The following is a 144,179-nucleotide window of genomic DNA, read 5'->3' as shown; positions in this document are numbered from 1 at the left end:
GCCTTCGCCTACCCGGTTTCCCAGGTAGTGAACCTCCCTCATGCCCATCTGACACTTTCCCGGCTTGATAGTCAGTCCTGCTTGGTGAATTCGCCTGAGCACCTCCTCGAGATGCTGCAGGTGTTCCTCCCAGGAGGAACTGAAGATGGCAATGTCATCCAAGTACGCCACGGCGTACGTCTCCAGTCCCTGAAGCAGGCGGTTGACCATCCGCTGGAAAGTGGCAGGGGCATTCTTCATGCCGAAGGGCATGACCGTGGACTCGTACAGTCCAAAGGGTGTGATAAAGGCGGACTTTTCCTGCGCCTCGGGGCTCAGGGGAATCTGCCAGTATCCTCGACTCAGATCCATTATTGTTAGGTAATCTGCGCCAGCTAACTTCTCAAGCAGCTCCTCCATGCGCGGCATTGGGTGCGCATCCGAGGCTGTGATGGCGTTGAGCCCCCTGTAGTCCACGCAGAACCGGGTGGTCCGGTCCTTCTTTGGCACGAGAACTACAGGTGATGCCCACGCGCTCTTTGACCGTCGAATCACCCCCAGCTGTAACATCTCATTGATCTCTTGGCGCATAGTCTGCTGCACCTGGTCAGAGATTCGATAGGGTGTTCGCCGTAGTGGGGCGTGATTCCCGGTGTCCACCTCGTGGACGGCTAACTCAGTCCTCCCAGGTCGGTTGGAGAATACGACCCGGAAGGGTTCCAGTGTGGTTTGCAACTGCACCCGCTGGGGTTCAGTTAACGAGGCGCTTACCTCCACATCCTCGATGGACCCATTGGCCTTGGCTTGGGCCAGCAAGTCCAGGAGGGTGTCTTCCCCACCGTCTTCGGGCAAGCTGCAGACCGGTAGGATGAAAGGTTCACGTTCGTGATGAGCCTTCATCATGTTGACGTGAAAGGCCTTTCGCCTACCCCGAGCGTGGTCAAGCGTGACCACGTAAGTGACCGGGTTGAGCTGTTGGTGGACGACGTACGGGCCCTCCCAGGCTGCCTGAAGCTTATCCGTTGGTACGGGGACCAGCACCCACACCTTTTGACCCACGTGGTAGGTCCGCTCCCGGGCGTTCTGGTCGTACCAGTGCTTCTGATCAGCCTGAGCCTGCGTCATGTTGTCATGCACCAACTGCGTCAAGGTCTGCATCTTGTCACGGAAGCGCATGACATACTCCACTATGGACACTTCAGAAGGGTTCGGCTCCTCTTCCCAGGATTCTCTTACCAACCCAAGGGGTCCCCGAACTCGCCTGCCGTACAGGAGCTCGAAGGGGGAGAACCCCGTCGAGGCCTGCGGAACCTCTCGGTAAGCGAACAGCAGGTGTGGGAGGTACCGCTCCCAGTCGCGCCCTTGAGTCTCAACCAGCATGCGTAGCATCTGTTTGAGGGTACCATTGAAGCGTTCACACAAGCCATTGGTCTGTGGGTGGTACGCACTCGATACCAGGTGCTTCACCTGCATTTTCTTACAGAGAGCCTCCATTAGGCGAGACACAAATTGGGTCCCTTGATCAGTAAGCATTTCCCTGGGAAATCCTACACGTGAAAAGATGGCCAACAGGGCATCCGCCACCTTATCTGCCCTAGTTGACGACAGAGCTACTGCCTCTGGGTACCGGGTAGCATAGTCTACCACAGTAAGGATGTATTGCTTTCCAGAGCTGCTGGGGACGGCCAGCGGGCCCACAATGTCCACCGCGATCCTCTGGAAAGGCTCTTCTATCACTGGCAAAGGGATCAGGGGAGCCTTAAGAGCAGGCCCTGCCTTCCCCACTCTTTGACAGGTGACACAGGAGCGGCAGTAGTTTGACACATCTGTCCCCATCTTAGGCCAATAGAAGTGTTGAGACAGCCGGGCCTTAGTTTTGCTGATCCCCAAGTGTCCAGCTAGCGGGATCTCATGGGCAATCCGCAACAACTCACCCCGGAATTGCTGCGGGACGACCAGCTGTCTTTCCCTCAACCACTCCTTTTGTGATTCTCCGGGTACTGTCTCCCGGTATAACCTTCCTTGTTCCCAGAACACCCTCTCCTTATCAGTCACGGAGGTGGGCGTCTCGGCGAGTTGTCTCAAACTCTCTAGGCTCGCATCTGTGCGCAGAGCGGCCTGAAACTCCTGGCTAGGGGAAGCCAAAAGCGACGTCAGGGTCCCTTCCCCACGGGAACCCTCTTGGACCTGCTCTGGGTCCACCTCTGGTTCAGTCACCGTGATGACTGAGGAGGGTCCGGAAGGCTGACAGTTATCTGCGTTCCGGGCACTCTGACTGCGGGTGACAGCAGCTACGTAGGCTGTCTCCCCGGGGGTTTCTACAGGCCCATCAGCCGGCGCTGCTATGGGCTCTACCTCCCCATCCACCCCCAACACTCCAGGGGCTGGGCTACTTATGGGCCAGTTACCTTCCTCGGTGGCACTGGTCACTTTCATGGCGTCACCTTCCTCACGGTTCCCATGCATCTCCCCATTTCCTGTAGCACCGACACTTGCCCCTGTTAGGGGTTCCTCAGCCGTCTCACTCCGCAGAGCGACGTGGCTGGGCACACCTGTACCTATGGACACATTAACCTTCACAGAAAAATCATTATCAGGTTCAGCTGGCACAGGTACAACATTTTCACCATCAATCCTAGGGAAAAAATCATTAGTAGATGCATCAACACAAGATAAAGCATGGTCAGGTAACACATGCAATTTCCCATCATCATCATCATCAGGGTTAACTTTACCCTCATTAGTAGATTGGGGAGGGGTGTCAGGAACGTAGTATGCATACATCCTCCCCAAATCAGTCCCCAACAAAACATCAGTGGGCAAATTATCAGACAGCCCCACTTCCTTCACCCCGCTCCCAGCACCCCAATCAATAAAAACCCGGGCCATTGGTAAGGGACAGCTGATGCCCCCAATCCCAGTGACAGTTCGGGTTTTCCCCGGAATGATTTCTTCAGGGGCCGCCAGTTCGGGTCGGATGAGGGTTCGTTCAGCCCCGGTGTCCTTGAGGCCTGTAGCAACATGGCCCCCCACAGTAACGGGCTGTACGTTGTCACACACCCTCCCAACCACACCACCCACCAAAAGAACTGCTGCATTAGGCCCTGGGGCCTTGGCTGGGGGGGTTCTTCGGCCTGTCTGGACAGAAGGTACTGATATGCCCAGGCCGCTTGCAGGTGTAACACGCGCGAGGTTCGGTGGTAGGTCTGGTGCTGTTGGCCACAGGGCCAGGACCTCGGGTGTGTTGGCTGGCAGGGGTACTGGCGTTGGTTGCAGGCTTACCCCCTCTCCAGCTGGTGGTGACTGGCTTCCGCACTTCCGATCTACGGTTGGCCTCATAGGCATCGGCAATCTGCGCTGCTTTCGTCACGTCTTTGGGTTCTCTGTCCATCACGAACTGTCGCACCTCAGCTGGGCAAAGATGAAAGAACTGGTCTTTGATCATCAGGTCTCGCAGCTGCGCAAAGGTGGTCACTGACAGTCCTTGGGTCCACTGGTCAAAGTGGGTCCCCAGTCCATGCACCACATCACTGTAACTGTCGTGTGGGCTACGTTGGAGGGTCCGGAACTTTCTACGGTACACCTCGGGTGTAAGCTGGTACTTGGCTATCAGAGCCTTTTTGATGGCCTCATAGTCATCATCTTGTTCTTGAGGGAGGGCAGCAAACGCCTCCAGAGCTTTACCTCTCAGCCCTGGTGTCAGGTATCGGGCCCATTCATCTGTAGGCAGCCGGTACTGTCTGCAGGCTTTCTCAAAGGCCCGCAGAAAAGTGTCCAAGTCTCCGTCCTTCTCCATAACAGGGAAGTGATCGGGCCGGGGTTTAGGCATCTGAGCGCTGCTGGGCTCACGGCTGGACTGGGACGACCCCTGCATTTGCAGTCGGGCCATCTGCAGCTGGTACTCCCGCTCCGCTTGCTGGGCCTGGGCCTCTCGCTCAGCTCGGGCCTCTCGCTCAGCTCGGGCCTCTTGCCGGTATTGCTGAATCAGCTGCCGACGTCCCTCATGGTCGTCAGTGGGGAATTCTTTCAAGGCCGCCTGCAGGTGGGGGTCCAATTCGCCCGGATTGCTAACGGGGCCAGCATTCAGTGGTTGGACCTCTGCTGCAGCACCATGTTCGCTTGTGCTGGCTTCTGCGGCCTCTGAGCTCTGAGATTGGTCTCGAGCGGCTTCCCATTGCACCAGATCTGCGACCAGTTGGGCTTTGTTTTTGCTTGCAGAGTCAATGTGCTGTGACTTGCATAAGGCGACAAGGGTGTCTCTGGTCTGCTGCTCATAAAAGGTTTCTCCCAGCCCAACCATGGTTGCCAAATAAAAGATAGGATAGAAAAACGAAGAGAAAGGGAGGGGATAATTACCAGTACGCAATTGTCTCACAACTAAAAAGCACTGAGTTCGTTCTCCAAACTTATTTGCGCAGAGTCCTCGCAAGAACTTTCTGCAAGTTTTTAGTGAGAGGAATGATTACTCAAACCAAATCACTAATGCTCTAAGATATCCCACCGCCTTGCCACCAATTGTCACGATTCCCCTGACCGCTGTCACCACTGGGTCAGGATTCACACCGTGACCGTCACCCCTACGTCACGGATCAGGGTGACTTTAGGCCAACAGACGGCTATCACATGTGCAGGGGGGGCTTATCTTAGTTATCCCTCCACTGCTACAATGTGATGAAAAACCACACACAAGGCTATTGACCTCTTAGTTTACAGCAGGGGCTTATTCTAGGTATCCCACTGCTTTTCTATATACCACGAACTGCAGGGATTTATGTATATCCCGCTTACAGTTCCACTTAACACTTGCAGCTCTCTGGCGCCCCCCTTACTCTCAGGTCAGATTAGGTACTGCACCCTGGGTAATTAGTCGCCAGAAAGGCTGCCTGCTATGTACTGGCTATTGGGCACGCTGCAGCGACGCGATAACTACTCCCACACAGGCAGGAACAATAATTATCAAACCCGCAGTTGCTTCAGCATAATCCAACCGTCAGCACACTTTCGCTGCCACCAGCTTCGATTAAACGGGTCCGAAGCTAACCCAACACAACAGTAACAGTAGCGTATTTCCCTTCAGAGACTTAGGGTACGGTTTAGAACAGGAGAACGAACTAATATATAATAGTATATCCCATTAAAAATAATTAGGCAATGCTTTATCAAAAATAGTTTATAAAGAGGTTATAAATGAGACAATTGCAAATATGTACATGGGTAATTATAACATAAAGGGAATAAATGAGAAAAGCAACACTTACATGTTTAAAGCATGACAAGCAACCAGGCTAGTGGAGTTTTTCCATACGTCCCAGCTCATTGGGACGTGAGCAGGGCTCTTCCAGGACAGGACAAGAAATCCAGCAGCAAGTGACTCCTCAGAGCCTGCCAGACACTTAAAACATTAAGGCTGTGACATCACAGAAAGGCTGGCTTATCCAGACCCTCCTCTCTCTACATTCTGCCTAAACTTTAAACTATTCTCTCTGATTTCTATAACTTCACTACAAAACATGTCAGCGTCCTAAAAAGCTCATCATTCATCTCAGATTAACGTGAGCATTCTAATGAGATCAAATATGTCCTATCTGGGATACATATTTACAGAGAAAACCCTACTTCTTTACCAGATGGAGTTAGAAACCCGAGTGTCATGAGATGGGTAGCTACACCGAGTGGGACTACGAATATATATTTTCGTATTTCTAGCTTAAATCGTTTGCCTAATATCTAACAAAAACTAAACAAAGAATCTTTCATGGATTTTTGGAGCCATTTTTCCTGTTCTAGCTGGACAAGAGCTTACACAGGAAATGCCAGTCGTAAATTCCGTTCGGCCATAAAACTTCTAACCCCCACACTCTCTGAGAAGGAAAGCCAGGAATTTGCAGCTACAAACTGTTCTCCAAGAAGGGGGCTTAGCCCACTCAGGCTAGCAAGAGACCTACTTATGATATTTCATACCATATCGTGACACCTCCCCCTTTTGGTGTGCGCTAGAGAGGCAGGACCTGATGGTTCTCCTCCATGCGCACCTCAGCAGGTTCACCCTGGTGGGCCAACCCATCACCATTGCCATGATCTGGTTCCATGGTGCCTTCGCCTACCCGGTTTCCCAGGTAGTGAACCTCCCTCATGCCCATCTGACACTTTCCCGGCTTGATAGTCAGTCCTGCTTGGTGAATTCGCCTGAGCACCTCCTCGAGATGCTGCAGGTGTTCCTCCCAGGAGGAACTGAAGATGGCAATGTCATCCAAGTACGCCACGGCGTACGTCTCCAGTCCCTGAAGCAGGCGGTTGACCATCCGCTGGAAAGTGGCAGGGGCATTCTTCATGCCGAAGGGCATGACCGTGGACTCGTACAGTCCAAAGGGTGTGATAAAGGCGGACTTTTCCTGCGCCTCGGGGCTCAGGGGAATCTGCCAGTATCCTCGACTCAGATCCATTATTGTTAGGTAATCTGCGCCAGCTAACTTCTCAAGCAGCTCCTCCATGCGCGGCATTGGGTGCGCATCCGAGGCTGTGATGGCGTTGAGCCCCCTGTAGTCCACGCAGAACCGGGTGGTCCGGTCCTTCTTTGGCACGAGAACTACAGGTGATGCCCACGCGCTCTTTGACCGTCGAATCACCCCCAGCTGTAACATCTCATTGATCTCTTGGCGCATAGTCTGCTGCACCTGGTCAGAGATTCGATAGGGTGTTCGCCGTAGTGGGGCGTGATTCCCGGTGTCCACCTCGTGGACGGCTAACTCAGTCCTCCCAGGTCGGTTGGAGAATACGACCCGGAAGGGTTCCAGTGTGGTTTGCAACTGCACCCGCTGGGGTTCAGTTAACGAGGCGCTTACCTCCACATCCTCGATGGACCCATTGGCCTTGGCTTGGGCCAGCAAGTCCAGGAGGATGTCTTCCCCACCGTCTTCGGGCAAGCTGCAGACCGGTAGGATGAAAGGTTCACGTTCGTGATGAGCCTTCATCATGTTGACGTGAAAGGCCTTTCGCCTACCCCGAGCGTGGTCAAGCGTGACCACGTAAGTGACCGGGTTGAGCTGTTGGTGGACGACGTACGGGCCCTCCCAGGCTGCCTGAAGCTTATCCGTTGGTACGGGGACCAGCACCCACACCTTTTGACCCACGTGGTAGGTCCGCTCCCGGGCGTTCTGGTCGTACCAGTGCTTCTGATCAGCCTGAGCCTGCGTCATGTTGTCATGCACCAACTGCGTCAAGGTCTGCATCTTGTCACGGAAGCGCATGACATACTCCACTATGGACACTTCAGAAGGGTTCGGCTCCTCTTCCCAGGATTCTCTTACCAACCCAAGGGGTCCCCGAACTCGCCTGCCGTACAGGAGCTCGAAGGGGGAGAACCCCGTCGAGGCCTGCGGAACCTCTCGGTAAGCGAACAGCAGGTGTGGGAGGTACCGCTCCCAGTCGCGCCCTTGAGTCTCAACCAGCATGCGTAGCATCTGTTTGAGGGTACCATTGAAGCGTTCACACAAGCCATTGGTCTGTGGGTGGTACGCACTCGATACCAGGTGCTTCACCTGCATTTTCTTACAGAGAGCCTCCATTAGGCGAGACACAAATTGGGTCCCTTGATCAGTAAGCATTTCCCTGGGAAATCCTACACGTGAAAAGATGGCCAACAGGGCATCCGCCACCTTATCTGCCCTAGTTGACGACAGAGCTACTGCCTCTGGGTACCGGGTAGCATAGTCTACCACAGTAAGGATGTATTGCTTTCCAGAGCTGCTGGGGACGGCCAGCGGGCCCACAATGTCCACCGCGATCCTCTGGAAAGGCTCTTCTATCACTGGCAAAGGGATCAGGGGAGCCTTAAGAGCAGGCCCTGCCTTCCCCACTCTTTGACAGGTGACACAGGAGCGGCAGTAGTTTGACACATCTGTCCCCATCTTAGGCCAATAGAAGTGTTGAGACAGCCGGGCCTTAGTTTTGCTGATCCCCAAGTGTCCAGCTAGCGGGATCTCATGGGCAATCCGCAACAACTCACCCCGGAATTGCTGCGGGACGACCAGCTGTCTTTCCCTCAACCACTCCTTTTGTGATTCTCCGGGTACTGTCTCCCGGTATAACCTTCCTTGTTCCCAGAACACCCTCTCCTTATCAGTCACGGAGGTGGGCGTCTCGGCGAGTTGTCTCAAACTCTCTAGGCTCGCATCTGTGCGCAGAGCGGCCTGAAACTCCTGGCTAGGGGAAGCCAAAAGCGACGTCAGGGTCCCTTCCCCACGGGAACCCTCTTGGACCTGCTCTGGGTCCACCTCTGGTTCAGTCACCGTGATGACTGAGGAGGGTCCGGAAGGCTGACAGTTATCTGCGTTCCGGGCACTCTGACTGCGGGTGACAGCAGCTACGTAGGCTGTCTCCCCGGGGGTTTCTACAGGCCCATCAGCCGGCGCTGCTATGGGCTCTACCTCCCCATCCACCCCCAACACTCCAGGGGCTGGGCTACTTATGGGCCAGTTACCTTCCTCGGTGGCACTGGTCACTTTCATGGCGTCACCTTCCTCACGGTTCCCATGCATCTCCCCATTTCCTGTAGCACCGACACTTGCCCCTGTTAGGGGTTCCTCAGCCGTCTCACTCCGCAGAGCGACGTGGCTGGGCACACCTGTACCTATGGACACATTAACCTTCACAGAAAAATCATTATCAGGTTCAGCTGGCACAGGTACAACATTTTCACCATCAATCCTAGGGAAAAAATCATTAGTAGATGCATCAACACAAGATAAAGCATGGTCAGGTAACACATGCGATTTCCCATCATCATCATCATCAGGGTTAACTTTACCCTCATTAGTAGATTGGGGAGGGGTGTCAGGAACGTAGTATGCATACATCCTCCCCAAATCAGTCCCCAACAAAACATCAGTGGGCAAATTATCAGACAGCCCCACTTCCTTCACCCCGCTCCCAGCACCCCAATCAATAAAAACCCGGGCCATTGGTAAGGGACAGCTGATGCCCCCAATCCCAGTGACAGTTCGGGTTTTCCCCGGAATGATTTCTTCAGGGGCCGCCAGTTCGGGTCGGATGAGGGTTCGTTCAGCCCCGGTGTCCTTGAGGCCTGTAGCAACATGGCCCCCCACAGTAACGGGCTGTACGTTGTCACACACCCTCCCAACCACACCACCCACCAAAAGAACTGCTGCATTAGGCCCTGGGGCCTTGGCTGGGGGGGTTCTTCGGCCTGTCTGGACAGAAGGTACTGATATGCCCAGGCCGCTTGCAGGTGTAACACGCGCGAGGTTCGGTGGTAGGTCTGGTGCTGTTGGCCACAGGGCCAGGACCTCGGGTGTGTTGGCTGGCAGGGGTACTGGCGTTGGTTGCAGGCTTACCCCCTCTCCAGCTGGTGGTGACTGGCTTCCGCACTTCCGATCTACGGTTGGCCTCATAGGCATCGGCAATCTGCGCTGCTTTCGTCACGTCTTTGGGTTCTCTGTCCATCACGAACTGTCGCACCTCAGCTGGGCAAAGATGAAAGAACTGGTCTTTGATCATCAGGTCTCGCAGCTGCGCAAAGGTGGTCACTGACAGTCCTTGGGTCCACTGGTCAAAGTGGGTCCCCAGTCCATGCACCACATCACTGTAACTGTCGTGTGGGCTACGTTGGAGGGTCCGGAACTTTCTACGGTACACCTCGGGTGTAAGCTGGTACTTGGCTATCAGAGCCTTTTTGATGGCCTCATAGTCATCATCTTGTTCTTGAGGGAGGGCAGCAAACGCCTCCAGAGCTTTACCTCTCAGCCCTGGTGTCAGGTATCGGGCCCATTCATCTGTAGGCAGCCGGTACTGTCTGCAGGCTTTCTCAAAGGCCCGCAGAAAAGTGTCCAAGTCTCCGTCCTTCTCCATAACAGGGAAGTGATCGGGCCGGGGTTTAGGCATCTGAGCGCTGCTGGGCTCACGGCTGGACTGGGACGACCCCTGCATTTGCAGTCGGGCCATCTGCAGCTGGTACTCCCGCTCCGCTTGCTGGGCCTGGGCCTCTCGCTCAGCTCGGGCCTCTCGCTCAGCTCGGGCCTCTTGCCGGTATTGCTGAATCAGCTGCCGACGTCCCTCATGGTCGTCAGTGGGGAATTCTTTCAAGGCCGCCTGCAGGTGGGGGTCCAATTCGCCCGGATTGCTAACGGGGCCAGCATTCAGTGGTTGGACCTCTGCTGCAGCACCATGTTCGCTTGTGCTGGCTTCTGCGGCCTCTGAGCTCTGAGATTGGTCTCGAGCGGCTTCCCATTGCACCAGATCTGCGACCAGTTGGGCTTTGTTTTTGCTTGCAGAGTCAATGTGCTGTGACTTGCATAAGGCGACAAGGGTGTCTCTGGTCTGCTGCTCATAAAAGGTTTCTCCCAGCCCAACCATGGTTGCCAAATAAAAGATAGGATAGAAAAACGAAGAGAAAGGGAGGGGATAATTACCAGTACGCAATTGTCTCACAACTAAAAAGCACTGAGTTCGTTCTCCAAACTTATTTGCGCAGAGTCCTCGCAAGAACTTTCTGCAAGTTTTTAGTGAGAGGAATGATTACTCAAACCAAATCACTAATGCTCTAAGATATCCCACCGCCTTGCCACCAATTGTCACGATTCCCCTGACCGCTGTCACCACTGGGTCAGGATTCACACCGTGACCGTCACCCCTACGTCACGGATCAGGGTGACTTTAGGCCAACAGACAGCTATCACATGTGCAGGGGGGGCTTATCTTAGTTATCCCTCCACTGCTACAATGTGATGAAAAACCACACACAAGGCTATTGACCTCTTAGTTTACAGCAGGGGCTTATTCTAGGTATCCCACTGCTTTTCTATATACCACGAACTGCAGGGATTTATGTATATCCCGCTTACAGTTCCACTTAACACTTGCAGCTCTCTGGCGCCCCCCTTACTCTCAGGTCAGATTAGGTACTGCACCCTGGGTAATTAGTCGCCAGAAAGGCTGCCTGCTATGTACTGGCTATTGGGCACGCTGCAGCGACGCGATAACTACTCCCACACAGGCAGGAACAATAATTATCAAACCCGCAGTTGCTTCAGCATAATCCAACCGTCAGCACACTTTCGCTGCCACCAGCTTCGATTAAACGGGTCCGAAGCTAACCCAACACAACAGTAACAGTAGCGTATTTCCCTTCAGAGACTTAGGGTACGGTTTAGAACAGGAGAACGAACTAATATATAATAGTATATCCCATTAAAAATAATTAGGCAATGCTTTATCAAAAATAGTTTATAAAGAGGTTATAAATGAGACAATTGCAAATATGTACATGGGTAATTATAACATAAAGGGAATAAATGAGAAAAGCAACACTTACATGTTTAAAGCATGACAAGCAACCAGGCTAGTGGAGTTTTTCCATACGTCCCAGCTCATTGGGACGTGAGCAGGGCTCTTCCAGGACAGGACAAGAAATCCAGCAGCAAGTGACTCCTCAGAGCCTGCCAGACACTTAAAACATTAAGGCTGTGACATCACAGAAAGGCTGGCTTATCCAGACCCTCCTCTCTCTACATTCTGCCTAAACTTTAAACTATTCTCTCTGATTTCTATAACTTCACTACAAAACATGTCAGCGTCCTAAAAAGCTCATCATTCATCTCAGATTAACGTGAGCATTCTAATGAGATCAAATATGTCCTATCTGGGATACATATTTACAGAGAAAACCCTACTTCTTTACCAGATGGAGTTAGAAACCCGAGTGTCATGAGATGGGTAGCTACACCGAGTGGGACTACGAATATATATTTTCGTATTTCTAGCTTAAATCGTTTGCCTAATATCTAACAAAAACTAAACAAAGAATCTTTCATGGATTTTTGGAGCCATTTTTCCTGTTCTAGCTGGACAAGAGCTTACACAGGAAATGCCAGTCGTAAATTCCGTTCGGCCATAAAACTTCTAACCCCCACACTCTCTGAGAAGGAAAGCCAGGAATTTGCAGCTACAAACTGTTCTCCAAGAAGGGGGCTTAGCCCACTCAGGCTAGCAAGAGACCTACTTATGATATTTCATACCATATCGTGACAGTGACTCTCAAGACTGGGCTTTTTCTCTTGAAACAGGGGATCCGGCATTATTGAATGTAGATGCATTTTTTCAAGCGCTCGGATTATTGTATGACGAACCTAATTCTGTGGATCATGCAGAAAAAACCCTGTTGGCCTTGTGTCAAGGTCAGGAAGCGGCAGAGTTATACTGCCAGAAATTTAGAAAATGGTCTGTGCTCACTAAATGGAATGAAGAGGCTCTGGCTGCTATTTTCAGAAAAGGTCTTTCTGAAACCCTTAAAGATGTTATGGTGGGCTTTCCTACGCCTGCCGGTTTGAGCGAATCTATGTCTCTAGCCATTCAGATTGATCGGCGTCTGCGCGAGCGCAAAGCTGTGCACCATATTGCAGTATCCTCTGAGCAAAGTCCTGAACCTATGCAATGTGACAGGATTTTGACTAGAATAGAACGGCAGGAATTCAGACGTCAGAATAGGCTGTGTTTTTACTGTGGTGATTCGGCTCATGTTATCTCTGATTGCCCTAAGCGTACTAAGAGAGTCGCTAGGTCTGTTACCATTAGTACTATACAGCCTAAATTTCTCTTATCTGTGACCCTGATTTGCTCATTGTCGTCCTTTTCTGTCATGGCATTTGTGGATTCAGGCGCTGCCCTAAACTTAATGGACTTAGAATTCGCCAGGCGCTGTGGTTTTTCCTTTGCAGAGCCCTATTCCTTTGAGTGGTATTGATGCTACACCCTTGGCCAAGGATAAACCTCAGTACTGGACACAGATGACTATGTACGTGGCTCCTGCACATCAGGAAGATTGCCGTTTTCTGGTGTTGCATAACCTGCATGATGTTGTTGTACTGGGATTTCCATGGTTACAGGAACATAATCCAGTGCTGGATTCGAAAACTATGTCGGTGACTAGTTGGGGTTGTCGAGGAGTACATAGTGACATTCCTTTGATGTCAATTTCCTCTTCCCCCTCTTCTGAGGTCCCTGAGTTTTTGTCGGATTTCCAGGATGTATTTGATGAGCCCAAGTCCAGTTCCCTTCCTCTGCACAGGGACTGTGATTGTGCTATTAACTTGATTCCTGGTTGCAAGTTCCCTAAGGGCCGACTTTTCAATCTGTCTGTGCCAGAGCATGCCGCCATGTTATGTTAAGGAGTCTTTGGAGAAGGGGCATATTCGGCCCTCTTCGTCACCATTGGGAGCGGGTTTCTATTTTGTTGCTAAGAAGGATGGCTCCTTGAGACCCTGTATTGATTATCGTCTTCTTAATAAGATCACGGTCAAATTCCAATACCCCTTGCCTTTGCTTACTGATTTGTTTGCTCAGATTAAGGGGGCTAGTTGGTTTACTAAGATTGACCTCCGAGGGGCATATAATCTTGTTCGTATTAAACAGGGTGACGAATGGAAAACTGCATTTAATACGCCCGAAGGCCATTTTGAATACCTTGTGATGCCATTTGGGCTCTCTAATGCTCCATCTGTGTTCCAGTCTTTCATGCATGATATTTTCCGCAATTATCTTGATAAATTCATGGTCGTATATTTGGATGATATTTTGATTTTTTACGATGATTGGGAGTCTCATGTGAAGCAGGTCAGGACGGTGTTCCAGATCCTTCGTGATAATGCTTTATTTGTGAAGGGGCCTAAGTGCCTATTCGGAGTTCAGAAGGTCTCTTTGGGTTTTATTTTTTTTTTCCCTCGTCTATAGAAATGGATCCTGTTAAGGTCCAAGCTATTCATGACTGGATCCAACCCACATCTGTGAAGGGTCTTCAAAAATTTTTGGGCTTTGCTAATTTCTATCGCCGTTTCATTGCCAACTTTTCCAGTGTGGTTAAGCCCCTTACTGATTTGACGAAGAAAGGCGCTGATGTGACGAATTGGTCCTCTGAGGCTGTTGAGGCCTTTCAGGAGCTTAAACGCCGATTTACTTCTGCCCCTGTGTTGCGTCAGCCGGATGTTTCTCTTCCTTTTCAGGTTGAGGTCGATGCTTCTGAGATTGGGGCAGGGGCCGTTTTGTCTCAGAGGGAGTCTGATGGCTCTTTGATGAAACCGTGTGCTTTTTTTTCCAGAAAGTTTTCGCCTGCGGAACGCAATTATGATGTCGGCAATCGGGAGTTGTTGGCTATGAAGTGGGCGTTTGAGGAGTGACGACATTGGCTTGAGGGAGCTAAACACCGTGTTGTGGTCCTGACCGATCATAAGAATCTGATTTACCTCGAGTCGGCCAAGCGGCTGAATCCTAGACAGGCTCGATGGTCCCTGTTTTTCTCCCGTTTTGATATTGTGGTCTCGTATCTTCCGGGATCTAAGAATGTTAAGGCTTATGCCCTCTCTAGGAGTTTTTCGCCTGATTCTCCTGGAGTCCTTGAGTCGGTTGGCATTCTTAAGGAGGGGGTGATTCTTTCTGCTATCTCCCCTGATTTGCGGCGGGTGCTTCAGGAATTTCAGGCTGATAGGCCTGACCGCTGTCCAGTGGGGAAGCTGTTTGTTCCTGATAGATGGACAAGTAAGGTAATTTCTGAGGTTCATAGTTAGAGTTTTGGCTGGTCATCCTGGGATTTTTGGTACCAGATATTTGGTTGCTAGGTCCTTTTGGTGGCCTTCCTTGTCGCGCGATGTGCGTGCTTTTTTGCAGTCCTGTGGGACATGCGCCCGAGCCAAGCCTTGCTGTTCCCGCGCTAGTGGGTTGCTTTTGCCTTTGCAGGTCCCTGAGAGGCCCTGGACGCATATTTCCATGGATTTTATTTCGGATCTTTCTGTTTCCCAGAAGATGTCTGTTATCTGGGTTGTTTGTGACCGGTTCTCTAAAATGGTCCATCTGGTATCTTTGCCTAAGTTGCCTTACTCCTCAGATCTGGTTCCATTATTTTTTCAGCATGTGGTTCATTTGCATGGCATTCCGGAGAATATTGTGTCTGACAGAGGTTCTCAGTTTGTCTCTCGATTTTGGCGGGCCTTTTGTGCTAGGATGGCATTGATTTGTCTTTTTCTTCGGCGTTTCATCCTCAGACTAATGGCCAAACTGAGCGAACTAATCAGACCTTGGAGACCTATTTGAGATGCTTTGTGTCTGCTGATCAGGATGATTGGGTGTCTTTCTTGCCGTTGGCCGAGCTTGCCCTTAATAATCGGGCTAGTTTGGCTACTTTGGTTTCACCTTTCTTTTGTAATTTTGGTTTTCATCCTCGTTTTTCTTCTGGGCAGGTTGAGCCTTCTGATTGTCCTGGTGTTAATTCTGTGGTGGACAGGCTGCAGCAGATTTGGACTCATGTGGTGGACAATTTGACGTTGTCTCAGGAAAGGGCTCAACGTTTTGCTAACCGCCGTCGGTGTGTTGGTCCCCGGCTTCGTGTGGGGGATTTGGTTTGGTTGTCTTCTCGTCATGTTCCTATGAAGGTTTCTTCTCCTAAGTTTAAGCCTCGGTTTATTGGTCCTTATAAAATTTCTGAAATTATTAATCCGGTGTCTTTTCGTTTGGCTCTTCCTGACTCTTTTGCGATTCATAATGTTTTCCATAGATCTTTGTTGCGGAGATATGTGATGCCCGTTGTTCCCTCGGGTGACCCTCCTGCCCCGGTGTTGGTTGAGGGAAAGTTGGAATATGAGGTTGAGAAGATTTTGGATTCTCGTTTTTCGAGGCGGAGGCTTCAGTATCTTGTCAAGTGGAAGGGTTATGGCCAGGAGGATAATTCTTGGGTTGTTGCCTCCGATGTCCATGCCACCGATTTGGTTCGTGCTTTTCACTTGGCTCGTCCTGATCGGCCGGGGGTCTCTGGTGAGGGTTCGGTGACCCCTCCTCAAGGGGGGGGTACTGTTGTGAATTCCGCTCTTGGGCTCCCTCCGGTGGTTGTAAGTGGCACTTTTGTGAGTTCTGCTCTTGGGCTCCCTCTTGTGGTTTCTAGTGGTATGGCTGCTCCTTGGAGTTAGCTGTCATCAGCTGCCTCAACTTATCTTCTCTTCTGCTCGGCTATTTAGGTCTGGCTCTGTCTTCAGCCAATGCCACTTGTAAATGGTTCCTGGTTGGATTCACATCTCCTTGGAGTTCCCTTTTATCCTGACCAGTTCAGCTAAGCTAAGTTTTTGCTTGCTCTTTTCTGTCCATAGATTGTGGACTTATCCATTCTGTGCTTTCTATGTTTGTCCAGCTTATCAGTATGAATTAATTCAGTCTTGCTGGAAGCTCTGGGAAGCAGATTTACCCTCCACACCTTTAGTCAGGTGTGGAGATTTTTTTGTAAACTCTGCGTGGATTTTTGTAGTGTTTTATACTGACCGCACAGTATTCCATCCTGTCCTATCTATTTAGCTAGACTGGCCTCCTGTGCTCATCCTGGTTTCATTCTGTGTATGTCTTTTCCCTATCCACTCACAGTCATTATTTGTGGGGGGCTAATCTATCATTTGGGGATTTTCTCTGAGGCAAGATAGCTTTCCTGTTTCTATCTTTAGGGGTAGTTAGCTCTTAGGCTGTGACGAGATGCCTAGGGAGAGTTAGGAGCATTCCACGGCTACTTCTAGTGTTGTGTTGAGCATAGGGACTGCGGTCAGTACAGTTACCACTACCTTCAGAGCTCTTTCCATGTTGCTCCTAGACCACCGCATCATAACAGCACTCCCTCACTATATACAGCCCTGTATAATACCGTATATACTGTGCACACTCCTACATTGCACCCCCTCGCTATATACAGCCGTGTATAATACCGTATATACTGTGCACGCTCCTACATTGCACCCTCACTATATACAGCTCTGTATAATACCGTATATACTGTGCACACTCCTACATTGCACACCTCACTATATACAGCCCTGTAAAACATCGTATATACTGTGCACACTCCTACATTGCACCCCCTCACTATATACAGCCCTGTATAATACCGTATATACTGTGCACACTCTTACATTGTACCCCTCACTATATACAGCCCTGTATAATACCATATATACTGTGCACACTCCTACATTGCACCCCCTCACTATATACAGCCCTGTATAGTACCGTATATACTGTGCACGCTCCTACATTGCACCCCTCACTATATACAGCCCTGTATAATACCTCATATACTGTGCACACTCCTACATTGCACCCCTCACTATATATAGCCCTGTATAATACCGTATATACTGTGCACACTCCTACATTGCACCCCTCACTATATATAGCCCTGTATAATACTGTATACACTGTGCACACTCCTACATTGCACCCCTCACTATATACAGCCCTGTATAATATCGTATATACTGTGCACGCTCCTACATTGCACCCCTCACTATATATAGCCCTGTATAATACCGTATATACTGTGCACGCTCCTACATTGCACCCCTCACTATATACAGCCCTGTATAATACCGTATATACTGTGCACACTCCTACAGTGCACCCCCTCACTATATACAGCCCTGTATAATACCGTATATACTGTGCGCACTCCTACATTGCATCCCTCACTATATACAGCCCTATATAATACCGTATATACTGTGCACACTCCTACATTGCACCCCTCGCTATATACAGCCCTGTATAATACCATATATACTGTGCACGCTCCTACATTGCACCCCTCACTATATACAGCCCTGTATTATACCGTATATACTGTGCACGCTCCTAGATTGCACCCCCTCACTATATACAGCCCTGTATAATACCGTATATACTGTGCACACTCCTACAGTGCACCCCCTCACTATATACAGCCCTGTATAATACCGTATATACTGTGCAAGCTCCTACATTGCACCCCTCACTATATACAGCCTTGTATAATACCGTATATACTGTGCACGCTCCTACATTGCACCCCTCACTATATACAGCCCTATATAATACCGTATATACTGTGCACGCTCCTACATTGCACCCCTCACTATATACAGCCCTGTATAATACCGTATATACTGTGCACGCTCCTACATTGCACCCCTCACTATATACAGCCCTGTATAATACCGTATATACTGTACACGCTCCTACATTGCACCCCTCACTATATACAGCCCTGTATAATACCGTATATACTGTGCACGCTCCTACACTGCACCCCCTCACTATATACAGCCCTGTATAATACCGTATATACTGTGCACGCTCCTACATTGTACCCCTCACTATATACAGCACTGTATAATACCGTATATACTGTGCACGCTCCTACATTGCACCCCTCACTATATACAGCCCTGTATAATACCGTATATACTGTGCACGCTCCTACATTGCACCCCTCACTATATACAGCCCTGTATAATACCGTATATACTGTGCACGCTCCTACACTGCACACCTCACTATAATACAGCCCTGTATAATACCGTATATACTGTGCACGCTCCTACATTGCACCCCTCACTAAATACAGCCCTGTATAATACCGTATATACTGTGCACGCTCCTACATTGCACCCCTCACTATATACAGCCCTGTATAGTACCGTATATACTGTGCACGCTTCTAGATTGCACCCCTCACTATATACAGCCCTGTATAATACCGTATATACTGTGCACACTCCTACATTGCACCCCTCACTATATACAGCCCTGTATAATACCGTATATACTGTGCACACTCCTACATTGCACCCCTCACTATATACAGCCCTGTATAGTACCGTATATACTGTGCACACTCCTACATTGCACCCCCTCACTATATACAGCCCTGTATAATACCGTATATACTGTGCACACTCCTACATTGCACCCTCACTATATACAGCACTGTATAATACCGTATATACTGTGCACGCTCCTACATTGCACCCCCTCACTATATACAGCCCTGTATAATACCGTATATACTGTGCACACTCCTACATTGCACCCCTCACTATATACAGCCCTGTATAATACCGTATATACTGTGCACACTCCTACATTGCACCCCTCACTATATACAGCCCTGTATAATACCGTATATACTGTGCACGCCCCTAGATTGCACCCCTCACTATATACAGCCCTGTATAATACCGTATATTCTGTGCACACTCCTACACTGCACCCCTCACTATATACAGCCCTGTATACCGTATATACTGTGCACACTCCTACATTGCACCCCTCACTATATACAGCCCTGTATAATACCGTATATACTGTGCACACTCCTACATTGCACCCCTCACTATATACAGCCCTGTATAATACCGTATATACTGTGCACACTCCTACATTGCACCCCTCACTATATACATCCTTGTATAATACCGTATATACTGTGCACACTCCTACACTGCACCCCTCACTATATACAGCCCTGTATAATACCGTATATACTGTGCACACTCCTACATTGCACCCCTCACTATATACAGCCCTGTATAATACCGTATATACTGTGCATACTCCTACATTGCACCCCCTCACTATATACAGCCCTGTATAATACCGTATATACTGTGCACACTCCTACACTGCACCCCTCACTATATACAGCCCTGTATAATACCGTATATACTGTGAACACTCCTACATTGCACCCCCTCACTATATACAGCCCTGTATAATACCGTATATACTGTGCACACTCCTACACTGCACCCCTCACTATATACAGCCCTGTATAGTACCGTATATACTGTGCACGCTTGTTGTGAGTTCTGTTTTTGGGCTCCCTCTGGTGGTTACTGATGGTACTGGGTGATTTGTGTTCTGCTGTCTCTGGTGTCCACCTGTTCTATTAGGATTTGGGAGTTTCCTATTTAACCGGGCTTTCTTGTCATTTCCCCGCCGGCTATCAAGGTTATCAGAGTGTTTTGTTACCTCAGCTTCTGGCTTCAGTAATCTTCAGGACAAGCTAAGTTTTTATTTTCTTGTTCCACGTTTTGCTTTATTTTTGTCTTGTCCAGCTTGCATATAATTGTTTCTTTGCTGCTGGTTGCTCTAGTGGGCTGTAATTGCTCCTCATGTTCCATGAGTTGGAACATGAGTTCAAGTAATTACAGGATGGTTTTTTGCTGACCGCGCAGTTTACTTTTGTATCCTCTGCTATCTAGTTTTAGCGGGCCTCATTTTGCTGAATCTGTTTTCATACTGTGTATGTGCCTTCCTCTCATTTCACCGTCATTATATGTGGGGGGCTGCTATTTCTGTGGGGTATTTCTCTGGAGGCAAGAGAGGTCTGTGTTTCTTCTAATAGGGGAAGTTAGATCTTCGGCTGGTGCGAGACGTCTAGGATCAACGTAGGCACGTTCCCCGGCTATTGTTATTTGTGTGTTCAGGTTTAGGGTCGCGGTCAGCTCAGGTTCCATCACCCTAGAGCTCGTTGGTGCTTGTCCTTTTGAGATTCCCTGCCATTGGAATCATGACAGTATAGCCGGCCCAAAAATGTTTGGGCTGAAGTAGGAGGAAAAGTAGTCTGAGGAAGTTTTTTTTTTTTTCTCCTCTGAGGTTGCTGCCTAGCCCTAATTGCAGCCTGGCTGATTTTTTTTTTTTCCTCCTCTTAATCCTTGAATGGCTCTGACCTTAGCTGTTTATCATGGACGTCCAGAGTTTAGCTTCCAGCTTGAATAATCTTGCTGCTAAGGTTCAAAATATACAAGATTTTGTTGTACATGCTCCTATGTCTGAACCTAGAATTCCTATTCCAGAGTTCTTTGCTGGAGATAGATCTAGTTTTCTGAATTTTAGGAACAATTGCAAGCTGTTCCTTTGTTTGAAATCTCGCTCTTCTGGAGACCCTGCTCAGCAGGTTAAGATTATTATATCTTTCCTGCGGGGTGACCCTCAAAATTGGGCATTTGCATTGGCACCAGGGGATCCTGCGTTGCTTAATGTGGATGCGTTTTTTCTGGCATTGGGTTTGCTCTATGAGGAACCTAACCAAGAGATTCAGGCTGAAAAAGCTTTATTAGCTCTCTCTCAGGGGCAAGATGAAGCAGAAATATATTGTCAAAAATTTCGGAAATGGTCAGTGCTTACTCAGTGGAATGAGTGCGCCCTGGCTGCAAAGTTCAGAGATGGCCTTTCTGAGGCCATTAAAGATGTTATGGTGGGGTTCCCTGCGCCTACGGGTCTGAATGAGTCTATGACTATGGCTATTCAGATTGATCGGCGTTTACGGGAGCGCAAACCTGTGCACCATTTGGCGGTGTCTTCTGAACAGGCACTTGAGACAATGCAATGTGATAGAGTTCAGTCTAGAAGTGAACGGCAAAACTATAGGCGGAAAAATGGGTTGTGCTTTTATTGTGGTGATTCAGCTCATGTTATATCAGCATGCTCTAAACGCACAAAAAAGGTTGATAAGTCTGTTGCCATTAGTACGTTACAGTCTAAGTTCATTCTGTCTGTGACTCTGATTTGCTCATTATCATCCATTTCCGTCGATGCCTATGTAGATTCAGGCGCTGCCCTGAGTCTTATGGATTGGTCATTTGCCAAGCGATGTGGGTTTAGTCTTGAGCCTCTCGAAGTCCCTATTCCTTTGAAGGGAATTGACTCTACACCTTTAGCTATGAATAAACCTCAGTACTGGACACAAGTGACCATGCGTATGACTCCCGTTCATCAGGAGGTGATTCGCTTCCTGGTGTTGTATAATTTACATGATGTTCTAGTACTTGGTCTGCCATGGTTACAAACTCATAATCCAGTCCTTGACTGGAAAACAATGTCTGTGTTAAGCTGGGGATGTCAGGGGGTTCATGATGATGCACCTCCGATTTCTATCGCTTCATCTACTCCTTCTGAGGTTCCTGTATTTTTGTCGGATTATCGGGATGTTTTTGAGGAGCCTAAGCTCAGTTCGCTTCCCCCTCACAGGGATTGCGATTGTGCTATAGATTTAATTCCTGGTAGTAAATTTCCTAAAGGTCGTTTGTTCAATCTGTCAGTGCCAGAGCATACTGCTATGCGGGATTATGTTAAGGAGTCCTTGGAAAAGGGACATATCCGTCCATCTTCGTCCCCTTTGGGAGCAGGTTTTTTTTTCGTGGCCAAGAAAGATGGGTCCTTGAGGCCTTGTATAGATTATCGTCTTTTGAATAAGATTACCGTAAAATATCAGTATCCTTTGCCTTTGTTGACTGATTTGTTTGCTCGCATTAAGGGGGCTAAATGGTTCACTAAGATTGATCTCCGGGGTGCGTATAATCTTATACGAATAAAGCAAGGTGATGAGTGGAAAACCGCATTTAATACGCCTGAGGGCCATTTTGAGTATTTGGTAATGCCTTTCGGACTTTCTAATGCTCCTTCAGTCTTCCAGTCCTTTATGCACGATATTTTCCGTGACTATCTGGATAAATTTATGATTGTGTATTTGGATGATATTTTGTTTTTTTCTGATGACTGGGAGTCTCATGTTCAGCAGGTCAGGAAGGTGTTTCAGGTCCTGCGGGCTAATTCCTTGTTTGTAAAGGGCTCAAAGTGTCTCTTTGGAGTCCAGAAGATTTCTTTCTTGGGGTATATTTTTTCCCCTTCTACTATTGAGATGGATCCCGTCAAGGTTCGGGCTATTTGTGACTGGACGCAGCCTGCATCTCTTAAGAGTTTGCAGAAGTTCTTGGGCTTTGCTAATTTCTATCGTCGTTTTATAACTAATTTTTCTAGTGTTGTTAAGCCTTTGACGGATTTGACTAAGAAGGGTGCTGATGTTGCTGATTGGTCTCCTGCGGCTGTGGAGGCCTTTCAGGAACTTAAACGCCGGTTTTCTTCTGCTCCTATGTTGCGTCAGCCTGATGTTTCGCTTCTTTTCCAAGTTGAGGTTGATGCTTCCGAGATTGGAGCGGGGGCGGTTTTGTCACAGAGAAGCTCCGATTGCTCGGTGATGAAGCCATGTGCGTTCTTTTCTAGAAAATTTTCGCCCGCTGAGCGGAATTATGATGTGGGTAATCGGGAACTTTTGGCCATGAAGTGGGCATTTGAGGAGTGGCGTCATTGGCTGGAGGGTGCTAGACATCGTGTGGTGGTCTTGACTGATCACAAAAATCTGATTTACCTTGAGTCTGCCAGGCGTCTGAATCCTAGACAGGCTCGTTGGTCACTGTTTTTCTCTCGTTTCAATTTTGTGGTTTCATACCTGCCAGGTTCAAAGAATGTGAAGGCGGATGCTCTTTCTAGGAGTTTTGTGCCTGACTCCCCTGGAAATTCTGAGCCCACTGGTATCCTTAGGGATGGGGTGATTTTGTCGGCCGTCTTCCCAGACTTGCGACGTGCTTTGCAGGAGTTTCAGGCGGGTAAACCTGATCGTTGTCCGCCTGAGAGACTTTTTGTTCCGGATAGTTGGACCAGTAGAGTCATCTCCGAGGTCCATTCTTCTGCGTTGGCAGGTCATCCTGGAATATTTGGTACTAGAGACTTGGTGGCCAGGTCTTTTTGGTGGCCTTCCTTGTCGAGGGATGTGCGTTCTTTTGTGCAGTCTTGTGGGGTTTGTGCTCGGGCTAAGCCTTGCTGTTCTCGAGCCAGTGGATTGTTGTCACCTTTGCCTATCCCGAAGAGGCCTTGGACGCACATTTCCATGGACTTTATTTCGGATCTCCCTGTCTCTCAAAAAATGTCCGTCATCTGGGTTGTGTGTGACCGCTTTTCTAAAATGGTTCATCTTGTACCCTTGCCTAAGTTACCTTCCTCCTCTGAGTTGGTCCCTCTGTTTTTCCAGAACGTGGTTCGTTTGCATGGGATTCCGGAGAACATCGTTTCTGACAGGGGATCCCAGTTTGTGTCTAGATTTTGGCGGACGTTCTGTGCTAAGATGGGCATTGATTTGTCCTTTTCGTCTGCATTCCACCCTCAGACGAATGGCCAGACGGAGCGAACTAATCAGACCTTGGAAACTTATTTGAGGTGTTTTGTTTCTGCTGATCAGGATGACTGGGTTACCTTTTTGCCGCTGGCAGAGTTTGCCCTTAATAATCGGGCTAGTTCTGCTACCTTGGTTTCTCCTTTCTTTTGTAATTCGGGGTTTCATCCTCGTTTTTCCTCTGGTCAGGTGGAGCCTTCTGATTGTCCTGGAGTGGACATGGTGGTGGATAGGTTGCATCAGATTTGGAGTCATGTGGTGGACAATTTGAAGTTGTCCCAGGAGAAGGCTCAGCAGTTTGCTAATTGCCGTCGCCGCGTGGGTCCTCGACTTCGTGTTGGGGACTTGGTGTGGTTGTCTTCTCGTTTTGTTCCTATGAAGGTCTCTTCTCCTAAGTTCAAGCCTCGGTTCATCGGTCCTTATAGGATCTTGGAAATTCTTAACCCTGTGTCGTTTCGTTTGGATCTCCCGGCATCGTTTGCTATTCATAATGTGTTCCATCGGTCGTTGTTGCGGAGGTATGAGGTACCTGTTGTTCCTTCGCTTGAGCCTCCTGCTCCGGTGCTGGTGGAGGGAGAATTGGAGTATGTTGTGGAGAAGATCTTGGATTCTCGTGTTTCCAGACGGAAACTCCAATATTTGGTCAAGTGGAAGGGTTATGGTCAGGAGGATAATTCTTGGGTGGTTGCCTCTGATGTTCATGCTGATGATTTGGTCCGCGCTTTTCATAGGGCTCATCCTGGTCGCCCTGGTGGTTCTCGTGAGGGTTCGGTGACCCCTCCTCAAGGGGGGGTACTGTTGTGAGTTCTGTTTTTGGGCTCCCTCTGGTGGTTACTGATGGTACTGGGTGATTTGTGTTCTGCGGTCTCTGGTGTCCACCTGTTCTATTAGGATTTGGGAGTTTCCTATTTAACCGGGCTTTCTTGTCATTTCCCCGCCGGCTATCAAGGTTATCAGAGTGTTTTGTTACCTCAGCTTCTGGCTTCAGTAATCTTCAGGACAAGCTAAGTTTTTATTTTCTTGTTCCACGTTTTGCTTTATTTTTGTCTTGTCCAGCTTGCATATAATTGTTTCTTTGCTGCTGGTTGCTCTAGTGGGCTGTAATTGCTCCTCATGTTCCATGAGTTGGAACATGAGTTCAAGTAATTACAGGATGGTTTTTTGAAGGGTTTTTTTGCTGACCGCGCAGTTTACTTTTGTATCCTCTGCTATCTAGTTTTAGCAGGCCTCATTTTGCTGAATCTGTTTTCATACTGTGTATGTGCCTTCCTCTCATTTCACCGTCATTATATGTGGGGGGCTGCTATTTCTGTGGGGTATTTCTCTGGAGGCAAGAGAGGTCTGTGTTTCTTCTAATAGGGGAAGTTAGATCTTCGGCTGGTGCGAGACGTCTAGGATCAACGTAGGCACGTTCCCCGGCTATTGTTATTTGTGTGTTCAGGTTTAGGGTCGCGTTCAGCTCAGGTTCCATCACCCTAGAGCTCGTTGGTGCTTGTCCTTTTGTGATTCCCTGCCATTGGAATCATGACACACGCTCCAACATTGCACCCCTCACTATATACAGCCCTGTATAATACCGTATATACTGTGCACACTCCTACATTGCACCCCTCACTATATACAGCCCTGTATAATACCGTATATACTGTGCACACTCCTACATTGCACCCCTCACTATATACAGCCTTGTATAATACCGTATATACTGTGCACACTCCTACACTGCACCCCTCACTATATACAGCCCTGTATAATACCGTATATACTGTGCACACTCCTACATTGCACCCCTCACTATATACAGCCCTGTATAATACCGTATATACTGTGCACACTCCTACATTGCACCCCCTCACTATATACAGCCCTGTATAATACCGTATATACTGTGCACACTCCTACACTGCACCCCTCACTATATACAGCCCTGTATAGTACCGTATATACTGTGCACGCTCCTACATTGCACCCCTCACTATATACAGCCCTGTATAATACCGTATATACTGTGAACACTCCTACATTGCACCCCTCACTATATACAGCCCTGTATAATACCGTATATACTGTGCACGCTCCTACATTGCACCCCTCACTATATACAGCCCTGTATAATACCGTATATACTGTGCACACTCCTACATTGCATCCCTCACTATATACAGCCCCTTACACAATGGTCCCAGCATATACACGTTACACTAATTCTGACCAATCATTTACCTGTAGGTGTTATTTCGTCCTGACTACAGGACCTTGGATGACATCACAGTCATGTGATCAGTTATGAGCGTAGAGGAGACCTATGGTGTAAAGGACCTTTGACATTAAAGTCATGTGACCTGTGACTGGGGACGTCCGGTTCAGGGCTCCTGTGAAGGTTGTGGCTAAATCCAAGTCGGCTAAAGGACCTGGTCCCTCTGCCGACTTGGATTTAGCTGGCTCAGTATAGAGAAAGCTAAATCCCAGTCGGCTAAGGGACCAGGTCCTTCTGTGCACTGGGATTTAGCTTTCTCACACAGAGTCGGCTATTTCCAAGTCGGCAGAGGGACCAGGTCCTTTAGCTGACTTGGATTTAGCCCGCTCTATATAAGAATGCTAAATCCCAGTAGATAGAATGACCCTTACTGTATATAGATATACATGGATCCTGTCATGTGGTTTTTTTGAGCTGCAGACTAGATATGACATCCGATTACACATTTATTTATATGTGACAATTATATGCAAGAATTTTCCCCTTAATCCCAGTGTGTACAATACTCTGCGCCAATCTCATCCGCGTCCTGTTTTATTTTCTGGTGATCATTTTTGTAGATCACACGACCACAGATTTTTTTCCATGCATGCACCTAGGAGTGTTTTAACCCTCGGGCGATTTTCCGTTTTTTAACATTTTTTTTCCTTCCCATAACTTATTTTTCCATCCACATCGCCGTTGGGATTTTTTTTTTTTATTTTGGCGGGACGTTATTATTGATACCATTTTGGCGCGGATACCATGTTTTGATCACCTCTTATTTCATTGCAATGTTGGGGCAACAAAAAAAACGTAATTATGGCGTTTCGAGTTTACTTCTCGTTATGCCGTTTACCAATCAGATTATTTTATATTTTGATTGGTCAGACCTTTCTGAACACATCAATTCCCAATTTATTTATTTTTTTTTATGGAGCAAAAGCGATATTTTTTTTTTCTTATATTTTTATGATATATGACATAACTTGTAGATCACACAACCACAGATTTTTTTCCATGCATGCACCTAGGAGTGATTTAACTCTCCGGCGATTTTCATTTTTTTAATATTTTTTTTCCTGCCCATAACTTATTTTTCCATCCACATCGCCTTTGGGATTTTTTTTTATTTTGGCGGGACGTTCTTATTGATGCCATTTTGGCGCGGATACCATGTTTTGATCACCTCTTATTTTATTGCAATGTTGCGGCAACCAAAAAAAAGTCATTATGGCGTTTCGAGTTTTTTTCTCTTTGTGCCGTTTACTGATCAGATTATTTTACATTTTGATTGGTCAGACCTTTCTGAACACGTCAATTCCAAATTTCCAATTTTTTTTTTTTTTTTTAAATGGAGCAAAAGTGATATTTTTTTTTTTATATATTTTTATGATATATGATGCAACTACATCATGCGTTGTGAAGGGGTCAATTCTATAACTATTGGCCAAATGGACCAGGTCCTTCTGCCGACTTGGATTTAGCCTGCTCTCTGTGAGAAAGCTAAATCCCGGTCGGCTAAAGGACCAGGTCCCTGTGAGTGTTTTAATACTAGATCTAGCAGACTGAAGGACCAGGTCCCTGTGAGTGTTTTAACACTAGATCTAGCAGGCTAAGGGACCAGGTCCTTCTGCCAACTTGGATTTAGCCTGCTCTCTGTGAGAAAGCTAAATCCCAGTTGGCTAAAGGACCAGGTCCCTGTGAGTGTTTTAATACTATAGGAGGCTAAAGGACCAGGTCCTTCTGCCAACTTGAATTTAGCCTGCTCTCTGTGAGAAAGCTAAATCCCGGTCGGCTAAAGGACCAGGTCCCTGTGAGTGTTTTAACACTAAATCTAGCAGGCTAAGGGACCAGGTCCTTCTGCCAACTTGGATTTAGCCTGCCCTCTGTGAGAAAGCTAAATCCCAGTTGGCTAAAGGACCAGGTCCCTGTGAGTGTTTTAACACTAGATCTAGCAGGCTAAGGGACCAGGTCCTTCTGCCAACTTGGATTTAGCCTGCTCTCTGTGAGAAAGCTAAATCCCAGTTGGCTAAAGGACCAGGTCCCTGTGAGTGTTTTAATACTATAGGAGGCTAAAGGACCAGGTCCTTCTGCCAACTTGAATTTAGCCTGCTCTCTGTGAGAAAGCTAAATCCCGGTCGGCTAAAGGACCAGGTCCCTGTGAGTGTTTTAACACTAAATCTAGCAGGCTAAGGGACCAGGTCCTTCTGCCAACTTGGATTTAGCCTGCTCTCTGTGAGAAAGCTAAATCCCAGTTGGCTAAAGGACCAGGTCCCTGTGAGTGTTTTAACACTAGATCTAGCAGGCTAAGGGACCAGGTCCTTCTGCCAACTTGGATTTAGCCTGCTCTCTGTGAGAAAGCTAAATCCCAGTTGGCTAAAGGACCAGGTCCCTGTGAGTGTTTTAATACTAGATCTAGCAGACTAAAGGACCAGGTCCTTCTGCCAGCTTGAATTTAGCCTGCTCTCTGTGAGAAAGCTAAATCACGGTCGGCTAAAGGACCAGGTCCCTGTGAGTGTGTGAGTGTTTTAATACTAGACCTAGCAGGCTAAAGGACCAGGTCCTTCTTTCAACTTGGATTTATCCTGGTTTCTGTGAGAAAACTAAATCCCAGTTGGCTAAAGGACCAGGTGCCTGTGAGTGTTTTAATACTATAGGAGGCTAAAGGACCAGGTCCTTCTGCCAGCTTGAATTTAGCCTGCTCTCTGTGAGAAAGCTAAATCCCATTCGGCTAAGGCCTCTTTCTCACTTCCTTTTCTTGCAATCCGTTGCAATCCGTCATTTTGGGCAAAAACGGATCCTGCAAATGTTCTCGCAGGATGCGTTTTTTTAACCATAAACTTGTATTAGCGACGGATCGCGACACGTCGCGTCCGTCGTGCTACGGATCCGTCGTGTTTTGGCGGACCGTCGTCACAAAAAAATGTTCAATGTAACGTGTTTTTGTACATCGCGTCTGCCATTTTCGACCGCGCATGCGCGGCTGAAACTCCGCCCCCTCCTCCCCAGACTGCAGAATGGGCAGCGGATGCGTCGAAAAACTGTATCCGCTGCCCACGTCGTGCAAAACTTTCACAACGTCCGTCGGTACGTCGGCCCGACGCATTGCGACGAAAGATGATCTACTAGATCTAGCAGGCTAAAGGACCAGGTCCTTCTGCCAACTTGAATTTAGCCTGCTCACTGTGAGAAAGCTAAATCCAAGTGGGATAAAGGACCAGGTCCCTTGAAGTGGTTTAATACCAGACTTAGGCTAGGGTCACATTGCGTTATGTGACCGCGATTAATTGACTATGTTACACCGCGGCATAACGCGGTGTAACGTAGTCCGTTAACGCCGCCATAGCCTGTAATGGCGAACGCATCGCTAGCGCACGCCCACATTGGGCGTGCACTAGCGATGTGCGGTCATTTGAGTGTCAGACCGCGAACACTGCTTGCAGCGTTCGCGGTCCGTTCCTCGCTAGCGCAGATCGGGGATCTGCGCTAGCGGGATCAGCTAATGCGATCCCTTTTGGGACATTGCGTTAGCGCAGTCCATAGCGCTATGCGCTAAACGGACTGCCCTAACGCAATGTGACCCTAGCCTTAGTAAGCTAAGCTTAGTAAGCTAAAACACCAGGTCCTTCTGCCCACTTAGATTTAGCTTGCTGTATGTAACAAATTCTAGTGGGCAACGCAGTCCAACAGTGATTCACCATCTGATGCACTGTAATGATTCCACTGGTTCACTGTCGGACTTCCGTACTGTAGTGTCCCTGTGTCACGCAGGGGGCAGTCCGGCAATCCAACCTACTACAATGTTTCCGCCAGGTTATGCATATTGCCGGTCACTGTGCTCCTTGAGTTCACCTCAAGTGACAGTTGACAGCTCAGAGGGTTCTGTGATAACCGCAAACTGTAATCTCCAGTGACCTCACAGGTGGTGGCTTCCATGCCACCCTTAGGCCGTGGTCACACTCGGCGTAAGACAATACGGTCCGTAATTTACGGCCGTAATACGCAGAAAAGTCCCCAAAATAGTGGTCCGTATCTCCTCCGTAGGCAGGGTGTATCAGCGTATTTTGCGCATGGCATCCTCCGTATGTAATCCGTATGGCATCCGTACTGCGAGATTTTCTCGCAGGCTTGCAAAACCGACCTATGGACATACAATGGATCCATGTGCTCAAAAAATCGTAACAACATATATACTGTCATATATATATATATATATATATATATATATATATATATATATATATATATCAGTAGACACATATATGTATATATATATTAATATTTCATCCAGCGCGAGATAGCAAAAGCCGGCAATTGAATTATCGGCTTTAAAGCTATCTCCTTCCTAAGCCCGACATGATATGAGACATGGTTTATATACAATGAATGAACAAAACGCACCAACCCATTTCCTCAGGTTACCAATGGGCCACATTCCAAGCTCAATATAAACATATTGGCCATAACGTAATAAACCCTAGTCACGAAGTGTATTCTTTAAGACAAAATCTTTATTTAACATACATAAAACAACATATAAATATTAAAACAGTGCCTCACAATCAGATGAAATGCTACACCAAGGTGAACAGCGAACATCACAGGTATATAATCTTAAGTGTATTTTATAGTTACCTAGAAATCATCGGATAGATATTTCCTATTTCATATCTCCACCAGAGTAGTAAAGCCAGTGACTGAGGGCAGATAGTCCATGGTTATTGGCCCCCTCCCTGGCTAAAAACATCTGCCCCCAGAAAAGGCACATCTGGAAGATGCGCCTATTCTGGCACTTGGCCACTCTCTTCCCATTCCCGTGTAGCAGTGGGATATGGGGTAATGAAGGGTTAATGTCACCTTGCTATTGTAAGGTGACATTAAGCCAGATTAATAATGGAGAGGCGTCAATTATGACACCTATCCATTATTAATCCAATTGTATGAAATGGTTAAAAAAAACACACACACATTATTACAAAGTCTTTTAATGAAATACAAACACAGGTTGTTGGAATATTTTATCATCCTGGTAATCCACCTGAAGACCCTCGCTCTGTAACAAAGGAAAAATAAAAAAACAACAATATCTCATACCTTCCGATGATCTGTCACGTCCACCGATGTAAATCCATCTGAAGGGGTTAAAATATTTTACAGGCAGGAGCTCTGCTATAATGCAGCTGTGCTCCTGCCTGTAAAACCCCAGCGAATGAATGGAAAGTAGGTCAATGACCTGTAGTTACCTTCATTCGCGGTGATGCGCCCTCTGCTGGTTGTCCTCATATGACCTCGAGGCTGGGAGAATATTCTGAAAAGTTCCCACGCTCGAGGTCATACGAGGACAACCAGCAGAAGTGTCTATCAGCCATAGGCCGGCGTCACACTCAGCGTAAGACAATGCGGTCCGTATATTATGGCCGTAATACGCTGAAAAGTCCCCAAAATAGTGGTCCATAGCTCCTCCGTAAGCAGGGTGTTTCAGTGTTTTTTGCGCATGGCATCCTCCGTATGGCATCTGTACTGCGTGTTTTTCTCACAGGCTTGCAAAACCGACATACGGCTATACAAGGGATCCATGTTTAAAAAAAAACATATATACTGTCTATATATATGTCAGTAGACACATACAGTATATGTATATATATATTAATATTTCATACAGCGCGAGATAGCTTTAAAGCCGGTAATTCAATCACCGGCTTTTGCTATCTCCTTCCTAAACCCGACATGATGAGACATGGTTTACATACAGTAAACCATCTCATATCCCCATTTTTTTTGCATATTCCACACTACTGTTAGTAGTGTGTATATGCAAAATTTGTCCGTTCTAGCCATTAAAGTGTTAAATGGCGGAAAAAATTGGCGTGGGCTCCCGCGCAATTTTCTCCGCCAGAGTAGTAAAGCCAGTGACTGAGGACAGACATTAATAGCCTGGAGAGGGTCCATGGTTATTGCCCCCCCCCCGGCTAAAAACATCTGCCCCCAGCCACCCCAGAAAAGGCACATCTGGAAGATGCGCCTATTCTGGCACTTGGCCACTCTCTTCCCATTCCCGTGTAGCGGTGGGATATGGGGTAATGAAGGGTTAATGCCACCTTGCTATTGTAAGGTGACATTAAGCCAAATTAATAATGGAGAGGCATCAATTATGACACCTATCCATTATTAATCCAATACTAGTAAAGGGTTAAAAAAAACACACACATTATTAAAAATTATTTTATTGAAATAAAAACAAAGGTTGTTGTAATAATTTATTCTACGCTCAATCCATCTGAAGACCCTCGCTCTGTAACAAAGTAAAAATAATAAACCAACAATATACATACCTTCCGAAGATCTGTAAGGTCCCACGATGTAAATCCATCTGAAGGGGTTAAAACATTTTGCAGCCAGGAGCTCTGCTAATGCAGCGCTGCTCCTGCCTGCAAAACCCCGGGGAATGAAGGTAAAGTAGGTCATTGACCTATATTTACCTTCATTTGCGGTGAGGCGCCCTTTGCTGGCTGTTCCTGGAGCGTGGGAACTTTCCTAGAAAGCTCCCTGGCTCGAGTTCATATGAGGGCGCCCTCTGCTGGTTTTGGGAAAATGGCCGCCGCGATCTCTAATGCGCACGCGCGGCATCCCGCGGCCATTTTCCTGAAGCCCCGTGCAGCAGAGCACTCGATCTGCGCACGCGCGGCCCCAGGAAGATGGCCGCCCCCACCGACGAAAGGGATGACAGCGCAGATCGCGCGCTGCTTGTTCACCACTACGCCACTAACGTAAAGCTGAGGAAGAACCAGCGATGTCACCACGCCCTCCCGACCTGACCAGCCTGATTGACAGGCGAAAACGGCGACTTTGGTAAGTTATTTCTCAGCATAGGTGGGGAATCGGGGTACACTACATACACTATAGGAACACACAGCGCAGGCCCTATTTAACAGTATTTATAGCTCAATCTCAAAAAACGGGGTGACAGGTTCCCTTTAAACATTAAAGACAGATTAATGATAAAAAAGCAAAACACATTTTGTACCAAAGTCCCCTGTGCTTCAGCTGCAAAAATTGTATTGTGGTGCTTAAAGGGAACCTGTCACCCCCAAAATCAAGGGTGAGCTAAGCCCACCAGCATCAGGAGCTCACCTACAGCATTCTGTAATGCATTCTGTAATGCTGTAGATAAGCCTCCGATGTATCCTAAACAAATGAGAAAAAGAGGTTAGATTATACTCACCCACGGACAGTCCCAGTCCTGTCCAATGGGCATCGCGGTCCGGTCCAGCACCTATCTTCATCAGATGCCGTCCTCTTCTTGTCTTCTCACTGCAGCTCCAGCACAAAGCACTGCAGTGCGCAGGCCCCAGGCATCTCTGACCTTTCCCGGCGCCTGCGCACTGCAGGGTGAAGACAAGAAGAGGACGTCATCCTAACAAGATGTGAGGCCCCGGACCGTGACGCCCATCAGATCGGACTGCCTTCGTGAGTATATTATAACCTCTTTTTCTCATCTTTCAGGATACATCGGGGGCTTATCTACAGCAACAGCATTACAGAATGCTGTAGATAAGCCCCTGATGCTGGTTGGCTTAGCTCAACTTGAATTTTGGAGGGACCCGCCGGGGGCCGGGGAGGCGGAGGGACCCGCCGGGGGCCGGGGAGGCGGAGGGACCCGCCGTGGGCCGGGGAGGCGGAGGGACCCGCCGGGGGCCGGGGAGGCGGAGGGACCCGCCGGGGAGGCGGAGGGACCCGCCGGGGAGGCGGAGGGACCCGCCGGGGAGGCGGAGGGACCCGCCGGGGAGGCGGAGGGACCCGCCGGGGAGGCGGAGGGACCCGCCGGGGAGGCGGAGGGACCCGCCGGGGAGGCGGAGGGACCCGCCGGGGAGGCGGAGGGACCCGCCGGGGAGGCGGAGGGACCCGCCGGGGAGGCGGAGGGACGTTTTGCTTTCTTGGGGGTTTTTTGTAGGAAATATACTCATCTGTCTGACATTATCAGACACCCACAGTGCCATCACTTTGGGTCCTCGCATGGATTGTGGGGGCACAAGCATTCCACTTGGTGAAGAGAAGTCCAGTGATGAAATGACATCTGTAGGGAGGTCACTGCTCTGGAGGACACAGGATGGGGAAAAGCCACAATACCTAGAATAAAACAGAAAAAATCATGCAGAAAACTCAAGTAGTGGCTGACACCAGTGGCCACCAGGCTAATACTGAACAGAATAGCGTGCGAGGAGAGAATAAAGCCCGGGATCTGGAGACATTATCACGCAGTTTTGCTCCCAGAGGTCATAGGTCAGTCATCATCCTGACGTCATGTGCGCCCAATAATATTAATGAGAAAGTTTTATTAAAAAAAAAAAAACACACAACAGGACCGACTCACCATCAGGCAGAGATTCTCATGTTAAGTAATATCAATCCCTCAGATCTCCATCATCATTCATCCCCTCCCCTGTTCGCCCCCTCACAGGTAGCACTATACTTCCCTACACCCCCCACCGCAAGTGACATCACACACTGACCTGCACAGTATGTGACAACAGCCCCCCACACCATGCAGACCCATGCAAACAACATCAGTCCCACTCAGCAGGTAGACCCCCCTGCACACAGATCCCCCACGCATGCAACATGACCCCTTCCCAACAGAGACTCCAGCACACAGCCTCTCTTCCCCAGAGACCCCCAGCACGCTGCCCCCCTTCCCAACAGACACGCAGCCCCGCTCGCAAGGAACATGACCCCCTTCCAACAGAGACCCCCAGCATGCAGTCTCCCTTCCCCAGGCAGGCCCCTCCAGCACGCAGTCCCAGGCAAGCAACATCACCCCCTTCCCCAGGCAGGCCCCCCGTCCAGCATGCACATGCAGCCCCATGCAAGCATCACCCCTATCTCCCCAGGCAGACCCCCCGTCCTGCATGCACGTGCAGCCCCATGCAAACATCACCCCCATCTCCCCAGGCAGACCCCCTCCAGCATGCACATGCAGCCCCATGCAAGCCCCCCTCCAGCATGCACATGCAGCCCCATGAAAGCATCACCCCCTTCTCTCCAGGCAGACCCCCCTCCACTATACACATGCAGCCCCATGCAAGCAACATTACCCCCTTCTCCCCAGGCAGACCCCCGTCCAGCATGCACGTGCAGTCCCATGCACATGCAGCCCCACGCAAGCATCACCCCTTTCTCCCCAGGCAGACCCCCGTCCTGCATTCACATGCAGCCCCATGCAAACATCACCCCCTTCTCCCCAGGCAGACCCCCTCCAGCATGCACATGCAGCCCCATGCAAGCTCCCTCAAGCATGCACATGCAGCCCCATGCAAGCATCACCCCCTTCTCTCCAGGCAGACACCCATCCAGCATGCACATGCAGCCCCATGCACATGCAGCCCCACGCAAGCATCACCCCTTTCTCCCCAGGCAGACCCCCCGTCCTGCATTCACATGCAGCCCCATGCAAACATCACCCCCTTCTCCCCAGACAGACCCCCTCCAGCATGCACATGCAGCCCCATGCAAGCCCCATGCAAGCATCAACCCCTTCTCCCCAGGCAGACCCCCGTCCAGCATGCACATGCAGCCCCATGCAAGCATCATCACCCCTTTCTCCCCAGGCAGACTCCCACTTACCTGATCTGTGACTATGGAGAACGACCCAAAACACTCCAAATCTTGGACAAAATCCTCGAAATCCCGCCATGACATCCACAGCTTCCTCCTGTCTGCTCTGCTCTATGGAGGAAGAGGCAAATCCTGCACAAAACAGTCCAAATCCTGCACGAAATCCCGCCATGACATCCACAGCTTCCTCATGTCTGCTCTGTGGAGGAAGAAGCTCCGCCCCTTCCGGTCACATGGGCACGACGTCAGCAGAGGTCCCTTAGCCGACTTGGAGTTAGCCTCTACCCTCCTGTGAAGCAGCCTGCCCCTCAGTGCCCTGGCATCGCCTGTCACCAAGGCAGGCCAGGCATCTTCTCTGAACTGGTCACATGGTCATGACGTCTTGAAAGGCCCTTTTGGCATGTAGCATCCGCCAGTCAGCTGATCACGTGACTATGGGATCGCCTGGGATGCCGCAGCTGGTGAGTGTCCGCAGTGTGTGACTTGTGCTCACTGGTCGCATGTCCTGAGGCCGTGCACGGAATAACACGGAGGCGTTGTACGGGTGCAGCCTCGCTAACCCCTTAGTCACCATTACCGGCCGCCGGTGCTCCTTCCTATGTCTCCTCATGTCTGTCCTTTTCCGTGGCTGTACCAGGCTCTGTTCCAGGCTGGACGGTTTGTCTTATTTGACAGGCTCAGCGCTGTTTTGGTTTGTTAGTCTTTTCCTGTTCCCGTCTGCCCCTGTGGTGTGAGTGCTGGAGGTTATCACTGGCTTGTAGATCATGTTCTTTATAAAAATACAACGTACGTTTTTGGATTTTATTGTTGTGGGAACATTTCATTTTTATTAATTTTTTTTATTGATGACATAACTTTTTACCCAATAGATTATAAAAGGTCTCTGGTGAGATTTTTTTTTTTTCGTTTTTATAATTTTTCCCTGCTGTAACTGGGACCTCACATTTCCCATTACAGGGTTAAACAGCCCCCTATGGTGCCAAGCATCGCTGCTAGAACTGATCTGGGTCTGCGGTGCCAGGCATCGCTGCTAGAACTGATCTGGGTCTGCGGTGCCAGGCATCGCTGCTAGAACTGATCTGGGTCTGCGGTGCCAGGCATCGCTGGTAGAACTAATCTGGGTCTGCGGTGCCAGGCATCGCTGCTAGAACTGATCTTGGTCTGCGGTGCCAGGCATCGCTGGTAGAACTGATCTGGGTCTGCGGTGCCAGGCATCGCTGGTAGAACTGATCTGGGTCTGCGGTGCCAGGCATCGCTGCTAGAACTGATCTGGGTCTGCGGTGCCAGGCATCGCTGGTAGAACTGATCTGGGTCTGCGGTGCCAGGCATCGCTGGTAGAACTGATCTGGGTCTGCGGTGCCAGGCATCGCTGGTAGAACTGATCTGGGTCTGCGGTGCCAGGCATCGCTACTAGAACTGATCTGGGTCTGCGGTGCCAGGCATCGCTGCTAGAACTGATCTGGGTCTGCGGTGCCAGGCATCGCTGGTAGAACTGATCTGGGTCTGCGGTGCCAGGCATCTCTGGTAGAACTGATCTGGGTCTGCGGTGCCAGGCATCACCGGTAGAACTGATCTGGGTCTGCGGTGCCAGGCATCATTGGTAGAACCATACCTCCAAACTTTTGAAGAAGGCAAAGAGGGACAAAGGTAGTGGCAAATTTTAGGCCATGCCCCTGACCACACCCATTTCACAACTAGTCACACCCATATCCACGCCCAACCACACCCATTTGGCACTGCTGATCATGCTGTTTCATAAACAATAGTTCTAAAAAGAAAAAAATATGGCCACACATGATGCTCAATACTATATAATGGCCCCACATGCTACATACTGTATAATGGCCACACATGATGCTCAATACTGTATAATGGCCCCACATGAAGCTCCATACTGTATAATGACTGCACATGATGCTCCATACTGTATAATGACCACACATGATGCTCAATACTGTATAATGGCCCCACATGAAGCTCCATACTGTATAATGGCCACACATGATGCTCAATACTGTATAATGGCCCCACATGAAGCTCCATACTGTATAATGGCCCCACAGGATCCTCCATACTGTACAATGGCCACACATGATGCTCAATACTGTATAATAGCCACACATGCTACATATTGTATAATGACCTCACATGATGCTCAATACAGTATAATGGCCCCTGTTATGAACTGGTGATTCAGAACCACAATAGACCTGGTGGTTAAGAGCACACCAAGTGACCTGATAGTTACTAATAACATAGGACGAGCTCTGAGATGTGGGAACTCTGCTGACCGCAATCCCTAATCCTATCACACCACACTAGAGGTAGCCGTGGAGCGCTCCTGACCAGACCTAGGCGCCTCGGGCACAGCCTGAGAAACTAGCTAGCCCTGAAGATAGAAAAATAAGCCTACCTTGCCTCAGAGAAATTCCCCAAAGGAAAAGGCAGCCCCCCACATATAATGACTGTGAGCAAAGATGAAAATACAAACACAGAGATGAAATAGATTTTAGCAAAGTGAGGCCCGACTTACTGAATAGACCGAGGATAGGAAAGATAGCTTTGCGGCCAGCACAAAAACCTACAAACAACTACACAGAGGGCGCAAAAAGACCCTCCGCACCGACTAACGGTACGGAGGCGCTCCCTCTGCGTCCCAGAGCTTCCAGCAAGCAAGAAAAACCAATATAGCAAGCTGGACAGAAAAAATAGCAAACAAAAGTAACACAAGCAGAACTTAGCTTATGCAGGGCAGACAGGCCACAAGAACGATCCAGGAGAGAGAGCAAGACCAATACTGGAACATTGACTGGAGGCCAGGAACAAAGAACTAGGTGGAGTTAAATAGAGCGGCACCTAACGACTTAACCTCGGCACCTGAGGAAGGAAACTCAGAAGCCGCAGCCTCACTCACATCCACCAGAGGAAGCTCATAGACAGAACCAGCCGCAGTACCACTCATGACCACAGGAGGGAGCTTGACCACAGAATTCACAACAGGCCCCACATGATGCTCCATAATGTATAATGGCCCCCCACGTGCTCTATACTGTATTATGGCCACACATGATGCTCAATACTGTATAATGGCCCCACATGATACTCCATCCTGTATAATGGCCACACATGATGCTCCATACTGTATAATGGCCACACATGGTGCTCCATACTGTATAATGGCCACACATGGTGCTCCATACTGTATAATGGCCACACATGATGCTCCATACTGTATAATGACCCCACATGGTGCTCCATACTGTATAATGGCCACACAGTGCTTCATGTATAATGGCCACACATGCTCCATACTGTATAATGGCCAGACACGATGCTCCATTCTGTATAATGGCCCCACATAATGCTAAATACTGTATAATGGTCACACATGACAATGCCAGTGTACAGTCGGGGCTGTGGATGTGTCCCAGCAGCTCTGCTTACAATGCAGGCAAAGATTTCACCACCTGTCGCTGTGCACACTGCTGCCTCACAGATCCTGCACATTGCAATTTTGCCCAGCTCTGCGAACTCTGAATGCACTCAGTCAACACCACTATCTACTGGCTCCACTCCATAACTGCTGTAGTATATGAAGGATATATATATATATATATATATATATATATATATATATATATATATACACTGTGCCTATGACTAACAGGCTGCACTGGATTGCTCTAACTGCTGCCACTACTCCTGGTTATAATGCCTTTTACTTTAAGCACAGCAGGGCCAGCTGCATGTATGTGTGCAACACACACGCACGTACCTCAGAATGTCCTCTCTCCCTCTCTGAAGTCTGAACCAGCCCATCGGAAGAAGAAGGTACGGAGGGGGCGTGGTCTAATACAAGGGGTGTGTTGGCTGCTTCTCCTGCGGGGCACAGCCTCAAAATCGGGACAGTCCTGCAGTATGAGGGACGGTTGGGAGCTATGGTAGAACTGATCTGGGTCTGCTGTGCCAGGCATCACTGGTAGAACTGATCTGGGTTTGCGGTGCCAGGCATCACTGGTAGAACTGATCTGGGTCTGCTGTGCCAGGCATCAATAGTAGAACTGATCTGGGTCTGCTATGCCAGCACAGACCCTGTGATTATAGATGCCAGGTCCTATAGAAGTATTGGAAGTTCCCGATGCTTCTGCTTGCTGTTTAGCACTTAAAGTATGGGCACACGTAGAAAGCTCCTCTGCAGATTTTTCCGCAGCGGATTTGATAAATCTGCAGTGCAAAACCGCAGCGGTTTTTCCTGCGGATTTATTGCGGTTTCTATTGCGGATTCCGCTGCGGTTTTACATCTGCAGTTTTCTATTGGAGCAAGTGTAAAAACGCTGCGGATTCCGCACAAAGAATTGACATGCTGCGGAAAATAAAGCGCTGCATTTCCACGCGTTTTTTTCCGCAGCATTGGCACTGCGGATTTCGTTTCCCATAGGTTTACATTGTACTGTAAACTCATGGGTAACTGCTGCGGATCCGCAGCAAAATCCGCAACGTGTGCACATACCCTAACTGAGTGCTACATAGCTGGCCAAAGAGAAAGCAAAAGTGGTAATATATTGTTTTGTTTTTTTCTCCCTAGAGTCTAGACCTGCTCTTTCTCGATTGAAGGAGCTTTAACCCCACATTGCAAATTTTCAATAGTATAGGGTTACAGGGAATCTGTCCGTAGTATCAACCCTCCTAAGCTCTCTATATTGCCATGTAAAGGTACCGTCACACTGAACGATATCGCTAGCGATCTGTGACGTTGCAGCATCCTGGATAGCGATATCGTTGAGTTTGACAGGCAGCAGCGATCAGGATCCTGCTGTGCCATCGTTGGTCGGAGCAGAAAGTCCAGAACTTTATTTCGTCGCTGGATCTCCCGCAGACATCGCTGAATCGGCGTGTGTGACGCCGATTCAGCGATGTCTTCACTGGTAACCAGGGTAAACATCGGGTTACTAAGCGCAGGGCCGCGCTTAGTAACCTGATGTTTACCCTGGTTACCAGCGTAAACGTAAAAAAAAAAAAAAACACTACATACTTACCTTCCGCTGTCTGTCCCCGGCGATGTGCTTCTCTGCACTGTGTAAGCGCCGGCCAGAAAGCAGATTACAGCGGTGACATCACCGCTGTGCTTTCCGGCTGGCGCTCACTGTCAGTGCAGAGAAGCACAGCGCCGGGGGACAGACACGGAATGTAAGTATGTAGTGTTTTTTGTTTTTTTTTACATTTACAGCGGTAACTAGGGTAAACATCGGGTTACCAAGCGCGGCCCTGCGCTTAGTAACCCGATGTTTACCCTGGTTACCAGGGGACTTCGGGATCGTTGGTCGCTGGAGAGCTGTCTGTGTGACAGCTCTCCAGCGACCACACAGCGACGCTGCAGCGATCGACATCGTTGTCGGTATCGCTGCAGCGTCGCTTAGTGTGACGGTACCTTTAGTCATAGGAATCTGAATAAAGTGAAACCTTGATATCTGCGATCTGATGTCTTATTCCAGAGAAATCCACAATATTGTTAATATCTGAATGAGCTATTAAAGCGAATCTGTCAGCAGGATTTAGTCCTGTAAACTAAAAGCATGGCCATAATGGCAGTGTGATGCTGATTAATATGACACCTGACGTAAAGGGATCCGCTCGGTGGCTGCTGAATACTCACCTTGTGAAGTTTTCAGAAAATTACGACCTGTGTGCTTTGGTGCAAGACGTGGGGGCAGGATCTTCTTCTGGTTCTGCACCCCCCACCAGCCTCCTCTGCCTCTTGTACAGGTCACTGAATAATCCTTTTTAAAAATCCGCTCCGCCGCCATTATTGTGTGGGGGACACGTGCGCAGTGGGTCGATGTCCTGAGTGCCGGACTTCATTACAATGGCGGCAGATGTGGCGCATGCTCAGATCGAGGTTGCGGCTCAGTACATTTTTCACCGAGCTGAAATCTCGATCTGTGCATGCACTGTATTCAGCGCCATGTTATTGAAGTCTTGCACACAGGACGCCGAAGCACACAAGGTGCCATTTTATAAAAACATCATAAGGTGAGTATTCATCAGCCACTGAGCGGATCCCGTTACATCAGGTATCTGATTAGCACTATTATAGCGCTATTATGGCCATTGTTTTAGTTTATAGGGCTAAATTCTGCTGACAGGTTCTCTTTAATATGGAAATGGTGCATTACCAGTGTAAAACATGTAATGACTGGCAGTCTTCTCTCATAATCACACACAGCTCTGCAGTGAGATCGGCACTAGCATATTACAGCAGAGCTAACACAGAACAGTAGAGCTAACACTTTAATGAGACAAAGTTCACATCTGTGATAGTAACACATTGCAGGTGTGCTCTCACACAGGGCTTCAGCTTCCATCTCACTGGCAGCCAGTGTGTGTGGGGGGGAAGAGCAATACAGCAGAGGTGACATCACTGCAAATTTGTTTGCAATGAGACAAAGTTCAACTCTGCTGTACTGTGTTGGTTATAATCAGGCACAGAGATGAAAGTGCTATGAAGGGTCACTGCTGGAAATCTAATGACACAAAGTTCACTTTTGCTGTTCTGTGTTGGCTCTGCTGTACTGTGCAGAACTGTGTGTGATTATGAGAGCAGACGGTCAGTCATTACATATCCGCCTGGCATTCTCATGGATATCTATGTCTGTTCCATGGATCTTAACAGCTCATTTACATATAAGATAAACATGGATTTCTCTGGAATAAAACATCAGATCGCAGTTATTAAGGTCTCATTTTACGAGGGTTGATCCTACTGACAGATTCTCTTTAAGGACCCAGCACTGTAGATCTATGTATACTGTATCTGTATACATGTAAATATATACAATACTCGAACCTGCTCCAGACGCTTTTACTATGGGATCCATATTGAGCAATATAAAGGCAAACCCAAAGCTTTTTTTATACAGAGTAGTATGCATTTACTATGATTTTGAAAATCAATTGTTGCACAATTTCACTCTGATCTGGCAAAAAAGTTTTTTTTTTTTTTTTTTTTAAGATCTCTCTGGAAATATAGTGACCCTGCTTTCTCCCCAAGACAAGATTTCCTGTTCACTTTCTGCAGGTTCTTGAGGCACCTGGTTCGTCCACTGCTGCCTCTACAATGCCACAACCTATTTTGCCGCTGGAGGAGCCACCTTTCCTGACGCCCGTGAATGGCTCCTCATTCCAGTAAGGTATTACACACCACCCATTTAGTTACAGTTGGGTCAGTCTCCAATCCAGGCTGCTTGTACTTGCCTTGGCTCTGTGTACCTAATCCTTTTACTGAATTACTGGACAACTTACTCATTCAATCTTGATCATTTTCCAGAGATGCCGCCCAGTTGTTCCTCCTCCTGTTCAGCTGTCCCTTCCTTCACTAGAAGTACTAATGCCAGTGTGATCTCTAAAGAAAACATAGAGATGCTTTTGGATACCTTCTTCTATGCATGTACCATCAATCCCCTGATCAGGCATGAACCCATGAACCTCCGATTACCAGAGACATGTCCACATACTGTATATTCATTGTATTTTTATCACAAGCACAATGTGTACATATATAGTGGCCTCATTTTGTAAATATTGCAGTTGCTGTTATATACTTTACATGCAGATCTTGATGCCATATTCTGCACAATTGTATACTCCTGTCATACTGTACATACACAATTATGCCATATAGAACCCAAAAGGAAGCAGAGCTATACAAGTCCATATAAAGAAACCGTAAGAAGCTTTATTAAGATACACAATCTACACATACATGATAAAAGCAATAAAATTAATGAGGAACAATAGAACAGAGATTTCCCTCAGCCCAAGACCTGCATGAATAATAGTGCTATGTGGAGTATATCGAAAATATACACAATTCAGATTATTATATTGAGAATGCAAAAATAGCAAAAAGAAATGAAAAAGTATGTTATAAGGTCAAAATAGACCTAAGCTTAGCCACAGTGAGAGTGAGGGTAAGCATACATGATAAATGTCATGGTTTGCCTGGGTTGCTTAGGTGTAGAGCTGCTGGGGTTAATCTTGGGAGCCTCCCTTTGGTTTCAGCGAGGCTTTTTATAGCCTCTTTGTGGGTCTAGGCATCGTCGGTTATACTTTTACCCTCGGCTGAGTACGTGGACCCCTGTGTGCCTGTGCCTTAGTGCCTGAGTCATTTTCTGTCTGTTTGGTTTTGACCTGGTTTGTTCCCTGTTGTGATTTTGTCTGCTGATTCTGTACCTCATCTGCTTCTCTGGTTTCTGACTTCAGCTGTGTCCTAGGGTTTTTACTACTTGTCTTCTGATTCGGTACTTCCTCGTCTGACCCGACTTCCCTGATGTGAGGACTATACTATGGAGACTTGAGGGTGGACCCACTGGACCGTGACAACGATCCTCCCATGGGCGAGCTGGCCAGATGGACCACCCCCTATATAGGAAGCGTTAGGGGCAGACCCGAGGGAGACTATTGTCACGGCAGCTGGTGAGCAGGGAAGGACAAGATTCAGAGAAATGGTCAGGAAGGGAGAACACGGACCAGACTGAGGATAAGGGCTGACAGGCTGGAGACAGGAACCCGGGCAGATGATCTGGACAGAGATAACGGACTGGAAGGCGACACACTGAAACACGGACCGGAGGGAGGAAAGGACTGGCTGGCTGGAGACAGGAAAACCTAGACAGGGCGAAGGACAAAGACAGGTAGGCAGGACACAGTGGAATAGACTGGACGAGAACACAAAAAGGATCTAGGAGAAAAACAATGAGAGAAAAATATTAGGAACACGGGCAAGGAGTGGAGCCAGAATCACTTGAAAATACAAATGAGGATCAGGCAAAGCGGAAGAGGCAGGGAGATAAGGCCAGCGCAGCGTGATACTTCCGGTTGGAGTCCTCCAGGATGATAAAGAGGACAAGAGTGAGAGACGCCAGGAAGAACTTAGAAGTGTGCACGCGCAGCACTGAACCCAGCGCGCACGCGCTCCCGACGGAAGGAATAAGCCGGGCGCGAGCGCAGAGAAGCAGACGCCAGGTGAGGAACAGGAGCTACGGAGGTGTGCCAGGACGCCGAGGAACGATAAGTACCGCAGGACTCGGAGAGCGGCAGCGACGTGACACCTGATCTCGGCTTGCCTTCACTACTCTTCCCTGGTGCCCTTCCTTCCCTGGTGTCCCGTGGTTACCGTTTTTCTCCGAACCTTGGGATTCTGCTGTGCGCTCCGCTGTCTCCTTCGGGAGCTTTGCTCTAAGCCCCACCCCGTCCCTCGTGACCTGCGATCACGTGATCGCAGGTCCTGTTCCTGCATTCTACTCTCTCTTCCGGCTGCTCTGCCTGCAGTGCGGTGCCACTGTCACTGCCCTCAGTTCCTGGACAGAGTGGGAGCCGCCGTCTGTGCTGGGGCATCTGTGACTCTGATCTCCCGCAGCTCAGACCGCTCAGGCTCCTGGTGAGTGTTCCATACATTTAAATCCAAATGACCTAAGCACAAGGCTTGGTCACATTCCGTATTAGTACAAAAGACCACAGTACCAACCCATAGAGAAATAAATGATTGGCACAAGGAATGTAAAATTTAACAAATTTTATTTTAATAAACCATCAGTTACACATACATCATAATTACCTAGGTACCTCAAACCACAACTAGACGCCACTAGGCGTAGGGCACAAATAACCACAACTGCTATTTTTGTAAATAAGAGATAGAATCGTGCAGTATAACATATCACATACACATGGTACCTCCCTATGTCATACTTAGTTTAAGCCACTGGCACACACCTAAGTGGCAAAACAAGCCGAGGGAAACTGTTCATGTGCTTAGTAGGCTGCCTGCATAGTAAAAAAGTATTCCAATAGCAAGTATATGAAGGTGTATTACCTGTATAGTGCCCACGTCCTAATGCGCGGCCCACCCCGACGCGCGTTTCGCCAGTTCTTCTTCCGGGGGCGTGTATCCTTAGGGAGGTAGGCGGACGTTATAAATGCCCCAGAACCAATCAAAAAGGTGGCGTCCCTAGTAACCCTGTATCATGTGTCCGTGACGTCGGATGTAAACAAAAGCGGGGTTATGACGGCGCATCCGGCGCCCAGAATCGCTGCCAAGAGGACAACCCCTCGCCGGTCAGAGGTATTGGCCGCATCCCGCCCAGCACATCGCTGAGCGGAAGTCAGGCAAGACCAAACGAGACCAGATCAGGGACGCCCGGAGCGACCAAGGCAGCGCATGCGCACAACCCCAATGTCAGAACATAGCCATATAATCACATTACCGCCGCATGAAGTGCCCATCTGTCTACTACTGCTGCCAATGGCCCTAGAATAAAGTGCTAATGTGACTAAAAGTGCAAAAGTGCATGGCAATAGCAGCTTAACTCTAACCACAGTATAATAGCTCTATATTCAAAAGGTGACACATACCCTCTAATGGTATATTGAATGATGAAAGTGCATTATACCAATATGTATAAATGAACCTATACACTAAATATTAATATTATAATGCTAATAACTTTAAGCGAGACAACGCTGTGAACATTCAGCTACATATATAGCGTGCCTTGTGACAATAAAAATAATACAACAAGTGCAACAAGTATAGTAATTGATATATAAACATGAGCTGACAATACAAAAGAAGACACATGATCAATCACAGGCATGACAAACATCAAAATACCAGGTTATGTATATGACGCATATCTCCATATTGGACACATATTAAATTCCAATAATGCCTTCTGGTCCATAACCGCAATAAATCTTCCATTATTCAACAGATTTCTTGATTGTCCACAGGGATAATATGATCGATTGGGAGCAAATATAAAACAAAAAAAACGCTCGAAGATAGCAAGATCTAAAAATAATAATAAAAAGATAATCAATATTAAATAAGAACAACAACAAATTCCCCCCCTAAAAAACCTCATATATGAGAAAAAAGAGAGACCAAATTCTTTTACAAAAATGCCCCAAAGCCAAAGCTTTCATTTAGTCCCTGTGGTGCTATCGTGCCCAGCCTATAAATCCACCGACTCTCGGTCTGTGCAAGCAGCTTACTCAGGTTTCCCCCTCTAATTCCCATGGATACTAAGTCTATCCCTTTGACCTTTAGACCATGTGGGTTACACTGATGATGTTGCCTAAAATGCCTAGGTATAGGTTTTAAAGATGTTTCTTCCTGAGCTGTTTTGGCATTCATAATGTCCCTGCAGTGTTCACGCGTCCGGATCTTCAGTTCGCGGGTGGTAAGTCCAATATAGACTTTGTTGCAGGGGCAGGTGGCATGATAAATTACGCCACGAGAGGCACATGTAATCCGTTTCCTGATGGTAAAGGTTTTGGTACTATCAAAGTTGGAGAAGGTTTTGCTTTTAACATGATTGAGGCACGCTTTGCATAGACCACAAGGGTAAAAACCCGAATTGGTGGAACCAGCAGACGTAGCATCCCCCCCTGGGCTGTAGAGACTATGGACCAGAATATCACGCAAGTTTTTAGTTCTTTTGGCCACAACCATAGGTCTCTCCGGTAGAATCTTTCTAAGTATTGGGTCTGAATGTAATACTTTCCAATGTTTCTGGAGGATACCCGTAAACTGGTGCCATTTATTATGGTATGTAGTGATAAAACGTACCCCATTTACCTTGTCGGATCGTCCAGATTTGTCCACTTGTCTGTACAGAAGGTCATTTCTATTAGTATTTAATGCTCTTTTATATCCCTTCCTGATATTACGCTTGCTGTAACCTCTTTCGAGGAATCTCCTACTCAGATCCACGGATTGTACTTCAAAATCTTCTGGATTTGTACAAATCCTTTTTGCACATAGGAATTCTCCAATTGGGATTCCTCTAATAGTCGCTGGATGATGTGCAGAGGTGGCGTGGAGAAAGGAATTAGTTGCAGTCGGCTTTCTAAATAAATCTGTAAACAGAAAGCCTCGTTCATCAACTCCGATAGACAAATCCAAGAATTCCACATTTCTGCCTGCCTTAAATGTGAGCTTGATATTCAAGTCATTTTGGTTCAATGTGTCCATACAAGTACCTAAATCATCAGGGGAGCCTTCCCAAATGAACCATATGTCATCGATATACCTCATCCAGCCTGAAATCAGGCCGGAATGAGGTATAGGGTCACAGACAAAAATCTCACGCTCCCAGAGGCCGAGAAATAAGTTCGCATACGATGGGGCACAACTGGCCCACATGGCAGTACCTTGACATTGTTTATAAACCACACCCTTAAAGATGAAAATATTGTGGGTAAGTGCATATTCCAACAACTGCAGCAGCAAATCAACAAGATCCCCATCCAGATTTGATGTCTTTAAATACCACGATACTGCTCTTAAACCATCTTGGTGGCGAATGGATGTATATAGGGCCTCTACGTCGGCCGTCACCATGATAGCCCCATCACCCAAATGGACATTGTCCAATCTCCGCAAGGCAGAATTCGTGTCCTTAATGTAGGAGGGCAAGTCATTCACCAATGGTTTAAGATAGTGGTCGATTACCATGGTGACGACCTCGCAGAGGCCCCCATTGCCAGACACAATAGGTCTTCCAGGGGAAACCATGGCATTTTTATGTATTTTGGGGATAAAGTATAGCGTCGGGAGGCGTGGATGCATTTCCTTCACCACCTCCAACATCTTCTTTGGGATAATACCCTTGGCGAATGCCTCCTCAAGAATACCCATTAATTCACCATGAAATGTATGAATAGGATTTGTTGACAATTTCTGATAACAATTTCTATCATTTAGCAATTTAAACGCTTGTCTTTCATACATTTCATGGGGCCAAACCACCAGATTACCCCCTTTATCTGATGGCTTGAAAACCACGTCTTTGAGCTCCTGTAGACTAGAGATGGCCTCCCGTTCCTCCCTGCTGCAGTTGTTGGCACCATATCCACTACGGCTCAACTGTTCAATTTCCTCTGACACCAACCTAGTATAGACCTCGACCGCTGGGCATATACTCAATGGTGGAAACTTCTTGGATTTATTGATCAAAGAAAGCGGAAAAGCCTGCCTCTCGGCTACATACTCACTTTCCTCTGCCAATGATTCCAGATTCTCCAAGGCTTCCCTCTCCACATCAGACAAAGACACATCTTCTGTATCAGTTTTGAAGTGTAACCTCTGTAGGATCACCTTTCTTGAAAAGAGGTGTAGATCCTTAATTGCTACAAAGGGGTCTAGATATTTAGAAGGAGAGAAGGTTAAGCCTTTTTCAAGGACAGAAATCTGGATTTCTGATAATACATGATCCGACAGGTTTATTACCTTCAGATGGTCATTCCTTCCTTTTTTCGGATTTCTAGTAAAGATATCCGCAGGTCTTTTATTGCCACCACCATTCCGGGTATTGTATTTGGGGACTTGATGCACCTCACGTTCACTCCCCGAAGCATTATATTCAGAAGCTGATGAAACTGAACTAAACGATGATTCCCGTGGTCGAGGACGTTTAACGTGATCTTTTTTCAATTGCCATACACATATGTGTATGTGATATGTTATACTGCACGATTCTATCTCTTATTTACAAAAATAGCAGTTGTGGTTATTTGTGCCCTACGCCTAGTGGCGTCTAGTTGTGGTTTGAGGTACCTAGGTAATTATGATGTATGTGTAACTGATGGTTTATTAAAATAAAATTTGTTAAATTTTACATTCCTTGTGCCAATCATTTATTTCTCTATGGGTTGGTACTGTGGTCTCCTGGTGAGTGTTCGCCTGGTAGGTCCTGATAATAATAATCACCTGCAGTGGCCAACAAAAGTAACTGATAACACATAGTAAGACACAGCAAGCAGATTCCTTTAAAAATGTCTGGGAGAAGAGGACCGGAATCCGAACACGCGTTTCACATTTGCTACTTCCTGGGGGTGTGGTTGCGGAGTAATACAGGGCCCTTACATACACTACTCACAAAAAGGGAGATTTGGCTTTTGGGCAAAATTTCAGAATAAACCTAAAATGCACTCTAACCTTTTCAGGTGAATGTGATGTGACCGTCTCTAAATGTTTGGTTGCACATGTCCAACTGTTCAATGTTTCAGTACATTGTGCAAAACTTGCTGTTCTCCAACATGGAGCTTAATGGCAATATTCACAACAGGTGTTTGATCCATGAATCGGCCAATAAATTTCAGTGTTCAGTTAGAATTATGAATGAAATATAAAGAAAATTGTGCTGGTAAAACCCCAATAAATCCTTAAATCAATAGGACAATATAGAGGTTAGAACTGGTCCTTACCTCTATCCGTACCGAGTTCCCCTGTCACGTGGGACGGTCACCTGATCCACTCCGTCACGCAGGTCCTAGACGCGCCGCTCGCACTGACCGCACACTACGGCGCTGTCGGCCCTAGACGGTGGATCTCCGCCCCCGTTTGGACTTCGGTACTCGGAGAAGCTGCTACCGGCCGGGGCAGCTCTCCGGAACTTTGCTCGACAAACGACTTCACTTGTTTATCCAGCGCTCCTGAAGATTCCGGAATAGGACGACAGGTGGCTCATCTGGATTCCTTGAGGTATCGATCTAAAGTTCATCTGGTGCACTATACCTACTACCATTAGTGGCAAACTACAGCCCTGTGTATATAGAGAGAGCACAAATAATATGTGGTTCTGTTAAATGCTTCATGACTGGACTATGTATAGTGTGGAAGGCAGCTGCATTGATATGCAATAGTCTCTATATTGTCCTATTGATTTAAGGATTTATTGGGGTTTTACCAGCGCAATTTTCTTTATATTTTATTTCTTACAATTTGGTGGTGATTGTTTAAATTCGCTGCAGGTAATTTTATACCCCATATCACCAGCGCCGCTTTTATTTTATATAGAATTATGAATGGTCTGCCATTCATCCACCCAGCAGATATATATCACCCACCTTCTAAGATATCTTGTATATCACCTTATGTAATGAAATATGTGTAGGTATACATGTGCAATAATTTAACATCTGTCCGGAGACTGCAGGCCTCACAGGGGGTCACAGCATATGGTATCCTGAGCAAGCAGTCTACGGTCTCCAATCTCGCTCTTTTGAAGAGAGATGTCAATTACAGCCTGACTATCTGTGAGAAACCATAGGCAAAGAGTGTTCAGAGGAAAGTAATATATTCATTGGGGGAGCGGCCGTGGTCCAATCAAAAACAAGCAATTATAATATTAACCTGAGAGGCTGTTCTAGAAATCTGACCTCCAAGTTAACTCTATAAATTAGGCTTGTACCACATACAAAGTTGTTCACAGATTGAGGGCAGCCAAGCTGATGTGTTCAATTCAATATATTCGTCCCCCCCATCAGGGAGCAGAAAGCAAACTACAAAGTTAGTTATTTCTGTAAGTTTTCTCCTGTTTATTTTTATAACTGTTTTGCATATTTGTATGTCTTTTTATTACCATATTTTAATACCTGTTTCTTATTGTAAGCACTGTACCTTTTTTTATTAAAGCATAAAACTTTAATAAGTTGAACCTTGTATGTTCTAAAGAATCCATAGCCTTAAACTGTGGGAGCCTTATGATTGGCAGACAGCAGTAGTAATATTTCTGGGACTCATCACCCGTGCGTTCGGTGAGTGGTGGCAGCGTGTATGAGCTGGTGTGTGATTTATGCTCCCATTACAGCATAGGACAGAGGTTGAATGCTGGACTGAGACAGAGGAGATAGACTAACCCTTGCAGGTGCAACCCCCAAGTCGCGTGCTGAGAAGTGGGTACGTGACTCCTTATTTAACTATCTATTGCTGCGTTCAGCACATGTTTTAAACCATTCAATTAGAATTGGTATTAAACAGCCCTCCACATCAAGCTGTTCACATATTGAGATAATGACACCGTGACGACACCTAACAATCGATCAACCGTACCTCACCATTACGAGGCTTCAAGCAGGATGTTCTCAGACGGAATTGGCCACTGAGCTTAGTGTCCTAGAGTCCTCAGCAGGTTGCAACAGAGATAGAGAGACTGGGAGAGTCACTGAAAGGCAGAGAAGTGAACATCTTTTGGTCACGTCCCATACTGATGACTTCTTCATTGTGAACAATGCCCTTCGGAACTGGATGTGATGAATGTCACAGAACTCCAGGCACATTTAAGGGAGGTGAGAGGCATTAAAGTGTCATGTCAGACCATTCAAAACAGTTTACATCACCGTGGTCTGCATGCTAGATAACCTGCAAGGGTACTTGACCACACCCACCTGGCACAGGCGTCATCGTCTTGCATGGACCAGGATGCATCTATACTGGAAAATGTACCAGTGGGCCTTAGTGTTGTTTACTGATGAAAGTCGATTCATGCTGAGCAGAAATGATTACCACCAACGATGTTGGAGATGTAAAGAAGAACGCTATGCAGCCGCTATTGTCACCAGATGAGCCTTTGGTGGTGGTGGTGTTACAGTGTGGGCAGGTGTGTCTTGTCAATACAAAACTGCTCTACATTTTGTGAATGATACAGTGTCAAGCCACTACTACTTGAGTAACATCATTAATCCAGCCATTATGCCTCTGCATGAACAGCACAAGCCTAAATTCATCTTCATGGATCACATTGCTTCAGCTAATCTTGGTCGCATCATTGGGGAACAGCTGCAGGAGACTGGGGTATCTCAAATGGAGTGGTCCGCACTTTCCCCAGACCTGAATCCCATAGAAAACCTATGGAAACAGGTGAGTCGCCGTGTAGAGGCTAATAACGCTGTACCCCAGATCCTAGAATCATAGAATGATAGAGTTCGAAGGGACCTCCTGGGTCATCTGGTCCAATCCCCTGCTCAAAGCAGGATTCACTAAATCATCCCAGACAGATGTCTGTCCAGCCTCTGTTTGAAAACTTCCATGGAAGGAGAACTCGCCACCTCTCGTGGGAGCCTGTTCCACTCGTTGATCACCCTGTCAAAAAATTTTTCTAGTGTCTCCTCCCATTCAGTTTAATCCCATTGCTTCTAGTCTTTCCTTGTGCAAATGAGAATAAAAATGATCCTTCCATAATGTGACAGCCCTTGAGATATTTGTAGACAGCTATTAAGTCTCTTCTCAGGCTTCTTTTCTGCAATCTAAACATTCCCAAATCCTGCATCCGTTCCTCATAGGACATGGTTTGCAGACCCACCATTCTGGTCGCTCTTCTCTGAACTTGCTCCAGTTTGTTGATGTCTTTTTTTAAAATGTGGTGCCCAAAACTGGACTCAGTATTCCAGGTAAGGTCAGACCAAAGAGGAGTAGAGGGCAATAATGACTTTGCGTGATCTAGACTGTATGCTTCTGTTAATACATCCCAGAATTGCATTTGCCTTTTTTGCTGCTGCATCACACTGTTGACTCATGTTCAGTTTATGATCTATTAGTATACCCAAGTCTTTTTCACATGTGCTGTTGCTTAGCCCTATGCCTCCCATTCTGTAAATGTACTTTGCATTTTTCCTTGTTAAAAACCATTTTGTTAGTTGCTGCCCACTGCTCCAGTTTATTTATATCTTTTTGAATCCTCTCTCTCTTCTCTAGTATTAGCTATCCCTCCTAGCTTTGTGTCATCAGCAAATTTAATTAGTGTACCCTCATTTCCTTCATCTAAATCATTGATAAAGATGTTGAACAATACAGGGCACAGGACAGAACCCTGTGGTACCCCACTTGAGACATTCTTCCAACTGGATGTGCAGCCATTTATGACCACTCTTTGGGTCCGATCACTAAGCCAGTTATGAATCCACCTAACAGTTGCCTTGTCCATTCCATAATTAGTCATTTTTTCAATAAGGATGGTGTGGGATACTTTGTCAAATGCTTTGCTGAAGTCAAGATATACTATATCTACAGCAGTTCCCTGACCCACTCAGTCAGTGATTCTGTCATAGAAGGAAATTAAGTTAGTCTGACATGACTTATTAGTTACAAACCCATGCTGACTCTGGTTATTCACTCCATTCTTATCCAGGTACTTACAGTGCCTTGCGAAAGTATTCTGCCCCCTGGAACTTTTAAACCTTTTCCCACATATCATGCTTCAAACATAAAGATACGAAATGTAAATTTTTGGTGAAGAATCAACAACAAGTGGAACACAATTGTGAAGTTGAACAAAATTTATTGGTTATTTTAAATTTTTGTGGAAATTCAAAAACTGAAAAACGGGGCGTGCAATATTATTCGACCCTTTTATTTTCAGTGCAGCAAACTCACTCCATAAGTGCATTGTGGATCTCTGAATGATCCAATGTTGTCCTAAATGCCTAATGATGATAAATATAATCCACCTGTGTGTAATCAAGTCTCCATATAAATGCACCTGCTCTGTGATAGTCTCAGGGTTCTGTTTGAAGCACAGAGAGCATCATGAACACCAAGGAACACAACAGACAGGTCCGTGATACTGTTGTGGAGAAGTTTAAAGCCGGATTTGGATATAGAATGATTTTCACTGAACATACATGTTGTTTAATAATTTGTTCAAAGATCTTTCCTGGTATGGAAGTCAGACTCACCGGCCTATAGTTCCCCGAGTCCAACTTCTTCCCCTTTTTGAAGATAGGAACGACATTTGCTTTTCTCCAGTCTTCTTGGACTTCTCCTGTTCTCCAAGGTTTTTTCAAAGGTTATGGAGAGTGGTTAAAAAATTTCTTCCGCTATCTCTTTCAGTACTTTGGGGTGTAATTAATCTGGATCTGGAGACTTGAATTCATTTATGTTAGCTAAAGGTACCTTCACACTAAACGATATCGCTAGCAATCCGTGACGTTGCAGCGTCCTCGCTAGCGATATCGTTTAGTTTGACACACAGCAGCGATCAGAATCCTGCTGTGATGTCGTTGGTCGGGGCTAGAGGGCCAGACCTTTCTTTGGTCGCTGGCTCTCCCGCTGACATCGCTGGATCGGCGTGTGTGACACCGATCCAGCGATGTCTTCACTGGTAACCAGGGTAAACATCGGGTAACTAAGCGCAGGGCCGCGCTTAGTAACCCGATGTTTACCCTGGTTACCATCCTAAAAGTAAAAAAAACAAACACTACATACTTACCTACAGCCGTCTGTCCTCCAGCGCTGTGCTTCTCTGCTCTCCTCCTGTACTGGCTGTGAGCGTCGGTCAGCCGGAAAGCAGAGCGGTGATGTCACCGCTCTGCTTTCCGGCCGCTGTGCTCACAGACAGTACAGGAGGAGTGCAGAGCACAGCGCTGGAGGACAGACAGCGCCGTTAGGTAAGTATGTAGTGTTTATTTTTTTTTACTTTTAGGATGGTAACCAGGGTAAACATCGGGTTACTAAGCGCGGCCCTGCGCTTAGTTACCCGATGTTTACCCTGGTTACCTGCATCGTTGGTCGCTGGAGAGCGGTCTGTGTGACAGCTCTCCAGCGACCAAACAGCGACGCTGCAGCGATCCGGATCGTTGTCGGTATCGCTGCAGCGTCGCTTAATGTGAAGGGGCCTTAAGTGTTTCCTCACTATCTTTCTGTTTATAGATATCCTGGATTCTTCTACTCCTTTAATAGGACAGTGAAGATCAGTTGATGTTAAATTTCCTTTCTGAGAGAAAGCAGATGCAAAATAGGAATTTAAAAGTTCAGCCTTCTCAACATCCTTTCTTACCATTTCATCATTTTCATCCTGTAAAAATCCTATAGCATCTTTTACTTTTCTTTTACTTTTGACATATCCCCAAAATCCTTTTTTACTGCCTTTGACATCTCTTGCAAGCCTTAATTCATTGTCAGCTTTAGATAATCTGATTTGTGCCCTGCAGGTTCTGCAGACAGCATTATATTCTTCTTTAGATATGCCTCCCTCTTTACATTTGATAAACATTTCTTTCTTCCTTTTTAGCATGTGTTTAAGTTCTGTGTTCATCCGTCCTGGTTTCCTTAAATGCTTTGTATTCTTCCCTCTTTTTGGAATTGTTAACGATTGTGCTTTGAGACTCTCATATTCAAGATTTCCTAACCTACTTGGACATTCTTGTCCTTAAGGATATCCAGCCATTGGATCCTTCTGATTCTTTCTCCCTCTGATTCTCTTTTCTATGACCTGAGGGCCGTCCTTCAAGAAGAGTGGGGATGCCATGCTTCAGCAGACAATAACTCAACTGGTGAACAGCATGATACGTTGTCAAGCTGTAAGTGATGCTCAAGGCTACATGACAAATTATTGAGAAATCAAAATTTTATGGGGGGTATACCCACCACTGTTGTTGGCTTTTGTTTCAATAAATTGACATGAAGAAATCCCCATTGCATTCTTCTACTTAGGCCGGTGTCCCACTTGCAACTGCAATGCAAGAGACTTGCGCGAGTCTCTCACCTCAATACCTGGCACTGCCGCCGGAGGTTCGTACCGGAGTGTTCAGCTGCATTGAAATACATGCAGCCGCACACTCCAGTCCCGAGTGCCGGCAGCAATGCCAGGTATTGAGGCAAGTTTCTTGCATTGCAGTTGCAAATAGGACTCCGGTCTTAAGCTAGCTGTTGAACCCGTTCTATGCTCAGGTTGCAGATGTTAAAGGGAACCTCTCACCAGAAATAATGCTGTTAACCTGCAGATATGTGATTACACTGCATGCTAACAGCATTGTTATGCTGCTGAATGCAGCAGGGAGAAACCTTATTCATGCCAGCATTCGGTTCTAGTCATATGGGGGGTGTTGGGAAGTACCTGGTCAGTCACCTCTCTGAGTATACAGAGTGTCCGCTGTAACCACATCCTCGGCCCTGACTGGAAGAACTCTCCAGCGCTCTGTTCCCATCCATTTTTGGATGCTTCTTGAAGTGCTATATATTTGGGATCATTGTCCTGCTGGATGACACTGGGCACTGTCATGCTCCTGGATTCAATCTCTAGAGCGTGTGTTCTGTGGTCGGCTTCTCTTTCTCCTGAGCCACTGGAGTCACACCTTTTTTTTCTAGGTGTTTGGGTTCTGCTATTCTGGCTGCATTCTGTCTAGCTTAACACAGGTATTTTACTTTGGCTGCCTATCACCTTTTGGATGCAACTTTACGTTCTATTTTCCAGCTGTCGTTTCCTGCTTGTGATTATTTGAATATTTGACATTCCATAGATTTTTGGAGCCAGTCTGTAATAATTCCAGCTAGGGTCTTTTGCTTTACTGTTTCTTTTGCTATACTTTGCACCTCTCTTCCATTTTTCTTTAGGAAATAGACAGTAAATTTTCTAACAGTACTTACAATAGTCTTTGTTTGGTATTTCGTTATTTACTTTACTCGCGGATCTTTCCTTTGTTCAGGACACTTCTCTTATAGGTAATTCACACTCTGCAGTGCCCTCTGGTTATTTAGGAGGAATGTGAAGCAACTCTACGGCCTTTTAGGTGGTTAGGTCCGAGATGCCATCTTAGTCTGTAGTTAGTGTGTCACAACACAGCTGTCAGGTGACCCGAGACCAGGGGTTTCTTTCCTGGCCCTAACACTAGGGGGTACCCTGCTCCCCAGGATATTTCAGACTGTGAAGGTGCTGGGGCCTCCAACTTTGCCTTATCTGTTGTGAATTCTGTGGCTGAGCTCCCTCCTGTGGTCACAAGTGGTACTTCGGCTGATTCTCTCTGTGAGCTTCCGTTGGTGGAGGAAAGTGGTACTGCGGCTTCTGAGTTTCCTTCCTCAGGTGATGTGGTGAAGTCGTTAGGTGCTGCTCTATTTAACTCCACCTAGTGCTTTGATCCTGGCCTCCAGTCAATGTTCTAGTATTGGACCTGTTTCCTCCTGGATCGTTCCTGTGGCCTGCTGCTCTGCATAGCTAAGTTCCGCTTTGCTATTTTGTTTGCTGTTTTTTCTGTCCAGCTTGTCTATTTGTTTTTTCCTGCTTGCTGGAAGCTCTGGGACGCAGAGGGTGTACCTCCGTGCCGTTAGTTCGGTACGGAGGGTCTTTTTGCCCCCTTTGCGTGGTTTTTGTAGGGTTTTGTGTTGACCGCAAAGTTACCTTTCCTATCCTCGCTCTGTTCAGAAAGTCGGGCCTCACTTTGCTAAATCTATTTCATCTCTACGTTTGTCTTTTCATCTTAACTCACAGTCATTATATGTGGGGGCTGCCTTTTCCTTTGGGGTATTTCTCTGAGGCAAGGTAGGCTTATTTTCTATCTTCAGGTTAGCTAGTTTCTCAGGCTGTGCCGAGTTGCATAGGGAGCGTTAGGCGCAATCCACGGCTGCCTCTAGTGTGGTTGGAGAGGATTAGGGATTGCGGTCAGCAGAGTTCCCACGTCTCAGAGCTCGTTCTATGTTTTTGGGTTATTGTCAGGTCACTGTATGTGTTCTGACCTCTATGTCCATTGTGGTACTGAATTACCTTTCACAACACTTATCTCCTAAGTTAGCCCTCCGTCTGTTCTCTTACCCCACTCAGGGAAGAGGGGTGCTACTGTGCACCACAGTACACCAACCTGACAAATGGCAACACAGACAAGGGTTAAAGGAAAACTCCAGGCACATAAAATATTCACTCACATATAACAGTTGAATCCACCAGGGTGTGCAGGAAGGGGGGGAAAAAACAAGAATAGAGAAGAATAAGGAATTACCATGCGTTCTAATAACTGCTGCAGCTCTCCTTCTCATGCCACCTCCTTTCCCTCTGTTAGCCATGCAGCAATAAAGTTAGCTCTGAAGAGAATTAGTTACATAGTTATTAAGGTTGAAGGAAGACTATAAGTCCATCTAGTTCAACCCATAGCCTAACCTAACATGCCCTAACATGTTGATCCAGAGGAAGGCAAAAAAAACCCATGTGGCAAAGAGTAAGCTCCACATTGGGGAAAAAAATTCCTTCACGACTCCACATACGGCAATCAGATTAGTTCCCTGGATCAACGCCCTATCAAGGAATCTAGTATCTATAGTCTATAGTCTAGAATCTATACCCTGTAACATTATACTTTTCCAGAAAGGTATCCAGTCCCCTCTTAACCCCTTCCCGACCCATGACGCCACGTAGGCGTCATGAAAGTCGGTGCCATTCCGACCCATGACGCCTATGCGGCGTCATGGAAAGATCGCGTCCCTGCAGATCGGGTGAAAGGGTTAACTCCCATTTCACCCGATCTGCAGGGACAGGGGGAGTGGTAGTTTAGCCCAGGGGGGGTGGCTTCACCCCCTCGTGGCTACGATCGCTCTGATTGGCTGTTGAAAGTGAAACTGCCAATCAGAGCGATTTGTAATATTTCACCCATTATAACGGGTGAAATATTACAATCCAGCCATGGCCGATGCTGAAATATCATCGGCCATGGCTGGAAATACTAGTGTGCCCCCACCCCACCCCTCCGATCGCCCCCCCACCCCCCCGATCTGGCCGGTACACTGCTCCGGCTCCCCTCCGTCCAGTGCTCCGCTCCCCCCCCGTGCTCGTGCCCGCTCCCCCCGTGCTCCAATCACCCCCCCGTGCTCCAATCCCCCCCCCTGCACTCCGATCCACCCCCCCCCGTGCTCCGTTCCACCCCCCCGTGCTCCATTCCAGCCCCCCCGTGCTCCGTTCCACGCCCCCCGCGCTCCGTTCCACCCCTCCCGCGCTCCGATTCCCCCCCCCGTGCTCCGATCCCCCCCCCCGTGGTCCCCCCCCACCCTATCATACTTACCGATCCAGCCGTGGTCCCGTCCTTCTTCTCCCGGGCGCCGCCATCTTCCAAAATGGCGGGCGCATGCGCAGTGCGCCCGCCGAATCTGCCGGCCGGCAGATTCGTTCCAAAGTGCATTTTGATCACTGAGATAGATTATATCTCAGTGATCAAAATAAAAAAAATAATAAATGACCCCCCCCTTTGTCACCCCCATAGGTAGGGACAATAAAAAAATAAAGAAATTTTTTTTTTTCCACTGTTAGAATAGGGTTAGGGGTAGGGGTAGGGTTAGGGTTAGGGGTAGGGTTAGGGTTAGGGGTAGGGTTAGGGTTAGGGGTAGGGTTAGGGTTAGGGGTAGGGTTAGGGGTAGGGTTAGGGGTAGGGCTAGGGGTAGGGTTAGGGGTAGGGTTAGGGCTAGGGCTAGGGTTAGGGTTAGGAATGTGCACACGTATTCTGGTCCTCTGCGGATTTTTCCGCTGCGGATTTGATAAATCCGCAGTGCTAAACCGCTGCGGATTTATGGCGGATTTACCACGTTTTTTTCTGCGCATTTCACTGCGGTTTTACAATTGCGATTTTCTATTGGAGCAGTTGTAAAACCGCTGCGGAATCCGCACAAAGAAGTGACATGCTGCGGAATGTAAACCGCTGCGTTTCCGTGCAGTTTTTCCGCAGCATGTGTACAGCGATTTTTGTTTCCCATAGGTTTACATTGAACTGTAAACTCATGGGAAACTGCTGCGGATCTGCAGCGTTTTCCGCAGCGTGTGCACATACCTTTAGAATTAGGCTATGTGCACACGGTGCGGATTTGGCTGCGGATTCGCAGCAGTGTTCCATCAGGTTTACAGTACCATGTAAACATATGAAAAACCAAATCCGCTGTGCCCATGGTGCGGAAAATACCGCGCGGGAACGCTGCGTTGTATTTTCCGCAGCATGTCAATTCTTTGTGCGGATTCCGCAGCGTTTTACACCTGTTCCTCAATAGGAATCCGCAGGTGAAATCCGCACAAAAAACACTGGAAATCCGCGGAAAATCCGCAGGTAAAACACAGTGCCTTTTACCTGCAGATTTTTCAAAAATGGTGCGGAAATATCTCACACGAATCCGCAACGTGGGCACATAGCCTTAGGGTTAGGGTTGGAATTAGGGTTGTGGTTATGGTTAGGGGTGTGTTGGGGTTAGGGTTGTGGTTAGGGGTGTGTTGCGGTTAGGGCTGTGATTAGGGTTATGGCTACAGTTGGGATTAGGGTTAGGGGTGTGTTGGGGTTAGTGTTGGAGGTAGAATTGAGGGGTTACCACTGTTTAGGCACATCAGGGGTCTCCAAACGCAACATGGCGCCACCATTGATTCCAGCCAATCTCGTATTCAAAAAGTCAAATGGTGCTCCCTCACTTCCGAGCCCTGACGTGTGCCCAAACAGTGGTTTACCCCCACATATGGGGTACCAGCATACTCAGGACAAACTGCGCAACAATTACTGGGGTCCAATTTCTCCTGTTACCCTTGTGAATCTAAAAAAATGCTTGCTAAAACATAATTTTTGAGGAAAGAAAAATGATTTTTTATTTTCACGGCTCTGCGTTGTAAACGTCTGTGAAGCACTTGGGGGTTCAAAGTGCTCACCACATATCTAGATAAGTTCCTTGGGGGGTCTAGTTTCTAAAATGGGGTCACTTGTGGGGGGTTTCTACTGTTTAGGCACACCAGGGGCTCTGCAAACGCAACGTGACACCCGCAGACCATTCCATCAAAGTCTGCATTTCAAAAGTCACTACTTCCCTTCTGAGCCCCGACGTGTGCCCAAACAGTGGTTTACCCCCACATATGGGGTATCAGCGTACTCAGGAGAAACTGGACAACAACTTTTGGGGTCCAATTTCTCCTGTAACCCTTGGGAAAATAAAAAATTCTGGGCTAAATAATTATTTTTGAGGAAAGAAAACGTATTTATTATTTTCACGGCTCTGCATTATAAACTTCTATGAAGCACTTGGGGGTTCAAAGTGCTCACCACACATCTAGATAAGTTCCTTTCAGGGTCTAGTTTCCAAAATGGGGTCACTTGTGGGGGGTTTCTACTGTTTAGGCACATCAGGGGCTCTGCAAACGCAACGTGACGCCCGCAGAGCATTCCATCAAAGTCTGCATTTCAAAACGTCACTACTTCAATTCCAAGCCCCGGCATGTGCCCAAACAGTAGTTTACCCCCACATATGGGGTATCACCGTACTCAGGAGAAACTGGACAACAAATATTGGGGTCAAATTTCTCCTGTTACCCTTGGGAAAATTAAAAAATTCTGGGCTAAATAATTATTTTTGAGGAAAGAAAACGTATTTATTATTTTCACGGCTCTGCATTATAAACTTCTATGAAGCACTTGGGGGTTCAAAGTGCTCACCACACATCTAGATAAGTTCCTTTGGGGGTCTAGTTTCCAAAATGGGGTCACTTGTGGGGGGTTTCTACTGTTAAGCCACATCAGGGGCTCTGCAAACGCAACGTGACGCCCACAGAGCATTCCATCAAAGTCTGCATTTCAAAACGTCACTACTTCACTTCCGAGCCCCGGCATGTGCCCAAACAGTGGTTTACCCCCACATATGGGGTATCAGCGTACTCAGGAGAAACTGGACAACAACTTTTGGGGTCAAATTTCTCCTGTTACCCTTGGGAAAATAAAAAATTGCAGGCTAAAAGATCATTTTTGAGAAAATAATTTTTTTTTTTATTTTCATGGCTCTGCGTTATAAACTTCTGTGAAGCACTTGGGGGTTCAAAGTCCTCACCACACATCTAGATTAGTTCCTTTGGGGGTCTAGTTTCTAAAATGGTGTCATTTCTGGGGGATCTCCAATGTTTAGGCACACAGGGGCTCTCCAAACGTGACATGGTGTCCGCTAATGATTGGAGCTAATTTTCCATTTAAAAAGCCAAATGGCGTGCCATCCCTTCCGAGCCCTGCCGTGCGCCCAAACAGTGGTTTACCCCCACATATGGGGTATCAGCGTACTCAGGACAAACTGGACAACAATATTTGGGGTCCAATTTCTCCTATTATCCTTGGCAAAATAGGAAATTCCAGGCTAAAAAATCATTTTTGAGGAAAGAAAAATTATTTTTTATTTTCATGGCTCTGCGTTATAAACTTCTGTGAAGCACCTGGGGGTTTAAAGTGCTCAATATGCATCTAGATAAGTTCCTTAGGGGGTCTAGTTTCCAAAATGGGGTCACTTGTGGGGGAGCTCCAATGTTTAGGCACACAGGGGCTCTCCAAACGCGACATGGTGTCCGCTAACAATTGGAGCTAATTTTCCATTCAAAAAGTCAAATGGCACGCCTTCTCTTCCGAGCCCTGCCGAGTGCCCAAACAGTGGTTTACCCCCACATATGAGGTATCGGCGTACTCGGGAGAAATTGCCCAACAAATTTTATGATCCATTTTATCCTACTGCCCATGTGAAAATGAGAAAATTGAGGCGAAAAGAATTTTTTTGTGAAAAAAAATTACTTTTTCATTTTTACAGATCAATTTGTGAAGCACCTGAGGGTTTAAAATGCTCACTAGGCATCTAAATTAGTTCCTTGGGGGGTCTAGTTTCCAAAATGGGGTCACTTGTGGGGGAGCGCCAATGTTTAGGCACACAGGAGCTATCCAAACGCGACATGGTGTCCGCTAACGATGGAAATAATTTTTCATTCAAAAAGTCAAATGGCGCTCCTTCCCTTCCGAGCCTTACCATGTGCCCAAACAGTGGTTTACCTCCACATGTGAGGTATTGGTGTACTCAGGAGAAATTGCCCAACACATTTTAGGATCCATTTTATCCTGTTGCCCATGTGAAAATGAAAAAATTGAGGCTAAAAGAATTTTTTTGTGAAAAAAAAGTACTTTTTCATTTTTACGGATCAATTTGTGAAGCACCTGGGGGTTCAAAGTGCTCACTATGCATCTAGATAAGTTCCTTGGGGCGTCTAGTTTCCAAAATGGGGTCACTTGTGGGGGAGCTCCAATTTTTAGGCACACGGGGGCTCTCCAAACGTGACATGGTGTCCGCTAAAGAGTGGAGCCAATTTTTGATTCAAAAAGTCAAATGGCGCTCCTTCCCTTCCAAGCCCTGCCGTGCGCCAAAACAGTGGTTTACCCCCACATATGAGGTATCAGCGTACTCAGGACAAATTGGACAACAACGTTCGTGGTTCAGTTTCTCCTTTTACCATTGGGAAAATAAAAAAATTGTTGCTAAAAGATAATTTTTGTGACTAAAAAGTTAAATGTTCATTTTTTCCTTCCATGTTGCTTCTGCTGCTGTGAAGCACCTGAAGGGTTAATAAACTTCTTGAATGTGGTTTTGAGTACCTTGAGGGGTGCAGTTTTTAGAATGGTGTCACTTTTGGGTATTTTCAGCCATATAGACCCCTCAAACTGACTTCAAATGTGAGGTGGTCCCTAAAAAAAATGGTTTTGTAAATTTCGTTGTAAAAATGACAAATCGCTGGTCGAATTTTAACCCTTATAACTTCCTAACAAAAAAAAATTTTGTTTCCAAAATTGTGCTGATGTAAAGTAAACATGTGGGAAATGTTATTTATTAACTATTTTGTGTCACATATCTCTCTGGTTTAACAGAATAAAAATTCAAAATGTGAAAATTGCGAAATTTTCAAAATTTTCGCCAAATTTCCGTGTTTATCACAAATAAATGCAGAATTTATTGACCTAAATTTACCACTAACATGAAGCCCAATATGTCACGAAAAAACAATCTCAGAACCGCTAGGATCCGTTGAAGCGTTCCTGAGTTATTACCTCATAAAGGGACACTGGTCAGAATTGCAAAAAACGGCAAGGTCTTTAAGGTCAAAATAGGCTGGGTCTTGAAGGGGTTAAATTTAAGTAATGAATCACTCATTACAACATCATACGGCAGAGAGTTCCATAGTCTCACTGCTCTTACAGTAAAGAACCCGCGTCTGTTATAATGCTTAAACCTTTTTTCCTCCAGACGTAGAGGATGCCCCCTTGTCCCTGTTTCAGGTCTATGATTAAAAAGATCATCAGAAAGGTCTTTGTACTGTCCCCTCATATATTTATACATTAAAATAATATCACCCCTTAGTCTTCGTTTTTCCAAACTAAATAGCCCCAAGTGTAATAACCTATCTTGGTATTGCAGACCCCCCAGTCCTCTAATAACCTTGGTCGCTCTTCTCTGCACCCGCTCTAGTTCAGCTATGTCTTTCTTATACACCGGAGACCAGAACTGTGCACAGTATTCTAAGTGTGGTCGAACTAGTGACTTGTATAGAGGTAAAATTATATTCTCCTCATGAGCATCTATGCCTCTTTTAATGCATCCCATTATTTTATTTGCCTTTGTAGCAGCTGCCTGACACTGGCCACTGAATATGAGTTTGTAGCAGAGTCCAGATTATATAGGGAAAAGTAGTGGCTAGCCGAGCACAGCTGACAACAGGGATTTCCAACATGGCCGATTGACCCCTGTTCTGCCAGAAGAAATAAACACATTTAATATGATGGACCAAGGTTGTTAGACTACTGGGGGGTCTGCAATACCAAGATAGGTTATTACACTTGGGGGTTATTTAGTTTGGAAAACGAAGGCTAAGGGGTGATTTTATTGCAATGTATAAATACATAAGGGGACAGTACAGAGACGTTTTAGTCTTGTTGACTATATTTGGACAGTAAAGTGACAATCGACTGTGCCTAATGGTAATACTGGTAGGGTGCATTTGCTGAGGTTTTTCCTACCACGCCTTATTATTTGCAGCACTCTGCACAGGTGTCTGCTAGTATGTGAATTGTGTGGTGCTAGTTATTATTTGTTGTTTATATATGTTGGTGGAGTCATGAGCCCCAGGATTTAATTATTAAAAATTAAAGGTTACATTTTAAACAATAGTCAAACAACTTTACCTTGCTGTTTAAACATTTTGGATTGATTGGTAAATTTTCTAGTTTTGCTTTTGCGTAACAGTACAGAGACCTTTCTAATAATCTTTTTATTCATAGACCTGAGACAGGGACAAGGGAGCATCCTCTATGTCTGGAGAAAAGAAGGTTTAAGCATAATAACAGACTCGGATTCTTTACTGTAAGAGCAGTGAGACTATGGAACTATCTGCTGTATGATGTTGTAATGAGTGATTCATTACTTAACCCCTTCATGACCTTGGGATTTTTCGTTTTTCCGTGTGCGTTTTTTGCTCCCCTTCTTCCCAGAGCCATAACTTTTTTTATTTTTCCCGTCAATATGGCCATGTGAGGGCTTATTTTTTGCGAAACAAGTTGTGCTTTTGAACAACACCATTGGTTTTACCATGTCGTGTACTAGAAAACAGGAAAAAAATTCCAAGTGCGGTGAAATTGCAAAGAAGTGCAATCCCACACAAAATATGTCTAGGTTCTCTTTTATCTAAGTGGTGAAAAAAAATTCCAAACTTTGCTAAAAAAAAAAAAAGTGCCATTTTCCGATTCCCGTAGCGTCTCCATTTTTCATGATCTGGGGTCGGGTGAGGGCTTATTTTTTGCGTGCTGAGCTGTAATTTTTAGTTATACCATTTTGGTGCAGATACGTTCTTTTGATTGCCCGTTATTGCATTTTAATGCAATGTCGCGGCGACCAAAAAATCTTAATTCTGGCGTTTCGAATTTTTTTCTCGCTATGCCGTTTAGCGATCAGGTTAATCCTTTTTTTTTAATTCATAGATCGGGCGATTCTGAACGTGGCGATACCAAATATGTGTAGGTTTGAATTTTTTTTTTTTATTGATTGATTTTGAATGGGGCGATTTAAACTTTTATATTTTTTTTTATTTTTTTCACTTTTTTTTTTACTTTTGCCATGCTTCAATAGCCTCCGTGGGAGGCTAGAAGCTGGCACCACTAGATCGGCTCAGCTACATAGCAGCGATCATCAGATCGCTGCTATGCAGCAGAAATGCAGGCTTGCTATGAGCGCTGACCACATCAATAACCATAGAGGTCTCAAGGACCTCTATGGTTACCATTCTGACGCAGGGCAGCCATCAGGGCATTACAGCCGTTACTGCTGTATGGGGCCCGGTCAGCAGCAGTACACAGAGGGGCCCGCAGATCCGGGGCCCAACTGTTGTGCTTCTACTGATCGGGCCCCATCGTGCACTAAAATACTGTGCACTGCGGCGCACACGTCGGCGCTGGGGCCCGGGAGCCTTCTTGGAGCTGTGCACGGCAGTCTCACCTAGTCGGCTGCGCAGCTCCTGCTCGGCTGTAGCTAGAATGTATGGGCTCCCTGCAGGTCCTGACTACAGCCCATACATTCTAGCCGTCTCAGTAGTGAATGTGCTAGAATGTAGGGGCTCCTGTCAGGTCCTCTCAGCAGCACATACATTCTAGCTGCTGCTTCACTGCTGGAAACACTAGACGCCCCGGGAACGACTGAGGTAAGTATAAAAAAACATTTTTGTTTTTTTAAATAGGTGAGGTGGGGGGGAGTGAGACTGCAGATGATGAAGTGTGTTTTAGGGAGTACTGTACATGATGAAATAATAGGGGGCTGCAAATGATGAAGTGTATTTGAGGGGGTACTGCACATGAAATGCTAGGGGACTGCAAATGATGAAGTAAGGGCACTACAGATGAAGTGAAGGGGGGATAGGGGACTGCAAATAATGATGTGGTGGTGATGGGAACTGCAAATGATGTGGGGGTGATGGGGACTGCAAATGATGAAGTAAGGGCACTACAGATGAAGTAAAGGGGGGGTAGGGGACTGCAAATAATGATGTGGTGATGGGAACTGCAAATGATGTGGGGGTGATGGGGACTGCAAATGAAGATGTGGGGGTGATGGGGACTGCAAATGATGAAGTAAGGGCACTATAGATGAAGTGAAGGGGGGGTAGGGGACTGCAAATAATGATGTGGTGGTGATGGGAACTGCAAATGATGTGGGGGTGATGGGGACTGCAAATGAAGATGTGGGGGTGATGGGGACTGCAAATGAAGATGTGGGGGTGATGGGGACTGCAAATGAAGATGTGGGGGTGATGGGGACTGCAAATGATTATGTGGGGGTGATGGGGACTGCAAATGATGTAGGGGTGATGGGGACTGCAAATGATGTTGGGGTGATGGGGACTGCAAATGATGTGGGGGTGATGGGGACTGCAAATGATGTGGGGGGACTGCAAATGATGATGTGGGGGTGATGGGGACTGCAAATGATTATGTGGGGGTGATGGGGACTACAAATGATGTGGGGGTGATGGGGACTGCAAATGATGTGGGGGGACTGCAAATGATGATGTGGGGGTGATGGGGACTGCAAATGATTATGTGGGGGTGATGGGGACTACAAATGATTATGTGGGGGTGATGGGGACTGCAAATGATTATGTGGGGGTGATGGGGACTGCAAATGATGTGGGGGTGATGGGGACTGCAAATTATGTGGGGGTGATGTGGACTGCAAATGATGTGGGGGTGATGGGGACTGCAAATGATGTGGGGGGACTGCAAATGATGATGTGGGGGTGATGGGGACTGTAAATGATGTGGGAGTGATAGGGACTGCAGATGATGAAGTGTGTTTGAGGGGGATCTGCACATGATGAAATGATAGGGGGCTGCAAATGATGAAGTAAGGGGGACTGCAGTTGAAGTGACGGGGGATAGGGGACTAAATGATGATAGGGGACTTAATGATGAAGTGGGGGTGATGGGGACTGCACATGAAGTGAGTGTGAGGGACGTGGACAGCAATTGAATTGAAGGTGGGGGTGGGAAGAACAAATGGTGTATTGAAGGTAGGGAGAGCAAATAATGAATTCTGAGGGTGGAGAAGAGCAATTGATAATGAATAGAGGGTGGGAGAGAGAGAAGACATGGCAATGAATTGAGGCAGAAGGGGCATGTAACTATAATGAATTGGGGTAAGGGTTAGAGCAGGAGGTAAATAGTGGGGGTCGTTGAGGATAAAGTGACTGGTAATAAATTGGGAGAAAGAATACAGGTGCTAATTAATTTATATGTTACATGGGGAAAGTGGCTATATACAGATAGTGGGGGCCCAGTGGCGGATTATAATTTATATTTGCAATGGTGGGTTGCATAATAACCAATTATATATTAATGGTGGGGAACGTCTGTAGTCAGATGTGTAGTGTAGAAGAAAGGGAAAAAATGGGGAATGTGCTCTGGAAGCGGTGCTCTAGATAACTGTTATTTTATGCAGAGACGAGTCCTGGCACAAAGAAGTGATAGCGGTCTGCGCTGGATTAAAAGAAACGCAAAGATGAAGGACTTTAGCTAGAGACGTCACTGGTGAGTATGTTACCTGTACACTGACACCATACACTGTATAATGTATACAGAGCTCCTGTGTATAATGTCACTGGTGATCATTATATTATCTGTACACTATACACTATATACAGAGCTCCTGTGTATAATGTCACTAGTGATCGCTGTATTACATGTACACTGTACCCTATATACAGAGCTCCTGTGTATAATGTCACTGGTGATCCCTGTATTACCTGTACACTGACACTATATAAAGAGCTCCTGTGTATAATGGCATCGGTGACCACTGTATTACCTGTACACACACTGCATACTAAGTACAGATCTCCTGTGTATAATGGCACTTATGGTGATAGTATTTTTTTTAAATTAATGATCAGTATTGTACTATTCAGTCACAATGTGGTGGTAATATGTTGTCCGGCCATGATGTAGCGGTATTTGTTCCTTGTATGTGCTATTATTCGGTCACTGTGTGGTGGTAATATGTGGTCTGTTCATGTTGTGTTGGTATTTGTTCCTTGTATGTAGTTGGTCACCATGTGATGGTAATATGTGGTCTGGACATGCTGCGGTGGTATTTGTCCCTTGTATGTGATATTGTTCAGTCACTGTGGTGGTAATATGTGGTCTGCACATGGTGTGGCGGTATTTGTTCCTTGTAGATAGTATTATAGGTCACTATGGGGTGATAATATGGTGTCTGGCCATGGTGTTGTGGTATTTGTCCCTTGTATGTGGTATTATTGGTCATTTGAAAAATAAATAAAAATACACCTAAATTGTATTGCATATTTTAACAAATGTTTAATAGGTTAGAGTAGAGTAGGGCCCGGCCAAAAGAGTCTACCTTGTTGTCGTCTCAGATTAAAAAAAACCTTTTGGCCAAAACAAAAGCTGCTGGCTATGTGTTTGATCTGGTGATGGGAACTGTTAATGTGTGATTTGTGAGAAGTGGAGTTTTGCCAAGAGACAGCGGTGGGGCTGTGGACAGTTCGAGGGGTGGAGGCGGGGCTGGGGTGGAGCCTGGGCGGAGTCTTAAGGGGGCCCTGAAAATTTTGCCAGTATGGGGCCCTGAAATTCCTAGTGGCAGCCCTGTTCTGACGCATCGCTGACCCCCGGCCGGAAGCACCTGTTAAATGCCGCTGTCAGTGTTTGACAGCGGCATTTAACTAGTTAATAGCGGCGGGTGAATCGCAATTTCACCCGCCGCTTTTGCGGACATATGTCAGCTGTTCAAAACAGCTGACATGTCCCGGCTTTGATGCGGGCTCACCGCCGGAGCCCTGCATCAAAGCGCGGTATCTGACCTCGGACGTACTATCCCGTCCGAGGTCAGAAAGAGGTTAAATTTAAGAAGGGACTGGATGCCTTTCTTGAAACGTATAATGTTACAGGTTATATATATTAGATTCCTTGATGGGGCGTTGATCCAGGGAACTAGTCTGATTGCCGTATGTGGAGTCGGGAAGGAGTTTTTTTCCCCAATGTGGAGCTTACTCTTTGGCACATGGGGTTTTTTGCCTTCCTCTGGATCAACATGTTAGAGCATGTTAGGTTAGGCTATGGGTTGAACTAGATGGACTTTGTTACATACTTTTTCATTTCTTTTTGCTATTTTTGCATTCTCAATATAATATTTCTGAATTGTGTATATTTTAGATATACTCCACATAGTACTATTATTCATGCAGGTCTTGGGCTGAGGGGGATCTCTATTGTTCTATTCTCCCTCATTCATTTTATTGCTTTAATCATTTTTGGTCGATTTAATCATGTATGTGTACATTGTGTATCTCAATAAAAAACTTGTTACGTTTTTCTCTTCGCCAAGACATCACTCACATGAGAGAGATGGATCTGCCCACAAGAACAGGAAACCTACAGAAATAAAATGGGCAGTCTGCCTCTCTTCCTCAGGCCAGTCTCACACGTCCAGATAATTCCGGTACCGGAAAAATCGGTACCGGAATTATCCGTGTCTGTGTGCTTACGTTGAACATCAGTGTGGCACACGTGCAGCAGCCATGTGCCGCCCGTGTGCCAACTGAGGACCACACGGACCGTGCAGGAGACAGCGCTAGAGTTAAGCGCTGTCCCCTGTGTGCGGTGCTGAAGCCGGTATTCATCCCTTCTTTCCAGCAGCGTTCGCTGGAAAGAAGGAATGAATCTTTTTTTTTTTTAATTTATTTTCGTTTTTAAAATAAAGTTGCCGGTAATCTGCCCCCTCCCACCCCCTGTGCGCCCCCCCGCTGGCATTAAAATACTTACCCAGCTCGGCGAGGTCTCCACTTGACGGCATGGTACTTGAGAGGCAGTTATTAAAATTAAGGGGATTTTCGGAAGGCTGAATTAACACACTCCTGCAGAGTAGGAAAGAATCTACAACAAATATTTATAGTAAAGTATGGAGGAAATTCCTAGAATACCATACGGGTACCCTCCCTCTCTAGGGAGGTTCTGATCACACCTATTTTAGAATTTCTGCAGAGAGGTAGAGAACTGGGTCTGTTCGTTAGTACGCTAAAGGTCCAGGTATCTGTCTTAGGGGCCCTTTTATGGTTATAATGTGGCAGGAGATAGGTGGGTGTCTAGGTTCATCGCAGCTTGTGAACAAAGCAACCCGGTTCACATTTCTCAGGTTCCTCCCTGGGATCTAAATTTAATTCTGGATGCCCCAACAGGTTCTCCTTTTGAGCCATTAGAGCAGGGGTCTCAAACTTGGCTGGGTATATGGGCCGCACACAGAAAAACATTTAATTTTGGGGGCCACATTATTTGCGTGACAAAATGATATTTTTAGTGATACCATTTTTTTCTCTATACACCTTTTGAACTGGTCCCTGATCTTGTAGTAATGTGCCCCATGCTGGTCCCTATCGTGTAGTAATGCCCCATGCTGTTCCCCATCTTATAGTAATGTGCCCCATCCTGGTCCCATTCTTGTCATTATGTCCCCCATCCATGTCCACATATTGCAGACAGAGCCCCCATCCATGTCCCCATATTGCAGACATATGCCCCATCCATGTAACCATATTGCAGACAGGTCCCCTCCCCATATTGCAGACAGGCCCCCCCATATTGCAGACAGGTCCCCCATCCAGGTCCCCCCCCCCCCATTTTAACATAGACATAACAGAGAAGAAAAAAAAAAGATTCTTCTCACCTGTCCTCCGTTCCCTCTGCGTCCTTTCTGCTTCATGCGGCCCGACGGCACATAGACCTCATAACGATCGCGCTCGCTCCAGCAGCCGCTGACATTCCACTGTAGTGCAGTGTATTGCCGCGCAGAGACCGGCTCTCTGCACAGAAATACTAGTGTCAGCCGCCGGACTATCAGAGGCCAGCAGCTGACATCTGCGTCCCGGCGCAGCGGCGTATGACGTCACTGCCATGCGCAGATAATGATATCATCTGCTGGCCTCTGATAGTCCGGCGGCTGACACTAGTATTGCTGTGCAGAGAGCCGGTCTCTGCGCGGCAATACACTGCACTACAACGTGGATGTCGGCGGCTGCTGGAGCGAGCGTGATCGTTACGGGGTCTATGTGCCGTTGGGCCGCATGAAGCAGCCGGAGGGGCCGCGTGTTTGAGACCCCTGCATTAGTCAGTTCCCCTGAAATACATATCATTGAAAACAGCCCTTTTGGTAGCATTGAGATCAGCGAGAAGAGTTAGCGATATCCAGGCTCTTTCCATAGATCCACCCTTCCTGTTAGTATCTCAAGACAAGGTTATACTGAAACCAGATCCATTATACCTTCCTAAGGTGGGAGCAAAGTTTCACAGGTCACAGGAGATCATTCTTCCCTCATTCTTTAGTAATCCTTCCACTCTAGAGGAAGAAAGATTTTCACGCCCTAGACGTGAGGAGTGCTGTCCTGGAATATATAGATAGATCTAGGGCCTAGAGACAGAGTAGGGCTCTGTTTGTATCCTTCCAGGGCCACAGGAAGGCGTATGGGGTCACGAAGGGCACCTTATCTTTCGCATACTCCGCGAAAGACAAAAATTCTCCAGAGGGTATAAAGGCGCATTCAGCCTTGGGCTGAGAGGGCGGACATCCCAATTGAGCTTATATGTAAGGCCGCAAGGTGGTCGGCACAGTCCACCTTTTATAACCACTACAGGCTGAATCTTTCATCTTCTTCGGAACTAGCCTTTGGGAGAGCTATCCTCAGCACGGTGGTCCCTCCCAGGTGATGGTTCTTTGAAAATCTCTCATGTGGGTGCTGTTGTGGCGAGGAGTAAAAAGCCAGATTACTTACCGGTAATGCTCTTTTATTGAGTCCACGACCGCACCCACTCACTACCCTCCCAAAGTTAGATATAAACAGATCATGTAATGGTTGGATATAGGAATGTATAAATATATATATTGTAGCGTTTCACCCACTACGTGTCTTGGGGGACACTCGCTTGGCAGCAGAATAATCATAGACAGGCACGGTATTTCACATAAACAGTCCATGTGGTTTATTATACTCTCAGAATAAACCACTGTAGGCCATGTTACATATCACAGACCTCATATAGTTCTTTACTTCATCATATATGGCTTTACAAATCATTCATTATTCAAGGCTGTATCTCTCCAGTCACCGGGTGACTGCACAGTTCAGCAACTGTCCTATGTTAGCGCACAGTTCTTTTCCCCATACCAGGGGTTACCTCTTATGGAGTCAACCTGTGGAGTAGGAGCTCCTGTCAGTCCTGGCTTTGCCAGCACAGAAGCGGTCCCAGGCTCTGTAGGTATATGGTCTGTAGGTGTTTCCAGGACCTAAAAAAGAAAGGAATGTCCAGCTTCACCGAATCCGTAAAAAAAAGAGTTTTCTTTATTCACAAACTTTAAACATGGAGGATACAGACTTCAGCACGAACCATACGGGTAAGGACCTTGACGCGTTTCTGGAGACTAAGTTCCCTTAATCAAAGGGACCTATAGCACACAGGCCACTCAGTGCCTAAGCCCAACCATGTGCTATTCAGGAATTCCCAGGATTTCCAACACAGGCTTCCAGGGCCTTGCACTTGGACCACTCAGATCCAAACACAGGAACCATGTGACCCACACCCTAGTCACATTACATACCTGTAACCACTCCCCTGGGTGGGAGTGTAGGTGTGTGGCTAGTTTGACCCTCCAATCTCTCATAACTAGCCCTACCAGTCTCCCATTAGAACTAAACATTTACATGTGGGACTACAGGTCCCAGACCACAACACAACTTTAGTCTGACAGCGCAGAGTGATCTCCTCTGCGACACACGTACCGGCCATCCACAATTCTGCTGGACTTTGTCTCATCCCAATTAACATTGGTCACTGCCCCACAATATATATATATATATATATGTATATATACAGTGGGGCAAAAAAGTATTTAGTCAGTCAGCAATAGTGCAAGTTCCCCCACTTAAAAAGATGAGAGGCGTCTGTAATTTACATCATAGGTAGACCTCAACTATGGGAGACAAACTGAGAAAAAAAAATCCAGAAAATCACTTTGTCTGTTTTTTTAACATTTTATTTGCATATTATGGTGGAAAATAAGTATTTGGTCAGAAACAAAATTTCATCTCAATACTTTGTAATATATCCTTTGTTGGCAATGACAGAGGTCAAACGTTTTCTGTAAGTCTTCACAAGGTTGCCACACACTGTTGTTGGTATGTTGGCCCATTCCTCCATGCAGATCTCCTCTAGAGCAGTGATGTTTTTGGCTTTTCGCTTGGCAACACGGACTTTCAACTCCCTCCAAAGGTTTTCTATAGGGTTGAGATCTGGAGACTGGCTAGGCCACTCCAGGACCTTGAAATGCTTCTTACGAAGCCACTCCTTCGTTGCCCTGGCGGTGTGCTTTGGATCATTGTCATGTTGAAAGACCCAGCCACGTTTCATCTTCAATGCCCTTGCTGATGGAAGGAGGTTTGCACTCAAAATCTCACGATACATGGCCCCATTCATTCTTTCATGTACCCGGATCAGTCGTCCTGGCCCCTTTGCAGAGAAACAGCCCCAAAGCATGATGTTTCCACCACCATGCTTTACAGTAGGTATGGTGTTTGATGGATGCAACTCAGTATTCTTTTTCCTCCAAACACGACAAGTTGTGTTTCTACCAAACAGTTCCAGTTTGGTTTCATCAGACCATAGGACATTCTCCCAAAACTCCTCTGGATCATCCAAATGCTCTCTAGCAAACTTCAGACAGGCCCGGACATGTACTGGCTTAAGCAGTGGGACACGTCTGGCACTGCAGGATCTGAGTCCATGGTGGCGTAGTGTGTTACTTATGGTAGGCCTTGTTACATTGGTCCCAGCTCTCTGCAGTTCATTCACTAGGTCCCCCCGCGTGGTTCTGGGATTTTTGCTCACTGTTCTTGTGATCATTCTGACCCCACAGGGTGGGATTTTGCGTGGAGCCCCAGATCGAGGGAGATTATCAGTGGTCTTGTATGTCTTCCATTTTCTAATTATTGCTCCCACTGTTGATTTCTTCACTCCAAGCTGGTTGGGTATTGCAGATTCAGTCTTCCCAGCCTGGTGCAGGGCTACAATTTTGTTTCTCGTGTCCTTTGACAGCTCTTTGGTCTTCACCATAGTGGAGTTTGGAGTCAGACTGTTTGAGGGTGTGCACAGGTGTCTTTTTATACTGATAACAAGTTTAAACAGGTGCCATTACTACAGGTAATGAGTGGAGGAAAGAGAAGACTCTTAAAGACGAAGTTACAGGTCTGTGAGAGCCAGAAATCTTGATTGTTTGTTTCTGACCAAATACTTATTTTCCACCATAATATGCAAATAAAATGTTAAAAAAACAGACAATGTGATTTTCTGGATTTTTTTTTCTCAGTTTGTCTCCCATAGTTGAGGTCTACCTATGATGTAAATTACAGACGCCTCTCATCTTTTTAAGTGGTGGAACTTGCACTATTGCTGACTGACTAAATACTTTTTTGCCCCACTGTATATATATATATATATATATATATATATATATATATATATATATATATATATATATATATATATATATATATATATATATATATATATATATAGTACAGACCAAAAGTTTGGACACACCTCATTTAAAGATTTTTCTGTATTTTCATGACTATGAAAATTGTACATTCACACTCAAGGTATCAAAACTATGAATTAACACATGTGGAATTATATACGTAACAAAAAAGTGTGAAACAGCTGAAATTATGTCTTATATTCTAGGTTCTTCAAAGTAGTGACCTTTTACTTTGATGACTGCTTTGCACACTCTTGGCATTCTCTTGATGAGCTTCAAGAGGTAGTTACCGGGAATGGTCTTCCAACAATCTTGAAGGAGTTTCCAGAGATGCTTAGCACTTGTTGGCCCTTTTGCCTTCACTCTGCGGTCCAGCTCACCCCAAACCATCTCGATTGGGTTCATGTCTGGTAACTGTGGAGGCCAGGTCATCTGGCGTAGCACCCCATCACTCTCCTTCTTGGTCAAATAGCCCTTACACAGCCTGGAGGTGTGTTTGGGGTCACTGTCCTGTTGAAAAATAAATTATGGTCCAACTAAACGCAAACCGGATGTAATAGCATGCCGCTGCAATATTCTGTGGTAGCTATGCTGGTTCAGTATGCCTTCAATTTTGAATAAATCCCCAACCGTGTCACCAGCAAAGCACCCCCAAACCATCACACCTCCTCCTCCATGCTTCACGGTGGGAACCAGGCATGTAGAGTCCATCCGTTCACCTTTTCTGGGTTGCACAAAGACACGGTGGTTGGAACCGAAGATATCAAATTTGGACTCATCAGACCAAAGCACAGATTTCCACTGGTCTAATGTCCATTCCTTGTGTTCTTTAGCCCAAACAAGTCTCTTTTGCTTGTTGCCTGTCCTTAGCAGGGGTTTCCTAGCAGCTATTTTACCATGAAGGCCTGCTGCACAAAGTCTTATTTTAACAGTTGTTGTAGAGATGTGTCTGCTGCTTGGACTCTGTGTGGCATTGACCTGGTCTCTAATATGAGCTGCTGTTAACCGTCTCTAATATGAGCTGCTGTTAACCTGCGATTTCTGAGGCTGGTGACTCGGATAAACTTATCCTCACAAGCAGAGGTGACTCTTGGTCTTCCTTTCCTGGGGCGGTCCTCATGTGAGCCAGTTTCTTTGTAGCGCTTGATGGTTTTTGCCACTGCACTTGGGGACACTTTCAAAGTTTTCCCAATTTTTCAGACTGACTGACCTTCATTTTTTAAAGTAATGATGGCCATTCGTTTTCTTTACTTACCGTATATACTCGAGTATAAGCCGACACGAGTATAAGCCGACCCCCCCCTAATTTTGCCACAAAAAACTGGGAAAACTTATTGACTCGAGTATAAGCCTAGGGTAGGAAATGCAGCAGCTACTGGTAAATTTAAAAAATAAAAATAGATGCTCCATACCGTTCATTATTGCCCCATAGATGCTCCATATACAACTGTGCTATATAGAATGCTCTGCACCGTTCATTATGACCCCATAGATGCTCCATAGAAAGCTGTGCCATATATATATTGCTCTGCACCGTTGATTATGGACCCATAGATGCTCCATATAAAGCTGTGCCATATAGAATGCTCTGCACTGTTCATTATGGCCCCATAGATGCTCCTTATAAAGCTGTGCCCCATATATATTGCTCTGCACCGTTGATTATGGCCCCATAGATGCTCCTTATAAAGCTGTGCCCCATATACAATGCTCTGCACCGTTGATTATGGCCCCATAGATGCTCCATATAAAGCTGTGCCCCATATAGAATGCTCTGCACCGTTGATTATGGCCCCATAGATGCTCCTTATAAAGCTGTGCCCCATATATATTGCTCTGCACCGTTGATTATGGCCCCATAGATGCTCCTTATAAAGCTGTGCCCCATATATTTATTGCTCTGCACCGTTGATTATGGCCCCATAGATGCTCCTTATAAAGCTGTGCCCCATATATTTATTGCTCTGCACCGTTGATTATGGCCCCATAGATGCTCCTTATAATGCTGTGCCATATAGAATGCTGCTGGTGCTGCAATTAAAAAAAAAAAAATCACATACCTCTCTTGCTCAGGATGCCAGAGCTTTCAATAATTACCTGCTCCTCGTGCGGCTCCGTCTCCAGCACTGACGCTCAGCAGAGGGCGCGCACTGACTACGTCACCGCGCCCTCTGACCTGAGCGTCACTGCTAGAGGACGCTGCAGACGGAGCCGCACCGGAGCGAGGAGCAGGTAAATATAGCGCAGCGCTGCGCACCCCGTATACTTACCTGCTCCTGACGCGGTCCCTGCAGTCCCTGGCTTCCCCGGCGCTGCAGCTTCTTCCTGTAATTGAGCGGTCACAGTTACCGATCATTTACAGCAATGAATATGCGGCTCCTCCCCTATGGGAGGTGGAGCCGCATATTCATTGCTGTAATGAGCGGTGCCATGTGACCACTCAGTACAGGAAGAATCTGCAGCGCCAGGGACTGCAGGGACCGCGCCAGGAGCAGGGAAGTATAACTACACAGCCCCGATCCCCCTCCCCTGCCGACCTCCCGGTATATGACTCGAGCATAAGCCGAGAGGGGGACTTTCAGCCCAAAAAAATGGGCTGAAAATCTCGGCTTATACTCGAGTATATACGGTAGCTGTTTTTTTCTTGCCATAATACAAATTCTAACAGTATATTCAGTAGGACTATCAGCTGTGTATCCACCAGACGTCTGCACAACACAACTGATGGTCCCAACCCCATTTATAAGGCAAGAAATCCCACTTATTAAATCTGACAGGGGACACCTGTGAAGTGAAAACCATTCCCGGTGATTACATCTTGAAGCTCATCAAGAGAATGCCAAGAGTTTGCAAAGCAGTCATCAAAGCAAAAGGTGGCTACTTTGAAGAACCTAGAATATAAGACATAATTTCAGTTGTTTCACACTTTTTTGTTAAGTATATAATTCCACATGTGTTGATTCATAGTTTTGATGCCTTCAGTGTGAATGTACAATTTTCATAGTCATGAAAATACAGAGCATGGAGAAAAGAAAGAAGACCAAAGAACTGTCTGAGGACTTGAGAAACCAAATTTTGAGGAAGCATGAGCAATCTCAAGGCTACAAGTCCATCTCCAATGAGCTGAATGTTCCTGTGTCTACCGTGCGCAGTGTCATCAAGAAGTTTAAAGCCCATGGCACTGGTGCTAACCTCCCTAGATGTGGACGGAAAAGAAAAATTGACAAGAGATTTCAACGCAAGATTGTGCGGATGTTGGATAAAGAACCTCGACTAACATCCAAACAAGTTCAAGCTGCCCTGCAGTCCGAGGGCACAACAGTGTCAACCAGTACTATCCATCGGCGTCTGAATGAAAAAGGACTGTATGGCAGGAGACCCAGGTAGACCCCACGTCTTACCCCGAGACATAAAAAAGCCAGGCTGGAGTTTGCCAAAACTTACCTGAAAAAGCCTAAAACGTTTTGGAAGAATGGTCAGATGAGACAAAAGTAGAGTTTTTTGGGCAAAGGCATCAACATAGTTTACAGGAGAAAAAAAGAGGCATTCAAAGAAAAGAACACGGTCCCTACAGTCAAACATGACGGAGGTTCCCTGATGTTTTGGGGTTGCTTTGCTGCCTCTGGCACTGGACTGCTTGACCGTGTGCATGGCATTATGAAGTCTGAAGACTACCAACAAACTTTGCAGCATAATGTAGGGCCCAGTGTGAGAAAGCTGGGTCTCCTTCAGAGGTCATGGGTCTTCCAGCTGGACAATGACCCAAAACACCCTTCAAAAAGCAATAGAAAATGGTTTGAGAGAAAGCACTGGAGACTTCTAAGGTGGCCAGCAATGAGTCCAGACCTGAATCCCATAGAACACCTGTGGAGAGATCTAAAAATGGCAGTTTGGAGAAGGCACCCTTCAAATATCAGGGACCTGGAGCAGTTTGCCAAAGAAGAATGGTCTAAAATTCCAGCAGAGCATTGTAAGAAACTCATTGATGGTTACCGGAAGCGGTTGGTCGCAGTTACTTTGGCTAAAGGTTGTGCAACCAAGTATTAGGCTGAGGGTGCCAATACTTTTGTCTGGCCCATTTTTGGAGTTTTGTGTGAGATGATCAATGTTTTGCTTTTTGCTTCATTCTCTTTTGTGTTTTTTCATTTAGGACAAATTAAATGAAGATAATACCAAATAATTTGTGTTTGAAATCATTTTCAGGAAGAAACTGAGTATTATCTAAAAGAATTGCAGGGGTGTCAATTATTTTGGCCACAACTGTATATACTGATACACTGTATATAATTTTCTAAGGCGTGTTATATTTGCACAAAAAAATAGAAACTATGTTATATTTTGACCTAATACTTGGGCGGTTCCTCTCGTACTCTGAAATCCAACTAAGGAGAATAGGCAGACCGCCCCTTTTATTTCTGTAGGTTTCCTGTTCCTAGGGGCAGATCACTTTCTCTCATGTGGGTGCTGTTGTGGACTAAATAAAAGAGCATTGCCAGTAAGTAATCTGGCTTTTTATGGGCTTGTCGTTGCTACGTTTTGGGTTCTCTTGAACTTTGGAAGTGTCCTCACGTATATTTTTGGGCCATATATAGGTTTTTCGTAATTATGCCATACACTAGACATAGGAAATACTAATATATAAGGGTTTTACAAAATGCTGACATACAATCTTGAATTGTCACCATAGTGAGACTGAAGTATGCACACATAAACGTACATGTGCAGTATAGTAAGCTGCCATTGAACCACCCGTACCCCAAAATGTTCATTATAAATCCCTGCATGTGTTTGCTGATTTCAAATCTCACTCCTCCATTTTCCTTGCAGGCTCCTAAAGTTATATAGCCCTGCCTGAACCCTTGAAGATGGATTACAGCAGGAAACTCTTGACTGAGAGGATATTAAATGTCACTTCGGAGATAATCTACCTGCTAACTGGAGAGGTGAGGGGTTCTGGGAATTATATGGCATTACACATTTATTTCTGTTAAAGGGGTTGTCCAGGTAAAATTTACATTTTGCAAGTGGCTTTGTATATTAAATATTAGTAAGTAAAGCTATACTCGTCTACCAACACTTACCAGGATCCAACACAGACCGCTCCACGGACGTTGTCACTGTAGTTTGGAATGACGCCATTCATTTCGTCATACAGTGTACCAAACAATGGCAAAAACATTCCAAGTGTCATAAAATGGTGAAATGAATGCAATTCTACCATTTTTGGGGAGGTTTTATTTTAACAGTGGTCATTGTGTGGCAACAATGATCTGGAAACATGAATGTCCATGTTAGTCCAAATACAGCAATACAAATCATGCATTGGTTTTTTCTTGATTGTTTTAGTTTTTTGTCTATTTAAGTGATGGGAAAAAAAGTAAGAATACTGTAAATGTTTTTGTTTTGTGTCACCATTTTTATTTTTATTTTTCATTGTAGCTGGAGCTGAGTGAGGGCTTGTTTTCCACAAAGTGAACTGAAAATACCAATTTTATCTACATACGATGCATCGATTGCTTATTATTAAAATTTTTTTAGGGAAGTGGGGTGCCCAAAAAATTCAACCCTGGAGTTTTGATTTTTTTTCTCTTTACACTGTTTACAAAGCAGGTTAATTCATTCCATATTTTAATAGATCAGACTTTTACGAACGTGGCAATGTTTTTTTTTCTTTTCTTTATTGTTTTTAACTGGGTAAGAAGTGAGTGATTTGACTTTTTATATATATTTTTTTTAAATATTTTTAAAAACTGTTTTTCACATAATTGTTTAGTCCACTTAGGCTTTTTTTGAACCTGCCATCATTTGATCGCTTATACTATATACTTCAGTACCACAATATTGTAGTATATACTGTAGTGTGAACCCCAGTTTCCTATGGAACTTAGCCTACAGTTGAGTTTCATAGGAAGACCAAGATGACGGTTAAGGGGGTCTTCAGTATACTGCCAGCAGTCATAGTAATCCATCCATCTTCTGTGATTGCATCAAAGGGGGCTGATGGGAGCTGATGCATGTGGGCATTAGCACATGTTTCTTTTAAACTCCAATTTCAGAAAGTGATAGCAGCATTTAGATGGTTAACAGCTGGAACTCAGCACCATTCCTACTTGTTAGAGACACATAATAGCTATCTAATATAGTCAGTATCTGCCGTGTGTGGAGGGAGCTTCAAGCAAATTGACATGTTGTTCGCATGAAGGAGTTAAACACTTACATTAAGTGTTAAAACGAACATCATTACATAGGGTATTATATCGCTCTTAGTACATTCTAGGGGTAAATCCTGGTGACAGGTTCCCTTTAACTGCTGCAGGGAAAATACAGTATTCTTTTCAGCCTTCTAGATGAGTAGCTGTTCACCTAATGCAAAGTCTGAGCCCGCCATAACAGGAACTAATTGTACAGGGCGGTTCTGACGTAGAGGGCGGTCCTTAGTGTTGCTGTAATAGTGCAGTGATTTATTACAAATGACAAGTCTGTATGTGGTTGTCTGTAATGTTATACTGTCGGTGAACAGTGATCCATGTCGGTGTTATAGGCTGTCATGAAAAGCAGTACCGAAGCGCACACTGACACAGTTACGACCCTTCTGACATGTCCTTATATCTACAAGCTGTCCAAGTTCGGAGGTTCGCTCCTTTCATTGCTCATCTAAGACATTATGGGAGCGTTATCAAGGTAAATGGGCCAGAATTCTGAAGCAATGTGCCCTAATGTGTCTTTTATGGCATTTTTATTTTCGGTTTTAGACATTTCTGCTCCTTGTCTGAGAAGAAGCATGGTCTAAGGCGCAAATCCAAGCAGCAAAATTTTTTGAGCAAATTTTTGGCATGGAGTAGGCTAATTTATAGGTGGCATTAACTATTAGACAGTCTAATAATGCACCAAATTTATCATATGACCTGAACATTATAAATTTGATGCATTTTTGGACTGTCAAGTCTTAGTTTGCAATACCTACACGTTTAGGCCCTGATACACATCAAATTAGTGTCGTCCAAACTCGCGGAAGTTGACAGAACCAACAGTCTAATGTGCATGGCTTTTCCGATCAGGAAGATGATGATCACACATGTCCATTTTCGGACTGCTAATTGAATTGTTCTCCCGGAGATAAGCCACCGGCCAGCATGTCAGTCAGCGGCTTTCACATAGAGAACATTGGAGTGACTTCTAAGATGGCTGTGGGCCGAAGCATCATTGCGCCAACAGCCATCCAATGTATATGTCTGGCTTTGACCATCTAGATAAATACACAAAGACAATAAACTCACCAGCCTGAATGTGGATTTGTGGTTGACAAAGCCGAGGCAGTAAATTAGTTTATTTTCCATTTGCTTTGGCTGTGACTAATGGTGATGTTGTGTCGCCTTCCCTTTCTCCTACATGCGAAATGTAAATATGACAAAAAGGAGGTCACATACAGGGGCTAATTTAGAAAGGCTGGGCTCCATTCTAATTTAAATATAACAAAACATATTAGCTAATAAAATGGAAAAAAAACAAAACAAAAATGTTTTATATGATGCGTACACTACATAAATAATCATGGTACATAGCAGTACATCAGTGACATACATGCCTATGGGTCTCGCAGATTATTCATGTGTTGTCAGTTGGAAGAGGTGACTAAGCCACTGCCATACATCTGTGATGGCGGCTCATTGACCTTGAGAATAAAGTATCGGCATGTTGAAATCAATCGATCTAGCCTGTTCCTTCATTTCCCTAACACCTGCGGAGATCACGTTCAGCAAACATTAATCCTATGTGTATGGGCAGCTAAATATTTAAATTACTACAGTATTATGTAGAGTTTGTGCACACTTTGCAGTTCTAATGTGGCTTGATGATGGTTTTGCCACAATTCTAGCAAAACTATAGCGAAAATCACTGGATGAACAAAAATCACAGTTAATTCCCCATCAAATCATTAGTCAATGTCCATTGGTGAATGTACCATAGGGAAACGCGTGCCCCCTTTCTTAGTCAACAGCACTAAAGTGCCAATAAATGGCAATTGGAAAATATTGGGATGCCAAAAAGGTGATTAATGACGTATGGGCAATGCTTTATAATTTTGCGGTGAATGGCATTTGTAATTCATCGCCCCTGTTTGTGTCTTTCTGTGACAGACAGATGCCCAAATTGTGAATACTGGCAATGTGGAACTAAGGAGGCACTAAAGAGGTAATGAATAGCAGAGGACACTGATACACTAAATTTTGTGCCCTTTTGACTTGTAACAAACTCGTGTGTTTTGCGACACTTGAAAAGGACGTTTCATCAATTTGGTATTGTTTAACTGTCCACATCATGGGAAAGTGGCTGCAGAGCTGAGTAAAACATGTTTTTTATATTTTAATTTCTCATTGTTGCAAATATTACCTTGTAAAGTTCAGCTACTAATCTATGTTAAATTCTACAGGGTGTTACCAGAAATTTCCAGATGTCATTTCACAGTGCTGTCAGATATCATTCTTCCCCCTCACTGACTGCTGTGAGATGATATCTGGAAGTGTTTGTAATGACTCATAACGCTGCACAGACTGTGTGGAGATACATAACTCAGCTCTGCAGTATCTCTATACAGTAGCTGCTGAGTTATGCATCATTTCAAACACTTAAAGATCTCATTTTGCATTGCAGTCAGCTCTCAGCCTAGCCCCAGTGTAGTAAGATGACATCTGGAAATGTTAGTAATGACACAGAACTCAGCTTTGCTATGTCTCAACACAGTAACAGCAGAGATCAGGGAGGAGGGAGAGTGTGTTCTTTTCTCTTCTGTATGACACTGACTGCTTATAATTTGTCAACCTCATGCAGAGAGACAAGTGCATCCGATAGATACAAATCTCTGGTAACACCCAGTTAAACTGTACCATATAATATAACCTAAATTATGCAAACTAATATCTCCGCAACAGAGAGAGAAATTAAAGAATATAAATACTCATCTCTGCATCCATTATTGCAAGATGTGCCAGATTAATATGCTCAATCAGGTGAAAAGTCTTCTTTAACCACCTTCACAACATATGATGTATATTTATGTCATACAGTGGGGAAAAAAGTATTTAGTCAGCCACCGATTGTGCAAGTTCTCCCACTTAAAAAGATGAGAGAGGCCTGTAATTGACATCATAGGTAGACCACAACTATGAGAGTCAAAATGAGAAAACAAATCCAGAAAATCACCTTGTCTGATTTGGCAAGATTTATTTTGCAAATTATGGTGGAAAATCAGTATTCTGTCTCCTAAAAACAGGCAAGATTTATGGCTCTCATAGACCAGTCTTCTTTAACCCCTTTCTGTCATCCGACATACTATTCTGTCCATGTGACCTGGGCCCTGATTCCCATGGACGGAATAGTATGTCACATGCGATCAGCCGCGCTTACAGGGGGATCGCGGCCAGGTGTCAGCTGGTTATCATAGCTGACACCCGATACCACGTGCCAGGAGTGGTCACGGATTGCTCCCGTGCTCCCGGTACTTTAACCCCCGGAACACTGCGATCAAACAAGATCGCAGCATTCCAGTGGCATAGAGAAGCATTGTGCAGGGAAGGGGTTCCCTGCGTGCTTCCCTGAGATTAGAACAACGCTATGTGATCGCGTTGTTCCGAGGGTCTCCCCCCTGCAGGCCTCTGGATCCAAGATGGCCTCGGGGTCCTTCCAGGTCCTGCAGGAATAAGTGGAATAACACGCGATCAAAAAGACGGATATAAATAAACATGGTAACGCTGAAAATGTCATCTTGTCACGTAAAAAAATGAGCCGCCATACAGCATCATCAGCAATAAAATAAATAAGTTATAGCTCTCAGAATAAAACGATGCAAAAACAATTATTTTATATAAAATAATTTTTATTGTATAAAAGCCCCAAAACATGAAAAAAATATAAATGAGGTATCGCTGTAATCGTACTGACCTGAAGAATAAAACTGCTTTATCCATTTTACCAAACGTGGACGGTATAAGCGCCCCCCAAAAGAAATTCATGAATTGCTGTTTTTTGTTCATTCTGCGTCCCAAAAATCAAAATAAAAAGTGATCACAAAATGTAATGTGCCCGGAAATAAATAAAAACGTCAACTCCTCCCGCAAAAAACAAGACCTCACATGACTCTGTGGGCCAAAATATGGAAAAATTATAGCTCTCAAAATGTGGTGATGCAAAAACTATTTATTGCAATAAAAAGCGTCTTTTAGCGTGTGACAGCTGCCAAACATAAAAACCCGCTATAATAACCCGCTATAAATAGTAAATCAAACCCCCCTTTTATCACCCCCTTAGTTAGGGAAAAATAATAAAATTTTAAAAATGTATTTCCATTTTCCCATTAGGGTTAGGGTTGGGGCTAGGGTTAGGGTTTGGATTAGGGTTGCGATTACGTTTACGGCTGGGATTAGGGTTAGGGGTGTTTCCGGGTTAGGGGTGTGGTTAGGGTTATGGTTAGGGTTGGGATTAGGGTTAATGGTGTGTTGGGGTTAGGGTTGGAGTTACAGTTGGGGTGTTTCCACTGTTTAGGCACATCAGGGGCTCAATTCAAGCCAATTCTGCATTGAAAAAGTAAAATGTTGCTCCTTCCCTTCCGAGCTCTGCCGTGCGCCCAAACAGTGGTTTACCCCAACATATGGGGTATCCGTGTACTCAGGACAAATTGGACAACAACATTGGTGGTCCAATTTCTCCTGTTACCCTTGGGAAAATAAAAATTTGGGGGCTAAGAAATCATTTTTGTTGGGAAAAAAATGATTTTTATTTTCACGGCTCTGCGTGAAACTTTAGTGAAACAATTGGGGGTTCAAAGTTCTCATAGCACATCTAGATAAGTTCCTTGAGGGGTCTAGTTTCCAAATGGCGTCACTTGTGGGGGTTTTCTACGGTTTAGGCACATCAGTGGCACATCAGTCTGCAAACGCAACATGACGGCCGCAGACCATTCTATCAAAGTCTGCATTCCAAAACTACGCTCCTTCCTTTCCGAGCTCTGCCATGTGCCCAAACAGTGTACTCAGGACAAATTGCACCACAACTTTTGGGGTCCAATTTCTCTGAATACCCTTGGGAAAATAAAAAATTGTGGGCTAAAAGATCTAGATAAGTTCCTTAGGGGGTCTACTTTCCAAAATGGTGTCACTTGTGGGGGGTTTTCACTGTTTAGGCACATCAGGGGCTCTCCAAACGCGACATGATGTCTGATCTCAATTCCAGCCAATTCTACGTTGAAAAAGTCAAATGGTGCTCCTTCCCTTCCGAGCTCTTCCGTGCGCCCAAACAGTGGTTTACTCCCACATATGGGGTATCTGCATACTCAGGACAAATTGCACAACAACTTTTTTGGGTCCAATTTCTCCTGTAATTTACAGATTGCCAAAGGCAAATAAATTCCTAACTAAGGATCCTAAAAATATCTTTTTAAACAGTTTAAAATAAGACTTAGTGCAGAATTTTATCAGTGTGCTTATGCTGGGCCAAGAGCGTACTAGTAGCAAAACTCATGTCTCATTAATTTGCTCATAGCAATAATCATGTCCACTGGCAGTATTCATTGGTAAGGGATCAGGTGTGGCCGCTACCTATAACCCATCTAATCCCCCTACACATGCACTGATAATGCTATTAAAATTGCTCTTAAAGCCTCCCCAACATGTTTCACCAACTATACTGGCTTCATCTGGGATTGAGGCTACAATGAGTGCAAAAGAGGTTACTAGACCTTTTAAGACTTAGGGTCTGATGTATATAAGGTCAGCCAAGTACTAGTACGCTCTTGGCCCAGCATAAGCAAACTGATAGTGCAGAATTTTACTCAGGACAAATTGCATAATAACCTTTGGGTTCCAATTTTTCCTGTTACCCTTGAGAAAATAAAAAAAATTTGATCTGAAATAATTTTTTTGTGAAAAAAGTTAAATGTTCATTTTTTTTTTTTTAAACATTCCAAAATTTCCTGTGAAACACCTGAACAGTTAATAAACTTCTTGAATGTGGTTTTGAGCACCTTGAGGGGTGCAGTTTTTAGAATGGTGTCACTTTTGGGTATTTTCTATCATATAGACCCCTCAAAGTGACTTCAAATGTGATGTGGTCTCTAAAAAAAACAAATGGTGTTGTAAAAATGAGAAATTGCTGGTCAACTTTTAACCCTTATAACTCCCTAACAAAAAAAAAATTGTTGGTTCCAAAATTGTGCTGATGTAAAGTAGACATGTGGGAAATGTCACTTATTACCGTACATACGGTTATAGTATAAGCCGACCCGAGTATAAGCCGACCACCCTAATTTTGCAACAAAAAAATGGAAAAACGTATGGACTCGAGTATTAGCCTAAGGTGGAAAATGCAGCAGCTACCGGTAAATGTCAAAAATAAAAATAGATACCCATAAAAGTAAAATTAATTGAAATATCAGTTGGTTAAGTGTTTTTGAATATCCATATTGAATCAGGAGCCCCATATAATGCTCCATACTGTTCATTATGGCCCCATAAGATGCTCCATACAAAATAGGCCCCATATAATGCTCCATACAGTTCATTATGGCCCCATAAGATGCTCCATATACAAATATGCCCCAAATAATGCTCCATGCAGTTCTTTATGGCCCCATAGATGCTCCATATAATGCTCCATGTGGAGGGTTGGGGCTAAAGTTAGGGTTAGAGTTGGGGCTAAAGTTTGGGTTGGGGATAGGGTTGGGGCTAAACTTAGGGTTCGGGATAGGGTTTGGATTACGTTTACGGTTGGGTTAGGGGTGTGTCAGGGTTAGGGGTGTGGTTAGGGTTATGGTTAGGGTTGGGATTAGGGTTAGGGGTGTGTTGGGGTTAGGGGTGTGGTTAGGGTTATGTATAGGGTTGGGATTAGGGGTGTGTTCGGGTTAGGGGTGTGGTTAGGGTTATGGTTAGGGTTGGGATTATGGTTAGGGGTGTGTTGGGGTTAGGTGTGTGTTGGAGTTAGGGGTGTGGTTAAGGTTATGGTTAGGGTTGGGATTAAGGTTAGGGGTGTGTTCGGGTTAGGGGTGTGGTTAGGGTTGGGATTAGGGTTAGAGGTGTGTTAGGGTTGGAGTTAAAATTGGGGGGGTTCCACTCTTTAGGCATATCAGGGGCTCTGCAAACGTAACATGACGTCCAATCTCAATTCCATCTAATTCTGCGTTAAAAAGTCAAACGCTACTCCTTCCCTCCCGAGCTCTGCCGTGCGCCTAAACAGTGGTATACCCCCACATATGGGGTATCAGCGTACTCTGGACAAATTGGACAACAACTTTTGTGGTCCAATTTCTCCTGTTACCCTTGGGAAAATAAAAACTTGGGGGCTAAAAAATCATTTTTGTGGGAAATAAAAGATTTTTTATTTTCACGGCTCTGTTTTATAAACTTTAGTAAAACACTTGGGGGTTCTAAGTTCTCACAATGCATCTAGATAAGTTCCTTGGGGGGGTCTAGTTTCCAATATGGGGTCACTTGTGGGGAGTTTCTACTGTTTAGGTACATCAGGGACTCTGCAAACGTAATGTGACGCCCACAGACCATTCCATCAAAGTCCAAAGTGCATTCCAAAATGCCACTTCTTCCCTTCCGAGCCCCGACGTGTGCCCAAACAGTAGTTTTCTCCCACATATGGGGTATCAGCGTACTCAGGACAAATTGCACCACAATGTTTGGGGTCCAATATCTCCTGTTACCCTTGGGAAATTACAAAACTAAGGGCTAAAAAATCATTTTTGTGGAAAAAAATTTTTTTTAATTTTCACGGCTCTACATTATAAACTTTAGTGAAACAATTGGAGATTCAAAGTGCTCACCACACATCTAGATAAGTTCCTTTGGTTTCCAAAATGGGGTCACTTGTAGGGGGTTTCCACTGTTTAGGCACATCAGGGGCTCTCCAAACACGACATGCCGTCTGATCTCAATTCCATACAAATCTGCGTTGAAAAAGTCAAACGGTGCTCCTTCCCTTCCAAGCTCTGCCATGCGCCCAAACAGTGGTTTACCCCCACATCTGGAGCATCCGCGTACTCAGGACAAATTGCACAACAACTATTGGGGTCCAATTTCTCCTGTTACCCTTGGTAAAATAAAACAAATTGGATCTGAAGTAATTTTTTAAACTTTTTTAAATGTTTAAAAAAGTTAAATGTCCTTTTTTTAAAAAAAAAAAAAACATTCCAAAAACTCCTGTGAAGCACCTGAAGGGTTAATAAACTTCTTAAATGTGGTTTTGAGCACTTTGAGGGGTGCAGTTTTTAGAATGGTGTAAATTTTTGGTATTTTCTATCATATAGACCCCTCAAAGTGACTTTAAATGTGCTATGGTCCCTAAAAAAAAAAAAAAAAAAAGGGAAGTGTTACTTATTAAGTATTTTGTGTAACATATCTCTGTGATTTAAGGGCATGAAAATTAAATGTTGGAAAATTGCAAAATTTTCTAAATTTTCGCCAAATTTCCGTTTTTTTCAGAAATAAATGCAAGTAATATCAAAGAAATTTTAACACTATCATGAAGTACAATATGTCACGAGAAAATCGTGTCACAATCACCGGGATCCGTTGAAGCGTTCCAGAGTTATCATCTCATAAAGGGACAGTGGTCAGAATTATAAAAATTGGCCTGGTCATTAACATGCAAACCACCCTTGGGGGTAAAGAGGTTAAGACATGTCCCCCTGCTTAAGCCAGTAAATAAAACCAATATAGACAACAATGCACAATGTTAAGGATCTATAAACACCTGTGTCCATGCAGGGAATTATGTGTAAGAAGTTCAGTGCAAAATTATTTCATCAAAAATTAACAAAACCTTTTTTTTAGGGACCACCTCACATTTGAAGTGAGTTTGGGAGGTCAATATAACAGAAAATACCCAAAATTGACTCCATTCTAAAACTGCACCCCTCAGTCTGCTCAAAACCACATTCAAGAAGTTAAACCCTTTAGGTTTTTCACGAAAACTAAAGCAATGTCGAAGGAAAAAAATGAACATTACTTTTTTCACAAAAAATTTACTTTAGACCCAAACTTTTTTATTTTTACAGGGGTAACAGGAGAAAATGTACCACAAAATTTGCTGTGCAATTTCTCTTGAGTGCACCGATACCCCATATGTGGGCAGGGCTCTGAAGGGAAGGAGCACTGTTGTACCTAATCAGTGGAAACCCCCCAATTTTAACTCCAAACCTCACACAGGGCCAACCCCAGCACACCTCTAACCCTAATCCCAACCCTAACCCCAGCACCACCCTATCCACAACCCCAGCCCCAACCCTAAACTTAGCCCCAATTCTAAACCTAGCCCCAACCCTAACCCTAGCTCTAACCCCAACCCCAACCCTAACCCTAATGGAAAAATGGAACAAAATACTTTTTATTTTATTATTTTAATCGAACTAAGGGGGTGATAAAAGGGGGTTTGGTTTACTTTTTTTTTTTTATTATTTTGATCACTGTGATAACGTTTATCACAGAGCTCAAAATTAACACAAAAGGAAAAATCTATTGTTGCCAAGTACCGGCCGGCAGATCTCAGCGGGCACACTGCTAATGCACCCGCCATATTCTTCCGGGAAGATAATGTGGATTGCCGGGAGACGGAGCTGGAGGGTCTGGGGATGGCAGAGGTACCGATGGGGCTCGGGGGACCTCGTTTTTCTCTCCTCTGGTATTCTAGATCATATCAGAGGAGAGAAAAATGAAAGGGAAATCTGACTTTTTTTGCGATTGTTGTTATTCATTCAATAACGGCGATCACAAGACTGGGGACGGTAAAAAAAACAACCCGACTCTGGGGGAGTGATATACCCTTATTTCTTGGCACTGAGGAATAAGGCCCCTTAACTGTCACCGTTAAAAGGCGTATTGGCGGTCGTTAAGTGATTAATGTTATGTCTCTTGGAAGAAGGAAAGGGAAAATGAAAACGGAAAATGACCATATCGTGAAGGTGTTAAATAGATTACTCAGCCCCCCACAAAATGCTATGTTACAAAAAGCCACATTAATAAAACAATATAAATTGAGCGAATAGATACCCAGATGTACTATGATGATATCTGGTTTGTACTTATGCAATGCATTAAGAATTGTATAAAGATACATATTAATACTAGAGTCTGTGTTGCTCAGAGTATTTGCAGATACACTTGTCAAGAATGAAATGCTCATCAACAAAAACTGAACAGTGACAAGGATACACAAATACAGAGCTGTGTAAGCACAAGATCTGTGCCTGCCAAGGCAGGACAACACTCCCTCAATGCGTGTTACAGTTCTAATATTGATGGCCATTTTATTCTGAATGCATGTAAGTGCATATACCTTAAGTAGTAATATGGATTTTATTGGCAATGTAGAAGTATAAACCAGATTTAACCTTCATACATTTCAGGTACGTTTCTGATCAATCTACAATGTTTTTTGGTAATGTGGTTTAATAAAGATTAAAGTGATTTCCCAGTTCAAAAACATATTCTGAGTGTGTCCACAGCTGGATTTTAACCCCTTTCTGACTTTGGGCATAATAGTACGCCCACGTCGGAATCCCTCCCTTTTGATGTGGGCTCCGGCGCTGAGCTCACTTCTTTCCTGGCACATGTCAGCTGTTTTGAACAGCTGACATGTGTCTCTTACCGCTGCCGGTGGCATTGCGATCCACCTGCGGCTGTTAACCCATTAAATGCTGCTGTCAATCTCTGACAGCAGCATTTAACTCGCGCTTCCGGTAAGCGCGTTAGAAATCCCACCGATTGGTGACCCCTCCATGTGCTTGTGGGCCACTGATGGGTTGGCGTGACAACCAGAGGTCTCCAGCAGACCTCTATCGTTGTCATAGCCAGATTGCTATGAGCACCGCCCGGTGGACAGCGCTTATAGCAAGTAAGCATTTCTGCTACACACAGGCGATCTGATCTTCACCTGTATGTAGCAGATGCCAATATGCAAAAAGTAAAAAAAAAAAATAAATACCGTATATACTCGAGTATAAGCTGACCCGAGTATAAGCCAGGGCACCTAATTTTGCCACGGAAAACTGGGTAAGTTTATTGACTTGAGTATAAGTCTGGTATGCATTGTCCCCTCATCCCTGTCCTGCTATGTGTGGCTCCCCCGTCCTGTCCTGGAATGCGTGGCTCCCCCCGTCCTGTCCTGGTATACGTGGCTTCCCCCTTCTTGTCCTGGTATGTGTGGCAACTTCATCCTGTCCTGGTATGTGTGGCAACCCCATCCTGTCGTGGTATGTGGCTCCCCCATTTTGTCCTGGCATGTGTGGCTCCCCCGTTGTATGCATGGCTCCACAGTCCCGCATGGCTCCCACGGTCCCGCATGGCTCACACCTCCCCCCCATCCTCAGCTGTTACGTGGTACCGCTCATTAAGGCAATGAATATGCGCTCCATGCCTATGGGAGTGGAGATGCGTGCATATTCATTACCTTAATGAGTGATACCACCTGACCGCTGAGCACAGTAATAGGAAGAGCTGCCAGCACCAGGATAGAGATGCAGGGACAGAGATGCAGCGACGGTGGTTGAGTATAGATGTCTTCTGGAACCCTGCAGCTGTCACTGTGCTACAGCCACCGAGTCCCCGCTCACCCTCCTCCACTGGCTTTCTGGACAATGACTCATGTATAACCCGATGGGCATGTTTTCAGCACAAAAAAATGTGCTGAAAATCTTGACTTATACACGAGTATATACGGTATTAAAAAAAATATAAAAGTTCAAATCACCCCCTTTCGCCCCATTCAAATTATAAAAAAAATCAAGCATACACATATTTGGTATCGCCGCATAGAGAATAGCCTGCTCTATCAATATGAAAAAAGAATTAACCTGATCGGTAAACGGCGTAATGAGAAAAACATTAAAAACGCCATACTTACATTTTTTTTCTTGCCCGCTATATTGCAGTAAAATGCAATATTGAGCGATCAAAAGATCGTATCTGCACCAAAATGGCATCAATAAAGCTCAGCACGCAAAAATAAGCCCTCACTCATCCCCAAATCAAGAAGAATGGAGACGCTACAGTTCTCGGGAAAATGGTATCTTTTTTTTAACCAAAGTTTGGTTAATGTTTGAGTCTATGAACTTGTAATGACCTGGAGAATCATAATGGCAAGTCAGTTTTATCATTTAGTGAACATGGCAAAGAGAAAATAAACCTGTGAATTTACACTTTTTTTGCAATTTCACCGGAATTTGTTTCCCGTTTTCCATTACACAATATATTAAAACCAATGGTGTTGTTCAAAAGTTCAAATTGTCCAGCAAAAAAACAAACTCTCACATGGTCATTTTGCCGCAAAAGTTAAAAAGTTATGTATCTTGGAAGAAGGGGAGCAAAAAATGAAAATACCTCCGGTCATTAAGGGGTTAATGGAAAGTTGAGTGGAAGGAAAAAAGTGGTAGAAAAAGGTGCACAAGCAACCGGGATAACCGCAGCCTTGAAAGGATTGCTAAGAAAAAGGCATTCAAAAATTTTAGGGAGATTCACAACGAGTGGACTGCTGCTGGAGTCATTGCTTCAAGAGCCACCACACACAGACAGATGTATCCAGGACATGGGCTACAAGTGTCGCATTCCTTGTGTCAAGCCACTCATGACCAATAAACAAAGCCAGAAGCATCTTACCTGGGCCAAAGAGAAAAAGACCCGGACTGTTGCTCAGTGGTCCAAGGTGTTTCATTTCATTTGGAAATCAAGGTCCCAGAGTCTGGAAGAAGAGTGGAGAGGCACACAATCTATGCCCATAGATGCAGTAATTGATGCAAAAGGAGCTCCGACCAAGCATTGAGTGCAATTACTGAACATACATTTCAGTAGGCCAACATTTTGGATTTTAAAATCATTTTTCAAGCTGGTGTTATAAAGTATTCTAATTTACTGAGATAATGACTTTTGGGTTTTCATTTGCTGTAAGCCATAATCATCAACATTAACAGAAATAAACACTTGAAATCACTCTTTGTAATTACTCTATACAGGGTGGGCCATTTATATGGAAATGTAACGCCCGCCAGGGCCGTGAGGTACTCGGTACCGGGTCCGGTACTTAAAGGGATGTGTTGCGGTGGCGGTGACCCAGTCCGTGACCCTGGGCACCCATATTAAAGGCAGTGTTCCCCAAGTTCGGTCCTCAAGAGCCACCAACAGGTCGTGTTTTCAGGATTTCCTTAGTATGACACAGGTGATGGAATTGTTGCCTGTCTAGGTGATGGAATTCTCACCTGGGCAATACTAAGGAAATCCTGAAAACATGACCTGTTGGTGGCTCTTTAGGACCGAACTTGGGGAACACTGCGTTAAAGGGATGGTCTTTAAAGGGGTTAGTTGAATAATAAAAGTTCGTTTGTGACGCCACCTGTGGTATTCGGTCAGTGTGGACCAACGCTGCTTAAAGGGGTCCTCTGGGGTGATGTAATGGTAGCTAGATGGTATAACTTCCCAGAGGTAAAGTAGGTCCACAGGGCTCCCGGTGAATAGATGGAGGATGGTGAGTGGTGCAGTAAAGAACAAAGGACACAGTTGTGCAGTCTCTTTACCTGGTTTACTGATGGTAGCATGTAGAAAAGCTGCGGAGACACCATCACGTGTTTCTCAACGCAAGCAATAAATAGCCAAGTCTTTCACCGGGAAGGAACAATCACGGGAATGGCAGCATCCAAAAAGGAAAACCACCTATGCCAAAACATGGTATCCATCCACTGACAGCTGTTTCGGGGTATTTGCCCCTCATCAGTGTGAAGTAGGAAACTGGCTATTAAGAGCAGTGCCTAGTCAAAGGACTATAAACATGAATGACCTCGGGGAGATCAAAACATCCAACACCGCGGAGACACCATCACGTGTTGCTTAACGCAGTGATCCAGAACACTGCTCCCATCCCTTATGGGAAATATGCAAATGCATGTAGAAAAGCCGCTGAGACACCATCACGTGTTTCTCAACGCAAGCAATAAATAGCCAGATCTTTCACCGGGAAGGAACAACCACGGGAAGGGCAGCATCCAAAAAGGAAAACCGCCTATGCCAAAACATGGTATGCATCCACAGACAGCTGTTTCGGGGTATTTGCTGCTCATCAGTGTGGAGTAGGAAACTGGCTATTAGGAGCAGTGCCTAGTAAAAGGACTATAAACATTCATCGAGGTCATTCATCCTTATGTTTATAGTCCTTTTACTCACTCGTCACGGCCCCTCACTCGTCTCTCTGTCTCAGACTGCTCCAGTCTGCTGTGTTGCACCAACTGTCTGCTCTCTCCAACTGCCTAGTAACTAACTCCTCCTGACCAGAGACAGCAGCTCCCCTGAAGTCGGGTGTAGAGCTCCCCCTTCTGGCCTGGAGTTAAAACAGTGTTGTGTGCTTTGTGGTTACCTGATAAAAGGAATCCTTCATCACTTCCAAGCATGACATCACTCTCCCCGTGAGGAAAGCAATGCCACTGTGACAACCAGGAGCCTGGGGCGTCACAGATACACTTAAATAAAATGGTAATGGTTGGTGATATCAACTTCCTGTTTGTGGCACATTAGTATATGGGAGGGGAAAACACATTATAGGTGTCTGGTCTGAGCATTCCTACATCAACAGTTTCCTGGAAAGTGGATTGGTCATCTTGGGCAAGTTGAATGGACACCAAGGTCTCCCAATCTGATCCCCTTAGGGTACCGTCACACTATACGATTTACCTACGATCACGACCAGCAATATGACCTGGCCGTGATCGTAGGTAAATCGTAGTGTGGTCGCTGGGGAGCTGTCACACAGACAGCTCTCCAGCGACCAACGATGCCGAGGTCCCTGGGTAACCAGGGTAAACATCGGGTAACTAAGCGCAGGACCGCGCTTAGTTACCCGATGTTTACCCTAGTTACAAGCGTTAAACTAAAAAAAAAAAAACAGCACATACTTACATTCTGGTGTCCGTCAGGTCCCTTGCAGTCTGCTTCCCGCACTCAGTGACTGCCGGCCGTAAAGTGAAAGTGAAAGCACAGCCGCTGTGCTCTGCTTTCACTTAACGGCCGGCAGTCACAGTGCGGGAAGCAGACGGCAAGGGACCTGACGGACACCAGAATGTAAGTATGTGCTGTTTGTTTGTTTTTAGTTTAACGCTTGTAACCAGGATAAACATCGGGTAACTAAGCGCGGTCCTGCGCTTAGTTACCCGATGTTTACCCTGGTTACAAGCGAACGCATCGCTGGATCGCATCGCTAGATCGGTGTCACACACACCGATCTAGCGATGACAGCGGGAGATCCAGCGATGAAAGAAAGTTCCATACGATCTGCTACGACGTACGATTCTCAGCAGGATCCCTGATCGCTGCTGCGTGTCAGACACAGCGATATCGTAACGATATCGCTGGAACGTCACGAATCGTACCGTCGTAGCGATCGAAATGTTATAGTGTGACGGTACCCTTAGACTTTTATCTTTGGGGTCATCTGAAGACAATTGACTCTGCTGTGAAGATACGAGATGTGCAGCATCTGAAACAATGGATATTGGACGCCTGTGCTAGCATTTCTTCTGCGGTGTTGCTATCAGTGTGTCAAGAGTGGGAGAAGAGGGTTGCATTGACAATCCAACACAATGGGCAGCACTTTGAACACAATTTATAAGTGGTCATAAACCTGTAAATAACTCATGAAAGAATAAAGTTATGTTAAAACTAAGCACACCATTGTTTATCTTGTGTAATTCTCAATAAGTTTGATGTGTTACATGACCCTCTTCCCATTAGAAAAAAAAAAAGTTGGATCCAAAATGGCCAACTTCAAAATGGCCACCATGGTCACCACCCATCTTGAAAAGTTCCCCCCTCCCGTATACTAATGTGCCACAAACAGGAAGTTGATATCACCAACCATTCCCATTTTATTTAGGTGTATCCATATAAAAAGGCCCACCCTGTATAATATGAGTTTCACATTTTGTATTGAAGAACTGAAATAAATAAACTTTTTTTATGATATTCTAATTTTGTGAGAAGTACCTGTATATAAATGCCAGGTGATGGCACAAACTAGGTCTGTGTCAGGAAGATATGAATTATTCTCCATTGTTTTGGAGATACAAGCAGAGCTGGCCAACTACTCCTCCCATCATTGGTTTCTCTCTGAGTGGTGATGAGCGAGTGTTTTCGTTGCTCGGGTTTTCGCGAGCACGCTCGGATGACCTCCAAGTATTTATGACTGCTCAGAGATTTAGTTTTCCTTGCCGCAGCTGGGTGATTTGTGGCTACTATACAACTTGATTGCATGTGGGGATTCCCTAGCACCCAGGCAACCCCCACATGTACTCAGCCTGGCTAGTAGTTGTAAAGCATCCAGCTGCCACGATGAAAACTAAATCTCCGAGCAGTCATAAACACTCGGGGGAAAACCCGAGCAACGAGTACACTTGCTCTTCACTATCTATGACCAAATCCTTCATGCAGCCCCTCTCACCCCCCGCCTGTGAATTTCCACTCCCCCTCCGTTCAGGCAGATGGTCAGCTCTGAAATGTGGGTTTTATCGCCTGCTAGTACTAGCAGAGCTGAATGTGTTCTTTCCCTCCAAAAACCTCTTTGTCTTATAAGCCAAACACTCAAAGTCCAGTTCAATAATACACATTAATTCCAGAACCATGAAAATTAGATTTCAAGGATCTGGGCACTTGGGGCTACGCATGACAGCGTTTTGCAGCATTTAGGGCTATCAGAACCTGGGAAATGAGTTTCTGCCCACCAGCAAATCACAGACATACCGTGTTTGGACTCTAAAGAATGGTAAAATTGCAGGGGAAAAATTTTGCCAATATTGTTGGCCTGGGAGCTTCCAGGCCAAAGATATGGAGAAAAGAAGTCATTGATAACTTTCCAAGCTTTGGGTTCCTTCGGGAAAGCAGCCCATATGTGAAGTTATCAAAGTGGGAGTCCCTAAGTTTATGGCTGTAGCATAAAACAGAAACGTCCATTTTTGTCCATCATTCAGAGCTGGAGAGACAGCTAACAACACCATGCTGGGGTACTGAATCAATTCGATAGGAACTCTCCTCCCCTTTATCGATACGTCATCCCTGTGACTGATATTTAGTATGTTACGTAGTGTTATCTCTTTTATTTCATAACTGTACATACTTGTATTTTGTCTCTTTGTAACATCTTTTGTAAACACTGCCAATTTTTTTATAGAGTAAACTTGTAAATTTGCTAGCTTAGTTCTTCTTGCTCTATGATCGATCTGACACGTACTCCGTGCAAATTCCCGCTACCTGGGGTTGGTTTCTGACCCGATATAGGCCTGGTAACAGACCAGATTATATCTAACGAGGAATTTGTAGCAGCATAGCGTTCTGGTGTTATTGGGGGATCCTGGTAGTGACGGATCGAAGGTTTGTATTTGTACCCTGGGACTTAGGAGATTTATACCATCCTCACTGCAGAGTGCCCCGATAACCAGCGCGTGACTGAGCAACCTCTCCGGCCACTGCTTATCCTAGGTGCAGTTCTCTGACTGACCTGAGGGTTAGGAGGGCAGCAGAGAGCTGCAAGTGCCTGACTGGAACGGAAAAGTGAAAAGTTTTCGTGACAGTCTGAAAGTTGATTGATTCAGAATTATTTTACCTTGTGTGATTCTTTTTTTTTTTTTTTAATAAAATCTTTTCCTTAAAAGGAGACATTGTTAATAAGCTGATTGTCTGTCTGCATGCATAGGATTACATAGTAGTGAATAAGGTATCTGAGGATGAAGAATGGGACACGACCCACATCCCCATCGTGGAACCTTCACCTCAACTACTAGTAACCGAGAGAAGTAAGGAGCAGAAGGTTCTGGAAATCACCAACATGATCATTAATCTGCTGAATGGAGAGGTGAGTGAGCTAGAGTCTAGCACAGTAAGGGTATGTTCACACGTTCAGGATTTCCATCCTTTTTTTTTCAGGACAGTTTTTTTTAAAAACTGCAGCTCTTGGCAGAAAACGCAGGTCCTTTTTTGGTCCTTTTTTGATGCGTTTTTTGATGCGTTTTTTTATCCTTTTTTTATGCAGTTTTCTATGCAGAGACTGTGTGTTTCCTAGGAAGCTTTTTAGGGCTAAAATGGCTGAAAATACCCTAACCCTACCCCTAACCCTACCCCTAACCCTAACCCTAACCCTACCCCTATTCTAACCTTAGTGAAAAAAAAAAAAAAAAATTCTTAATTTTTTTATTGTCCCTACCAATGGGGGTGACAAAGTGGGGGGGGTGTCATTTACTATTTTTTTATTTTGATCACTGAGATAGGTTATATCTCAGTGATCAAAATGCACTTTGGAGCGAATCTGCCGGCCGGCAGATTCGGCGGGCGCACTGCGCATGCGCCTGCCATTTTGCAAGATGGCGGCGCCCAGGGAGAAGACGGCCGGACGGACACCGGGACGCCGGGTAAGTATAAGGGGGGGAGATTAGGGCACGGGGGGGGGGCATCGGAGCACTGGGGGGGGCATCGGAGCACGGGGGGCGGGATCGGAGCACGGGGGGGCAGCCACACTCCGCCCACGCACTTCCGCCCGCTCCCCCGCACTTCCTGCTGCAGCGGTTCTGCACATCAAATCGCAGTAAAACCCGCAGATATATTTTTGATCTGCGGGTTTTACTGCGATTTTGACCTCACAATGGAGGTCTATGGGTGCAGAACCGCTGCGGTTCAGGAAAAAGAAGTGACATGCTCCTTCTTTTTTGCCGCAGCTATTCTGCGCGGCTTTTTAAACGAAATTACGGATCATGTGCACAGCAGTGACTGTTTTCCATAGGGTTACATTGTTATGTACCCTGCATGGAAAACAGCTGCGGAACCGCAGCGGCAAAACCGCTGCGGTTCCGCAGTAAAAAACGCACTGTGTGAACATGGCCTAATACAATGTCTGGATGATGATGATGATGGTAACATTGTGTAGCATTGCAGTAAATGAAGTCTTGTCTGTGAATTCAAATCAAAATTTCTCTGTCCACCCTCTGTAATTCTTTCACTGTCAGTCCATGCTGCTCATAGCAAGTACGCCAGCTACTGAGGCATACTGTCAGCCTATGTTACACGTATGTTTTCAACAGGGGTTTCCATGATATGGTGCGATATGTAGCTTCACAGACCACCATTTTTTACCACTTACAGACAAGATCAGATCTGGATAATTACAAGGAGCATGCAATTAGAGTGAGCATTATTATCCTTCCAAGCTGGACATAAGAATGGTACACAGACACAGCCTTGAGCTGGCCATACATGAGATACTGTTGGATGAATGATCTTTTGGCAGGCCACTGTCTCTCCGCACTTCACCCATACACATAATTACTTTGTCTGGCTGACAGTTCTTGTCTTTTCAATGGGTAGAGAGGAGAAAGCCTGTGCAAAACACCTGGCAGCGGCTTATCTACCCTGAAAATAAAGGGATTGGCCGTTGAAAATCAATTTATGATCCTTCTTACATCATCTATCGGCATAGTTGGGAGGCCCTCATAGACAATAGATGTTCAGCCAACTCCACTAGTCCGACATTCATCTTTACTGACTCCGTTTGCTTACGACTAATTGGCGTATGTCAATAGTATCATCTCTGCGGTCCAATGCTGGCAGCTCAGTACAAAAGTTTAAATAAGAACACAAGTCCTGAAAATCTCATCCTATGTACTTGTCTTACCTGATACTGAGATGCTTGCACTTACCTATCATTCCCAAAATAAATTAACCCCTTCACCCCAAAGCCTGTTTTCACCTAAGTGACAGGGCCAATTTTTACAATTCTGACCACTGTCACTTTATGAGGTCATAACTCTGAAACGCTTCAACGGATCCTGGTGATTCTGACACTGTTTTCTCGTGACATATTGTACTTCATGATAGTGGTAAAACTTCTTCGATATGACTTGCATTTATTTGTGAAAAAAACAAAAATTTGTCGGAAATTATGAAAATTTAGCAATTTTCAAACTCTTAGTTTTTATGCCCTTAAATTAGAGAGTTATATCACATAATATAGTTAATAAACAACATTTCCCACATGTCTGCTTTACATCAGCACAATTTTGGAAACATAATTTTTTTTTGTTAGGACGTTATGAGGGTTAAAAGTTGACCTGCGATTTCTCATTTTTGCAACAAAATTTGCAAAACCATTTTTTTACGGACCACCTCACACTTGAAGTGACTTTGAGGGGTCTATATGACAGAAAATGCCCAAAAGTGACACCATTCTAAAAACTGCACCCCTCAAGGTACTCAAAACCACATTCAAAAAGTTTATTAACCCTTCAGGTGCTTCACAGGAATTTTTTGAATGTTTAAAAAAATTGAACATTTAACTTTTTTTCACAAAATTTTTACTTCAGGTCCAATTTGTTTCATTTTACCAAGGATAACATGAGAAATTGGACCACAAAAGTCGTTGTACAATTTGTCCTGAGTACGCCGATACCCCATATGTGGGGGTAAACCACTGTTTGGGCACATGGCAGAGCTCGGAAGGGAAGGAGCGCCATTTGACTTTTCAATGCAAGATTTGCTGGAATTGAGATCGGAGCCCATGTCACGATTGGAGAGCCCCTGATGTGCCTAAACAGTGGAAACCCCCACAAGTGACACCATTTTGGAAAGTAGACCCCCTAAGGAACTAATCTAGATGTGTGGTGAGCACTTTGAACCTCCAAGTGCTTCACAGAAGTTTATAATGTAGAGCCGTAAAAAAAATTTTTTTATTAATTTTCACTAAAAATGATCTTTTTGCCCCAAATTTTTTATTTTCCCAAGGGTAAAAGGATAAATTGGACCCCAAAAGTTGTTGTGCAATTTGTCCTGAGTACGTCGATACTTCATATATGGGGATAAACCACTGTTTGAGCGCATGGCAGAGCTCGGAAGGGAAGGAGTGCCATTTGACTTTTCAATGCAAAATTGGCTGGAATTGAGATCGGACGCCATGTCGCATTTGGAGAGCCCCTGACATGCCTTAACAGTGGAAACCCCCCACAAGTGACCCCATTTTGGAAAGAAGACCCCCTAAGGAACTTATCTAGATGTGTGGTGAGCACTTTTAACCCCCAATTGTTTCACTAAAGTTTAGAATGTAGCATTGTGAAAATTAAAAAATCATTTTTTCTTTCCACAAAATGATGTTTTAGCCCGCAATTTTTTTTTTCCCAAGGGTAACAGGAGAAATTGGACCACAAATGTTATTGTCCAATTTGTCCTGAGTACGCTGATACCCCACATGTGGGGGGGAACCACCGTTTGAGTGCATGGCAGAGCTCGGAAGGGAAGGAGCACCGTTTGAAATGCAGACTTAGATGGAATGGACTGCAGGTGTCATGTTGCATTTGCAGAGCCCCTGATGTACCTAAACAGTAGAAACCCACCACAAGTGACCCCATATTGGAAACTAGACCCCCCAAGGAACTTAACTAGATGTGTTGTGAGAGCTTTGAACCAACAAGTGTTTCACTACAGTTTATAACGCAGAGCCGTGAAAATAAAAAATATTTTTTTTTCCACGAAAATGATATTTTATCCCCTATGTTTTTATTTTCCCAAGGGTAACAGGACAAATTGGACCCCAAAAGTTGTTGTCCAACTTGTCCTGAGAACGCTGATACCCCATATGTTGGGGGGAACCACTGTTTGGGCACACAGGAGAACTCTGAAGAGAAGGAGCCCTGTTTTACTTTTTCAAAGCAGAATTGGCTGGAATTGAGATCGGACGCCATGTCGCGTTTGGAGAGCCCCTGATGTGCCTAAACAGTGGAAACCCCCAATTATAACTGAAACCCTAACCCCAACCCTAACCCTAGCCCTAACCCTAGCCCTAACCCTAGCCCTAACCCTAGCTCTAGCCCTAACCCTAGCACTAATGGGAAAATGGAAATAAATACATTTTTTTTACATTTTATTATTTTTCCCTAACTAAGGGGGTGATGAAGGGGGGTTTGATTTACTTTTATATATATTTTTTTGGCAGATTTTTATGATTGGCAGCTGTCACACACTAAAAGACGCTTTTTATTGCAAAAAATAGTTTTTGCATCACCACATTTTGAGAGCTATAATTTATCCATATTTTGGCCCACAGAGTCATATGAGGTCTTGTTTTTTGCGGGACGAGTTGACGTTTTTATTGGTAACATTTTCGGGCAGATGACATTTTTTGATCGCTTTTTATTCCAATTTTTGGGAGGCGGAATGAACAAAAACCAGCAATTCCTGAATTTCTTTTAGGGGGGGCGTTTAAACCGTTCCACGTGTGGTAAAATGGATAAAGCAGTTTTATTCTTCGGGTCAGTACGATTACAGCGATACCTCATTTATGTAATTTTTTTTATGTTTTGGCGCTTTTACACAATAAAAACTATTTTATATAAAAAAAATAATTGTTTTTGCATCGCATTATTCTGAGAGCTATAACTTTTTTATTTTTCTGCTGATGATGCTGTATGGCGGCTTTTTTTTTGCGGGACAAGATGACGTTTTCAGTGGTACCATGGTTATTTATATCTGTCGTTTTGATCGCGTGTTATTCCACTTTTTGTTCGCCTGTATGATAATAAAGCGTTGTTTTTTGCCTTGTTTTTTTTTTTTTTTTTTTGCGGTGTTCACTGAAGGGGTTAACTAGTGGGATAGTTTTATAGAGCGGGTCGTTACGGACGCGGCGATACCAAATATGTGTACATTTATTGTTTTTTTTTTTTTTTTTACATAAATAAATGGATTTATTGGGAAATGTTTTTTTTTTTAATTTGGGGATTTTTTTTTTATTTTTTTTTTACACATTCTATTTATTTATTTTTTTTACTTTCTAACATTGTCCCAGGGTGGGACATCTCTGTATTAGATCAGATCGTTGATCTGACACTGTGCATAGCACACTGTCAGATCAACGATCTGACAGGCAGCTTAGCTGGCTTCCAGCGCCTGCTCTCAGCAGGCGCCGGCTAGACAGGTCACTTCATGACCCGGAAGGAGTCCAGCGGCCATCTTGGATCCGGGGACTCCTTCCGGGTCACCGGAGCAACGCGATCTTATTGCGTTGCTCCGGTGGGAGAGCGCAGGGAGCCCCCGTCCCTGCGTGATCCCCCTCTATGCCGCTGTCACTACTGACAGCGGCATCAGAGGGGTTAAATGCCCGCGATCGGCGATAGCGCCGATCGTGGGCATTGCTGCGGGGTGTCAGCTGTCGTATACAGCTGACACCCGCACCCGATCACCGCGGCGCTCAGCGCGAGACCGCGGTGATCGGTGCGCCGTACTAGTACTGCTGCTGGCACTAATGCAGTGTCGGCAGCGCAGTACTAGTACGGCGCATGTCGCGAAGGGGTTAAAGGGACACTGTCACCTGAATTTGGAGGGAACAATCTTCAGCCATGGAGGCGGGGTTTTTGGGTTTTTGATTCACCCTTTCCTTACCCGCTGGCTGCAATATTGGATTGAAGTTTATTCTCTGTCCTCCATAGTACACGCCTGCGCTGTGCAAGATTGCCTTGTGCAGGCATGTACTACGGAGGACAGAGAATGAACTTCAATCCAATATTGCAGCCAGCATGCAGCCAGCGGGTAAGGAAAGGGTGAATCAAAAACCCCGCCTCCATGGCTGAAGATTGTTCCCTCCAAATTCAGGTGACAGTGTCCCTTTAAGTCTTCTGCATAACAATGTCACTAATTATAAATTGGAGCCTATACAGGAATCGAAGGGGTTTTCCCACGGACCAAAGTTGATTTTTAATCAATAGAGCTTGGAATAATAATAATTTCCACAATTGGATGTGTTTAGTTTAATCAGATTTTATTGGTTATACATAACAAAACATAACATAACAACCAAATTTTAATTTGAGCTTCGCAGGGCCTCATTGCATACAATAACCAGATAATTATAATCCCGCTCTTGTATATCCAAGTTGATCACAGATGTATTTAAGATAATTTATACACTATACTCTTTTCTCTGTATTATGTTAGAGATATATCAAGTAGAAAAAAAAGACAAACACACGAGAAACATACCATAACATTGGTGAATATCGTTACCTAGGAAGGATATATATATATTCTATTAGATAAAAGTAGGAAGAGGGAGGAGAAGATCATACAAAGGATAAGACAAACAAAGGGAGGACAGGGTGGAGAGGAGTAGGGGTGGTGGAAATTTCAAGTCCATATTTTCCCTATTCGGAAGGATAAATAGTGGGGATCAAACAAGTGTCTAGGAGGGGTGACCAAATCAATTATTTCCCAGTATTGTGAAGTCTTTTCTCTTCAGGAAAATAAGGAAAAGAATCCGGGTGAGTTCCTAAAGAGAATCCAGGGGTTGCCACAACCGAACAAACCTTATGTTGTTTCCTGTGCTTTCTGCTGATAGATCTTCCATATGACAAATATACCAGATTTCGTCCTGCCATTATGACACAGATGGAGTGACTGATGTCTGCCAGTGTCTGGGTATTATTGTACGTGCTGCCGCCAAGCAGAATCTCAAAAGACTACGTTTCTGTGTACCTATAGGGCCTGGGAGCATAGATAAGAGGGCAATCTGGGGGGAGGGAGGGATTCTTTCCCCTGAGATCTAACAATATGCGTTTAATACCCCATCCCAAAAAGGTCTGATTTGGTCACCTAGAGTAATATTTTTGTGGGAAAAAGTTAAATGTTAACCTGGAGGGTTAATAAACTTTTTTAAACTTTTTTAAATGTTTAAAAAAGTTAAATGTCCTTTTTTTTAAAAAAAAAAAAACATTCCAAAAACTCCTGTGAAGCACCTGAAGGGTTAATAAACTTCTTAAATGTGGTTTTGAGCACCTTGAGGGGTGCAGTTTTTAGAATGGTGTCACTTTTGGATATTTTCTGTCATATAGACCCCTCAAAGTCACTTCAAATGTGATGTGGGGTCCCTAAAAAAATGGTTTTGTTAATTTTATGGAAAAATGAGAAATTGCTGGTCAACTTTTAACTTCGTTAAAAAAAACCTTCTGTTTCAAATATTGTGCTGATGTAAAGTAGACATGTGGGAAATATTATTTATTAACTATTTTTGGTGTCATCACTCTCTAGTTTAACCTTCACGCCGCAGGCCTTTTTCATTTTTGTTTTTCGCTCCCCATTTTCCCAGAACCATAACTTTATTTTTCCATGTATGGCCATGTGAGGGCTTGTTTTTTTGGGGACTAGTTGTAGTTTTGAACAACACCATTGGTTTTACCATATTGTGTACTTGAAAAGGGGAAAAAATTCCAAATGCGGTGAAATTGGAAAAAAAGTGCAATTCCACAACTGTTTTTTAGATTTTTTTTTACCATGTTCACCAAATGCTAAAACTGACTGCCATTATGATTCTCCAGGTCATTACGAGTTTTCAGATACCAAATATGTATAGGTTGTTTTTTATTTAAAGGGACACTGTCACCTGAATTTGGAGGGAACAATCTTCAGCCATGGAGGCGGGGTTTTTGGGTGTTTGATTCACCCTTTCCTTACCCGCTGGCTGCATGCTGGCTGCAATATTTGATTGAAGTTCATTCTCTGTCCTCCATAGTACACGCCTGCGCTGTGCAAGATTGCCTTGTGCAGGCATGTACTACGTAGGACAGAGAATGAACTTCAATCCAATATTGCAGCCAGCATGCAGCCAGCATGCAAGGAAAGGGTGAATCAAACACCCGAAAACCCCGCCTCCATGGCTGAAGATTGCTCCCTCCAAATTCAGGTGACAGTGTCCCTTTAAATGGTGAGAAAAAAATCCAAAGTTTGTTAAAAAACAAAAAATTGCGTTATTTTCCAAGACCCGTTTTGACTCCATTTCTCGTCATCTGAGTCTGGGTGAGGACTTATTTTTTGCGTGCTGAGCTGGCATTTTAATTATACCATTTTGGTGTGGATACAATATTTTGCTCACCCATTATCGCATTTTAATGCAATGTTGCGGTGACAAAAAAAACCCGTAAATCTAAGGGTTTTACTTTTTTTTTCGCTACAACGTTTACCGATCGGATTAATTCTTTTTATAGCTTGATAGATCGGGCAATTCTGAATGCGGCAATACCAAATACGTGTTTTGGTTTTTTTATTTAATTTTATTTTGAATTGGGGTAATTTGAACTTTTATATATTTTTTTATATTTTTAGAAACATTTGTTTTTTACTTTTTGCATGCTTCACTAGTCTCCATGGGAGAGTAGAAGCTGCAGTTGTCTGATCGCCTCTGCTACACAAAAGCGATGAGCAAAAATGCTTCCGGCCCAGTCACATTAAATGCCGCTGTCCGAGATTAACAGCGGCATTTAATGGGTTAATAGCAGAGGGTGGATCGTGATTCCACCTGCGGCTGTTAGGGGCACATGTCAGCTGTTTAAAACAGCTGACATGTGCCGTGATAGATGTGGGCTCATCGCCGGAGCCCACATCAAAGGGAGGGACACAACATGCGCAGTACATGTATGGTGCATGTTGTGAAGGGGTTAACCCTAGAACGAATACCCATAGAAATCTACACATTCACGCACCTGGGGCCTTTTAGGCCTGTTTACAATTATCATGGAATAACTCAAATAAAAATACTTTTCAAAGTTTATTGCAAAGTAAGGATGCATTCCCACTAGTGCAGGGGTCCTCCAGGACGGGATTCCGTAATGGATCTGACCTCCTGGTGACCCCAGCTAAGGCTGGCGGACGCATACCTGAGGCCCCGCAGGCCTGCCAGGTTACTTGTTTTCTATTTTCTGTAAAATTACTTTAGTTAGAATTTTGAAACTCTAGATATTCCTCAGGTATATAGTTGTTAGTAATTTCCAGTTGTTCACATATTTTTATGTTATTGGCATTTCGGTATAAAAACCTTTTTTGGGACTACCTCATATTCACGCACCTGGGGCCTTTTAGGCCTGTGTGCAAATAACACGGAATAACTCAAATAAAAATACTTTTCAAAATTTATTTTACAATTGCAAGGTAAGGATGCATTCCAACTAGCGCTGGGGTCTGCCAGGAGGGGATCCGTAATGGATCTGACCTCCTGGTGACCCCAGCTAAGGCTGGCGGAATCCCACCATTCCGGCAGCCTTAGCTTGAGTTACCAGGAGGTCAGATCCATTATGGATCCCCTTCTGGCGAACCCCAGTGCTACTGGGAACACAGCCTAAGATGTGTATATTTCAAAACATAATTATGTGCATAAAACAACAAAAAAGTAAGTAAACGGGCACGCCAAATATAGGCATTCTATATGCAATTTTGTTATGAAAACATTTTTTGGTTGTAGCAAACTTGGTGCGGGAATATTTATTTGTAACTTTACAGATTCCCCCGACAATTCTCGCATATTATTTTTTCGGCTGAATGTTCCTTGCATACATTTTGTCCGCAACTAGAACAGAAACGCTCCGATTTTCTTTCCTTCTTTGCTGGACAAATATAGCAGCGCTTTCTTTTTTTTTTCTCTTTGCTCTGGATGTTCCAGAAAGCGTATTCCACATCGGATCATTGCCTCCGTAATTTGCCTTGATAAGCATAGCATGCTGCTTCTCTCCATCATAGTAGGCATCAAAACTTCATAACAAAGTTCTGTCAAAAATAGACGTCTCTTGTCTTTCCTGTTGGCATGGAATTCTGGATTAGTTTGACAATAAACAATGTAGCTATTGAGGGCTGACACATCAAGGATATTGGAAAAAAGGGCAACAGGCCAACGTTTAGTCTGCCTTTTGCACGAATACTCTCCAAACATTTCGTCCATCTTGTCGACACCTCCTTTTGTCTTATTATAATGCAGTATGATTTCAGGTTTTTTTTTCCTGTCATCGGTGTCAATACTTCCATCATGATGCATTGTACTCAGTAATATCACAGATTTTTCTTTCTTGGCTTTATAAGACACCATTGTTGCATTGTGCTTCATGATTGGAGGAATTTCGCGGTGGTTTGGCCTCATAGTACCAACAAGTGTAAGTTGCTTTTGAAGCAAAAAGTTGGCCATTTCAAAATTGGTAAAGTAATTATACATTGTAATATTTTTTCCTGAATTGAAAATTGGTAGAGCAAGTGTTTTTACTATGTTGGAACATAGGTTTTTCTGGACTGGAGCTTCTTTGCCACAGTAAATCAGACCATTCATCCCATAATAGCTTGCTGGATCGCACATCCAGAAAATTTTTATGCCATACTTAGCTGGCATAAAATGTTGTCATGCATAATCCACACTCTTCCCAGCAAGAGCAGAGTCATAAAAGTTCTTCCCAAGCAACAATACAGACAAAAAGACTGAGTATCACATTTAAACCTAGTACAGGCCTAAAAGGCCCCAGGTGCGTGAATATGGGGTAGTCCCAAAAAAGGTTGTTATACCGAAATGTCTGTAACATAAAAATATATGAATAACTGGAAATTACTAACAACTATATACCTGAGGATTACCTAGATTTTCAAAATTCTGACTAAAGTACTTTTATAGAAAATAGAAAACAAGTAACCTGGCAGGCCTGTGAGGCCCCATGTATGCGTTCTAGGGTTTTAAGGGCATAAAAATTAAAAGTTTGAGAGATATGAAATTTTCACCAAATTTCCGATATTTTCATAAACAAACGCAAGCCATATCGAACTAATTGTACCACTATCATAAAATATAACATGTCACGAAAAAACTATCACCGAATCACTGGCATTCGTTAAAACATTCCGGCGTTATTACCTTATGAAGTGACACTGGTCAGAATTGAAAAATTTGGCCTGGTAAACCGGCTCTGGCGCAAAAGGGTTAACGGACTTTGCCTGCCCAAGGATACATACTCTTATGTGATGTGATTTTGCTTGATATGCTCAATTTTCCATCCCGTATTATACTACATGTGATAATACCCATGATTTCACCTGATTTGTATTTGTTTATGCTAGTTTTGACAGTTTGACATCCTTTTTGTTCTTTTGGCATAGTGCATGTTTGAGAAAGGTTTGATTGACCGAATGTCACATTTATATGCACAGCACTGCATTGTCTGTCAACAATAAATTCAAGGTTTTCTTTGATTTTGGAGCTATTTTTCCTCTGCCATGTCCACAATCTAAGAAACAACATTAGACCCCAGGTCTATCTAGTGCCTAACAAGCCCCCCAAGTATAATAACTCCACCTATAACACTTATGGTCACCCTATGGGTGTCTGTTCTGCTAAACTAAGTCTGCACCAATGTAAAGAGTTGCTGTAAAAATTATACAACCCACATTGCAAATTAGGTTTATTAGTGTAATTTTGTGTGAATTTAAAGAAATCACTAGCTAAATTAGGTATGTTTTCTTTGTCCATTGATTCTGTATCTTGTGAATTTGTATCGTATATATCAGGTTCCTATTAGATGTCAGGATGTTGCTGTCTATTTCTCCATGGAGGAGTGTGAGTATTTAGAAGAACACAAGGATCAGTTCAAAGGAGTCATGATGGAGAATAACGCGTCACGTACGTCTCCAGGTGAGCAGAGTCTTTTACTGATTACCAAGACGAGTTCAGGAGGTCAGCATGAAATGTCCATCACAAATCTGAGATAAAGTTACCACTGTCTTTATAATAAATTACTAATTCTGGAGTAGTGAACTTGTATGGAGGAAAAATAATATTTTTAGATTTCCTGTAGTTCTGCTTACGTAGCTAATTCTATGTCTAGAATAAAAAACAGGAAAAGGAAGAGCGGGCATAAGAAAAGCCCAAATAAGTGAGTATAATATGCCCATAATGTCAAATATTTTATAGAAAAAAATGTACATAAGCATATAAAAAGGTCCCAAGTAAAGGCAACATAAATAAAGCAAGGTGCTACAAACATTTGCATGTATACATACTGTGAGGGGTTGACACCCTTAGCTGCTTCTTCAGGTAGACACAGGAACATTTGGATAGTGAAACACCTGCTGGTTTATTGAAGTCAGCATACACCAAGGCAGGGTCCACGAAAACAAAAGCAGAGCCTTCCTGGCTTAACGGAAAAACAAAACAATCAAAGTGCAACAGTGTCCTTGCTCTGCAGGTTCAACCTGCAGACACCTAGCATTGTCATCCAGTCCTCCTGGAGCCACATGGGAGTGTTCCCTCTCCCAATACACACACAGACTGTCTCTCATATCCAGGTATTTAACCAGGACCATGTTATGATCACATGATCGGCTCTGCAAGAGGGGATACGGTGAGCACCTTCCCACCCACTCTATGGGTGCTCACATAAAACCAGGTCATTGTAACTTTAAGATTAATCCTCTCAGTACTAAGCATGCTAGAGGCGAAAATAATCTGGTTCTACATCTCTGACTGTAGTATACGCAGTGACACATATCTCCCTTCATACACTGTGCCAGTGACCCTGTCACATAACTGAAGTGGGGCCCCTGAAAAAGACTGGCAAAACGCGCGTTGGGGCAGCAGGGACACACGCATACCAGCGATAATACTTGTAATAATTTTAATGATGTTTACATGGGCAACAAGGCAATTCACATGGGATAAGTGACTTGGTACATTTTTCTTAATAACCTTCATTCTGCCCTATAACATTTGTTATTACAACCTTTATATCCAGCTGGATTTATTTCATTGTCTACCCATTACATTTTTGGGCACCTTGCTTTGATTTTTATTTATGTTGCTTCTACTTGGAATCTTTTATATGTTATGTATATGTTTTTCAATAAAACATATTATTTTATGGGCATAATATACTCTCCTACTTGGACTTTTCTTATGCCCCTTCCTTTTTGTGTTGTTTATACTATTATGTTTATACTACTACTATTAATATTATTAGAGTTTTGTATACTATTTTTGGCATTTTAAACTACTACTAATATTAGAGTTTTGTTTGCTATTATTAGAGTTTATATTAGAATTTTGCCCTAGTCACTGTTTGTGTATGAGTTGAGGGCTTAATTCTGTTTCATTTAACGTCACCTAGTAGACTTCAATTGACATGACCTGAATGTATTTGTTCTTGCAGTACAGAATTTCTCAACATTGATGTCTCCTCTTAGCCATCTTTACCAGACCATGTTATTAGCCAAGTCTCGAAATAATACCAAGAGTATATTAAATCTCTGCTTGGAAATGATCTACCTGCTGACTGGAGAGGTGAGGAACTCTGGAGGTTATATAGTGTTTTATCTATATTGATCACATAGTGATTTGACTGGAGAAGAAAGGGATTCTGGGAATATATTTTTCTCTTACACAGGATTATGCAGTAATGCAGAGGACATCTGGCGAGTGTGTCACCTCGATCAGTCGACCCCATGTACCCGAGGGATCGAATAAAACCCATAGTGCTATCACAGAGCCTAGTCTTCATTTACTGGCAGATGACATTATCAGTAAGCAAAGTATCTTAGACCTCACCAACATGATCATTCATCTGCTGACTGGAGAGGTGAGCGTTGCAGGGAATACTGGGGCGTTACATAGTGACACCAAGAAGAAGTGTGGATAGTAATGCATTATTATGTGTGTCAGCTGCCGTTTAGGTGTCAGGATGTCACGGTCTATTTCTCCATGGAGGAGTGCGAGTATTTAGAAGAACACAAGGATGTCTACAAGGATGTTGTGATGGAGAATCCTCAGCTCTTCATGTCCCTGAGTAAGAGAAGATCGCTTGTAAAGCATAGGGCAGTTTTTTTTGCTTAAGCAGATTTTCTATAATTATTTTAACTTCTTAATTAGCTTTCAAGGTAAATGCTCCAGGGAGCTGTTGAAGGCCTCTTTTGTCCAAGGACATGACATAAAACACATGCAATAGTAGCCACAGAGCTATAAGTCATGAGCACACTGCTGGACCAGTTATTCACAATGCCATTATGTTTTTTAGAAAAGCGTGGTCAGCTTTAATAAAGGTTTATGGTTTGGCCAGCATAAATCACCTGTCCAATTTCCTTTCAAGCAAAAATTGCAGAAAAATTACAATATTTTGCATCTTTGTAACTAATTTTTAACCCCTTTCCTCCACATGACATACTACTTCGTCATGGAGCAGGTGAACGGACGGGGGGGTCAGGAGATGAGATGCTGACTATTTTTTATGACCGGCACCTGCCGCTAACAGTGACCTGAGCTTGCTCTGATCTCTAGTATTCAACCACTTAAATGTCACTGTCAGTGTGTTAACAGCTACAGTTAAATGGTGTAACCCCGATGGCGTGCCCATTTATCCTGCAAAAAAAATAATAAATCTTTATACGGACACGTCAGTGAAAAAATAGAAAGTACGTGGCTGTTGAAAAGTGAGTATTGGCTGGTCATTAAGGCTGCCGTCACACTAGCAGTATTTGGTCAGTATTCTACATCAGTATTTGTAGCCAAAACCAGGAGTGGGTGATAAATACAGAAGTGGTGCATATGTTTCTATTATACTTTTCCTCTAATTGTTCCACTCCTGGTTTTGGCTACAAATACTGATGTAAAATACTGACCAAACACTGCTAGTGTGACGGCAGCCTAAGTGGTTAGCCACATGAGGGTCTGTTACATATATGCTTTGTATGCATAGCCTGTGTGAATAGTGTTACAGGGTGGTATTCCGTATATTCATTACTATCAATAATCAATATCTGGCTAATACCTCACCTGTTTCGTACCCTGGTTCCTATGCTGTATAATATATGAACCACATATTATAGGAATCACATTTTCCCACAAACATGTTATTTTAGCCCCATTTTTTTAATTTTCACAAAAATAGCAGGAGAAAATGGACCCCAAAATTTGTTGTGCAATTTATCCTAAGTACAACGATACCCCAAATGTGGTTTTAAACTACTTTTAACCCCTTAACCCCCGAGGCTTTTTTACGTTTTTTTGTTTTTCGGTCTGCTCCTTCCCAGGTTGGCACAGGGAACACAGGGGGACATATAGCCATGTGGCACAGAGATCACAGGGGGGCACACAGCTGGGGCCACAGAGATCACGGGGGCACAAAGATCACATGGGGGCACATAGCTGGGAGGCACAGATCACAGGGGGGCATATAGTTCGGGGGCACAGAGATTATATTAGGGCACATAGCTGGGGGGCACAGAGATCACAGGTGGGGCACATAGCTGAGGGGCAAAGATCACCAGCAGAAAGTCACAGAAATCACCAGCAGACAGGCACTGAGCTGCTGGCATAGAGATCGCTCTGGACTCTCTGGCAGCAGCTCCTCTTCCAGGACAGGAGGATGAGAGAGCATTGGGCGCGCTAACCCCACCCTAGCGTTAACCCCGCCGACCCAGTTGTTAACCCTGCCCACTCAGGCTTTAACCCGCCCACCCCAATGATGTCATCATTCATGTGCAGTTAGTGTTCTACAATGAACGCTGCGTGCTTTGGGGGTTAAAGGGCCAGCAGGATAGGGTTGCCGTCCGAGCATTGCAGACTCCGGGGACCTGCCCTCGGGCCAGATGAAAAGTCACCCACCCCTGCTCTAAATAAACAGATTGACAGATTACAAGATTGTAGACACGTGTCATGCTAATTATAGGACACACCTTAGTTTCACATGATCAAATTATTTTCAATCATTTCTAGGGATACCATCATTTTTGTTCGAGACATTTTGACTAGTTTATTTTTATTTTTTGTTTGACCACAATTCAAAGCAATGTGTGATGTTCATTAGTTGATATTCAGGAAATTTAAATTGAAAATTACTTTTCTCAGTTTCAAGTTATTTCAGTGATCATTGTGGGCTTTTTTCTACTTTAACCGAAGGATACCAACAATTATGTCCATGTGTATACAGTATACTATGTACATCATGTTATGAGATCAAAACTAAAATCTGCTTTTATTTTCAGCAGATGACAGCACCAAACTCTCAGCAATATATCCTTTATTCCCAGAATATAAAGCACAGCTTAAAGATATCTTTCACCCTTCTTCCATGAAACACTTCTTTACTCCAAATGATCCACCAGTCCTTTTCAGAAGAGATGTATTATCTGATCCAACTAACGAAGAACTGCCATGTGATAAATCACAGACTGTTAAACAAACTACAGGCACTAGAAAAGATAAAATATTTACGTGTTCTGAATGTGGAAGACCTTATAAAAATATATTCAACCTTTCCATGCACATGAGAATGCACAGAAATGAGAGACCATTTTCGTGTTCTGAATGTACGAAATGTTTTACCAAAAAATCAATTCTTGTTGAACATCAAAGAGTTCACACAGGGGAGAAACCATTTGCATGTTCTGAATGTGGGAAATGTTTTACCAAGAAATCCGCTGTTGTCGAACATCAACTCACTCATACAGGAGATAAGTCATTTTTATGTTCAGAATGCGGAAGAGGTTTCTACAAAAAATCGCATCTTGATCGACATCAGAAGACACACACAGGAGTGAGGCCATTTGCATGTTCAGAATGTGGGAAATGTTTTACCAAGAAATCAATTCTTGTTGAACATCAGAGAACCCACACAGGAGAGAAGCCATTTTCATGTTCGGAATGTGGGAAAAGTTTTGTGGTCAAACGTCATTGTGAGAGACATCAAATAACTCACACAGGAGATAAGCCTTTTTTATGTTCAGAATGTGGGAGACGTTTTGCAAGAAAGTCACATCTTGAGAGACATCTGGCAACTCACACAGTGGAAAATCTTGTTCATGTTCAGATTGTCAAAAATGTTTTATAATAAACCATTGTTTTTTAGATATATGCATTATATATAGAAAAATAATCTCATGAGTTAAAACCTTTTTTGTTCAGATTGTAGGCGAAATCAAATTTTGATACACATCTGTTAACTTCTACAGAGGCGAATGCCTTTCTTTTTTTTTTAAAACATCATTTTTATTGGTTGTTTTTTTTTTTTTAAACAAATAAGTACAATACATATTGCAAATGTTGCTTTAAATTATTACATAGAAATAAAACAAACATTAATCTTTGTAACACAAATAGTATTACATATCCCCTAATGTCCACATCTAACCAGCTTCAATGATTGGAATCCGACAATCAAATCCAGAACATACACCAACTGATGCATTTATCATGTGACAAATTTTAATTTATCCAAACTACCACTTAAATCTTCTAACAAATACCAATCTGAATTAACAAAGGACCTCATTATCTCTTGAATTTCCCCTGTCGACAATAGGGATTCTATGAACACTCTCCATTTTTTAAAAAATCTTTTCGTCATCTTATCTTTATCCCTTTCTGCTTCTCTTTTTTCTAAATATAGGACAGCCATTAGTCCTGCTTTAATCTCTTTTATCCCTGGGAGTGTACTAGCCAACCAATATTGCAAAATTAAACGTTTTGTCACCAAAGCAATAGTATGGAACAGATCATGTAACTGACCCCCTCTTGTTTTGCCTGTCGTATAATGAAACAGCCAGCACATCGGGCTAGAATCCACCCAGATCCCACACATCTGTAGATACATATCTTGAACCATTGTCCATAACTCTTGTGTCTTGGGACACGACCACATGCCATGCTCCATATCTGTTCTTGATGCGCCACATTTGGGGCAACTCATCTGCCTATCAGGGTTCTGTGGAGTTGGCGGTATATTAAAGCCACATATTATTTTATGCATTATTCTAAATTGGCTATCCCTCCATTGCTCATTTATGATATGTTCCCTTACCAATTTCCATCCATGTAGTATTTTATGCTCAAGTTCTTCATCTTTCATGTATTTTTCCCATTTGCAAAACACTTTGTCTGTCCCTGATGGTCGTAATACATCTCTCAACAACCCATATATCGAGGAGATCGATATTTCCTTAATGTCTTTAGTGACTAAGTCTCTCCACACATCTGAATCAACCTCCTTGCTTACATCTTGTAAGAAATCTAGTACATAATGCTTCAGTTGACTATATAGCATCAAATGGAATCCCGGTAGCTCATATTTGTCTAATACCTCAGATCCCGTCAACCAGCGACCTTCCTGTAAATGTAGTAAATCTTCTAGTGTCTGTACTCCTTTTCTAGACCATTCTATGAATAATTTATTTTCCCTTCCCAATTTAAAGGCTGGAAATGACCAAGGATTCAGGTGCTTTGACACTCTCCATGACATTTTCAGTTTTTTCCTTACTGCTTTCCATGTAGCAATAGTGTCTTTACAAATAACCGAGTGTTTAATATTTGGTGGTAAGTATGACAGTGGCGTGTGAAGCAATGCTGTCAAATCCCATGAGCCACAAAATTCCGTTTCTAGTGTATAATCTGTATAGCGTCCTGTCTTTTTAATCCAATCAACTACATTCCTCATTAAGCACGAGAGATTATACCCTCTAATATTCGGCAACCCTACTCCTCCTCCCTCTTTTGGACGCATTAGTGTTCTCATAACAAGTCTCGCTCTTCTCCCCCTCCAAATAAATTTAGAAAAAGCCCTATTCAATTTGAGAACATCTACGTGTCGGATTAGCATTGGAATAGTCTGCATTGGATATAATAATCTCGCAAAGCTTGTCATCTTAATTAGATGACAGCGGCCTAGTAGTGAGAGGGGTAGATTTCCCCATCTTTCCAATTCTTTCTCTATTTTGTCTATAATAGGCTTATAATTAAGATCATACATCTGTTTCGGCGAACTTCCCAAATGTATTCCCAAATATTTTATAGATGTTGTCGCTTTCGGGATGCCCATTATATTATTTCCCTGACCACGTTTCACATTATTTCTCATGAACAGAATTTCACATTTAGTCTTGTTTAATCGAAAGCCCGAGAATTCTCCAAATTTTTCAATCTCTAATAGTAACCTAGGAAGATCTTCTTCTGGATTTCTCATAAACAAAATTATGTCATCTGCAAACAAAGCAGTTTTGACCACCTCCTTTCCCACCTTTATCCCTTTGTAAGAGCTATGATCAGTTAGGTACCTTGACAAGGGTTCGATTGCTAGATTAAACAACAAAGGGGATAAAGGGCATCCCTGCCTTGTTCCCTTCTTCAGCTCAAAGGCATCGGAAAGAAACCCCGTTGTATATACCTTTGCCTTGGGGTTATGGTACAATACCTCCAGAAATTGCCTAAATGGGCCTACTAGGTTTATTTTGTCTAGTACTTGACCCAGCCATGGCCACCTCACATTATCGAATGCTTTTTCTGCATCTAATGTGACCATTGCTGGATCCTCCCCCTTTTCCAATTGTTTGTTCCTAACCATGTCTAACAACAACATGGCTTTTCTTATATTAGCAACGGCTGACCTTCCCTTTACAAAGCCTGTTTGATGTTTCGATATTAATCTTGGCAGTATTTTAGCCAACCTATCTGCCATAATTTTTGAGAGGAGTTTGACATCTTGATTTATCAGTGATATCGGTCTATAACCCGAGGGGTCCTCTAAGTCTTTCCCTCCCTTTGGGAGAAGTTTTATGTAAGCCGTATTCATGACTTCTGACATAGTTTCTCCTTGTAAAATACGATTATATAATTCTTTAAGTGTGGGAGTTATTTGCTCACTCATTGCTTTATAGAAAGAACCATTAAATCCATCGGGTCCAGGTGCCTTATTGGCTCCCATCCCCTTTATTGCCATACTAATTTCTTCTTCCGTGATGCACCCATTCAATTCTTGTAGTTCCTCATCTGTCAATCCGGGAATTTTAATTTTATCCAGCCATACATCCCCTGCTACGTCCTGTCGTCCCTCCTCTTTGTACAACTTAGTGTAAAATTTGCCCAATTCCTTATTTATATCTTTGGGGTCCATCAGGCGTTGCCCTCTTGAGTCTCTAATTGCCATTATAGATGCATAAGCGTATCTTCCCCTAGCTAAATTAGCCAATATTTTCCCTGCTTTATCCCCATATCTATTCAACTCTATTTCAAAGTTATTTTTATATAATTGTTCCCTTTTTTCCGCCCACTCTTCAAAATTTTTTTTGGCTCGTATCCAATTATTTTTATCCTCATCTAACAGTGAGTTTTTATACGTTATATATGTGGTCCTAACTTCACTGCTTGCCATTAAGAACTGGTCTTTTATGCGCTTCTTTAACCTCTGTGTGTGAGCTATAATGTTTCCCCTTAGCACCGCCTTTGCAGTTTCCCAATATAATCTAGAATTTGATTTATGTTCTCCGTTATGAGATGCAAATTCCGTCCACCATTCCCTCATCCGTTTCACAAAATCATGATCTTTTGTCATGGTCTCTGGGAATCGCCATAAATAGTCTGTCCCTTTCCGATGTGTGTCAGCCAAATCTAGAGTAACAGGGCTATGATCTGAGATCACCATGTCCTCAATATTAGTATCTAGCATTTTATGTAATATCTTGTCTGAAATAAAGAACATGTCTAATCTTGACCATGTCTTGTGTGCGTGAGAGTAATGTGTGTACTCCCGATCCATAGGATGTGTTGTTCTCCACGCGTCTTTCAGCTGCCAATTCGTTATCATGTCTTCTAAATAGCCTTTTTTCCCTGTAAGTCTACTTCCACCACCTAAACTCAGTCTCATTAAACTCCCCTGTCTGTCTTCCTCCTCCCTAAGCACTTCGTTACAGTCTCCTCCTATAATTATGCTGTCACCATTATCAGTCAGCACTTTATTCTGTAGGGACATAAAGAATTTCTTTTGGTTTGCGTTAGGAGCATATATGTTATATAAACTAATACTGTCATTGTGTATCTGGAGTTTCAAATGAATCAACCTGCCCTCCTGATCCGTTTCTACAGATGTTATTTTATGCGCCAGCGCTTTATGTATAAGTATTAAGACCCCCGCTTTCCTGTCTAATGAACTAGAGCCATAGACTTCACCCACCCATAACTTCTTCATCCTAAAAAAATATTTTTTATCCAGATGTGTCTCCTGAAGCAAGGCTATATCTACTTTTAATCTTTTCAGGTGACGGAGTATCATCAGCCTTTTGTTCGGTGAACGCAGCCCTTTTATATTCCAAGTTATTAACCTAACCATTTTTGACTACAAAGCATTTTCTTCTGCGAGATCTAGTGTAGTTTTTCCCGTTCGGATATGATCTGTCAAACAATGTCATCACAGCTGGTAATAAGCTTATTAGTGTAATAGTAGTGGACTCATGAACATTTACTTCCCTCCCTCCCCTTCTTTCTCTCCCTCCCCCCCCTCCCCCTCCCCACACATTAACCTCTTCATTGACTTCTCTTTTTTCCGCCATTAACTAAACCAAACCAAACCAATCAGTCTCCCGTCCGCCTACTTTTTAAAATTTAATAATAGCATCTAATGTTATATATATTTAATACCTGAGCCCTGAACTATTTGCACCCCTGAAACTTCAAAAACATAAAGCGCCTTATATTTTTCCTAAATTCTCATAGAAATTTTGACATTTTCAATATCTATAGCAGTAACAGTTTCCTTCCACCTCTCCCATGTTGAAACTAGAGGGATATGAGGCTCGCCCCCCCCCCCCCCCCCTCAAAAATCTCCTCATTCAAGATTAACATTTACGGGGTAAATCTCCCCTAAAAGGGGTCTTAGTATGAAGCATAACAATATATTCAATTTGAACATTATGCATCCCCCCGATGTGTGAATCAAAACTGTTCATCAATGTCCAAATTTCACATAAGTCCCTCTTTTGCGAAAATCACTCAGTACCAGTAAAACCGGAAGTCGCAGATTCTCTACCAGCTGCCACGTGATGAGATCATCACCCCAGATTCTCCATTCGGTCTTGTTGTACCTGTAAAAAGTGAGAGAAAGAGAAAAAAAAAAGAAAAAAAATAGGGGGAGGTTTTCAGAGATACTCCCCACCACCATCTTCATATTCATATTGCCGTGTGGGAGATTCCAGCTTTAGCTGAACACTTTTGCTGATCATAAAAGCTGTCTCTCAAAAGCTGTCTCTCAATTGTTGATTATTCGAATGCCTTTCATGTTGGAATTATAGAAAATATTTTGTTCAGAATCAGATATTGAATTTATTATTAAGTTGTTGGAATAGATTTTACTTTAATCCTCCGCTGCAAAGCCCATGTGATGCGTGCATGGCTAAACTACATTTTATTCAATATTATCTAGTTATCACAATTGTGTGTAGTTCAAAATTGTGCAAATCATTAAGGTTCTCACCCCATAGTTTTCTTTACTGAGTACTGTTAGGTGATGTTCACACACACTGTTTGTTTTTGCAGCATGTTCTGCTCTGTGCAGGAAACCCACTTAGTAAAGATGGAGTAAACACACGAACAAAATACTTATGAGATAGGATGTGAGTGGTTATCACCTCATGAAGAGGATGATTGCTTAGTAAAATAATAATAATTTTATTTCTATAGCGCCAACATGTTCCTCAGCACCTTACATTTTAAATGGGACTTGTACAGACAATAAAAGACATTACAGCATAACAATAATCACATACACAACAGATACCAAGTGGAATGAGGGCCCTGCTCGCAAGCTTACAATCTATGGGGAAATAGGGGAGACACAAAAGGTGGATGGTAACAATTGCTTGTAATGTACGGACCAACCAAAATGTAAGAAATCGGATGTTCATGTGAAGCTGCATGAACAGTTTACCAGCCAGAATATGTAAAAGTACACACAGAGGGCTATTAAATGCATAACGTGTGTGAGAACATGATACAAGGAAACGGCTTATGGTGAAAACTTTGAATGGCCCACACAGGGATAGTTAAATAAATGTGTTGAGGCAGTAGTCCAGTCTGAAGAAATGCGTTTTTAGGACACACTTAAAACTGTAGGTATTGGGGATTAATAGAATTATCCTGGGTAGTGCATTCCAAAGAATTGGCGCAGCACGTGAGAAGTCTTGGAGACAGGAATGGGAGGTTCTGAGTATTGAGGATGTTAATCTTAGGTCATTAGCAGAGCGTAGGGCACAGGTAGGGTGGTAGACTGAGACAAGGGAGGAGATGTAGGGTGGTGCTGAACTGTGGAGTGTTTTATGGGTGAGAGTAATAAGTTTATATTTAATTCTGGAGTGAATGGGTAACCAGTGCTATGACTGGCACAATGTAGAGGCATCGGTGTAATGGTTGGTGAGGAATATGATCCTGGCTGCAGCATTCAAGACAGATTGGAGAGGGAAGAGTTTGGTAAGAGGGAGACAGATTAATAGAGAGTCACAATAGTCCAGACGAAAATTAATAAGAGCAACAGTAAGAGCTTTTGCAGAGCCGAAAGTATGAAAAGGTTGAATTCTATAAATGTTTTTGAGGTGCAGATAACAATAGTGAGCCAGTGATCAGATGTGGGGGGTGAATGAAAGCCCTGAATCAATTATGACCCCAAGACAGCGGGCATGTTGCTTGGGAGTAATTGTAGAACCACATACGGAAATGGCAATTTTTGGCACAGGTAGGTTACTGGATCAAAGAAGCACAAGGAGTTCAGTTTTTGACAGATTCAGTTTCAAATAGAGGGAGGACATGATGTTGGAGAAAGCGCTATGACAATCACTGGTGGTTTGTAATAATGTAGGGGTGATGTCAAGAATAGAAGTGTATAATTGGGCATCATCAGCATAGAGATGGTACTGGAAACCAAATCTACTGCTTGATTGTCCAATAGGGGCAGTATACAAGGAAAAGAGGAGGGGGGGGGCCTAGGACTGATCCTTGAGGAACCCCAACAGTAAGGGGAAGATGAGAGGAGGAGGAGCCAGCAAAAGATACAGTGAAGGAGCGGTCAGAGAGGTAGGAGGAAAACGGAGAGAACAGTGTCCTTGAGGCCGATGGAGCTGAGCATAGTGAGCTGATGATCTGTTGAATGCTGTAGAGAGATCCAGGAGAATTAGTGACCATTAGATTTAGCTGTTGGTAGATCATTAGAAACTTTAGTGAGGGCAGTTTCAGTAGAGTGTAAAGAGCAGAAACTGGATTGAAGAGGGTCAAGAAGAGTTATCTGAGAGATAGGGGATTAGACAGGAGTGGACCAAGCGTTCCAGGAGGTTAGAGATGAAGGGAAGATTAGAGATGGGGTTTTTTAACCCCTTTCCAACATCGGGCGTACATTTACGCCGATGTCGGACTCCTTCCCTTTGATGTGGGCTCCGGCGGTGGTCGGCGCTCATAGCAAGTGAGCAATTCTACTACATACATGATCTGATCATCGCTTGCATGTAGCAGAGCCTATCCGGTTATGACAGCCTCTAGTCTCCCATGGAGACTATTGAAGCATGCAAATGTAAAAAAAAAAGTTTTTACAAATATATAAAAAAAAATATATATAAAAGTTCACCCCCCTTTCGCCCCATTTAAAATAAAACAATAAAAAAATCAAACACACACATATTTGGTATCACCGCGTTCAGAATCGCCCAATCTATCAATAAAAAAAGGATTAACCTGATGGTTAAAAAGCGTAGCGAGAAAAAAAAAAGTAAAAACGCCAGAATTAAGTTTCTTTGGACGCCGCGATATTCCATTAAAATGGAGCCGAAAACTGAATTCCATATTCTGCATGTGGCCTTTACATATGGGTAACAATACGTTGTGATCATGGTATTTTATCTCTTTTTATACACCCTAAAATCTTGTTTGCTTTTGCGGCTGCTCAGCTTACTTGTGACCAGAATACCCAAGTCCTTCTCATGTTCTGTAGTCCCAAGTATGCTCCTATTTAATGTATATTCAGCAATAGGATTACTCCGTCCTAAGTGCATTACTTAGCTACATCAAACCTTATTTGTAGTGATGAATGAGTATACTTGTTGCTCGGGTTTAACCCCCACCCCACCCCCGAGCACGCTCGGGTGACCTCCGAGTATTTATGACTGCTCGGAGATTTAATTTTAATCACGGCAGCAGAATGATATACAGCTATTAGCCAACTTGATTACATGTGGGGTTTCCCTAGCAACCAGGCAACCCCCACATGTACTTAGCCTGGCTAATAGCTGTTAATCATTTAGGTGCCGCGATGAAAACTAAATCTCCGTGCAGTCATAACTAGTCAGAGGTCACCCGAGATACGAGTACTCTCGCTCATCATTACTTATTTGCCAAGTGTTTGCCCATTCAGACATCTTATCCAGGTCGTTTTGCAATATTGTAATATGAAGGTCAGATTTTAGTATCCTACATAGTTTGGTGTCGTCAGCAAAGACTGAAACTTTACTCTCAATCCCATCCACTAGATCATTAATAAAGATGTTAACAAGGATCAGTCCTAGCACAGATCCCTGTGGTACCCCACTGATGACTATATTCCATTTAGAGAATGTACCATTTATGACAACTTTGTTTCCTGTTATTTAGCCATTTCCTTACCCATCTGCATATAGTTTCCCCCAGTCCTTGCTTCTGTAGCTTCAGTATAAGGCACATTACCAAACATAGGTAATGTACTGTAGCCCATTGTACCACTCTTGGAACATATGGTGTGCTAATACTCTGTATTGACCATGTTTGTAATTTAACATAAAAATAACTCTGGTTTTTTCTGTTTTCAAGATGATCAATAGCAATGGTTTCATGAACTTGAAGTTAATCTATCACAAGGTTTTTGTAATTTAGCTTAAAGGGAATCTGTCACCCCAAAATTTGCCTATAAGCTAAGACCACTGGCATCAGGGGCTTATCTACAGCATTCTGGAATAGAATTAGGTTTACCAGCACAAAATCAACCAAACTTTGATATTATGAACAGATATATTCTGCAAGAAAAAAAGCTATGATTTGGAAAAATGTAAAGAATTTGTCATATTAAATAAGCCTCTTTTGGTTGATGACAATATGGCAATTATGGCTCAGATTTCCAGTGGAAATGTGGGACTTTTTCCTAGATACATCAGGAGGTACTGGTAAAACATTTTTAATTAATTTGCTGCTTTCAGAAATTCGCTCAAACAATGATATTGCCTTGGCTGTTGCATCATCTGGGACTGCGGCCACTCTTTTAGATGGAGAGCGCACGGCTCGTTCAGAACTAGGATTGCCCTTTAATCTAGCGCTGTCAGACACTCCTGTCTGTAATATCACTAAGGGCTCTGGGAAAGCTAAGGTATTACAAACTTGCAAAGTAATTGTTTGGGATGAATGTACGATGGCGCACAAGAAAGCAATCGAGGCCCTTGATCGCACCTTGAAAGATCTGTGGGGAACTGATCGTTTAATGGGGGGAATTGTAATTTTTGCAGGTGACTTCTGCCAGATATTACCTGTTCCTAAGGGAGCAACACCAGCGGATGAGCTGAATGCCTGTCTAAAATCTTCTTATCTGTGGATACATGTTCAGAAGCAAACTGTTACTGCTAATATGCCTGTTCATTTGATGGGAAATACAACTGCGGACAAATTTACACACCAGCTACTATGCCTTGGAAATGACAGGTTCCCTACTAATTCCACTACTGGTCTCATTTCCTTTCCGCAAGATTTTTGTGAAATGACATCTTCGGTAATGGAATTTATTGACCAAGTTTTCCCTGATATTTGTAACAATTTTAACAACCATCAGTGGTTTTGTCGTGCAATCCTAGCGCCTAAAAATGATAGTGTCAGCTCCATAAATCTACTAATTCAGGGAAGGCTGCCTGGTCTAGCGACCACATGTTTATTGATTCAGTCATGGAGAGCGAACAAGCCATAATGTATCCATTTGAGTTCCTGAATTCATTGGAGCCTGATGGAATGCCACCGCATAAGCTCTTTAAAAAAGGAGCCACAATAATTTTGCTTCGGAACCTTGACCCACCAAAAATGTGTAACGGCACAAGATTGGGAATGAGACAATGCACAATGTTATTGAAGCCACTATTCTTATGGGAAACTCTATGGGAGCAAATGTTTTCATTCTGCGTATTCCTTTGCTATCCAGCGACATGCCCTTCAGTTTTAAGTGTTTGCAGTTCCCAATCCGACTTGCATTTGCTATGACTATAAACAAAGCACAAGGTCAATCACTTAAAGAAGCTGGCATTAATTTGGAGAGCCCGTGTTTTTCACATGGACAGTTGTATGTTGCTTGCTCTAAAGTGGGTAACCTCAAAATAGGGATTTTTGTATACTCACTGTAAAATCCTTTTCTCTGAGCCAATCATTGGGGGACACAGGACCATGGGTGATATGCTGCTGCCACTTGGAAGACACTAAGTTAACACATAAATAATAACTCCCCCCTGCTGTATACACCCTCCTGCTGGTTCTAAATGAACCAGTTCGGTAACAAAACAGTAGGAGCTTAACAATTAACAAGAATGAACTATGTCAAAACCTAGTCAACACAGAAAAAAACTAAAGCCAATAGGCTAACAGAGTGGGTGCTGTGTTCCACAATGATTGGCTCGGAGAAAAGGATTTTACGGTGAGTACACAAAAATCCCTATTTCTCCTATGCCTCATTGGGGGACACAGGACCATAGGACGTCCTAAAGCAGTCCCTGGGTGGGAAACAATCCACTGCAATTGCTCCTTGTACCACTGCAATTGCTCCTTGTACCCATAAGTTACAGATGCGGCACTGCCACCTGCAAAATTCTTCTGCAGACGGACGCATCTGCTGAGGCCTGAGAATGGACATGGTAATGTTTTGTAAACTTATGCAGGCTGGACCAAGTCGCAGACGCCTGGTGCTGGATGGCCCAAGACACACCCACTGACTGAGTAGAATGAGCCTTAATCCCTGCTGGGTCGGAGTGACCTCTAAGTTGGTAGGACTCCTGGATAGCTGAACGAATCCACTTGGCTATCGTAGCCTTGGAAGCGGCTAGACCTTTCCTTGGTCCTTCTGGGAGCACAAACAGGGCATCTGACCTGCAGAAAGACACCGTCCTCGAGACGTATCTCTTAAGAGCTCTCACCAAGTCCAGTGTGTGTAGAGCCTTCTCGGTTCGATGTACTGGCGCCGGGCAAAGTGAAGGCAAGACAATTTCCTCATTGAGGTGGAAAGATGAGACAACTTTCGGTAGAAAAGACGGGGATGTTCTCAAAACCACCTTATCATGAGGAAAAGAACTTGGCAAGACAAGGCCGCCAGTTCTGAGACTCGTCGGATGGACGTGACCACAACCAGGAAGGCAACTTTCCATGACAGATGAGACAGGGAAACATCCTGCAGAGGTTCAAAGGGAGCCTCTTGCAAGACTCCGAGGACTAAATTAAGGTCCCATGGTTCCAACGGCATCTTATAGAGCAGCACCACATAGGAGACTCCCTGAATGAACGTCTTCACCTGTAATCTCTTGGCAATTTTACATTGGAACAGGACTGACAAGGCTGAAATCTGCCCTTTGAGAGAACTAAGGGCAAGACCTAAGTCCAAACCCAACTGAAGGAATTTGAGGATGGAAGGAACGGAAAATTCAAGAGGAGAGCGTCCATGGTCCTGGCACCATGAGAAGGTCTTCCAAATGCGATGATATATACGCATGGACGTAGGCTTTCTAGCACTGATCATGGTAGAAATGACTTTCTGAGAGAACACTGCCTGTGTCAGCACCCAGGACTCAACGGCCATGCCGTGAAACAAAGGGCCTCGGCGTTCTAGTGGTAAATGGGGCCCTGGGACAACAGGTCTGTGCGATTCGGTAATCGCCAGGGTACATCGGCAACTAGTTCAGCGTACCAGGCCCTGTGCAGCCAATCTGGCGCAATGAGGATTACTGGTATCCCCTCCGCTCTGATCTTGATGACTCTCAGCAGCAAGGGAAGCGGGGGAAATATGTATGGAAGCTGGAACTGATGCCACAAGTGAACGAGTGCATCTGCCCAGATGGCTGCCGGATCGTGGGACCGAGCTATGAAATTGAGATCCTTGGAATTTAGCTGTGAGGCCATCTGATCCACGTCCGGGGTTCCCCAACGACAGCAGTTCTGGTGGAAGATCTCCAGATGGAGAGCCCCAGTCTCCGGAGTCGAGACCTTGGCAGCTGAGGAAATCTGCCTCCCAATTTTCCACTCCCGGGATGTGAACCGCTGATATCATTGAGCGGTTTTCCTCGGCCCAACGAAGGATGTGGCCTAACTCGGACATGGCTGCCTTGCTGCGTGTTCCCCCCTGCCGGTTGATGTATGACACTGCCGTGGCATTGTCGGACTGAATCCTGATGGGACGACCCGTCAGGGATAGAATTGAAGAGCCAACCTGATTGCCTGTATTTCCAGGATGTTGATGGGCAGGCGAGCTTCCTGAAGAGACCAGCGGCCCTGAGCAGTGTGATGATGGAACACTGCTCCCCAGTCCAGAAGACTTGTCACAACTAGCCAATGTGTACTGGGAGAAAGGACTTCCCTTGATTCAGGGAGGAATTCAAAGTCCACCACCTGAGAGACTGTCTGACTTGCTGGGGAAGAAGGAAACGACAATTGAGAGATAACGGGTTCCTGTCCCACACAGCCAAGAGAGCATGTTGTAAGGGGTGGAGGTGTAGTTGAGTGAATGGGACCGCCTCCATAGCTGCTACCATCCTGCCGAGGACTCTCATACTGAAACGTAGAGAGTGAGTATGGGGTTGGGAGAGCTTCTGAGCTTCCCGCTGTAAGACTGAGATCTATTCCGGGGGAAGAAGTACCAACCCCTGGGACGAGTCCAGTATCATTCCTAGAAAGGAAATTCACTGAGCTGGAACTGGGGAAGATTTTTTGAAGTTTATCTTCCAACCCAGGCAAGAAAGCGTATCTATTGTGATGGTCACGGCCTCCTTGCAGGTGCGGAAAGAGGGGCCTTTGATGAGGATATCGTCGAGATACGGTAACACCACTACACCTCGGGTATGGAGGATGGCCACGGCAGCCGCCATGACCTTGGTGAATACCCTGGGAGCTGTGGCGAGGCCGAAGGGCAGAGCAGCAAACTGAAAGTGATCTTCCTGAACTGCGAAGCGAAGAAACCTTTGGTGAGAAGGTAAAATGGGAATGTGGAGGTACGCGTCCTGGATGTCTATGGACGCTAGGAACTTGCCTTTTTCCATGGAGGCGATGACAGAACGAAGCGATTCCATCTGGAACTGTCGCACCGACAAACTTGTTCAGCAGTTTTAGGTCCGGTATGGGCCGTACTGTACCGTCCTTCTTTGGAACAATATACAGGTTTGAATTAAAACCTTGAAACCTTTCGCTTTGAGGAACCGGGATAATAACCCCATCTTCTTTTAGAGAGCTTATGGCCTGGAAGAACTCTGATGCCTTTGCCCTGGGAGAAGACAGGAAAAAGCGATTTGGTGGAAGAGAGAAAATCTATCTTGTATCCGGAGGACACTAGGTCGCAGACCCATTTGTCGTGAACGACCAAGAGCCACGTGTCGCTGAAGGAAAGCCTCCGGATACCGCAGGGAGTCGTTGTGTGGGAGACCTGCCCGGTCTGGACCCTGACTGCCTAGGCCTGCCTCCAAGAGTGGGAAGGTTTGTAAGAGGTTTGAGGACCTCTATCCCTACGTTGTGCCCGGCCAGGTCTGGAGGATGTGGAAGTAGAGGACCAATTTGAGTTGAAGCGAAAAAACGGAACTGGGCCTGTTGTTGCTCGTTCCGAAAGGGCCAAAAGGGTCTCTGTTGTGGAAGAAACTTACTCTTCCCTCTAATGGCGTCGGAAATTAATTGGTCGAGCTTTTCGCCAAAAAGGCAACCGCCCTGATATGAAAGAGAAGTCAATGACTTTTTGAAAGTCGAATCCGCACGCCAGTCCCTGAGCCATAAGGATCTCCGGATGGTGATGGTGTTTGCTGCTGCTTGAGAAGCACAGTTAGCATCGTCCAGGGACGTGGTAACTACAAAATCTTCCGCTCTGGCTATCTGAGTAGCAAGGTCTGCTATCTCGGGGGGGAGATCGGTATCAAGCACCGCTGCGGACAAGACCTCAGCCCATTGGGTCATAGCCTTAACCACCGACGTAGCAGCAAAAGATGGGAAGAGTGCGGCTGCTGAGGCTTCAAAGGATGAACGTGCCATATTGTCGATCTGACGATCGGTTGGATTTTTAATAGAGGCGCCCTCCGAAGAGGATAAAATAGATTTAGTAGCCAGGCGTGATACTGGAGGATCTACCGGGGGGAGATTGAGACCAATCTTTTCTTAGAGATAAAGCCGTGTGCACTACTACTAGTGGTGCCCAGGTAGGTTCCCACACCATGTGATACTAAAAGAAAGAACTTGTCAAGCGGGGATTCCGTGTCTGGACACAAGCAGAGCACCTATCAGCGTGAATAAGTCCATTCTGTGTGCCTAAACCTATCTGCGCAAATACCAGACGCAGACCATGCTGTGCCTTATATGACACTACAGTCATTCACTTTTTTCATCATCGTACGTAACTGATGAAGGTCCAGATATAGGACCGAAACGTTTTTTGGCTACTACGATTAAAATCTCACAAGCATTAAGTTGAGTGCCAATCTTTTCTTAGATCCTGGGCAAAGGGATATTTTGATTCCATGGGCTTATGCCCTGTGAATCGTTTATTGGGACGGATCCTGTGGGATTCAACAAATTCCTTAAAGGGACTCTGTCACCTGAATTTGGAGGGAACAATCTTCAGCCATAGGGGCGGGGTTTTTGGGTGTTTGATTCACCCTTTCCTTACCCGCTGGCTGCATGCTGGCTGCAATATTGGATTGAAGTTCATTCTCTGTCCTCCATAGTACACGCCTGCGCAAGGCAAGATTGGAAGATTGAGGATCAGAAGCGTCATCCGTAAGAGTGCCCTGGTTAAAGGAGGGGTCTCGAAATGATTCTAACGCTTTTGCCAGGGATGCCATAGACCGGGTAAGGGAGGTAGCCCACTCAGAGGGACCAGGCTCAGTAGGTTCGGGATCAGTAACAGGTGGTTCCTCAACAGTTGCCGGTTCACAAGCTGTGCACAATGCAGTATTGTGTCCCCGGGGTAATGAGACCTTACAAGAGTTACATGCAGCAAAAAATACTGTGTGGGTTTTCCCAGACTTTTTGTGAGGCCTTGATTGAGACATAGTAACCTTGAGGAGAGCGCTTACTAGCAGGGGAAGGGTTAAGCTATGTATCTGCAGCTTACCCAGGTCCTGTGTCTTGAGTCCCCAGGGGAGGTCCGCAATGTATGTGATGTCTGTATATCGGTTGTCACCCCGGATCCAGAGATTAGGAAGGCTGGAGCAGTACTGCAGGATCAGCGCTGGGTGTCCCAAGATGGCCACCGAGATCTGTGAGATCGCTTCTCATGGAACGAAAAGCGCTGGAAAAGATGGGCGGCGGTAATTGCCGGTGGGCGTGGCCAAGGACTCCGGCCTGTATGAGGAGAAAAGCCAGAGACTAAATTTAAAAAACTTGCGGTTGCGGCCTGTGGCGCCACGACCGCTATTAGTGCCATCCTGAGGTGCATGCTGCGGACCACCCACGGATCCGGGCTTTAGCCCTTTAGAGGTGCGGACCTTCCGTACCCTGGGGACCAGGACCGCCCAGCACCTCGGCCCCCGCAGTGTTCTCACGGTAGATGCGGTGGGCCGGTGTTCAATCCACCGTCACATAGTCAGGGAGGGGGTGGAGAGCTCCTGCCGCCTTGCATCATCCGCTATGTCAGTAGTGATGCAGAGGGGGATGCACGGACGCCATACACATTTATGTCCAGCTAAGCACCTGGCTCCAGGAGAGGTAGATGGAGGGCTATTCCATGTGGTCGCCTGCTATGGAGGTGGGAGATCGGAACGCGAAGTATCCGTCACCCGGAAGGTGAGCTCAGGGCTGGCATCCAACGTTGCAGGAAAGGATACTTGCCTGTTGATGGTTCGGGGGACATCGGAACTTAGAAAGCATCCATCGCCCCCATTCGCTCGGTTAAGGAAAAAAATAGAGTAAAAAATAAAAATTTAAATAAAAATGGTGGGGTCTGAAACAGACCCAAGTGCCTCCTACAGATACTAAGCAAGAACTGGTTCATTTAGAGCCAGCAGGAGGGTGTATACTGCAGGGGAGGAGCTATTCTTTGTGTCAACTTAGTGTCCTAGTGGCAGCAGCATAACACCCATGGTCCTGTGTCCCCCAATGAGGCGTAGGAGAAAATATTTACATATATGCACCTGAAGGTAAAACCAGAAACATTGTTTACCAAAAAGCACTACAATAGATAGTTGTTTACCTGTAAACCAATTTTACTCTTTTGTCAGTGAACTACATATAGATTACACTGGAGGGAGGGGGGGAAGGGTTGCACTATGTTGTTAATTGGGTGTAAATGTTTTATATGTTTGTGTAAGGTGCATACATTTTCATTTGATAAAAAAATAGTTGTATAATAGTTCATACTACATAATATGTTACTACCTCGGATTACTCAATAAAATCAATAAAAATGTTGAAATTAAAAAAAAGTTCTTCACATCAATATTAAGACAAATTAGTAAAATGCCAAAATAATGAAAATGTCAATTTCAAGGTGACACTGAAAATTTTACTTTAGCTACCATAACCAACAATTTAACATTTTCTGCGAGCGAAGTCTTACTCTATGCAGGTACTTTTGCTTCATGTTTCCAGGTCAATACATGTCAGAATTGGTTTTATTTATTTTTTACGCCGTTCCTTGTGCAGTATAAGTGATTAGGGGACTTTATTATTTGGGTAGGTGTGATTACTAGGGTTGAGCGACCTTGACCTTTTTAGAGTTGAGCCGTGTTTCGCGAAACCCGACTATCTTAGAAGTCGAGTCGAGTGGAATCGGCCGATTATCGCGAAAAGTCGGGTATCGCCCGAAACACGAAACCCAATGCAAGTCAATGGGGGAGCATAGTCGGTAGTGAGTGGAGGCCAGGAAAACACCTACACTGCCCATTTTAATGGCAAAAACATCCATTCTTGTTAAAGAAGCTTGTCAATCGTAATTTACCTTATAATAATTGGAAGGCATTTGAAATTGGGGGTCATTTGGCTAAAGTTGTGGGGGGTAGGGCTGGTTCAAGTAATTAGTGGGCCCAGTAAATCTGGACCACGTCACGGCAGTGGAGCAGGGAGAGGTAAGTATTTCAACTTTGCAAGTGCTGTGATCCTGAGCAAGCAGGGGGGGCCCACTCGTTGGCATTGGCACTGGCACAGGGCCCCTCAAAGTACAGCGGTGTGTTTGCATGGCGGGGGCGCATCCCACCGGCAGCAACACTTTTGCGTACTATGAGAGGCCCTGTGCCAGTGACGTCGCCAACTAGTATTCCTCCCCCCACCTGATGAAGGAACCTGCACTTTCATCTGCACCTTCCTCTTTGTCCCCGTGTAAGGTGGTATGGTATGCGGGAAGAGGAACCTGACTTTCAGCAGGGTCACAATCTTGCTGTGTAGCGTGCATGGGGAATTTTGCGTTATGGGTCAATGTACCAGCAGACTCATCTATCACTGGCTGGGCAATGGGCAGGATGAGGAGGAAACACAGATATAGGCCCAAAGAATAAAGTTGGCTAAATGCAGTTCAAAATTGGTAACACAGGACTAACCAGGGGGCACTGCAGTGGAGGACAACTGGAATGAGAGGCTGACACAGAGAGTAGGCCCAAATCAGTAAGTAGTCGAAATGCAGTTCAAAATTGGCAACCGTAGTAAACAGGCGGCACAGCTTTGTTCAGTGGAGGAGAACAGCAAGGAGTGGCAGACACCGATAGTAGGCCCCAACCCAACTAGTAGGCCAAATGCAGTCTAACATTAACAACTACTTAACGAGAGCCTGAAAATGGAATTTCAGGACAGGAAACCAGGAGAACAGCAAGGAGTGGCAGACACCGATAGTAGGCCCCAAACCAACAAGTACGCCAAATGCAGTTGTTCCGTTTAACCACAATTTAATGAGAGCCTGAAGATAGAAGTTCAGGAAAGGCAACCTGGAGAACACCTTGGAGTGTAACACACCATCTCTCTACACCCCATACCCAATTTGTAGGCCTAATGCAGCGTAGTTTCCAACAACTACTAAATGAGAGCCGGAAGATCGAAGCTCAGGAAAGGCAACCTGGAGAACACCTTGGAGTGGAACACACCATCTCTCTACACCCCATACCCAATTTGTAGGCCTAATGCAGTGTAGTTTCCAACAACTACTAAACGAGAGCCGGAAGATCGAAGCTCAGGAAAGGCAACCTGGAGAACACCTTGGAGTGGAACACACCATCTCTCTACACCCCATACCCAATTTGTAGGCCTAATGCAGTGTAGTTTCCAACAACTACTAAACGAGAGCATGAAGATCGAAGCATTGGCGAAGAAACCTGGGGAACACCTTGGAGTGGAACACACCATCTCTCTACACCCCATACCCAATTTGTAGGCCTAATGCAGCGTAGTTTCCAACAACTACTAAATGAGAGCCGGAAGATCGAAGCTCAGGAAAGGCAACCTGGAGAACACCTTGGAGTGGAACACACCATTTCTCTACACCCCATACCCAATTTGTAGGCCTAATGCAGTGTAGTTTCCAACAACTACTAAACGAGAGCCGGAAGATCGAAGCTCAGGAAAGGCAACCTGGAGAACACCTTGGAGTGGAACACACCATCTCTCTACACCCCATACCCAATTTAGGCCTAATGCAGTGTAGTTTCCAAGAACTACTAAACGAGAGCAGGAAGATCGAAGCTCAGGAAAGGCAACCTGGAGAACACCTTGGAGTGGAACACACCATCTCTCTACACCCCATACCCAATTTGTAGGCCTAATGCAGTGTAGTTTCCAAGAACTACTAAACGAGAGCCGGAAGATCGAAGCTCAGGAAAGGCAACCTGGAGAACACCTTGGAGTGGAACACACCATCTCTCTACACCCCATACCCAATTTGTAGGCCTAATGCAGTGTAGTTTCCAAGAACTACTAAACGAGAGCCGGATGATCGGAGCTCAGGAAAGGTAACCTGGAGAACACGTTGGAGTGGAACACACCATCTCTCTACACCCCATACCCAATTTGTAGGCCTAATGCAGTGTAGTTTCCAACAACTACTAAACGAGAGCATGAAGATCGAAGCATTGGCGAGGAAACCTGGGGAACACCTTGGAGTGGAACACACCATCTCTCTACACCCCATACCCAATTTGTAGGCCTAATGCAGTGTAGTTTCCAACAACTACTAAACGAGAGCCGGAAGATCGAAGCTCAGGAAAGGCAACCTGGAGAACACCTTGGAGTGGAACACACCATCTCTCTACACCCCATACCCAATTTGTAGGCCTAATGCAGTGTAGTTTCCAAGAACTACTAAACGAGAGCCGGAAGATCGAAGCTCAGGAAAGGCAACCTGGAGAACACCTTGGAGTGGAACACACCATCTCTCTACACCCCATACCCAATTTGTAGGCCTAATGCAGTGTAGTTTCCAAGAACTACTAAACGAGAGCCGGAAGATCGGAGCTCAGGAAAGGTAACCTGGAGAACACCTTGGAGTGGAACACACCATCTCTCTACACCCCATACCCAATTTGTAGGCCTAATGCAGCGTAGTTTCCAACAACTACTAAACGAGAGCCGGAAGATCGAAGCTCAGGAAAGGCAACCTGGAGAACACCTTGGAGTGGAACACACCATCTCTCTACACCCCATACCCAATTTGTAGGCCTAATGCAGTGTAGTTTCCAAGAACTACTAAACGAGAGCCGGAAGATCGAAGCTCAGGAAAGGCAACCTGGAGAACACCTTGGAGTGGAACACACCATCTCTCTACACCCCATACCCAATTTGTAGGCCTAATGCAGTGTAGTTTCCAAGAACTACTAAACGAGAGCCGGAAGATCGAAGCTCAGGAAAGGCAGCCTGGAGAACACCTTGGAGTGGAACACACCATCTCTCTACACCCCACACCCAACTTGTAGGCCTAATGCAGTGTAGTTTCCAACAACTACTAAACGACAGCTGGAAGATCGAAGCTCAGGAAAGACAACCTGGAGAACACCTTGGAGTGGAACACACCATCTCTCTACACCCCATACCCAATTTGTAGGCCTAATGCAGTGTAGTTTCCAAGAACTACTAAATTAGAGCCGGAAGATCGGAGCTCAGGAAAGGTAACCTGGAGAACACCTTGGAGTGGAACACACCATCTCTCTACACCCCATACCCAATTTGTAGGCCTAATGCAGTGTAGTTTCCAACAACTACTAAACGAGAGCATGAAGATCGAAGCATTGGCGAGGAAACCTGGGGAACACCTTGGAGTGGAACACACCTTCTCTCTACACCCCATACCCAATTTGTAGGCCTAATGCAGCGTAGTTTCCAACAACTACTAAACGAGAGCCGGAAGATCGAAGCTCAGGAAAGGCAACCTGGAGAACACCTTGGAGTGGAACACACCATCTCTCTACACCCCATACCCAATTTGTAGGCCTAATGCAGTGTAGTTTCGAACAACTACTAAACGAGAGCCGGAAGATCGAAGCTCAGGAAAGGCAACCTGGAGAACACTGTGAAGTGGAACACACCATCTCTCTACACCCCATACCCAATTTGTAGGCCTAATGCAATGTAGTTTCCAAGAACTACTAAACGAGAGCCGGAAGATCGAAGCTCAGGAAAGGCAACCTGGAGAACACCTTGGAGTGGAACACACCATCTCTCTACACCCCATACCCAATTTGTAGGCCTAATGCAGTGTAGTTTCCAAGAACTACTAAACGAGAGCCGGAAGATCGGAGCTCAGGAAAGGTAACCTGGAGAACACCTTGGAGTGGAACACACCATCTCTCTACACCCCATACCCAATTTGTAGGCCTAATGCAGTGTAGTTTCCAAGAACTACTAAACGAGAGCCGGAAGATCGAAGCTCAGGAAAGGCAACCTGGAGAACACCTTGGAGTGGAACACACCATCTCTCTACACCCCATACCCAATTTGTAGGCCTAATGCAGTGTAGTTTCCAACAACTACTAAACGAGAGCTGGAAGATCGGAGCTCAGGAAAGGTAACCTGGAGAACACCTTGGAGTGGAACACACCATCTCTCTACACCCCATACCAAATTTGTAGGCCTAATGCAGCGTAGTTTCCAACAACTACTAAACGAGAGCCGGAAGATCGAAGCTCAGGAAAGGCAACCTGGAGAACACCTTGGAGTGGAACACACCATCTCTCTACACCCCATACCCAATTTGTAGGCCTAATGCAGTGTAGTTTCCAAGAACTACTAAACGAGAGCCGGAAGATCGGAGCTCAGGAAAGGTAACCTGGAGAACACCTTGGAGTGGAACACACCATCTCTCTACACCCCATACCCAATTTGTAGGCCTAATGCAGCGTAGTTTCCAACAACTACTAAACGAGAGCCGGAAGATCGAAGCTCAGGAAAGGCAACCTGGAGAACACCTTGGAGTGGAACACACCATCTCTCTACACCCCATACCCAATTTGTAGGCCTAATGCAGTGTAGTTTCCAAGAACTACTAAACGAGAGCCGGAAGATCGAAGCTCAGGAAAGGCAACCTGGAGAACACCTTGGAGTGGAACACACCATCTCTCTACACCCCATACCCAATTTGTAGGCCTAATGCAGTGTAGTTTCCAAGAACTACTAAACGAGAGCCGGAAGATCGAAGCTCAGGAAAGGCAACCTGGAGAACACCTTGAAGTGGAACACACCATCTCTCTACACCCCATACCCAATTTGTAGGCCTAATGCAGTGTAGTTTCCAACAACTACTAAACGAGAGCATGAAGATCGAAGCATTGGCGAGGAAACCTGGGGAACACCTTGGAGTGGAACACACCATCTCTCTACACCCCATACCCAATTTGTAGGCCTAATGCAGTGTAGTTTCCAACAACTACTAAACGAGAGCCGGAAGATCGAAGCTCAGGAAAGGCAACCTGGAGAACACCTTGGAGTGGAACACACCATCTCTCTACACCCCATACCCAATTTGTAGGCCTAATGCAGTGTAGTTTCCAAGAACTACTAAACGAGAGCCGGAAGATCGAAGCTCAGGAAAGGCAACCTGGAGAACACCTTGGAGTGGAACACACCATCTCTCTACACCCCATACCCAATTTGTAGGCCTAATGCAGTGTAGTTTCCAAGAACTACTAAACGAGAGCCGGAAGATCGAAGCTCAGGAAAGGCAGCCTGGAGAACACCTTGGAGTGGAACACACCATCTCTCTACACCCCATACCCAATTTGTAGGCCTAATGCAGTGTAGTTTCCAAGAACTACTAAACGACAGCTGGAAGATCGAAGCTCAGGAAAGACAACCTGGAGAACACCTTGGAGTGGAACACACCATCTCTCTACACCCCATACCCAATTTGTAGGCCTAATGCAGTGTAGTTTCCAAGAACTACTAAACGAGAGCCGGAAGATCGAAGCTCAGGAAAGGCAACCTGGAGAACACCTTGGAGTGGAACACACCATCTCTCTACACCCCATACCCAATTTGTAGGCCTAATGCAGTGTAGTTTCCAAGAACTACTAAACGAGAGCCGGAAGATCGAAGCTCAGGAAAGGCAACCTGGAGAACACCTTGGAGTGGAACACACCATCTCTCTACACCCCATACCCAATTTGTAGGCCTAATGCAGTGTAGTTTCCAACAACTACTAAACGAGAGCATGAAGATCGAAGCATTGGCGAGGAAACCTGGGGAACACCTTGGAGTGGAACACACCATCTCTCTACACCCCATACCCAATTTGTAGGCCTAATGCAGCGTAGTTTCCAACAACTACTAAACGAGAGCCGGAAGATCGAAGCTCAGGAAAGGCAACCTGGAGAACACCTTGGAGTGGAACACACCATCTCTCTACACCCCATACCCAATTTGTAGGCCTAATGCAGTGTAGTTTCGAACAACTACTAAACGAGAGCCGGAAGATCGAAGCTCAGGAAAGGCAACCTGGAGAACACCTTGGAGTGGAACACACCATCTCTCTACACCCCATACCCAATTTGTAGGCCTAATGCAATGTAGTTTCCAAGAACTACTAAACGAGAGCCGGAAGATCGAAGCTCAGGAAAGGCAACCTGGAGAACACCTTGGAGTGGAACACACCATCTCTCTACACCCCATACCCAATTTGTAGGCCTAATGCAGTGTAGTTTCCAAGAACTACTAAACGAGAGCCGGAAGATCGGAGCTCAGGAAAGGTAACCTGGAGAACACCTTGGAGTGGAACACACCATCTCTCTACACCCCATACCCAATTTGTAGGCCTAATGCAGCGTAGTTTCCAACAACTACTAAACGAGAGCCGGAAGATCGAAGCTCAGGAAAGGCAACCTGGAGAACACCTTGGAGTGGAACACACCATCTCTCTACACCCCATACCCAATTTGTAGGCCTAATGCAGTGTAGTTTCCAAGAACTACTAAACGAGAGCCGGAAGATCGGAGCTCAGGAAAGGTAACCTGGAGAACACCTTGGAGTGGAACACACCATCTCTCTACACCCCATACCCAATTTGTAGGCCTAATGCAGTGTAGTTTCCAACAACTACTAAACGAGAGCATTAAGATCGAAGCAATGGCGAGGAAACCTGGGGCCCACCTTGGGGAGGCCCTACCAAAGTTGTACCCCCAATGCAGTTTTAAAATTCCTAGAGGCTGAAAACAAGACTATTGACGCTCAGCTTTTTTCAAAGGAACACAGCTGAATTGAGTGGCGCAGACAGACACAGGTAGTAGGACTTAACCCAAAAATGTGGCTCACTGCAGCTTAAAAAAGTTACAGGGGTACACAAGCAGCAGTGCTCTGGGCAGTGGAGAACAATTTCAATAGTGGACCGCAGACAGACTTTGTACGCCTACTATTAAAAAAAGGATGCTCTATGCAATTAAAAATAGGTTCCAGGGGTCCACGGGCAGCAGTGGTGTGGTCAGTGGACGAGTATTGGAAGGAGGGACCGCAGACAGGCGTAGTAGGCCTAACATAACAAAATTAGGCTGTAGACACTGTAAAATTGGTTCCAGGGGTACACGGGCAGCAGTGGTGTGGTCAGCGGAGGAAAATTGGAATTAGGGACTGCAGACAGACTTTGTAGGCTGTCCCCTGTGGACCATGCATCCAACACATTAACCCAGTGCGCCGTAATGGACACGTAACTTTTTGTGGACATGCCTACTGGTCCATGCGTCTCTTGTCAGGTGCACCTTTCTACTGTTTAGCCTACTGTTTAGCTTACTGTTTTTCTACTGTCATAGCCTGAGTGCTATGACAATGCAGACTTTTTCATGCCGGTGGAGGGCTGGGATGGCTTTTCTCGCAAAAGAAATGTCGACTGGGTAGCTTGAACCGTTGCACAGCGTAGTTCATCTGGGCTTTCTAAATATAAAACAAAGAAAAAAAGGAGGCTACATGCACTTTCAGCTGGGTTCCAGGGGTACACGGCCAGCATTGGTCTGGTCAGTGGAGAACTATTGGAAGGAGTGACCGCAAACAGGCATCGAAGGCCTAAGATAATAACACATTGCTGTTGGCAATTTTAAATTGGTTCCAGGGGAACACGGGCAGCAGTGGCCTGGTCAGTGTAGTAGTAGTAGAAAGAACGGACCACAGACAGGTCAGTGGTGTGGTCAGTGGAGGCTTAGTGGAAGGAGTGACCGCAGACAGGCATCGAAGGCCTAACAATAATAACACATTGCTGTTGGCAATTTTAAATTGGTTCCAGGGAAACACGGGCAGCAGTAGTGTGGTCAGTGGAGGCCTAGTGGAAGGAGTGACCGCAGACAGGCATCGAAGGCCTAAAATAATAACACATGGCTGTAGGCAATTTTAAATTGGTTCCAGGGGTACACGGGCAGCAGTGGCCTGGTCAGTGTAGTAGTAGTAGAAAGAATGGACCGCAGACAGGCATCGAATGCCTAAAATAAAAAAATTGGGCTGGCTGTAGGCAATTTTAAATTGGTTCCAGGGGTACACGGGCAGCAGTGGTGTGGTCAGTGGAGGCCTAGTGGAAGGAGTGACCGCAGACAGGCATCGAAGGCCTAAAATAATAACACATGGCTGTAGGCAATTTTAAATTGGTTCCAGGGGTACACGGGCAGCAGTGGCCTGGTCAGTGTAGTAGTAGTAGAAAGAATGGACCGCAGACAGGCATCGAAGGCCTAAAATAAAAAAATTGGGCTGGCTGTAGGCAATTTTAAATTGGTTCCAGGGGTACACGGGCAGCAGTGGTGTGGTCAGTGGAGGCCTAGTGGAAGGAGTGACCGCAGACAGGCATCGAAGGCCTAAAATAATAACACATGGCTGTAGGCAATTTTAAATTGGTTCCAGGGGTACACGGGCAGTAGTGGCCTGGTCAGTATAGTAGTAGTAGAAAGAATGGACCGCAGACAGGCATCGAAGGCCTAAAATAAAAAAATTGGGCTGGCTGTAGGCAATTTTAAATTGGTTCCAGGGGTACACGGGCAGCAGTGGTGTGGTCAGTGGAGGCCTAGTGGAAGGAGTGACCGCAGACAGGCATCGAAGGCCTAAAATAATAACACATGGCTGTAGGCAATTTTAAATTGGTTCCAGGGGTACACGGGCAGCAGTGGCCTGGTCAGTGTAGTAGTAGTAGAAAGAATGGACCGCAGACAGGCATCGAAGGCCTAAAATAAAAAAATTGGGCTGGCTGTAGGCAATTTTAAATTGGTTCCAGGGGTATACGGGCAGCAGTGGTGTGGTCAGTGGAGGCCTAGTGGAAGGAGTGACCGCAGACAGGCATCGAAGGCCTAACAATAATAACACATTGCTGTTGGCAATTTTAAATTGGTTCCAGGGGAACACGGGCAGCAGTGGTGTGGTCAGTGGAGGCCTAGTGGAAGGAGTGACCGCAGACAGGCATCGAAGGCCTAAAATAAAAAAATTGGGCTGGCTGTAGGCAATTTTAAATTGGTTCCAGGGGTATACGGGCAGCAGTGGCCTGGTCAGTGTAGTAGTAGTAGAAAGAATGGACCGCAGACAGGCATCGAATGCCTAAAATAAAAAAATTGGGCTGGCTGTAGGCAATTTTAAATTGGTTCCAGGGGTACACGGGCAGCAGTGGTGTGGTCAGTGGAGGCCTAGTGGAAGGAGTGACCGCAGACAGGCATCGAAGGCCTAAAATAATAACACATGGCTGTAGGCAATTTTAAATTGGTTCCAGGGGTACACGGGCAGCAGTGGCCTGGTCAGTGTAGTAGTAGTAGAAAGAATGGACCGCAGACAGGCATCGAAGGCCTAAAATAAAAAAATTGGGCTGGCTGTAGGCAATTTTAAATTGGTTCCAGGGGTACACGGGCAGCAGTGGTGTGGTCAGTGGAGGCCTAGTGGAAGGAGTGACCGCAGACAGGCATCGAAGGCCTAAAATAATAACACATGGCTGTAGGCAATTTTAAATTGGTTCCAGGGGTACACGGGCAGTAGTGGCCTGGTCAGTATAGTAGTAGTAGAAAGAATGGACCGCAGACAGGCATCGAAGGCCTAAAATAAAAAAATTGGGCTGGCTGTAGGCAATTTTAAATTGGTTCCAGGGGTACACGGGCAGCAGTGGTGTGGTCAGTGGAGGCCTAGTGGAAGGAGTGACCGCAGACAGGCATCGAAGGCCTAAAATAATAACACATGGCTGTAGGCAATTTTAAATTGGTTCCAGGGGTACACGGGCAGCAGTGGCCTGGTCAGTGTAGTAGTAGTAGAAAGAATGGACCGCAGACAGGCATCGAAGGCCTAAAATAAAAAAATTGGGCTGGCTGTAGGCAATTTTAAATTGGTTCCAGGGGTATACGGGCAGCAGTGGTGTGGTCAGTGGAGGCCTAGTGGAAGGAGTGACCGCAGACAGGCATCGAAGGCCTAACAATAATAACACATTGCTGTTGGCAATTTTAAATTGGTTCCAGGGGAACACGGGCAGCAGTGGTGTGGTCAGTGGAGGCCTAGTGGAAGGAGTGACCGCAGACAGGCATCGAAGGCCTAAAATAAAAAAATTGGGCTGGCTGTAGGCAATTTTAAATTGGTTCCAGGGGTATACGGGCAGCAGTGGTGTGGTCAGTGGAGGCCTAGTGGAAGGAGTGACCGCAGACAGGCATCGAAGGCCTAACAATAATAACACATTGCTGTTGGCAATTTTAAATTGGTTCCAGGGGAACACGGGCAGCAGTGGTGTGGTCAGTGGAGGCCTAGTGGAAGGAGTGACCACAGACAGGCATCGGAGGCCTAAAATAATAACACATGGCTGTAGGCAATTTTAAATTGGTTCCAGGGGTACACGGGCAGCAGTGGTGTGGTCAGTGGAGGCCTAGTGGAAGGAGTGACCGCAGACAGGCATCGAAGGCCCAAAATAATAACACATGGCTGTAGGCAATTTTAAATTGGTTCCAGGGTACACGGGCAGCAGTGGTGTGGTCAGTGGAGGCCTAGTGGAAGGAGTGACCGCAGACAGGCATCGAAGGCCCAAAATAATAACACATGGCTGTAGGCAATTTTAAATTGGTTCCAGGGGTACACGGGCAGCAGTGGCCTGGTCAGTGTAGTAGTAGTAGAAAGAATGGACCGCAGACAGGCATCGAAGGCCTAAAATAAAAAAATTGGGCTGGCTGTAGGCAATTTTAAATTGGTTCCAGGGGTATACGGGCAGCAGTGGTGTGGTCAGTGGAGGCCTAGTGGAAGGAGTGACCGCAGACAGGCATCGAAGGCCTAACAATAATAACACATTGCTGTTGGCAATTTTAAATTGGTTCCAGGGGAACACGGGCAGCAGTGGTGTGGTCAGTGGAGGCCTAGTGGAAGGAGTGACCACAGACAGGCATCGAAGGCCTAAAATAATAACACATGGCTGT

General features: G+C 45.1%; 1 protein-coding gene across 8 annotated transcripts; it reads left to right on the top strand.

The window, feature by feature from the left end:
- The first annotated feature begins 35,856 nt into the window (after positions 1-35,856).
- On the top strand, positions 35,857-120,225 carry LOC138667080 (zinc finger protein 684-like). Of its 8 annotated transcripts, none has more exons than XM_069755363.1 (10): positions 35,886-36,091; positions 39,364-39,461; positions 42,706-42,817; positions 80,392-80,507; positions 99,280-99,438; positions 110,919-111,042; positions 112,556-112,686; positions 112,790-112,981; positions 113,065-113,188; positions 115,383-120,225. In XM_069755363.1, exons 4-10 carry the CDS (start codon positions 80,430-80,432, stop codon positions 116,225-116,227), a joined length of 1,653 nt encoding a protein of 550 aa, XP_069611464.1. In that variant the 5' UTR covers positions 35,886-36,091; positions 39,364-39,461; positions 42,706-42,817; positions 80,392-80,429; the 3' UTR covers positions 116,228-120,225. The 8 variants fall into 8 exon arrangements, with proteins under 8 accessions (XP_069611468.1, XP_069611465.1, XP_069611464.1 ...); XM_069755359.1 differs by having other exon boundaries at positions 42,640-42,817; XM_069755362.1 differs by lacking the exon at positions 39,364-39,461.
- The last annotated feature ends 23,954 nt before the right edge of the window (positions 120,226-144,179 follow it).

Source organism: Ranitomeya imitator, chromosome 2 (genome assembly GCF_032444005.1).
Source record: "Ranitomeya imitator isolate aRanImi1 chromosome 2, aRanImi1.pri, whole genome shotgun sequence".
NCBI classification, from domain to species: Eukaryota; Metazoa; Chordata; class Amphibia; order Anura; family Dendrobatidae; genus Ranitomeya; species Ranitomeya imitator.
Note: the sequence above shows the minus strand (reverse complement) of the source record. Positions and strands in the feature narration are given on the sequence as shown.

Bases quoted from the DNA above. Each gene is read 5' to 3' on its own strand.
- LOC138667080 (XM_069755364.1), top strand. From the start codon at position 80,430: ATGGATTACAGCAGGAAACTCTTGACTGAGAGGATATTAAATGTCACT. The intron at 112,687-112,789 runs GTGAGGAACTCT...TCTCTTACACAG, and splicing joins TCTACCTGCTGACTGGAGAG to GATTATGCAGTAATGCAGAG. The intron at 113,189-115,382 runs GTAAGAGAAGAT...TTTTATTTTCAG, and splicing joins TCAGCTCTTCATGTCCCTGA to CAGATGACAGCACCAAACTC.